This window comes from Aulonocara stuartgranti (genome assembly GCF_965226115.1).
Source record: "Aulonocara stuartgranti genome assembly, chromosome: 22".
Taxonomy (NCBI): domain Eukaryota; kingdom Metazoa; phylum Chordata; class Actinopteri; order Cichliformes; family Cichlidae; genus Aulonocara; species Aulonocara stuartgranti.
In genome coordinates, this window is record NC_138957.1 from 37,518,913 (window position 1) to 37,659,216 (window position 140,304).

Here is a 140,304-nt window from a genome sequence, read left to right on the forward strand (position 1 = left end):
CCAGGACTAAACTAACAAGGTGGACTCAAATCATAATACAAAATGACAAAACACAAGAAACTGAGACCGCTGGGTCATAAGACCCAGGATTGTGACAGTAAGTGTGTGATCCTGACTGAGAGATCGATAGACAAGTTCATTCAGGTACATTTGACCTTCATCTGCGATGTCTTCTTGAGAAGATATGAACAAAAGTTCCCTTATAAATGTTTAATGTTATTTGGTTAGGAGTGGCATTAATGTGGCAGACCCTTACTCTGAATGGAGCTAGAAAGGTAGGCAGATGGTGGAGTAGCTTCAGGGAACTGAGCCAGTATGTTCCAGGTTAGAGTGCATACATATACTGCCAGTCTGGGTGTGTCTCCCCAACCAACTAGAGGTGGATGACAGATGACATAGCTTGACAGGGAGGGGTCCAGATAAGAGGCACAACCCAGACTGGTTTTTCCAAATACAGGTGCAGTGGTTTCATTCAGACCAGAAGCTGCATGTTCTTAAACTCAGGTACACATATAGCTCTTAATGCAGGCCAGTAAACTTGAAATATAAAGTCACCCCCTTTGTGGCTGATAAATCCGTTTTTCTTTCTTTGGATTCACTTCAATGATTTTTTTGTTCAGCTGTCACACAGTTATCAATCAATCAATCAATCTTTATTTATAAAGCACTTTTCATACAAAAAAAAAATGTAGCACAAAGTGCTTTACATAGTTAAAAGCAGCCCACCCCACCCTCCAACTCACTCCCCACACTCTCATTAACATAAATGATGTGAATACACACATATCCCCCCTCCCCCCCCCCCCCCCCCCCACACACACACACACACACACACACGCGCACACTTAAAGAGTAAAAATTGGGCTGGGCTCGCATGAGCCAAGTGAGGAAACACTATAACAGGGAGCCGTCTGCACCGGGAGTTATGTAACGTCTCAACATGAAGGTTAGCATAGCTGTGCTGCTCCTCACATATAACGGCCCATCTCACTTTTCTCTGCTGTTTTTTTTCCAATAAGTGTGTGGATGTATTTCTCACACCTCAGTAAACTGGGATGCATCGTATTTATTTTCACATTATTTATTATGGTATGTTATAATGTACACGGTATGAAGTATGTTGTGAATATTCTATAACTATAAGTATGTACAGGCTGTAGTGAGTACAAGCTATGTACAGGATATGAACAGGATATAAATATGAAAAACTATACAGAATATGAAATAAATAACTTTACAGAATCTGGGATATACAGCTATACAGAAATGGGAACTATGCAAGTTGTAAACAGTTGTAGGATTAAAGATTATCGAATGTACAGAATGATTATTTACACAGAGCTATACAGTAGTGCAGTTAAGATAAGTGAGGGTGTAGATAGTTTCTACAGAGGCTATATAAAGTGCTAGTGGTTGTGAGTGGTGGTTCAGTCCATGTTATTATTGTGTTTGAGGGTACAGTTGTCCATTGTGGGGGTGTGTATGTTCAGTCCATGTGTTTAACGTGGGTCAGATGTCAGGAGGCAGAGTTCAGGAGTCTGACAGCTGTGGGGAAGAAGCTGTTCCGGTACCTGGTGGTCTTAGTCCGGAGGCTCCTGTGGCGCCTCCCAGAGGGCAGGAGGGTGAAGAGTCCATGTGATGGGTGACTGGGGTCTTTGATGATTTTCCCAGCCCTTTTCAGACACCGCTTCCTGTAGATGTCTTTTATGGCAGGAAGTGGTGCTCCGGCGATGTGCTGGGCAGTTTTCACGACCCTCTGCAACGCCTTCCGGTCCGAGGCAGAGCAGTTCCCGTACCGTTTCAATAACCTCAATATGTATGGCTCGTTTGGACATACACGTGAAAAGGACAGCCCACCTTTTGTCTTGAGCTTGACCACCTCTGGTACGGCGTATCACCACTTCCCATGGTCCAAAAACATCAAGGCCAACATAGGAAAATGGAGGGTCAGCTTGAAGGCGCTCTGTGGGTAGGTCTGACATTTGTTGCTGCTCGGTTCTTCCTCTTAGTTTCCTGCATGTAACACACTTGTGAATAATACTGCTGATGAGACGTTTCCCTCCAACAATCCACAGACCACTGTTGCGAATTGCACCCACTGTTTACGTGGGTGCCGAAAAGGAAGAGGGGCAACCCATGATTTTTGTCCATGATCTGTAGGAAGACTGAATCCTCAATGGAGTGTGCTAGCTGGTTGTCATCTTTTGTGGCATTGAAGACTGTTTCTCCAAGATTTGTCACTGTCGATGCATTTTGGATGTCTCTATTGGGTCGGGTTCTCTTTTTCTCATCTTTGCCATTAGGATTTTCTTTCACCTTTATCTTATTCTCACACGTGGCAAAGTGACTTGGTCTGCCATTTTCCAGGATGCAGGTTTTCATAGCACTCACTGTAGTCGTGTTGTGTGCACCTCCTATGCACACCTCTCCAACTATGACCCACCCTAGGTCTAAGCGTTGTGCATGTGGGGCGTTTAGTGGACCATTATACTGGTCTCGAACCTTATGCGCTCTGATAATGTCTCTTCCCAATAGAAGAAGAATGTCTGCATCTGGGTCAAGCAGTGGAATCTTATCTGTCACTCTTTTAAGATGATGGTGGTGACATGCAGCTTCGGGTGTGGGTATCTCTGACCTGTTGTTTGGGATATCATTGCGGGATATAAGTGCAGGCAAGGGCATGGTAACTTTCCCATCCAACGATTCTATCATAAAACTGTGGGCTCTTCTCCCAGATGCTTCTATGACGCCTGCACAGGTTTTCAGTGTGTATGGCACGGTTGCTCCCTTGAGACCAAACATGTCAAAAAACTCAGATCTGGCCAGTGAAACATTACTTTGGTCATCTAAAATGACATACATCTTCTGCCATAGCTCTTGGTGGCCATTTGGGTACACATTCACCAGCCAGATCTTTGAGCAGGATTTCCCTTGAAACCCATCCCCACATACCTGGGTACATCTGGATGTGACACTCTGTACCTCTGTGTCTGACCTCTCCCCGCCATTCTCTGTCGAGGAAGTAGGAACTGCATCTGAGCGCGAAGCTGGTCCAGGGTGCAGAGCGGGAATGTGTTTATCGCTATCACATTCCTCGCATTTTACGATGGCCTCACAAGATTTGGCTTGATGAGTCGTAGAGGCGCAGCAGCGAAAACATATGTTGTTTTCTTTTAAGAACCTTTTCCTCTCTTCCAAGAGCAGTTTTTGAAAACCTCTGCATTTTTGAAGAGAATGAGGCTTGTGGTGCATGGGGCATAGCTTCTCTGGATTTCCTATTTTGGGCTCTGAAGCCATAGATTGTTCGTCTTGTGCACGGAGACAGGTCTCACTTGATTTGACCTTTCTTCTCTGTAAGAATTTGTGAAAAGATCTGGATAGTTAAAACTGGGACCATTTCTCTCTTCAGCCTCTCTGCAGATGAATTCTTTGAAGTAGGAAAAAGGAGGAAAGGCAGCATGATGATCTCTTTTGTATTTGCACCCCTGTGACAGCCACTTGTCTTGGAGATATAAAGGGAGCTTTTCCACAATTGGCTGCACACCTCTTGATGTATCAAGATACTACAGCAAATACTACAGCGGTGGTTAAAAAGGCCCAGCAGCGTCTCCACTTTCTGAGAGTGCTCAGGAGGAACAACCTGGAGGAGAGGCTGCTGGTGACATTTTACAGAGCCACCATAGAGAGCATCCTAACGTACGGCATAACAACATGGTATGCAGGGTGCTCAGCTGCAGACAGGAAAGTACTGCAGAGGGTCATCAACACAGCCCAGAAGATCACTGGCTGCTCTCTGCCCAGCCTGGAGGTCACTGCAAACTCTCGGTACCTCAGCAGAGCTGGCAATATCATCAAGGACCACTCTCACCCCAGCAACCAACTGTTTGAACTATTACCGTCAGGCCGACGGTACAGGTCACATAAAACCAGGACAAACAGATTCAGGGATAGCTTCTTTCCCAGAGCTATCACCGTAGTAAATAAGCACAAAAACAATTGAACCTATTCCATACCGTCACTGTCATTATATTAATGCTGCTATTCATACTGTCATTATATTAATGCTGCTATCCTGTATATATTGTACATACTATTGTTTGAGTACTTACGATTGTTTTTTTGTACTTTTTATATTTTACATTTATATTTATTATTGAAACTTGCACCAAGGGAGTGGCACTCCAATTTCGTTGTACTCTGTACAATGACAATAAAGGCTATTCTATTCTATTCTATTCTATTCTATTCTAAGATAGGCTAGACCTGGCAGGTAACCCACTTACTTCTACTAAAGTAAGTGGTTATAATTATTTTCACATTGCAATAATGAAGGACTTAGAGTGCTGAGGGGTAAACTCTTACACACATAAATAATAATTAGACTTATCATTCATAACCTGATACATTTTATGATTTTCCTTTACAAAACTTTGGTTGTTTTGATCAGCAGTTTCATTTAAATATACCATATAGCCGACAATCACAATGATATTTGACACATGAAATGAAGTTTATAGGATTTACAGAGAGTCTGCAATAGTTACTTAAACAAAATTAAGCGGGCGCATATATTTGGGCACCCTTGTCATTTTATTGATTTGAATACCTTTAGCACTAATTATTGGAACACAAAATTTGTTTGGTAAGCTTATTGACCCTTGACCTACATACACAGGTGAATCCAATCATGATAAAGGATATTTAAGGTGGCCAATTGCAAGTTTTTCTCCTCTTTGCATCTTCTCTGAAGTGTGGCAAAATGGGAGCCTCAAAGCAACAAAACAACCCTCAAATGACCTGAAAACAAAGATTGTTCAACATCATATAGGGGAAGGATACAAAAAGCTAGTGATGGGCAGATGAAGCTTTCTGAAGCTTGTATTGAAAAACGGTTCATTACTTGAAGCTTTTCAACACAGTCCTCTCTGGTGACATCTGGTGGCCAGAAATATGAAGAGCAGCTTGAATCCACAAAATAAAACCAACTGCTTCGTAATGATTGCCCACTCTACAGAGTGGAGTTCTGTCTGATATTGGGCCACCGCTGTGTTGCTTTAAACGTGTATTTTTTGGGGTGACAAAATTGTGTTTTATTTCTTTTATAAATAATTTTGACCAGGAAACTTTCCTTGTTTAAACATGCACCATGGTTTGGTCTTTCTTTGCTTGTGACTTCTTGATGTTGGTATATTCAATAATTGAAAAACACCACGTTACATATAATATACATATAATAATGCACATTATGGAGTATGCTTCTGCTGTGAGGTCCTGCCTCCATGCACTTATGCAATGGCTTCCCCCACACCCTCTAGCAGACCATTACATGAAGGAACCTTTTAAAAACAAGCGCGTCCATGCTCACAGGTGTACACACGGGTGCTCACACACACAAACTACACCCTTTTTGAGTCCTACCTCAAAGCACACTGTGCGCTGTCGATCCTACGTGCTGCACAATAATGTTTAATATTTAGTATTTACTGTTATATTCCCATAGATCATCGTGATGATGTTTATTATGTTGCTCTTTTTCTTCTGCTTGTTTTCTTTTTTCTTTGTCAACAGGTGATCCAGGTGATTGATATTTGTATTTGTTGTCTGCTTATTTTGTTGGTTTTTGTTTTTTGCCCTTTATCCCCGTCCCTCTTCCCCACTGTTTTTTTCCCTCTTTCTTTTCCCCAGTCAAGTCTGTCCCGTATCAAGTACAGCTGACTCTGACATTATGGTCATGAACTGTTTATCTTCTACAGACATTTCTGCACGCTCATTACACCGGTTCTCCACAAAATCTTGATTATACTGTTTAATCAGCATTTCTTCTAAACTACTTATAGAAGTTGGTTATGGCAGATGCAAAAATGCAAATTTTCACCTCTGCTCAGGATCAGCAGAGCCTTGATTCCAGGGCTGAGGTTGAATCAGAAGCTCCTTCTGGAACATCTACTAAGTTCATACCTGCTGCTACAGCTCAAAAGGCTCCAAGAATAAAGAAAGCCCCTTTAGTTCATTCACCTTTGCCAATGCCCCTAGAGACACATGCACCTGCTAAGGTTAAACCAGAAGGGGAAAGCCCAAGGCCAATCTCTTCTCAGGTTGATGTCCACAGTGCCCTAACAGATATCATGAGAAAGCAAAATAAGATTACTGAGATGCTTGTAAAATAACAGAGGTTGTCACTGCTTCCAGCAATAGAAATTCCTGTTTTTGGTTGTGATCCTTTGCTTTTTAGATCCTTTCTTAAGGCGTTTGAGCAAGGAATAGAAACTAAGACTGATAACATGCAGGATAGACTTTATTATTTAGAACAGTTTACTACAGGACAGCCCAGAATTTTAGTGAGAAGCTGCATGCACATGTTATGTGCATGCAGCTTATACTGAGGCAAAAAAGCAGCTTGAGTGGAACTTTGGTAACAGAGCAAAGATAACATCTGCATTTATAGACAAGGCTCTTAACTGGTCAGTTTTAAAGTCACTCCATTATGCAACATACACCTTTTTTCAATACACACAAAGTAAACACATGAACAACAAAGACTTGAAATCATAGAACATTGACCTTTCCTTTTGTTTGTTTTTTAAGAAGATGTATATGGACTACTGAAGAAAATTAATGGTATTGCTTTTTGTGATGGCCACACAGACAGATATAATTCATGTTACACAGAAATGTTGTGGCCATTTTTGTTGAATGTTTATAAAACGCAATTTGTATCCATTTTTGTTTTTTCTTTAAAGTTGTAAGAATATGCTGACCTAGTTTTGTTATGTAAATTTGTAATTCATTTTCTTGGAAACGTTTTTGGAAAGTGATTGGTTTATTAGCTTATGGACCCTCCCATTAATCAGGGGACTAAGAGCACCCTGGAGGGGTGTGGTAAAGATGTTTTTTTGTTTGCTAAATGTCTGATAGGAAGACGGGAGGGTTAGAAAATGATTTTTTGAACATTTTTGAAGTTGTTAAAGCAAATTAAATTAACTTTCGTTTAATTGTAAGTTTTAAGAAGTTATTTGGTTGATTTTTGTTTGTAATTTTCCACGAAATACACGGCATATGATTTTTAAACAATGGAGTCAGAAGTGCGTTCTAAAACACCACCCACGGCCTTTTCCTGGACTTTTTGGGTGTTTGGAACATAAAAGGCCGTGACACCAGGCGATCATAGACTAAGGCAGCCAACACATCAGTGACAAGAAGCGATAACAAAAGGGCACAGAAAAACAGCACAGAAAAATTATGTAGCTATTTTTGAATATTTCTAACATTTTGAGTTATTTTCCAGTGTAAGAAAATCAGCACTGCTAAGTGTTAGTCATTGTTAAACTTCAAAACTGACTAGGTTACTTTTAAAAATACAATACTGTCAAACGTGTTCATTTAACACTCAACAGTGTTATATTTAACACTCAGAGGAGTGGACTCATATAGACACTCTCTAGTGTCAGTTTAACACTGGAGATTTTGCTGTGTACCAAGGTCCAATTCACAATGGGTTCAACATGTGAACATGAAATGTGTTGTGGAGTTTTGAGTCCGTCTGACAGAGTTCTGGCTCCACCACTCACAGACTACGTGGTGCTGAAGTTTTAAATCAGAGTAATGCTTTCTTGTTCTTTCCAGTCTGCCTACATTAGGCTACCTGAATGCAGATTTCACTTCAAGGTTGTGTGGTAAAAGTGTCATGGCTGACTGGTAGTTTCAGCTGCAGAGAGAAACTGTGATGTTTTATGAGCCAGCGACATGTGATAACATCAGCCTCCAGATAAATATGTGCAGGTGGAGTAATGGTAGATATCGTCCTGGTTAAAGGTGTGTGCAGACACAGCTTGAATGCAAGTGTCTCTCTGCTTTTGTCCTCCTGAAACAGCCAACAACACTGACTGTTGCAGTGCTGTTTCACACATGCTCTGTGACATTTTTCAGAAGTGACCTGCTACATTTTACCGCTGTGACTGTGAACAGGTTCAGTCCTCTAATTAGAATTCTCGTACCTGCAGTAAGATTCGTATTGGTCTTCTTTGAGGTCTCGTTTATTTAAGGGGAAAAGTTGTGTCAGTTACCTGTTGCATTAAAGTGTGATGACAACAGGTCCTGACCAAATGTCCATATGTGGCGCAGTGGGAGTGAGACGCAAAGTTTCTGCTTACATCACATTCTTCTGCACCTCTGTGGTTGTAAAAGCAGCTGTATGTGAGTGTCAACTGTTAGTTGTGTTAGATTACCACTGTCAAGTTTAATAATCAAATTGGATATTTGAGTTGATTGTTTACATTACAAGGAGATATCAGACCCCATAAAACCACAGTCATATACTCTGGATTATCAGAATCACTCATTTTTATCCTTATCTACTCTTTTTTGTCTCTGTGTGTTTATATACCACTGCAGCATGTCACTCAATTTTCTCCCACAGTTTGTGTTTACCTGTTTTGTCTTTTTCTGGGGGGAGTTATTTTTATCTCCTTAGCTTTCCTCATGTTGTGCATTTTCCATTGTTATACCTCTCTGACCTGTCTTCCCCATGTGATGTTTTCGTGCAATGTATGTATGGTCAGAGGGTATGATGGCGCCGCCATTGCGTGCAAATGGTCGGCAGCCTTAACATGAAATTTCCCACTCGTGGGACTAATAAAGGCATCTCATCTCGTCTCATCTCATCTTCCAAATACTGCAGGGTCTTTAATTTACAACAGGAAACATGATGAAATAACTATTGTGATTTGCAGAAATATAAACAAAGCTGAATATAACTCAGTATTAACACTGACTATTGTAGAGAAATGATTATTATGAGAAATTATTCTCATCTTTAAAAAGTCAGGAGACACTTATTAATCAGTGCAAAAAGACTTTATTTATGATAAGCTCAGTGTTGAGATTGTAGCCATCACTATATTTTTAATATCAGTCCTCTGATCACACAAGTTTGGAACACACAAACATCAGGAAAACATTTAACAACTTCTCTCTGATAGATATAAATAAATAAATAAAACCATAATAAATAAGAATAAATATATGATTAAACATTTGGTTACTTAAACATTTCAAATGGTCACAGGTACTTCAGTTTGTTGCTTCATTTGGAGGATGTGAACTTAAGAAATGTTAAAAACATGATCTGAGTACATGTGACGACAGAGCCAGAACTACTGTAAGGAAGCTGATGTTGTTGAGAATAGCAGAGGAGGTGGTTGTTGCTGTCGCTGCAGTTATGGTTGTTGAAGCAGCTGTAGTTGTTGTCGCGGCAGTTTTGGTTGTTGTTGGAACAGTTGTGGTTGTTGTTGCTGGTGTTGTTGTTGTTGTTGCTGCGGTTGTGATTGTTGTTGAAGCAGCTGTAGTTGTTGTCGCTACAGATGTGGTTGTTGTTGGAGCAGTTGTGGTTGTTGTCGCAGCAGTTGTGGTTGTTGTTGGAACAGCTGTGGTTGTTGTCGCTGCAGATGTGGTTGTTGTCAGGGCAGCTGTGGTTGTTGTTGGAGCAGCTGTGGTTGTTGTTGGAGCAGCTGTGGTTGTTGTTGGAACAGCTGTGGTTGTTGTCACTGCAGTTGTGGTTGTTGTCGCAGCAGTTGTGGTTGTTGTTGGAGCAGCTGTGGTTGTTGTTGGAGCAGCTGTGGTTGTTGTCGCAGCAGTTGTGGTTGTTGTTGGAGCAGTTGTGGTTGTTGTTGGAGCAGCTGTGGTTGTTGTCGCAGCAGTTGTGGTTGTTGTTGGAGCAGCTGTGGTTGTTGTTGGAGCAGCTGTGGTTGTTGTCGCAGCAGTTGTGGTTGTTGTTGGAGCAGCTGTGGTTGTTGTCGCAGCTGTGGTTGTTGTCGCAGCAGTTGTGGTTGTTGTTGGAGCAGTTGTGGTTGTTGTCGCAGCACTTGTGGTTGTTGTTGGTGCAGCTGTGGTTGTTGTTGCTGCAGCTGTGGTTGTTGTCGCTGCAGATGTGGTTGTTGTCGCTGCGTTGCAGCAGGCTGTGTAGAGAATCTTACGTCATTTTCATATTTCATCACATTAACCACATCTTTATGAATAGGAAATTCTTTGACAAATTAATTTTTTTCCTACCAACAACAAGAAGAACGATGACAAACATCTTGGCGATCATGGTGATGCTGTTTTTCTGCTCCTGTCTCTGAAAATAAAAATTCACTGTGGTTATTATGATTTAAAGAAAGCATTATTCCTACAATTGCCTTAATTAAGCTTTCTAAAGTTATCTTGAAAAGAAGTTTGAGATCTAAAACTCATAATATAAAAAAGTTCCTATTCAATTACATAATTTAAAATATAGATTTTTTTTCTATAGTACTGTCTTTGTGATAGTCCACATCTCTCAACGAGGTGCTTGTACACGCAAAAGCAAAAGAAGAAATTAAGAAATCATGAAGGAAAGGCTCTGACTATGATGACCTCATTGTTCCTGACTGTAAATCAGAGCATAAGAAAACACTTGATGTTTATAGTGTTAATCAACTCCAATATAATCACTCACCCATTAAATCTATCTATCTATCTACCTGTGTGTGTGTGTGAATGTGTCATATATTATTTATCAAGGGTAATAGCAAAAAACAAAACAAAAACAGAAGCATAAAAAAACCTTCAGAACTTTAAGATAAACACAACCCAATACAACAAATTGCTGCCTAAATTACACCATATGTTGCCAAAGAAACTGCTGGACATTATGGACAATGCTGGGCATCCTCTGCACACGGCCGTTAACAACCAGAGGAGTCTGTTCAGTGACAGGTTGCTTCTCCCCAAGACAAGAACTAACAGACTTAAAAACTCCTTTGTCCCACACGCCATCAAACTGTTTAACTCCTCTCTGGAGGGGAGAGGGAGGGGAAACAGGAGGACAAAGGAGGGGGTAACAACTAAGCTGTAGTGCCTCTTCACCTCACTGTACAATACCTTTTGTGCAATACTTTTGTAAATAGTCAACAGTGCAATAGACCTCAATACTTGAAATGTGCAATTCACTTGTATTTTTATTTTTTATTCCTATTTATTCTATTTATCCCCTTCGTATATTTTATTTATATTGTCTCTGTATTTATATATATATATATATATATATATATATATATATGTGTGTGTGTGTGTGTGTGTGTGTGTGTGTGTGTGTGTGTGTATATATATAATATTCTGTAACTCTGTAACTTCTGTCGGTGCTGTGCTTTTTTGGAAATCGAATTTCCCAGAGGAACCCACCCGAGGGATTAATAAAGTTCTATCTTATCTTATATGTTGCCAAAAGATCATTTCCAGAAATAAATCTATCAATTCATCTTAAATTCACATGTAGATGTCAGATATATATTTAATATTAGGGTTACTTACATAGTATTTCTTTGCTTGTAAGTCGTCCACTGCAGTGAAAGAAAGTGATGTTCTCTGACTTCATCTCCTCTTTTTATAATCAGCCAACATGAACCTGAGGACAAATATGTGCAGGTGGAGTAATGGTAGTTATCGTCATGGTTTAAGGTGTGTGCACTAAACTTTTATTTACCTGCATCTCTCTCCTATTGTCCTCCTGAAACAGTCATCACTTTAATTTTAGCACTTACACACACACAGACACACACACACACACACATATTTGTGACATGTTTTGACGTGAGCTTCGACATTTTCTCTGTGTGACTATGACTACATTTATGTGATTGTATCTTTATGGCTACATTAGGACTCTATGTGGTCCATAAAAGATGACCATTTTGGATAATAAAATCTGACAGAAGAAAACAAATATTCGGTGATTAGTTTTGGATTAACTAAATCTCACAACTGGCTGACTAGATTTAGACGGAGAATCAACATTTACAGGTTGGTGGTGCTCACAGTCAGCGTCCACATCAAAATAACTCTGATTTCTCTCTTTTTAGTAGAACCATATTTTAAAATTATTCTTTGATTATTCGTCTTCTTGATTCATAACCAAAAAACATGTTCATATATACATTATCTCACGAAATTGAGTTCACCCCTCACATTTTTGTAAATATTTTTTTACATCATTTCATGGGACAACATTGATGATATGACACTTTGATAAAATGTAAAGTAGTCAGTTTACAGCTTGATTAACATTGCAAATGTGCTGTCACTGTCACGGTCTGACTGGGGCAGACCGTATGTGTTGCAGAGGAGGACTCAAACGCAGACCAAAACGTGGTGTGGATTAACAAAACAAGCCGTTTATTGAGGTTAGCAACGAGGGTACAAAATAATAGGGCATCGGTGAAAACTAAACAATAACCTAAACTGGGTGAACTAATAACAAAACATGAAAAACCTTAACCATAGTGAACTGACATGGGTACCTGGAGATGAGACATGGATGAGCAGACGACCTGACAACAAATGACTGAAAGCACACGGACTAAATACACACAGGATGATGAGGGAAGTGGGAACACATGGGGAAACAGCTGGCACACATGAACATAATGACGTCACAGTGGGAGAGTAAAACTGAACATGATGAACAGAGAACACCAGACCTCTTCACAATAAAACAGGAAACACAGTGAGATATAAACATGACAACCTGGACTGACAACATACGCCACAGACATAAAATACATGAACCCAGAGTAACCCAGAGTAATTTCCTGCACTTATTTCCTGCACTTATTTCCTGCCATTGAACGCATCACAAATGCATGATAGTGATGGGACGTTCTGTATCGAGGCTTCGGAGCGTGTGTCGAGTAATGGAGGGGGCGTTTCCGCGAAGCGCGTATCGAGGCTTGCTTCATCAAAAAAGAGAGAAATCAGAGTTATTTTGATGTGGACGCTGACTGCCCACCGAGCACCACCAACCTGTAAATGTTGATTCTCCGTCTAAATCTAGTCAGCCAGTTGTGAGATTTAGTTAATCCAAAACTAATCACCGAATATTTGTTTTCTTCTGTCAGATTTTATTATCCAAAATGGTCATCTTTTATGGACCACATAGAGTCCTAATGTAGCCATAAAGATACAATCACATAAATGTAGTCATAGTCACACAGAGAAAATGTCGAAGCTCACGTCAAAACATGTCACAAATATGTGTGTGTGTGTGTGTGTGTGTGTGTGTGTGTCTGTGTGTGTGTAAGTGCTAAAATTAAAGTGATGACTGTTTCAGGAGGACAATAGGAGAGAGATGCAGGTAAATAAAAGTTTAGTGCACACACCTTAAACCATGACGATAACTACCATTACTCCACCTGCACATATTTGTCCTCAGGTTCATGTTGGCTGATTATAAAAAGAGGAGATGAAGTCAGAGAACATCACTTTCTTTCACTGCAGTGGACGACTTACAAGCAAAGAAATACTATGTAAGTAACCCTAATATTAAATATATATCTGACATCTACATGTGAATTTAAGATGAATTGATAGATTTATTTCTGGAAATGATCTTTTGGCAACATATGGTGTAATTTAGGCAGCAATTTGTTGTGTTGGGTTGTGTTTATCTTAAAGTTCTGAAGGTTTTTTTATGCTTCTGTTTTTGTTTTGTTTTTTGCTATTACCCTTGATAAATAATATATGACACATTCACACACACACACAGGTAGATAGATAGATAGATAGATAGATAGATAGATAGATAGATAGATAGATAGATAGATAGATAGATAGATAGATAGATAGATAGATAGATAGATAGATAGATTTAATGGGTTAGTGATTATATGTCAATATTGGAGTTGATTAACACTATAAACATGAAGTGGTGACTTTTGCTCTGATTTACAGTCAGGAACAATGAGGTCATGATAGTCAGAGCCTTTCCTTCATGATTTCTTAATTTCTTCTTGTTGCTTTTGCGTGTACAAGCACCTCGTTGAGAGATGTGGACTATCACAAAGACAGTACTATAGAAAAAAATCTATATTTTAAATTATGTAATTGAATAGGAACTTTTTTATATTATGGGTTTTAGATCTCAAACTTCTTTTCAAGATAACTTTAGAAAGCTTAATTAAGGCAATTGTAGGAATAATGCTTTCTTTAAATCATAATAACCACAGTGAAATTTTATTTTCAGAGACAGGAGCAGAAAAACAGCATCACCATGATCGCCAAGATGTTTGTCATCGTTCTTTTTGTTATTGGTAGGAAAAAAATTAATTTGTCAAAGAATTTCCTATTCATAAAGATGTGGTTAATGTGAAAATGATGCAAGATTCTCTACACAGCCTGCTGCAACGCAGCGACAACAACCACATCTGCAGCGACAACAACCACATCTGCAGCGACAACAACCACATCTGCTCCAACAACAACCACAACTGCTGCGACAACAACCACAGCTGCTGCGACAACAACCACAACTGCTCCAACAACAACCACAACTGCAGCGACAACAACCACATCTGCAGCGACAACAACTACAGCTGCTCCAACAACAACCACAGCTGCACTGACAACAACTACAGCTGCGACAACAACAACCACAGCTGCTCCAACAACAACTACAGCTGCACCGACAACAACTACAGCTGCGACAACAACAACCACAGCTGCTCCAACAACAACTACAGCTGCACCGACAACAACTACAGCTGCGACAACAACAACCACAGCTGCTCCAACAACAACCACAGCTGCACTGACAACAACTACAGCTGCGACAACAACAACCACAGCTGCTCCAACAACAACTACAGCTGCACCGACAACAACTACAGCTGCGACAACAACAACCACAGCTGCTCCAACAACAACTACAGCTGCTCCAACAACAACTACAGTTGCAGCGACAACAACCACAGCTGCTCCAACAACCACAGCTGCTCCAACAACAATCACAGCTGTTCCAACGACAACCACAACTGCACCGACAACAACTACAGCTGCTCCAACAACAACCACATCTGCTCCAACAACAATCACAGCTGTTCCAACGACAACCACAACTGCACCGACAACAACTACAGCTGCTCCAACAACAACCACAGCTGCACCGACAACAACTACAGCTGCGACAACAACAACCACAACTGCAGCGACAACAACAGCTGCTCCAACAACCACAGCTGTTCCAACAACCACAGCTGCTCCAACAACAACCACAACTGCAGCGACAACAACCACAGCTGTTCCAACAACAATCACAACTGCAGCGACAACAACCACAACTGTTCCAACAACAACCAAAACTGCCGCGACAACAACTACAGCTGCTTCAACAACCATAACTGCAGCGACAGCAACAACCACCTCCTCTGCTATTCTCAACAACATCAGCTTCCTTACAGTAGTTCTGGCTCTGTCGTCACATGTACTCAGATCATGTTTTTAACATTTCTTAAGTTCACATCCTCCAAATGAAGCAACAAACTGAAGTACCTGTGACCATTTGAAATGTTTAAGTAACCAAATGTTTAATCATATATTTATTCTTATTTATTATGGTTTTATTTATTTATTTATATCTATCAGAGAAAAGTTGTTAAATGTTTTCCTGATGTTTGTGTGTTCCAAACTTGTGTGATCAGAGGACTGATATTAAAAATATAGTGATGGCTACAATCTCAACACTGAGCTTATCATAAATAAAGTCTTTTTGCACTGATTAATAAGTGTCTCCTGACTTTTTAAAGATGAGAATAATTTCTCATAATAATCATTTCTCTACAATAGTCAGTGTTAATACTGAGTTATATTCAGCTTTGTTTATATTTCTGCAAATCACAATAGTTATTTCATCATGTTTCCTGTTGTAAATTAAAGACCCTGCAGTATTTGGAAGATGAGATGAGACGAGATGAGATGCCTTTATTAGTCCCACGAGTGGGAAATTTCATGTTAAGGCTGCCGACCATTTGCACGCAATGGCGGCGCCATCATACCCTCTGACCATACATACATTGCACGAAAACATCACATGGGGAAGACAGGTCAGAGAGGTATAACAATGGAAAATGCACAACATGAGGAAAGCTAAGGAGATAAAAATAACTCCCCCCAGAAAAAGACAAAACAGGTAAACACAAACTGTGGGAGAAAATTGAGTGACATGCTGCAGTGGTATATAAACACACAGAGACAAAAAAGAGTAGATAAGGATAAAAATGAGTGATTCTGATAATCCAGAGTATATGACTGTGGTTTTATGGGGTCTGATATCTCCTTGTAATGTAAACAATCAACTCAAATATCCAATTTGATTATTAAACTTGACAGTGGTAATCTAACACAACTAACAGTTGACACTCACATACAGCTGCTTTTACAACCACAGAGGTGCAGAAGAATGTGATGTAAGCAGAAACTTTGCGTCTCACTCCCACTGCGCCACATATGGACATTTGGTCAGGACCTGTTGTCATCACACTTTAATGCAACAGGTAACTGACACAACTTTTCCCCTTAAATAAACGAGACCTCAAAGAAGACCAATACGAATCTTACTGCAGGTACGAGAATTCTAATTAGAGGACTGAACCTGTTCACAGTCACAGCGGTAAAATGTAGCAGGTCACTTCTGAAAAATGTCACAGAGCATGTGTGAAACAGCACTGCAACAGTCAGTGTTGTTGGCTGTTTCAGGAGGACAAAAGCAGAGAGACACTTGCATTCAAGCTGTGTCTGCACACACCTTTAACCAGGACGATATCTACCATTACTCCACCTGCACATATTTATCTGGATGCTGATGTTATCACATGTCGCTGGCTCATAAAACATCACAGTTTCTCTCTGCAGCTGAAACTACCAGTCAGCCATGACACTTTTACCACACAACCTTGAAGTGAAATCTGCATCCAGGTAGCCTAATGTAGGCAGACTGGAAAGAACAAGAAAGCATTACTCTGATTTAAAACTTCAGCACCACGTAGTCTGTGAGTGGTGGAGCCAGAACTCTGTCAGACGGACTCAAAACTCCACAACACATTTCATGTTCACATGTTGAACCCATTGTGAATTGGACCTTGGTACACAGCAAAATCTCCAGTGTTAAACTGACACTAGAGAGTGTCTATATGAGTCCACTCCTCTGAGTGTTAAATATAACACTGTTGAGTGTTAAATGAACACGTTTGACAGTATTGTATTTTTAAAAGTAACCTAGTCAGTTTTGAAGTTTAACAATGACTAACACTTAGCAGTGCTGATTTTCTTACACTGGAAAATAACTCAAAATGTTAGAAATATTCAAAAATAGCTACATAATTTTTCTGTGCTGTTTTTCTGTGCCCTTTTGTTATCGCTTCTTGTCACTGATGTGTTGGCTGCCTTAGTCTATGATCGCCTGGTGTCACGGCCTTTTATGTTCCAAACACCCAAAAAGTCCAAGAAAAGGCCGTGGGTGGTGTTTTAGAACGCACTTCTGACTCCATTGTTTAAAAATCATATGCCGTGTATTTCGTGGAAAATTACAAACAAAAATCAACCAAATAACTTCTTAAAACTTACAATTAAACGAAAGTTAATTTAATTTGCTTTAACAACTTCAAAAATGTTCAAAAAATCATTTTCTAACCCTCCCGTCTTCCTATCAGACATTTAGCAAACAAAAAAACATCTTTACCACACCCCTCCAGGGTGCTCTTAGTCCCCTGATTAATGGGAGGGTCCATAAGCTAATAAACCAATCACTTTCCAAAAACGTTTCCAAGAAAATGAATTACAAATTTACATAACAAAACTAGGTCAGCATATTCTTACAACTTTAAAGAACAAACAAAAATGGATACAAATTGCGTTTTATAAACATTCAACAAAAATGGCCACAACATTTCTGTGTAACATGAATTATATCTGTCTGTGTGGCCATCACAAAAAGCAATACCATTAATTTTCTTCAGTAGTCCATATACATCTTCTTAAAAAACAAACAAAAGGAAAGGTCAATGTTCTATGATTTCAAGTCTTTGTTGTTCATGTGTTTACTTTGTGTGTATTGAAAAAAGGTGTATGTTGCATAATGGAGTGACTTTAAAACTGACCAGTTAAGAGCCTTGTCTATAAATGCAGATGTTATCTTTGCTCTGTTACCAAAGTTCCACTCAAGCTGCTTTTTTGCCTCAGTATAAGCTGCATGCACATAACATGTGCATGCAGCTTCTCACTAAAATTCTGGGCTGTCCTGTAGTAAACTGTTCTAAATAATAAAGTCTATCCTGCATGTTATCAGTCTTAGTTTCTATTCCTTGCTCAAACGCCTTAAGAAAGGATCTAAAAAGCAAAGGATCACAACCAAAAACAGGAATTTCTATTGCTGGAAGCAGTGACAACCTCTGTTATTTTACAAGCATCTCAGTAATCTTATTTTGCTTTCTCATGATATCTGTTAGGGCACTGTGGACATCAACCTGAGAAGAGATTGGCCTTGGGCTTTCCCCTTCTGGTTTAACCTTAGCAGGTGCATGTGTCTCTAGGGGCATTGGCAAAGGTGAATGAACTAAAGGGGCTTTCTTTATTCTTGGAGCCTTTTGAGCTGTAGCAGCAGGTATGAACTTAGTAGATGTTCCAGAAGGAGCTTCTGATTCAACCTCAGCCCTGGAATCAAGGCTCTGCTGATCCTGAGCAGAGGTGAAAATTTGCATTTTTGCATCTGCCATAACCAACTTCTATAAGTAGTTTAGAAGAAATGCTGATTAAACAGTATAATCAAGATTTTGTGGAGAACCGGTGTAATGAGCGTGCAGAAATGTCTGTAGAAGATAAACAGTTCATGACCATAATGTCAGAGTCAGCTGTACTTGATACGGGACAGACTTGACTGGGGAAAAGAAAGAGGGAAAAAAACAGTGGGGAAGAGGGACGGGGATAAAGGGCAAAAAACAAAAACCAACAAAATAAGCAGACAACAAATACAAATATCAATCACCTGGATCACCTGTTGACAAAGAAAAAAGAAAACAAGCAGAAGAAAAAGAGCAACATAATAAACATCATCACGATGATCTATGGGAATATAACAGTAAATACTAAATATTAAACATTATTGTGCAGCACGTAGGATCGACAGCGCACAGTGTGCTTTGAGGTAGGACTCAAAAAGGGTGTAGTTTGTGTGTGTGAGCACCCGTGTGTACACCTGTGAGCATGGACGCGCTTGTTTTTAAAAGGTTCCTTCATGTAATGGTCTGCTAGAGGGTGTGGGGGAAGCCATTGCATAAGTGCATGGAGGCAGGACCTCACAGCAGAAACATACTCCATAATGTGCATTATTATATGTATATTATATGTAACGTGGTGTTTTTCAATTATTGAATATACCAACATCAAGAAGTCACAAGCAAAGAAAGACCAAACCATGGTGCATGTTTAAACAAGGAAAGTTTCCTGGTCAAAATTATTTATAAAAGAAATAAAACACAATTTTGTCACCCCAAAAAATACACGTTTAAAGCAACACAGCGGTGGCCCAATATCAGACAGAACTCCACTCTGTAGAGTGGGCAATCATTACGAAGCAGTTGGTTTTATTTTGTGGATTCAAGCTGCTCTTCATATTTCTGGCCACCAGATGTCACCAGAGAGGACTGTGTTGAAAAGCTTCAAGTAATGAACCGTTTTTCAATACAAGCTTCAGAAAGCTTCATCTGCCCATCACTAGCTTTTTGTATTCTTCCCCTATATGATGTTGAACAATCTTTGTTTTCAGGTCATTTGAGGGTTGTTTTGTTGCTTTGAGGCTCCCATTTTGCCACACTTCAGAGAAGATGCAAAGAGGAGAAAAACTTGCAATTGGCCACCTTAAATATCCTTTATCATGATTGGATTCACCTGTGTATGTAGGTCAAGGGTCAATAAGCTTACCAAACAAATTTTGTGTTCCAATAATTAGTGCTAAAGGTATTCAAATCAATAAAATGACAAGGGTGCCCAAATATATGCGCCCGCTTAATTTTGTTTAAGTAACTATTGCAGACTCTCTGTAAATCCTATAAACTTCATTTCATGTGTCAAATATCATTGTGATTGTCGGCTATATGGTATATTTAAATGAAACTGCTGATCAAAACAACCAAAGTTTTGTAAAGGAAAATCATAAAATGTATCAGGTTATGAATGATAAGTCTAATTATTATTTATGTGTGTAAGAGTGTTTGCATTTACCCCTCAGCACTCTAAGTCCTTCATTATTGCAATGTGAAAATAATTATAACCACTTACTTTAGTAGAAGTAAGTGGGTTACCTGCCAGGTCTAGCCTATCTTAGAATAGAATAGAATAGAATAGCCTTTATTGTCATTGTACAGAGTACAACGAAATTGGAGTGCCACTCCCTTGGTGCAAGTTTCAATAATAAATATAAATGTAAAATATAAAAAGTACAAAAAAACAATCGTAAGTACTCAAACAATAGTATGTACAATATATACAGGATAGCAGCATTAATATAATGACAGTATGAATAGCAGCATTAATATAATGACAGTGACGGTATGGAATAGGTTCAATTGTTTTTGTGCTTATTTACTACGGTGATAGCTCTGGGAAAGAAGCTATCCCTGAATCTGTTTGTCCTGGTTTTATGTGACCTGTACCGTCGGCCTGACGGTAATAGTTCAAACAGTTGGTTGCTGGGGTGAGAGTGGTCCTTGATGATATTGCCAGCTCTGCTGAGGTACCGAGAGTTTGCAGTGACCTCCAGGCTGGGCAGAGAGCAGCCAGTGATCTTCTGGGCTGTGTTGATGACCCTCTGCAGTACTTTCCTGTCTGCAGCTGAGCACCCTGCATACCATGTTGTTATGCTGTACGTTAGGATGCTCTCTGTGGTGGCTCTGTAAAATGTCACCAGCAGCCTCTCCTCCAGGTTGTTCCTCCTGAGCACTCTCAGAAAGTGGAGACGCTGCTGGGCCTTTTTAACCACCGCTGTAGTATTTGCTGTAGTATCTTGATACATCAAGAGGTGTGCAGCCAATTGTGGAAAAGCTCCCTTTATATCTCCAAGACAAGTGGCTGTCACAGGGGTGCAAATACAAAAGAGATCATCATGCTGCCTTTCCTCCTTTTTCCTACTTCAAAGAATTCATCTGCAGAGAGGCTGAAGAGAGAAATGGTCCCAGTTTTAACTATCCAGATCTTTTCACAAATTCTTACAGAGAAGAAAGGTCAAATCAAGTGAGACCTGTCTCCGTGCACAAGACGAACGATCTATGGCTTCAGAGCCCAAAATAGGAAATCCAGAGAAGCTATGCCCCATGCACCACAAGCCTCATTCTCTTCAAAAATGCAGAGGTTTTCAAAAACTGCTCTTGGAAGAGAGGAAAAGGTTCTTAAAAGAAAACAACATATGTTTTCGCTGCTGCGCCTCTACGACTCATCAAGCCAAATCTTGTGAGGCCATCGTAAAATGCGAGGAATGTGGTAGCGATAAACACATTCCCGCTCTGCACCCTGGACCAGCTTCGCGCTCAGATGCAGTTCCTACTTCCTCGACAGAGAATGGCGGGGAGAGGTCAGACACAGAGGTACAGTGTCACATCCAGATGTACCCAGGTATGTGGGGATGGGTTTCAAGGGAAGTCCTGCTCAAAGATCTGGCTGGTGAATGTGTACCCAAATGGCCACCAAGAGCTATGGCAGAAGATGTATGTCATTTTAGATGACCAAAGTAATGTTTCACTGGCCAGATCTGAGTTTTTTGACATGTTTGGTCTCAAGGGAGCAACCGTGCCATACACACTGAAAACCTGTGCAGGCGTCATAGAAGCATCTGGGAGAAGAGCCCACAGTTTTATGATAGAATCGTTGGATGGGAAAGTTACCATGCCCTTGCCTGCACTTATATCCCGCAATGATATCCCAAACAACAGGTCAGAGATACCCACACCCGAAGCTGCATGTCACCACCATCATCTTAAAAGAGTGACAGATAAGATTCCACTGCTTGACCCAGATGCAGACATTCTTCTTCTATTGGGAAGAGACATTATCAGAGCGCATAAGGTTCGAGACCAGTATAATGGTCCACTAAACGCTCCACATGCACAACGCTTAGACCTAGGGTGGGTCATAGTTGGAGAGGTGTGCATAGGAGGTGCACACAACACGACTACAGTGAGTGCTATGAAAACCTGCATCCTGGAAAATGGCAGACCAAGTCACTTTGCCACGTGTGAAAATAAGATAAAGGTGAAAGAAAATCCTAATGGCAAAGATGAGAAAAAGCGAACCCGACCCAATAGAGACATCCAAAATGCATCGACAGTGACAAATCTTGGAGAAACAGTCTTCAATGCCACAAAAGATGACAACCAGCTAGCACACTCCATTGAGGATTCAGTCTTCCTACAGATCATGGACAAAAATCATGGGTTGCCCCTCTTCCTTTTCGGCACCCACGTAAACATCTGCCAAATAACAGATGCTACGCTCATCACCGTCTGATGTCACTGCGGAAGACTTTAGATAAGACGCCTTAAATGAAAATGCATTTCACAGACTTCATGCAAAATATGTTAGACAAGGGACAGGCTGAACTTGCACCACCACTGCAGGAGGGGGCAGAATGCTGATATTTGCCCACGTTTGGTGTTTACCATCCCAAAAAACCAAACAAGATTAGAGTGGTATTTGATTCCAGTGCTCAGTATGACGGAATCTCACTAAACGAGGTGCTGCTGTCTGGACCAGATCTTAACAACAGTCTCATCGGTGTCCTCCTCAGATTCAGAAAAGAGCCTGTAGCCATAACTGCAGATATTCAGCAGATGTTTTACTGTTTCGTTGTTCGTGAGGACTGCAGGGATTACCTTAGGTTCCTGTGGTACCAGGATAACGATCTGAGTAAGGATGTGGTGGATCGCATGCGTGTTCATGTTTTCGGAAACAGTCCATCACCTGCAGTGGCAATCTTTGATCTGAGGAAAGCAGCAGAGCACCAAGAAGTTGAATATGGCAGTGATGCGAGGCACTTCGTAGAAAGAGACTTCTATGTAGATGACGGCCTCCGGTCTTTTGCTACAACAGCAGAGGCCATTGATGTTCTGCGTTGAACACAGCAGATGTTGGCAGCATCTAACATCACTCTGCACAAAATAGCTCCAAATCGAGCAGAAGTATTGAACGCATTTCCTGCAGATCAAAGAGCAGACAATGTAAAAGACCTTAACCTCTTTGTGGATGACTTACCAGTCCAACGCAGTCTAGGAGTCAGCTGTAACACAATGACTGACACCTTTGGATTCAATATTCCTGAGAATCAAAAGCCATTTACACACCGTGGTGTCCTGTCAACAGTAAACAGTCTGTTTGATCCTTTGGGGTTCATAGCTCCTGTTGCAGTGACAGGGAGGCTGATTCTAAGAGAGCTAACAACCGAGAATGCGGACTGGGACGCAGAACTCCCCGAGGCTAAAAAAGAAAGTTGGAGAAGATGGAATGAATCATTGTCAGCACTAAAAAACCTGGATGTTCCACGAACATATACCTCTTTCTGTTTCCAAAGCACAGCATGCCGAATTATTGATCTTCTGTGATGCCTCTGTCAAAGCAATATCTGCAGTTGCTTATCTTAAGACAACGAATGAACAAGGTCTCCAAGAGGTGGGCTTTGTTTTCGGGAAATCCAAGCTCGCTCCCAACCCAGGCCTCACAATCCCAAGACTGGAATTGTGTGCTGCTGTCATGGCCGTTGAGAGAGCCGATCTAGTAATAAGGGAGCTTGATCTAGATCTCAAGACAGTGAAATTCTACACTGACAGCAGAGTTGTATTGGGATACATACACAACGAGACAAGGAGGTTCTATGTGTATGTGAACAATAGAGTGCAGCGCATCCGGCAGTCAACACGACCTGATCAGTGGAACTACATTCCTTCAGAACTAAATCCAGCTGATCATGGGTAACGTTCTGTTCCAGCCGCCGAGCTTGCCGACACCATGTGGCTAACAGGACCAGCATTCCTAACGAAACAATCAAAGGTAGCTGCCAGTGGCGATAAAGGATCAACATTTGACCTTGTGAACCCAGATGCTGATGCTGAGGTACGTCCTGAGGTAATCTCGCTCGCCACACAAGTTAGTAGAGACAAGCTTGGCTCAAAACGCTGGAAGCGTTTTTCTACCTGGACCACACTCAGTAAGACTGTGGCACGTCTGTGTCATATCGCTCAGTGTTTCTCTCACTCCTCAAAGAACCAAAGGTGTGTTGGATGGCATATGTGCAAAAGTGGCCTGTCAGTCGTTGACATTGTCAGAGCAGAACAGATCATCATAAAATGTGTGCAAGAAGAAATGTATTCAGAAGAACTGAAATGCATCAAAATGAAACATGACCTTCTGAAAACCAGCACTCTGTACAAACTCCAACCCATTCTCGACAGCGAAGGTATGTTAAGAATAGGTGGACGCATTGGTCGAGGACAACTTGAAAGTGGTGAAGTCCATCCGCTAATAATACCAAGCCGCAGCCATGTAGCAAGCTTGCTTGTTTGTCATCATCATCAGGCTGTAAAGCACCAGGGCAGGCATTTCACTGAAGGTGCAATTCGCAACAGTGGTCTGTGGATTGTTGGAGGGAAACGTCTCATCAGCAGTATTATTCACAAGTGTGTTACATGCAGGAAACTAAGAGGAAGAACCGAGCAGCAACAAATGTCAGACCTACCCACAGAGCGCCTTCAAGCTGACCCTCCATTTTCCTATGTTGGCCTTGATGTTTTTGGACCATGGGAAGTGGTGATACGCCGTACCAGAGGTGGTCAAGCTCAAGGCAAAAGGTGGGCTGTCCTTTTCACGTGTATGTCCAAACGAGCCATACATATTGAGGTTATTGAAACAAGGACGTCCTCAAGCTTTATAAATGCGCTCCGAAGGTTTTTCTCCATCAGGGGTCATGCCAAACAGCTTCGCTCGGACTGTGGGACCAATTTCACTGGAGCGTTCAAAGAGCTGAAGATGGATCCTGGCAATAAGAGCGTAGAGGATTACCTTCTTCAACAAAAATGCACTTGGGTTTTCAACCCACCTCACTCCTCTCATATGGGCGGCGCTTGGGAGCACATGATTGGAGTGGCAAGACGGATTTTAGATTCTATGCTTCGTCAGGTTGGACATGTAAAACTCACTCATGAGGTCTTAACCACTTTCATAGCTGAAGTGAGTGCCATTGTCAATGCAAGGCCGTTAATACCAGTTTCTACTGATCCTGAGGCGCCTTTCATTCTAACACCTTCCATATTGCTGACCCAGAAAGGGGGTGTTCCCTCTCCTACTGTAAGTGAGTTTTCAAGAGGGGATCTTCTCAAGAATCAGTGGAAAAGAGTTCAGGCCTTGGCAGATACCTTCTGGGCTAGGTGGCACCGTGAATATTTGAGCACATTACAGAGTCGGCACAAATGGCAATCTCAGAAACCTAATCTCAAAGAAGGAGATATTGTTCTGCTCAAGGACGATCAAACCAAGAGGAATCAGTGGCCTATGGGAATTATTGTCAAGGTTGTTCCCAGCAGAGATGGACTTAGTGGAATACTCCCACTAGGTTTATATCTGGGACTCTCCACCATTTGACCTTAGAACTGAAGAAGCTTCTCGGATGAGAGGTGAAACGTCTTCAAGTAACTTAAAGAAGTCCAGACGCTTTTCTTTGCAAGTGGCATAAAGTGTCATATCTTTAATATGCCAGGTGTCATGGAACGGACATATTATAGTTTTTTAAGAAGTGTTACTACCACCTAGTGGTAACTAAGCAGAATGTCTTTTTTGTAGAGGAAGTGGTCTACAGGAAGTGGTGTGCTCTTTAGCTGCTACAGTGGTAGCATTTGTAATCTGATGGCAATCTCTGCAATCCTGGTGTTAAAGTCCACAATATCGACTTCATCCGTAAGTTCCTATACATTTAATGTGTATTAGTAAGTTTTGACACTGTTTTGAGTTAAATCTAGTGATGGCCCGCTTGAAGCTGATGCTCCGGTGCGTGTGTCACAAAAATCGACACACTGCTTCAGAAGCACTGTGTCGAAGCTTGATTCGTTTGGCCAGAGTCACGTGATCAGTGACGTCCGAAGCTTCATTTAGAACCTAACCGCTTCGGTGTCTGATTCCCTGGTTTATAAGGAAGTGATTTGTGGAGTGTTTTGATGGTGACAGATAACGAACCACTGATAATTCTACAGAGAGATTTGGAGCCAGTGAGGAATAGAGGAGGTTCTGTTGTGTGGGAGGATTTTGAGTTGATTTTGTCGATCGGGTGGGTTTTCCAGCTTTGTGTTCTGGCTGTTTATTTTATCTGAAAACGGGAAAAACTTAAAATGTCAAAAATCTGATTTTCATAGTATAAATATCATTAAATAACTTTAGAAAAACTTCCATTTGACTCTTTACATTTAATGTTATAAAAATATATATCTTATTTTGTAATTAATCTTAAAACGTTAGTCTGCAAAATGTGCAGCAATTTAATTTATTTATTCTCTTTAGCTGATAGTTTGTGGGGCCCATAGACTGTATAACTGCATCTCTACCAGTTTCTCTGCACTGCAGCCTCCTCTGTGCCATGTGAAGGGATTTTCCTTAATGCAGGAGAAATGATCTCCACGAAAAGGAACAGGTTCAGCCATCGCACAGTGGAACAAATTCTCTTCTTAAATAAAAATGAAAAAGGGTTACCTTAAATGCATCATGTTTTTAATTTGCAAGTTCATGAGCATTTTCCTTTTCCAGTTCACAATCAATTCTACCCCCAGGTCAAAAATATGTATAGGAAAATGTCCCTAATATAATATTATTTATAAATATGCCTGTCCGGCAATTAATTGCATAAGTACAAGGAGGCAGGACCTCACAGCAGAAACATACTCCATAATGTGTTGTACATTATTATATGTATATTATATGTAACGTGGTACTTTTCAATTATTGTATTTACCAACATCAAGAAGTCACAAGCAAAGAAAGACCACACCATGGTGCATGTTTAAACAAGAAGAGTTTACTGGTCAAAATTATGTATTAAAGAAATAAACAACGTTTTTTTTCACCCCCAAAAATACATGTTTAAAGCAACACAGCGGTCGTCCAATATCAGACAAAATTCCACTCTGTAGAGTGAGCAATCATAATGAAGCAGTTGGTTTTATTTTGTGGATTCAAGCTGCTCTTCATATTTCTGGCCACCAGATGTCACCAGAGAGGACTGTCTTGAAAAGCTTCGAGTAATGAACCGTTTTTCAATTCAAGCTTCAGAAAGCTTCATTTGGCCATCACTAGTTAAATCATATGGAGGCAGGTAGATGCTTATATTTTTTCAGCAGATGCTTCATCTGTGGTCGTGTGTTTTTCACTAGAGCAATGTTATTCTCCCAGTGTAATGGAACATGTCTTCATTGTGTATTTTGTATTCCTTTTCTTTGTACAGTTTTACAAAAAAGAGAGAGAGAGAATTTATTTTCACCATTAAATCCTGCCAAACGCAACAAGCGGCCTGTTTCTTGGAGGATGAAGTGCTGGGAATAAAGATTGTTAAGCTAGCTGTATAGCTGAAATTACGTTGCCTGCAACAAACTTTAGTGAGGACAGCATACAAAGAGAGCTGATTATTAACTCATCAAAACACAAAACATCATCACCATAAGGGCGACACCTGACAGGTTTTCTATAAGTGCACTATTACAAAAATAATGGGCCCAGTTGTGGACATGTCCATGTATAGAAAAACTCCCTCTGTTGAAAACAGGAAAACAAGCCAAACCTAACTGGCAGAATTAACCAACAATTAATCACTAAAACAAAAAGTTCCACTGTTTCACCTGCAGGTTTTGTTATCAGCCGCAGTGTTCGCACAACACTAATATTGCCCATTAAGCACTTCCTAAACACTTGATGACAATGTATCATCACTAAATTATAACTTTCTTCTCCAGGTCTGCACTACTGCATTTTAGCCACAGACCCACCCACTTTATTTAATCATCCCGTACCATGCTGTCATGTATTTTACCAAGCAATTCTTCTCACACAGATATGTTTCTCTCAGTGCAAGCTTCACTCATACATTCCAACAGGAAACTTTTGTTTTTTGTTTTTTGTTTATGTTTCCACTCTAACCGACTCGGCTACATCTGGTTCACTTGAGAGATCAAATCATCTGTTCCTAATCCAACAACACTCAACTAATTTGCATATCAGTTAATAACTCAATAAGTTGACAGGACAAAAGAAATGCATATTTAACATATTACCACAAAAAGAATTTCTGGGCCCAGTAAGTTCAGTTTTCCAATCAGGTGCTCATGAATGATTGTGTTGAATGCTGAACTGAAGTGCACAAAGGACCATTTACAAAAAGAATAAACAAGTAGCTTAATCAAAAACAAAAAAAGCCTATTTGAAAAGCTCAAGTGGCTGAACAAGTCTACATGTCATCTTCACCATCACCATCTGACAGTCACCCAGGTAGACCCCGATAGCCTCCCTTTATACTCCATTGCCCCTCCCACTACACATAATTTTTATCCATCAAGGCAACTTTCCTCACAAAAAATTATTTTCTCTACTCATTTCCAGACATATTTTTCATAATAATCATATCTGTATTTATGACTGTTTTCAGGCAACTTACAGTGTCTAGTAATAAGGGAAAAACCCAAAGAAAAATAATGCAATCCACATAACCCCTCAAGCACGCGCAAACCCACGATTTAATCCCCGAAACACTGTACCTTTGTCTTGCCCAACTGCTCTTGTAATCGGCGATGAATGGGAGACTGTGCCCAAAGCTTTTCGTTAAAGGTAAGTGGCAGTGTACGCTGGCCGCCCCAGTACTGCTCTGGAATCCCGTGCATGCTTCCATGTCTGCTGTCTGCAGTCCGTGATGGCATAATTCCCTCACACACCTTTAGAAATACATTTCCTTAGAAAACTGGTGACATGTTCAATACTTCTGTTCTTATTAGGACACAAATAAACACATAGTTTAAAACAGCCAACCGTGACCAAAATGTTGTATAAAGTTTCTGCTTTTTCTTGATTCCAGACATCTGTGTACCATTAACACTCAATTTAAAAAACAAATAAACAAACAAACAAACAAACTTGCTCACTGTGACATCAGCAGAGGACATCATTGTTCAGGATGATGAGACATTGGTGTCATGTATACGATGTTTTAGCTTTAGTTGCATGTGTGAGAGGATTTGACTGAGGTACACAGTTATGGCTCCCAGCTCACCGTCTCCCTTTATAAAATCCTGTATTGTAGAAACACCACTGAGCTTTGAGCACCACAAATTCAAAGTGTGGACTGTATCTATACAGGAAATCAAGACTGTTCTGAAGAGATCAGTTTGCTCAGGGTGTAGTCTCTCACTGCTGCCACTAGATGTCACCAAAGTCTTCTTTATGTTTATTGTTCCTTTGCCCTAATCCTCCAGCCGTTCACCCCACACATCTCACATATTTGAATTTATTTATTTCAAATGGACAGCGCATATATCAATGTAAATATGCCAGCTTTAGCCAGAAGGCCACTTTTCATCTGTAGTCCCTGGCAGGTCAGACAAAGATGATACATAAGGAATTTAGCACACCATCAGACAATGTACAACAACGTAGTCTAGTCAACAAATACATAAGATTATAACACAAAGTAATACAATGAAATGCAAAACAACAAATAAACAAAAAACATACAGGATTGCACACAGTAATATGAAACAAGTGATGACAACTCTGATTCCGCTTTCACCAACTTTTTAAATAAATAAATGGTAAATGGCCTGTATTTATATAACCTGCGGCCTCACACTGCTGCAGTCATTTGCAATGTATAAGTGACTTCCTGAATCCCAGGCTTGCAGCCTCAGATTAGAGGCATCAGCTGCTCGGGCCTTGTCAGTCCCTGTATGTCTGAGGAAGCAAAGCTCTCGCCATCACCATTCCTCAACATCGTTGACTGTTTCCCAGCAGGCGGCTCTGCCTTTGTTCTGAAACTGGACGGGCTAACATCTCACCCACTGAGTAAGAGAGACTATGATACATATGTTAACCATGAGTAAAGAGATTTTGATTGATTGATTGAATCTTTATTTTGAACATGTTGAAAAATGTATCGATAGCAATGTTGAATATTGTCACACAATTAAAAAAGAAAATACACATAAAATAATTACACAATAAAAATGGTTTGTTCTTCTGTTATGTAAAAGTGGTCGTTTATTTTATTGTAATTTATTGCAGTTTACTTTTATATGTTTAAAAGATTTGAGGTGTGAAATAAACTGCAATGGAGTTGGGGGGGGGGGGGCGCCAAGACTTTCTTGCAAAACAAAGGGGGACCTAGCAAAACAAGTCTGGGAACCACTGTGCTAATGCAATCATATAATCCATGGTGGATAGATTTCAATTCAGTTCAATTTTATGTATATAGCAAAAAATCTCAACAATCACATCCCATTATGACCTGGTGCTTTGGCAACAGTGGGAAGAAATAACTCATGATTAAATGCAGAGAGCTCAGGGAGGGGCAGGGCCATCTGCCACGACAGGTTTGGGTGAGTAGAGGAAGACTGTCATAGGGCGAGAGGCGGGGTACACCCTGGACAGGTCGCCAGTCTGTCGCACCGCCAACACACAGGGACAGACAACCATTCACACTCACATTCATACCTAGTGACAATTTGGATTATCCAATTAACCTATCCCCACAAGCTGCATGTCTTTGGACGGTGGGAGGAAGCTGGAGTACCCGGAGGGAACCCACGCAAACACGGGGAGAACATGCAAACTCCACACAGAAAGACCCCGGCCTGATGGTGGAACTGAACTCAGGACCTTCTTGCTGTGCGGCAACAGTGCTAACCACCGTGCTGCCGTGCTGCCTGATTAGAGAACATTTTGTTGATAAATCTTCCAGACACGCCTGCAGTACAGGACTCCACCAGTTTAAGACCTGAGGACTTTTTTTTAGAACATGTTGTTGACAGATCGTCAGTATTAAGCTATTAACAAAGGATAAAGGATTATTCTATTATGTCTCAATCATACTTTAGAAACACCTAATGACAGAAATAGCTGATTAAAGGTCAGACAGGACAGGTTTCATGGTGTCGTAGCTGCCAGTGATGTGTCCCTTCTGTTTGACAGATATGTGGCTTTCCTCAATGAGGACTCAGCCACCTCCTAAGGCTCCAGAAAAATGATTGAAGTTGTTTGTTGACTTCAATGCACAAAACAATAAATTCTCGTTCTGAGCGCCTGTTAATGCACAACAGGCTAAACTATGAGTTGCGGCTGAAAGTTTATGCAACGAGAGGCAGCTTCAATAACCACACCTCATATGACTGAGCGTACATCGGGACTGAGGGGGTTCAGGCCTATGTTCCCCTCAGAACTGAGGGGATTGAACTACCAGAAGGCAACATTGCAGACATAGAGGACAGTTACAAGTACCTGGGGATCCCGCAGGCGAATGGGAACCATGAAGAGGCCGCTAGAAAAGCTGCAGCCACCAAGTACCTGCAGAGGGTCAGGCAAGTCCTGAGGAGTCAGCTGAATGGTAAGAACAAGATCCGGGCCATCAACACGTACGCCCTGCCCGTGATCAGGTACCCTGCTGGGGTAATAGGCTGGCCAAAGGAGGAGATAGAAGCCACTGACATAAAGACAAGAAAGCTCCTTACCATGCATGGAGGGTTTCACCCCAAGTCCAGCACCCTGAGGCTGTACGCTAAGCGGAAGGAAGGGGGCCGGGGACTGGTGAGTGTCAGCACCACAGTCCAGGATGAGACAAGGAACATCCAAGAATACATTGGGAAGATGGCCCCAACTGACCGAGTGCTCAGTGAATACCTCAGGCAGCAGAAACCCAAGAAAGAGGAGGGAGACGAGGAACCATCATGGAAGGACAGGCCCCTGAACGGTATGTACCACCGGCAGATAGAGGAGGTGGCTGATATCCAGAAATCCTACCAGTGGCTGGACAAAGCTGGACTGAAAGACAGCACAGAGGCACTAATCATGGCAGCACAAGAACAAGCTCTGAGCACAAGATCCATAGAGGCTGGGGTCTATCACACCAGGCAAGACCCCAGGTGCAGGCTGTGTAAAGATGCCCCAGAGACAATCCAGCACATAACAGCAGGGTGCAAGATGCTAGCAGGCAAGGCATACATGGAACGCCATAACCAAGTGGCCGGCATAGTGTACAGGAACATCTGTGCCGAGTATAACCTGGAAGTCCCGAGGTCAAAATGGGAGATGCCCCCAAGGGTGGTGGAGAATGACCGAGCTAAGATCCTGTGGGACTTCCAGATACAGACGGACAAAATGGTGGTGGCTAACCAACCGGACATAGTGGTGGTAGACAAACAGAAGAAGACGGCCGTAGTGATCGATGTAGCGGTTCCGAATGACAGCAATATCAGGAAGAAGGAACACGAGAAGCTGGAGAAATACCAAGGGCTCAGAGAAGAGCTCGAGAGGATGTGGAGGGTGAAGGTAACGGTGGTCCCCGTGGTAATCGGAGCACTAGGTGCGGTGACTCCCAAGCTAGGCGAGTGGCTCCAGCAGATCCCGGGAACACCATCGGAGATCTCTGTCCAGAAGAGCGCAGTCTTGGGAACAGCTAAGATACTGCGCAGGACCCTCAAGCTCCCAGGCCTCTGGTAGAGGACCCGAGCTTGAAGGATAAACCGCCCACAGGGGCGTGCTGGGTGTTTTTTATATATATACACATATATGCTCAGGAACTTTTACTCCTGCACCATTGCACTGCACAAGACACTTACACATGTGGATTACACAACCCTGCACATTATGTTTCTTCATACCATTTGTTACTCGTACAGCTGCTCTTATTGTTTCTTATATTTCTTCATATATTTCTATATTGTGTATTGTGTATTTTGTTGTACAGGTATTTTATTTTTAACTTTAATTTTTATATTTTTATATGCGATTAATCAGAATACACAGAAATTTCAGTTCACTGTGACTTTCAACAGTAACAGTTTCACAGCAAAAAAACAACAACTAGGGCCCTTAAAATAAAAACAGATATAAAATGCATTGTCCTTAATAATTGAAATTGTCCCTTTGAAAGTATTTGTTAGGTTGCAACCTTATAGTTCAGTTGGTTCCTCAGAGTTTATAGAGGGTCAGTCAAGTCAAAGCACAGATCGGATGAGGGAATGATCTGTAAGGATCTGTCAGTCAGCAAAAAGGTCCAGTGAAGTTTCACACTTAGTGTTTTTATAGTCTTTTTGTCTGTTCACTGTTGCCAGTCGGGGTGACTGGTGGAATCCTACCAGAAACCAGATAAACCATTGGCCGTCTGACTTGTTGTGTAGATCTGGATCCTGGAAATCACACTGGGAGGCTCGCCATCAATTGGAATCACTGGTCTTTTCTCGTGGAGCTCAAAGCTCACTAAAAGACCTGACCTGTATTTAGAAACAGGTTTATAGTCTCTGATCTATCACTTATTTCAGCATTCAAATTAATCATAAACTCAACAACAATAACTGCAATTTGCAATTACTTACATCCTGAAAAATTGTGGTACTCTTCAGTGACTCATGTTAGAACTTCTGTCTAACCAACATAGTTGCAATAGACACACACGTAACACAATTATTAGAGAAATGAAATACAAATGTTAAAGCTTAAGTTTCTTCAGAACATACGTTACACTAAATTCAGCACAAAAGCTGTCAAATTGCATTTGTTGGCATTGCTCAACACAAGATCGCTGATTAATACAATTTTTATCCTTTATCCTTTTTCCTTACCCTGCACCTGTTCTGTTCCTGACAGAAACCTGGATTCGCTCTGGTGAGCTCTCTTCCTTCTCTGAATTCCTTCCTCTCGACTGTTTCAGCTCACCGCGACTTTCAGGGAAGGGTGGAGGCCTAGCCACAGTTTTTAAAAATATATTTAAACTTCGGCGACAGGCTCTCCTTCAGTGTTCATGGCAGGATTTTAACTTCAACTGTAACTCAGATGGACTCAATTTGATATACCTAAAAGGGTTTAATTTACCAACCAAGAATCAATAGAGACCATAGAGAGTGACGACAATGACCTTCAGAGTGACCAAGCAGGCAACCACGAAGCACTGAAGTCCTACAGAATCACCCTCACAATAAACAACACATTCATAATAGATGTTTTCATTATGAAAATCACCATAACAAACAACTTTGATTTCTTGGAGCTATAAAGAGATACTCGAACAATCAAAACAAAAGAGTGAATGAAGACAGTCACCACCCTAAAGTATAGAATATTTCTCTGCATTGGGTGTGTTGCTGCTTAAATACATCATCAGACTGTAATAGACTGTGCTGTCAGTCAGCTTGTTTACCAGGAGAATAAAAAAGAATCGACATGCTTTTGTTAAACATGTTCCTGGTTCTGATCACTGATGTCAGCAGCTGCTGCACGCAATGAATCAAACAAACAAATTTCCCACGCGTGGGACTAACAAAGGTTATCTTATCTGTTATCTTATCTTAAACATCTCTGCGCAATATTTAGCAAAGACTTCCTACAAAACATTTCATGTAAAAGTAACTTATGTTGACTGAACCTTACTGAACCTCAGTCAGTCAATACGGCAGTTATGTGACCCACACTGTAGTGTTGGGGATGAATGCGTGAAATTAACCAGGATTTGTAGTTTCAGATAGAGATATCAAAAAATGTCTTAGGACTGGCTGGTTCTATGATTTAAAAAAGAAAGCTTTCCAGTAAAGTGCCATATTTGTCACATGGCAAAAGACAATTAGTCTTTGTTTGTACATAAATGCTTGTACATAAAAAAAACAATTAATGAAAATAAAAAAGGGATAATTTCATGTTCGTAGTCTTACAATCCCCCAGCAGCGTAAGTCTTGAGCAGTATTGTAGGAATGGGGTCTAAAAGACACGTTGATGGTTTGGAGGAAGTAGTTATTGAAGTTAACTCAGAAAGATCAGTTGGAGAAAAAGACTCTAAATGAATATCAATGTAACTGAAAGTAGCTGTAGATAATGTTACATCTGTGGGATTACAGCCCGTTCGCACTCCCGAGGCATAATATACTGATTTGTCACGTCCCGCGGCGTTCCTAAGGAAAGCGAAAAGTGACCGTTTGCATTCTTATGCTACACGCCGGGTTATGCATGAAATCCAGTAGAATGACGCTCCCACGGTAATACTTGTTCCAGCCATGTATTCCAGGGGTCCAGCATCAGCTGAGGACTGGGACCTAGCCTCTGGGGAAGCCCTGGAGCGGCAAACAGTGCCAATGGCGGCTGAACCATGAAAAGCACCTTGAGTAGGACTTAGGCTTTCTCCCTGCATGGAGTGAACGAGTGGAACCGGTAATGCTGGAGCCAGAGCTACTGGGGCCTGCGCTACAGGCGGCACTGGAGCTACTGGGGCCTGCGCTACAGGCGGCACTGGAGCTACTGGGGCCTGCGCTACAGGCGGCACTGGAGCTACTGGGGCCTGCGCTACAGGCGGCACTGGAGCTACTGGGGCCTGCGCTACAGGCGGCACTGGAGACTGAGCTGAGGGTGGCACTGGAGACTGGGCTGAGAGTGGCTGCGGGGGAGCTAACTGGGCTGAGAGTGGCTGCGGGGGAGCTAACTGGGCTGAGAGTGGCTGCGGGGGAGCTAACTGGGCTGAGAGTGGCTGCTGAGCAGGCGACACTGGGAGCTGAGCTGCTGGAGACACAGGTGACACTGGTGTACTGGGGTGAAGGCAACGAGGATGCAGTCCCTCTCTTAAGGGAGGATGGAATGATTTAGTGATAAAGCTTGATGTGAACAGATGCTGATGCTGAGAATACCAGGCAGCGAGGGCTTCCAGGAGGGTAGCTGACTCTACCTTGCCTGGACCGCCCATGCCAAACAGTTCGAAGCAAATCCTGGCTCTCAGAGCTGTTATTAATTGTTTTAATCCGTTAATGTCCAAAAAACCAGCTGTGCAGAGGGTGGAAGACAAAAAGTTGTCGAAAAAGACCACCTGAAGGAGTCTCTTGGGGGTGTCCTCAGCGTGGATTACCTCCCGGCAGTAATTCCACAACTGCGCGAGATACTGAGACCGTGAGTCCACAGGATCCATTTGATGGTTGCGTCGTTCTGTCATGGTTGGCTGTGTGGCAGGCGGGCAAGCAGGAGTGGTGGATCCAAAATGCAGGACTCAGACACAGAAATTCAACTTAAAGCGCAGCTTTAATGCTGGAAAACCTCTTACTAACTAAACTCACCAAAAGACAAACAAAAACGCTGGTGGACTAAAACACTGAAGCACAAAACACTGAACTGGAAACAAAACACTGGCAACACGGAGGCAAAACACACACAGCTTGTTGAGGGTACGACGCAACACTGACTCAGAGAAACACAGGGACTAAATACACTGGGAAGTAACAAGGAGAATGAGACACAGAAGGAGAGCACAGCTGGGGGAAATTAGAACTGACGAGACAAGCAAAGCAGGACACATTCACATAAGACACGGACCTTCAAAGTAAAACAGGAAGGATCACACAGAGACGCGAACTCGACACAGTGGAGACAGCAACTAAGAAACACAGAGACATAAACCATAAGGCAGAGGACTCTAAGAACCGAGAGACACAGAGGGGAAATCAAACATGCAGACACAGACTTACACAGAACAGAGGGGACATAGAGAAACATGAAGGGCAAGGGATCGAAACTAGAAACTCACACCAAGTACAATAATACAAAAATCACAAAGAACTAAAACGCTGGGTCAGGAGACCCAGGACCCTGACACCTTCAGTGTTCATGGCAGGATTTTAACTTCAACTGTAACTCAGATGGACTCAATTTGATATACCTAAAAGGGTTTAATTTACCAACCAAGAATCAATAGAGACCATAGAGAGTGACGACAATGACCTTCAGAGTGACCAAGCAGGCAACCACGAAGCACTGAAGTCCTACAGAATCACCCTCACAATAAACAACACATTCATAATAGATGTTTTCATTATGAAAATCACCATAACAAACAACTTTGATTTCTTGGAGCTATAAAGAGATACTCGAACAATCAAAACAAAAGAGTGAATGAAGACAGTCACCACCCTAAAGTATAGAATATTTCTCTGCATTGGGTGTGTTGCTGCTTAAATACATCATCAGACTGTAATAGACTGTGCTGTCAGTCAGCTTGTTTACCAGGAGAATAAAAAAGAATCGACATGCTTTTGTTAAACATGTTCCTGGTTCTGATCACTGATGTCAGCAGCTGCTGCACGCAATGAATCAAACAAACAAATTTCCCACGCGTGGGACTAACAAAGGTTATCTTATCTGTTATCTTATCTTAAACATCTCTGCGCAATATTTAGCAAAGACTTCCTACAAAACATTTCATGTAAAAGTAACTTATGTTGACTGAACCTTACTGAACCTCAGTCAGTCAATACGGCAGTTATGTGACCCACACTGTAGTGTTGGGGATGAATGCGTGAAATTAACCAGGATTTGTAGTTTCAGATAGAGATATCAAAAAATGTCTTAGGACTGGCTGGTTCTATGATTTAAAAAAGAAAGCTTTCCAGTAAAGTGCCATATTTGTCACATGGCAAAAGACAATTAGTCTTTGTTTGTACATAAATGTTTGTACATAAAAAAAACAATTAATGAAAATAAAAAAGGGATAATTTCATGTTCGTAGTCTTACAATCCCCCAGCAGCGTAAGTCTTGAGCAGTATTGTAGGAATGGGGTCTAAAAGACACGTTGATGGTTTGGAGGAAGTAGTTATTGAAGTTAACTCAGAAAGATCAGTTGGAGAAAAAGACTCTAAATGAATATCAATGTAACTGAAAGTAGCTGTACATAATGTTACATCTGTGGGATTACAGCCCGTTCGCACTCCCGAGGCATAATATACTGATTTGTCACGTCCCGCGGCGTTCCTAAGGAAAGCGAAAAGTGACCGTTTGCATTCTTATGCTACACGCCGGGTTATGCATGAAATCCAGTAGAATGACGCTCCCACGGTAATACTTGTTCCAGCCATGTATTCCAGCCCTAACCATAACCTTATCCCTAACCTCAACCAGCACTTTAATAATGTTAAATAGTGTTTCCAAAGCGATTTAAGTAAAACAAATATACACGTGTAGATTCATTCCAAACGGTTCTCATGTTTCCTCATTTTTCTGATCTCATCATATAGGGACGTGTCGGGTGCCTGGAAGTGTAATATACAGACGATTTGCCAGCTAGCGTAAAATGTTACGCTTTGGGAGTGAGAACGTGTTGGAGATGACTATGAGTAGATTAAGAAGTAAAATTATTAACAAGATGATCGACCTCTGTTGGAGTAGCGTTCAGGTAGCTGCTCTGCTCTGTGGTTGGCACAGGGCATTGGAGATGATAACAGTGGGTGGATTATATTCTTAAACTTAGTTACAGCGCTTTCAGAAAGACATCTACTGTGATCAAGTCTACTCTCCACTGCTGTGTAATCAATTATTATAAATGTAAATGTTATCAGGAAATGATCAGACAGGAGAGGGTTTTCAGGAAACACTGTTATACTGCCTGTATTTATCATTAATGTACCAGAGGCCTTCAAGATGGCAGAAGGTAAAGAGCCATCTCCAACCTTCCTTTCAAATCAAGGAAATGGAAACGGAAATCAAATCCTTGAAGGAGAAGTTGTCAAACAGCTGACAGATCATCTGCAGAGGAATGGCTTATTGGAAGAGTTTCCGTCAGGTTTCAGAGCTCATCATGTCAAAGAGAGTCAGGATTAAATGAGACAGATATCATTTATGCAGGCTCTCAAATGAGTTATGATCTGATATGGATGAGGACTCAGGTTTCGTTTTAAAGCTGGGAAAACCAAAATGTCCTTTGACTGTGGTCAGAGTGAAAGGATTACTCTCCTGCTGCATATTGAAGGTTTGTGTGAGAACAGTGAGCTGTCTGGAGCACAGAATGTGAAGACCAGCACAACAATGATACAGAGCAATGCCTGTGTGTTTGTACTGCACATCAGAGCCAACGACAGGCTGTCATGTGACTGAGGAGCGGTAAGACACTGCATACAAGACACTGAGTTGAACATGTTTCTCTGTATCCACATTAAAATGCATCTATTTACTCAGAAAAGAGTGTCTTTTTAAAAATCTGGCTGATTTCTGCATGGTTACATAATCCTTCCTTATGAAACCATCCTATCTGATGACTTCATAATGAAATCAACCCAGGCTGGTTCCAGAGAGCAAAGCTGACTGTTGAATAAAGGCAAACATTTGATGCATTTCCACTCACATTGTAGGGACTGACAGTTAACAAAGGAGAGCACAATAGAGGAAATGACACACCTGCTAGTTTGGGAGTTTCTCTCTAGAAGTATGTATGTATAATACATCACATTTACAATACAGTATATCTGCCAAGTCATACTCTGAGTTCCTCTGCATGAAAACAAAAAAGAAAGGAAAACAGAATCTAAGAATGGCTGGAATCCTTTCATTCACATTAAATAATGTGAAAATAAGTACGATGCATCCCAGTTTACTGAGGAGTGAGAAATACATCCACACACTTATTGGAAAAAAAACAGCAGAGAAAAGTGAGATGGGCCGTTATATGTGAGGAGCAGCACAGCTATGCTAACCTTCATGTTGAGACGTTACATAACTCCCGGTGCAGACGGCTCCCTGTTATAGTGTTTCCTCACTTGGCTCATGCGAGCCCAGCCCAATTTTTACTCTTTAAGTGTGCGCGTGTGTGTGTGTGTGGGGGGGGGGGGGGGGGGATATGTGTGTATTCACATCATTTATGTTAATGAGAGTGTGGGGAGTGAGTTGGAGGGTGGGGTGGGCTGCTTTTAACTATGTAAAGCACTTTGTGCTACATTTTTTTTTGTATGAAAAGTGCTTTATAAATAAAGATTGATTGATTGATTGATAACTGTGTGACAGCTGAACAAAAAAATCATTGAAGTGAATCCAAAGAAAGAAAAACGGATTTATCAGCCACAAAGGGGGTGACTTTATATTTCAAGTTTACTGGCCTGCATTAAGAGCTATATGTGTACCTGAGTTTAAGAACATGCAGCTTCTGGTCTGAATGAAACCACTGCACCTGTATTTGGAAAAACCAGTCTGGGTTGTGCCTCTTATCTGGACCCCTCCCTGTCAAGCTATGTCATCCACCTCTAGTTGGTTGGGGAGACACACCCAGACTGGCAGTATATGTATGCACTCTAACCTGGAACATACTGGCTCAGTTCCCTGAAGCTACTCCACCATCTGCCTACCTTTCTAGCTCCATTCAGAGTAAGGGTCTGCCACATTAATGCCACTCCTAACCAAATAACATTAAACATTTATAAGGGAACTTTTGTTCATATCTTCTCAAGAAGACATCGCAGATGAAGGTCAAATGTACCTGAATGAACTTGTCTATCGATCTCTCAGTCAGGATCACACACTTACTGTCACAATCCTGGGTCTTATGACCCAGCGGTCTCAGTTTCTTGTGTTTTGTCATTTTGTATTATGATTTGAGTCCACCTTGTTAGTTTAGTCCTGGTCCCGAGGTTGTCATGTTTGGCTTTTGGTTGTTAGATATCCCCATGTCTTTGCTCCTTATCTTCCTCTGTGTACCTGTGTTCATATATCTCTGAGTATTTTCAGTTCTGTGTCCTCCCTGTCTTTTTATGCGTAATTGTCCTCATCTGTGCTCCCTGTGTATTCCCATGTCCCTTATTACCTTCTGTGTATTTATGTGATAATCTCCCTCTGTTTCGTGTCGCGTCATCCTTCAGTTTTGTGCGTATTTCCCTGTGATTTCCCTGTGCCTCCTGGTGAGTTAGTTTTAGTTCTCCCCAGTGTAGTTTTGTATCGCCCTTTGCCTTTCTGTTAATAAAGCTGTGTTTTGAGTTTATCTACACGTGTTGTGAGTCTTGCATTTGGGTCCTCACCTCCCTGCACACACCCAGTCCCTGAAACTAACATAACTCAGTTCATTTAAACATTTCACATTTTCACGTCCTTCAGTTTTTAATCGCTGCACTTACAGGATGTGAGCTGGACAACATTAATAATCTTAATGAGGTACATGTGACATTGGCGACACAGCTACTGAGATGAAGCTCATTTTGCAGCAGAGGTGGTTGTAGTTACAGTAGCTGTAGTTGGAGCAGCTGCGGTTGGAGCAGCTGTGTCTGAGAGCTGCATGAAGCTGTAGTGAAGAGAAACTGTTTGATCAACTGAGCTTTTGGTACCACATATACACTGCAGTCTAAAGTCTTAGACATATGAAGTTACATCATAATTTAATAGAACTTGTTACTTGTAAGCTGTCCATCACAGTGAAAGCAAGTGTGATGTTTTATAAGCCAGCGACATGAGATAACATCAGCATTCATATAAATATGTGCAGGTGAAGTAATGGTAGATATTGTCCTGGTTAAAGGTGTGTGCAGACACAGCTTGAATGCAAGTGTCTCTCTGCTTTTGTCCTCCTGAAACAGCCAACAACACTGACTGTTGCAGTGCTGTTTCACACATGCTCTGTGACATTTTTCTGCTGCTACATTTTACCGCTGTGACTGTGAACAGGTTTGTAGAAAAAGTATTATTAAGAGAAACCATTCTCATCATAAAACAGTCAGGGGACACTCATTAATCAATCCAAAGAGACTTTATTTATGATAGTTTTGAAAAGTGCAATGATAAGATCAGTGTTGAGATTGTAGACATCACAATATTGTTAATATTAGTCCCCTGATCACACGCTTGGATGATACACATACAAACAACATCTCAGGGAGGAAAACATCAAACATGTCTGATCTGAACCCCCCCCTAAAACTACAAAAAAAAAGAATTCAAATATGCTTTACAACCTGGTTACTTAATAATTTCAAAACTTCACATGTACTTTGGTTTATTACTTCATTTTCAGGATGTGAACTTAAAAAGGTTACAAATATGAGCTGAGTACATGTGACATCAGAACCAGAACTAATGTAAGGAAGCTGATGTTGTTCACCATGGCAGAGGAAGTGGTTCTTGCAGTAGTTCTGGTTGTTGTTGGGGTTGTTGTTCTGGTGGTTGCTGAGGTTTTTCTGGTGGTTGTACTTGTTGTTGGGGTAGTTGAGGTTGTTGTTGGGGTGGTTGCTGAGGTTGTTCTGGTGGTTGTACTTGTTGTTGGGGTAGTTGAGGTTGTTGTTGGGGTGGTTGCTGATGTTTTTGTAGTGGTTGTACTTGTTGTTGGGGCAGTTGAGGTTGTTGTTGGGGTCGTTGCTGATGTCGTTGTAGTGGTTGTAGTTTTTGGGGTAGTTGTGCTTGTTGTTGGGGTAGTTGCTGAGGTTTTTGTAGTGGTTGTACTTGTGGTTGGGATACTTGAGGTTGTTGTAGGGGTAGTTGTTGATGTTGTTGTAGTTGCTGTGGTTGTGGTTGTTGTTGGGGTAGTTGCTGATGTCGTTGTAGTGGTTGTAGTTGTTGTTGGGGTAGTTGTGCTTGTTCTTTGGGTAGTTGCTGATGTTTTTGTAGTGGTTGTACTTGTTGTTGGGGTAGTTGAGGTTGTTGTTGGGGTCGTTGCTGATGTCGTTGTAGTGGTTGTAGTTGTTGGGGTAGTTGTGCTTGTTGTTGGGGTAGTTGCTGAGGTTTTTGTAGTGGTTGTACTTGTTGTTGGGATACTTGAGGTTGTTGTAGGGGTAGTTGTAGATGTTGTTGTACTGGCTGTGGTTGTGGTTGTTGTTGGGGTAGTTGCTGATGTCGTTGTAGTGGTTGTAGTTGTTGGGGTAGTTGTGCTTGTTCTTGGGGTAGTTGCTGAGGTTTTTGTAGTGGTTGTACTTGTTGTTGGGGTAGTTGAGGTTGTTGTTGGTGCAGCTGTTGTAGTTGTGGTTGAGGTTGTTGTCACCACAGCTGTAGTTGTTGTTGTTGGCGCAGCAGTTGTGGTTGTTGTTGGGGCAGCTGTACTTGTTGTTGTTGGGGCGGCTGTTGTGGTTGTTGTTGGGGCAGCTGTAGTTGTTGTTGATGGGATGGCTGTTGTGGTTGTTGTTGGGGCAGCTGTAGTTGTTGTTGTTGGGGCAACAGTTGTTGTTGTTGTTGGGGCGATTGTTGTGGTTGTTGTTGGAGCTGCAGTTGTGGTTGTTGGAGCAGCAGTTGTGGTTGTTGTTTGTGCAGCTGTAGTTGTTGTTGTTGTTGGGGCAGCTGTTGTGGTTGTTGTTGGGGCGGCAGTTGTGGTTGTTGTTGGGGCGGCAGTTGTTGTTGTTGTTGGGGCAGCTGTAGTTGTTGTTGGGGCAGCTGTAGTTGTTGTTGTTGGGGCGGTTGTTGTGGTTGTTGTTGGAGCTGCAGTTGTGGTTGTTGGAGCAGCAGTTGTGGTTGTTGTTGGTGCAGCAGTAGTTGTGGTTGGTGCAGCAGTAGTTGTTGTTGTTGTTGGGGCGGCTGTTGTGGTTGTTGTTGGGGCAGCTGTAGTTGTTGTTGTTGGCGCAGCAGTTGTGGTTGTTGTTGGGGCAGCTGTAGTTGTTGTTGTTGGGATGGCTGTTGTGGTTGTTGTTGGGGCAGCTGTAGTTGTTGTTGTTGGGGCAGCAGTTGTTGTTGTTGTTGGGGCAGCTGTAGTTGTTGTTGGGGCAGCTGTAGTTGTTGTTGTTGGGGCGGTTGTTGTGGTTGTTGTTGGAGCTGCAGTTGTGGTTGTTGGAGCAGCAGTTGTGGTTGTTGTTGGGGCAGCTGTACTTGTTGTTGTTGGGGCGGCTGTTGTGGTTGTTGTTGGGCCTGGCGTTGTAGTTGTTGGCGCAGCAGTTGTGGTTGTTGTTGGGGCAGCTGTAGTTGTTGTTGTTGGAGCTGCAGTTGTGGTTGTTGGAGCAGCAGTTGTGGTTGTTGTTGGAGCAGGTGTAGTTGTTGTTGTTGGGCTCGCTGTTGTGGTTGTGGTTGTTTGAGAAGCTGTGGTTGTCACTGTAGTTGTAATTGTTGTTGGTGAAACAGTTGTGGTTGTTGTGGTTGTTGTTGGTGAAGCTGTACTAGTTGTTGTTGGTACAGCAGTTGTTGTGGTTGTTGTTGGGGCAGCAGTAGCTGTTGTTGTTGGGGCGGCTGTGGTGGTTGTTGTTGGGGCGGCTGTGGTGGTTGTTGTTGGGGCAGCTGTAGTGGTTGTTGTTTGGGCAGCAGTTGTGGTTGTTGTTGGAGCAGTTGTAGTTGTTGTTGGAGCAGCTGTGGTTGTTTTTGGAGCAGCTGTAGTTGTTGTTGGAGCAGCTGTAGTTGTTGTTGGAGCAGCTGTGGTTGTTGTCGGATCAGCTGTGGTTGTTGTTGGATCAGCTGTGGTTGTCGTCGCTTCAGCTGTGGTTGTTGTTTGAACAGCTGTCGTTGTTGCTTCAGTTGCGGTTGTTGTCGTGGCAGGTGTGGCTGTTGTTGGAACAGTAGTGGTTGTTGTTTGAGCAGCTGTAGTCGTTGTCGCTTCAGCTGTGGTTGTTGTCGCTGCAGCTGTGGTTGTTGTTTCAGCAGCTCTTGTTGTTGTCGCTGCAACTGTAGTTGTTGTTGGAGCAGCTGTGGTTGAGGGTGTTGTTGTTGTTGGGGAAGCTGTGGTTGGTGTTGGAGCAGCTGTGTTTGTTGTGGGTGTAATTGTGGTAGTTGTTGGGGAGACAGTTGTGGTTGTTGTTGGAACAGATGTAGTTGTTGTTGGAACAGCTGCAGTTGTGGCCACAGTTGTGGTTGTTGTAGAAGCAGCTGTGGTTGTTGTTGGAGCAGCTGCAGTTGTGGCCAAAGTTGTGGTTGTTGTTGGGGCAGCTGTAGTTGTTGTTGTTGGGATGGCTGTTGTGGTTGTTGTTGGGGCGGCAGTTGTTGTTGTTGTTGGGGCAGCTGTAGTTGTTGTTGGGGCAGCTGTGGTTGTTGTCGCTGCAACTGTGGTTGTTGGTGGAGCAGCTGTAGTTGTTGTGGCTGCAGTTGTGGTTGTTGTTGGAGCAGCTGTGGTTGTTGTCGCTGCAACTGTGGTTGTTGTTGGAGAAGCTGTGGTTGTTGTTGGAGCAGTTGTAGTTGTTGTCGCTGCAACTGTGGTTGTTGTTGGAGCAGCAGTTGTGGTTGTTGTTGGAGCAGCTGTGGTTGTTGTCGCTGCAACTGTGGTTGTTGTTGGAGCAGCTGTGGTTGTTGTTGGAGCAGTTGTAGTTGTTGTCGCGGCAGCTGTGGTTGTTGTTGGAGGAGCTGTGGTTGTTGTTGGAGCAGCTGTAGTTGTTGTTGGAGCAGTTGTAGTTGTTGTCGCTGCAACTGTGGTTGTTGTTGGAGCAACTGTGGTTGTTGTTGGAGCAGTTGTAGTTGTTGTCGCTGCAACTGTGGTTGTTGTTGGAGCAGCAGTTGTGGTTGTTGTTGGAGCAGCTGTGGTTGTTGTCGCTGCAACTGTGGTTGTTGTTGGAGCAGCTGTAGTTGTTGTCGCTGCAACTGTGGTTGTTGTTGGAGGAGCTGTGGTTGTTGTTGGAGGAGCTGTGGTTGTTGTTGGAGCAGTTGTAGTTGTTGTCGCTGCAACTGTGGTTGTTGTTGGAGCAGCTGTAGTTGTTGTCGCTGCAGTTGTGGTTGTTGTTGGAGCAGCTGTGGTTGTTGTCGCTGCAACTGTGGTTGTTGTTTGAGCAGCTGTAGTTGTTGTCGCTGCAGTTGTGGTTGTTGTTGGAGAAGCTGTGGTTGTTGTTGGAGCATTCGGAGTTGTTGTCGCGGCAGCTGTGGTTGTTGTTGGAGGAGCTGTGGTTGTTGTTGGAGCAGCTGTAGTTGTTGTTGGAGCAGTTGTAGTTGTTGTTGGAGTTGTGGTTGTTGTTGGAGCAGCTGTGGTTGTTGTCGCTGCAACTGTGGTTGTTGTTGGAGCAGCTGTGGTTGTTGTCGCTGCAACTGTGGTTGTTGTTGGAGCAGCTGTAGTTGTTGTCGCTGCAGTTGTGGTTGTTGTTGGAGCAGCTGTGGTTGTTGTTGGAGCAGTTGTAGTTGTTGTCGCTGCAAATGTGGTTGTTGTTGGAGCAGCAGTTGTGGTTGTTGTTGGAGCAGCTGTGGTTGTTGTCGCTGCAACTGTGGTTGTTGTTGGAGCAGTTGTAGTTGTTGTCGCGGCAGCTGTGGTTGTTGTTGGAGCAGTTGTAGTTGTTGTCGCGGCAGCTGTGGTTGTTGTTGGAGGAGCTGTGGTTGTTGTTGGAGCAGCTGTAGTTGTTGTTGGAGCAGTTGTAGTTGTTGTCGCTGCAACTGTGGTTGTTGTTGGAGGAGCTGTGGTTGTTGTTGGAGCAGCTGTAGTTGTTGTTGGAGCAGTTGTAGTTGTTGTCGCTGCAACTGTGGTTGTTGTTGGAGCAACTGTGGTTGTTGTTGGAGCAGTTGTAGTTGTTGTCGCTGCAACTGTGTTTGTTGTTGGAGCAACTGTGGTTGTTGTTGGAGCAGCTGTAGTTGTTGTCGCTGCAGTTGTGGTTGTTGTTGGAGCAGCTGTGGTTGTTGTCGCTGCAACTGTGGTTGTTGTTGGAGCAGCTGTGGTTGTTGTTGGAGGAGCTGTGGTTGTTGTTGGAGCAGCTGTAGTTGTTGTCGCTGCAACTGTGGTTGTTGTTGGAGCAGCTGTAGTTGTTGTTGGAGCAGTTGTAGTTGTTGTCGCTGCAACTGTGGTTGTTGTTGGAGCAGCTGTAGTTGTTGTCGCTGCAGTTGTGGTTGTTGTTGGAGCAGCTGTGGTTGTTGTCGCTGCAACTGTGGTTGTTGTTGGAGCAGCTGTAGTTGTTGTCGCTGCAACTGTGGTTGTTGTTGGAGCAGCTGTAGTTGTTGTTGGAGCAGTTGTAGTTGTTGTCGCTGCAACTGTGGTTGTTGTTGGAGCAACTGTGGTTGTTGTTGGAGCAGTTGTAGTTGTTGTCGCTGCAACTGTGGTTGTTGTTGGAGCAACTGTGGTTGTTGTCGCCTCAGTTGTGGTTGTTGTTGGAGCAGCTGTGGTTGTTGTCGCTGCAACTGTGGTTGTTGTTGGAGCAGCTGTGGTTGTTGTTGGAGGAGCTGTGGTTGTTGTTGGAGCAGTTGTAGTTGTTGTCGCTGCAACTGTGGTTGTTGTTGGAGCAGCTGTAGTTGTTGTCGCTGCAGTTGTGGTTGTTGTTGGAGCAGCTGTGGTTGTTGTCGCTGCAACTGTGGTTGTTGTTGGAGCAGCTGTAGTTGTTGTCGCTGCAGTTGTGGTTGTTGTTGGAGCAGCTGTGGTTGTTGTCGCTGCAACTGTGGTTGTTGTTGGAGAAGCTGTGGTTGTTGTTGGAGCAGTTGTAGTTGTTGTCGCTGCAACTGTGGTTGTTGTTGGAGCAACTGTGGTTGTTGTTGGAGCAGCTGTGGTTGTTGTTGGAGGAGCTGTGGTTGTTGTTGGAGCAGCTGTAGTTGTTGTTGGAGCAGTTGTAGTTGTTGTCGCTGCAACTGTGGTTGTTGTTGGAGCAGCTGTGGTTGTTGTTGGAGGAGCTGTGGTTGTTGTTGGAGCAGCTGTAGTTGTTATTGGAGCAGTTGTAGTTGTTGTCGCGGCAGCTGTGGTTGTTGTTGGAGGAGCTGTGGTTGTTGTTGGAGCAGCTGTAGTTGTTGTTGGAGCAGTTGTAGTTGTTGTTGGAGCAACTGTGGTTGTTGTTGGAGCAACTGTGGTTGTTGTTGGAGCAGTTGTAGTTGTTGTCGCTGCAACTGTGGTTGTTGTCGCTGCAACTGTGGTTGTTGTTGGAGCAGCTGTGGTTGTTGTTGGAGGAGCTGTGGTTGTTGTTGGAGCAGCTGTAGTTGTTGTTGGAGCAGTTGTAGTTGTTGTCGCTGCAGTTGTGGTTGTTGTTGGAGCAGCTGTGGTTGTTGTCGCTGCAACTGTGGTTGTTGTTGGAGCAGCTGTAGTTGTTGTCGCTGCAGTTGTGGTTGTTGTTGGAGCAGCTGTGGTTGTTGTCGCTGCAACTGTGGTTGTTGTTGGTGAAGCTGTGGTTGTTGTTGGAGCAGTTGTAGTTGTTGTCGCTGCAACTGTGGTTGTTGTTGGAGCAGCTGTGGTTGTTGTTGGAGGAGCTGTGGTTGTTGTTGGAGCAGCTGTAGTTGTTGTTGGAGCAGTTGTAGTTGTTGTCGCTGCAACTGTGGTTGTTGTTGGAGCAACTGTGGTTGTTGTTGGAGCAGTTGTAGTTATTGTCGCTGCAACTGTGGTTGTTGTTGGAGCAACTGTGGTTGTTGTTGGAGCAGCTGTACTTGTTGTCGCTGCAGTTGTGGTTGTTGTTGGAGCAGCTGTGGTTGTTGTCGCTGCAACTGTGGTTGTTGTTGGAGCAGCTGTGGTTGTTGTCGGAGGAGCTGTGGTTGTTGTTGGAGCAGCTGTGGTTGTTGTTGGAACAGTTGTAGTTGTTGTCGCTGCAACTGTGGTTGTTGTTGGAGCAGCTGTAGAAGTTGTCGCTGCAGTTGTGGTTGTTGTTGGAGCAGCTGTGGTTGTTGTCGCTGCAACTGTGGTTGTTGTTGGAGCAGTTGTAGTTGTTGTCGCTGCAACTGTGGTTGTTGTTGGAGCAGCTGTGGTTGTTGTTGGAGCAGCTGTGGTTGTTGTTGGAGGAGCTGTGGTTGTTGTTGGAGCAGCTGTAGTTGTTGTTGGAGCAGTTGTAGTTGTTGTCGCTGCAACTGTGGTTGTTGTTGGAGCAGCTGTGGTTGTTGTTGGAGCAGTTGTAGTTGTTGTCGCTGCAACTGTGGTTGTTGTTGCAGCAGCTGTGGTTGTTGTTGGAGGAGCTGTGGTTGTTGTTGGAGCAGCTGTAGTTGTTGTTGGAGCAGCTGTAGTTGTTGTTGGAGCAGTTGTAGTTGTTGTCGCTGCAACTGTGGTTGTTGTTGGAGCAACTGTGGTTGTTGTTGGAGCAGTTGTAGTTATTGTCGCTGCAACTGTGGTTGTTGTTGGAGCAACTGTGGTTGTTGTTGGAGCAGCTGTAGTTGTTGTCGCTGCAAATGTGGTTGTTGTTGGAGCAGCTGTGGTTGTTCTTGGAGGAGCTGTGGTTGTTGTTGGAGCAGCTGTAGTTGTTGTTGGAGCAGTTGTAGTTGTTGTCGCTGCAACTGTGGTTGTTGTTGGAGCAGCTGTAGTTGTTGTCGCTGCAGTTGTGGTTGTTGTTGGAGCAGCTGTGGTTGTTGTCGCTGCAACTGTGGTTGTTGTTGGAGCAGCTGTGGTTGTTGTTGGAGCAGTTGTAGTTGTTGTCGCTGCAACTGTGGTTGTTGTTGGAGCAACTGTGGTTGTTGTTGGAGCAGCTGTGGTTGTTGTTGGAGGAGCTGTGGTTGTTGTTGGAGCAGCTGTAGTTGTTGTTGGAGCAGTTGTAGTTGTTGTCGCTGCAACTGTGGTTGTTGTTGGAGCAGCTGTGGTTGTTGTTGGAGGAGCTGTGGTTGTTGTTGGAGCAGCTGTAGTTGTTATTGGAGCAGTTGTAGTTGTTGTCGCGGCAGCTGTGGTTGTTGTTGGAGGAGCTGTGGTTGTTGTTGGAGCAGCTGTAGTTGTTGTTGGAGCAGTTGTAGTTGTTGTTGGAGCAACTGTGGTTGTTGTTGGAGCAACTGTGGTTGTTGTTGGAGCAGTTGTAGTTGTTGTCGCTGCAACTGTGGTTGTTGTCGCTGCAACTGTGGTTGTTGTTGGAGCAGCTGTTGTTGTTGTTGGAGGAGCTGTGGTTGTTGTTGGAGCAGCTGTAGTTGTTGTTGGAGGAGCTGTGGTTGTTGTCGCTGCAACTGTGGTTGTTGTTGGTGAAGCTGTGGTTGTTGTTGGAGCAGTTGTAGTTGTTGTCGCTGCAACTGTGGTTGTTGTTGGAGCAACTGTGGTTGTTGTTGGAGCAGCTGTGGTTGTTGTTGGAGGAGCTGTGGTTGTTGTTGGAGGAGCTGTGGTTGTTGTTGGAGCAGCTGTAGTTGTTGTTGGAGCAGTTGTAGTTGTTGTCGCTGCAACTGTGGTTGTTGTTGGAGCAACTGTGGTTGTTGTTGGAACAGTTGTAGTTGTTGTCGCTGCAACTGTGGTTGTTGTTGGAGCAGCTGTAGAAGTTGTCGCTGCAGTTGTGGTTGTTGTTGGAGCAGCTGTGGTTGTTGTCGCTGCAACTGTGGTTGTTGTTGGAGCAGTTGTAGTTGTTGTCGCTGCAACTGTGGTTGTTGTTGGAGCAGCTGTGGTTGTTGTTGGAGTAGCTGTGGTTGTTGTTGGAGGAGCTGTGGTTGTTGTTGGAGCAGCTGTAGTTGTTGTTGGAGCAGTTGTAGTTGTTGTCGCTGCAACTGTGGTTGTTGTTGGAGCAGCTGTGGTTGTTGTTGGAGCAGTTGTAGTTGTTGTCGCTGCAACTGTGGTTGTTGTTGGAGCAGCTGTAGTTGTTGTCGCTGCAGTTGTGGTTGTTGTTGGAGCAGCTGTGGTTGTTGTCGCTGCAACTGTGGTTGTTGTTGGAGCAGCTGTGGTTGTTGTTGGAGGAGCTGTGGTTGTTGTTGGAGCAGCTGTAGTTGTTGTTGGAGCAGTTGTAGTTGTTGTCGCTGCAACTGTGGTTGTTGTTGGAGCAGCTGTGGTTGTTGTTGGAGGAGCTGTGGTTGTTGTTGGAGCAGCTGTAGTTGTTGTTGGAGCAGTTGTAGTTGTTGTCGCTGCAACTGTGGTTGTTGTTGGAGCAACTGTGGTTGTTGTTGGAGCAGTTGTAGTTATTGTCGCTGCAACTGTGGTTGTTGTTGGAGCAACTGTGGTTGTTGTTGGAGCAGCTGTAGTTGTTGTCGCTGCAGTTGTGGTTGTTGTTGGAGCAGCTGTGGTTGTTGTCGCTGCAACTGTGGTTGTTGTTGGAGCAGCTGTGGTTGTTGTTGGAGGAGCTGTGGTTGTTGTTGGAGCAGCTGTAGTTGTTGTTGGAGCAGTTGTAGTTGTTGTCGCTGCAACTGTGGTTGTTGTTGGAGCAGCTGTAGTTGTTGTCGCTGCAGTTGTGGTTGTTGTTGGAGCAGCTGTGGTTGTTGTCGCTGCAACTGTGGTTGTTGTTGGAGCAGCTGTGGTTGTTGTTGGAGGAGCTGTGGTTGTTGTTGGAGCAGCTGTAGTTGTTGTTGGAGCAGTTGTAGTTGTTGTCGCTGCAACTGTGGTTGTTGTTGGAGCAGCTGTGGTTGTTGTTGGAGGAGCTGTGGTTGTTGTTGGAGCAGCTGTAGTTGTTGTTGGAGCAGTTGTAGTTGTTGTCGCTGCAACTGTGGTTGTTGTTGGAGCAGTTGTAGTTGTTGTTGGAGCAGTTGTAGTTGTTGTCGCGGCAGCTGTGGTTGTTGTTGGAGGAGCTGTGGTTGTTGTTGGAGCAGCTGTAGTTGTTGTTGGAGCAACTGTGGTTGTTGTTGGAGCAACTGTCGTTGTTGTTGGAGCAGTTGTAGTTGTTGTCGCTGCAACTGTGGTTGTTGTTGGAGCAGCTGTGGTTGTTGTTGGAGCAGCTGTGGTTGTTGTTGGAGGAGCTGTGGTTGTTGTTGGAGCAGCTGTAGTTGTTGTTGGAGCAGTTGTAGTTGTTGTCGCTGCAACTGTGGTTGTTGTTGGAGCAGCTGTGGTTGTTGTTGGAGCAGTTGTAGTTGTTGTCGATGCAACTGTGGTTGTTGTTGGAGCAGCTGTGGTTGTTGTTGGAGGAGCTGTGGTTGTTGTTGGAGCAGCTGTAGTTGTTGTTGGAGCAGCTGTAGTTTTTGTTGGAGCAGTTGTAGTTGTTGTCGCTGCAACTGTGGTTGTTGTTGGAGCAGCTGTAGTTGTTGTTGGAGCAGCTGTAGTTGTTGTTGGAGCAGTTGTAGTTGTTGTCGCTGCAACTGTGGTTGTTGTTGGAGCAACTGTGGTTGTTGTTGGAGCAGTTGTAGTTATTGTCGCTGCAACTGTGGTTGTTGTTGGAGCAACGGTGGTTGTTGTTGGAGCAGCTGTAGTTGTTGTCGCTGCAGTTGTGGTTGTTGTTGGAGCAGCTGTGGTTGTTGTCGCTGCAACTGTGGTTGTTGTTGGAGCAGCTGTGGTTGTTGTTGGAGGAGCTGTGGTTGTTGTTGGAGCAGCTGTAGTTGTTGTTGGAGCAGTTGTAGTTGTTGTCGCTGCAACTGTGGTTGTTGTTGGAGCAGCTGTAGTTGTTGTCGCTGCAGTTGTGGTTGTTGTTGGAGCAGCTGTGGTTGTTGTCGCTGCAACTGTGGTTGTTGTTGGAGCAGCTGTGGTTGTTGTTGGAGGAGCTGTGGTTGTTGTTGGAGCAGCTGTGGTTGTTGTTGGAGCAGTTGTAGTTGTTGTCGCTGCAACTGTGGTTGTTGTTGGAGCAGCTGTGGTTGTTGTTGGAGCAGTTGTAGTTGTTGTCGCTGCAACTGTGGTTGTTGTTGGAGCAGCTGTGGTTGTTGTTGGAGGAGCTGTGGTTGTTGTTGGAGCAGCTGTAGTTGTTGTTGGAGCAGTTGTAGTTGTTGTCGCTGCAACTGTGGTTGTTGTTGGAGCAGTTGTAGTTGTTGTTGGAGCAGACGTAGTTGTTGTCGCGGCAGCTGTGGTTGTTGTTGGAGGAGCTGTGGTTGTTGTTGGAGCAGCTGTAGTTGTTGTTGGAGCAACTGTGGTTGTTGTTGGAGCAACTGTCGTTGTTGTTGGAGCAGTTGTAGTTGTTGTCGCTGCAACTGTGGTTGTTGTCGCTGCAACTGTGGTTGTTGTCGCTGCAACTGTGGTTGTTGTTGGAGCAGCTGTGGTTGTTGTTGGAGGAGCTGTGGTTGTTGTTGGAGCAGCTGTAGTTGTTGTTGGAGCAGTTGTAGTTGTTGTCGCTGCAACTGTGGTTGTTGTTGGAGCAGCTGTAGTTGTTGTTGGAGCAGTTGTAGTTGTTGTCGCTGCAACTGTGGTTGTTGTTGGAGCAACTGTGGTTGTTGTTGGAGCAGTTGTAGTTGTTGTCGCTGCAACTGTGGTTGTTGTCGCTGCAACTGTGGTTGTTGTTGGAGGAGCTGTGGTTGTTGTTGGAGCAGCTGTAGTTGTTGTTGGAGCAGTTGTAGTTGTTGTCGCTGCAACTGTGGTTGTTGTTGGAGCAGCTGTAGTTGTTGTCGCTGCAGTTGTGGTTGTTGTTGGAGCAACTGTGGTTGTTGTCGCTGCAACTGTGGTTGTTGTTGGAGCAGCTGTAGTTGTTGTCGCTGCAACTGTGGTTGTTGTTGGAGCAGCTGTAGTTGTTGTTGGAGCAGTTGTAGTTGTTGTCGCTGCAACTGTGGTTGTTGTTGGAGCAACTGTGGTTGTTGTTGGAGCAGTTGTAGTTGTTGTCGCTGCAACTGTGGTTGTTGTTGGAGCAACTGTGTTTGTTGTCGCTGCAGTTGTGGTTGTTGTTGGAGCAGCTGTGGTTGTTGTCGCTGCAACTGTGGTTGTTGTTGGAGCAGCTGTGGTTGTTGTTGGAGGAGCTGTGGTTGTTGTTGGAGCAGTTGTAGTTGTTGTCGCTGCAACTGTGGTTGTTGTTGGAGCAGCTGTAGTTGTTGTCGCTGCAGTTGTGGTTGTTGTTGGAGCAGCTGTGGTTGTTGTCGCTGCAACTGTGGTTGTTGTTGGAGCAGCTGTAGTTGTTGTCGCTGCAGTTGTGGTTGTTGTTGGAGCAGCTGTGGTTGTTGTCGCTGCAACTGTGGTTGTTGTTGGAGAAGCTGTGGTTGTTGTTGGAGGAGCTGTGGTTGTTGTTGGAGCAGCTGTGGTTGTTGTTGGAGCAGCTGTAGTTGTTGTTGGAGCAGTTGTAGTTGTTGTCGCTGCAACTGTGGTTGTTGTTGGAGCAACTGTGGTTGTTGTTGGAGCAGTTGTAGTTATTGTCGCTGCAACTGTGGTTGTTGTTGGAGCAACTGTGGTTGTTGTTGGAGCAGCTGTAGTTGTTGTCGCTGCAGTTGTGGTTGTTGTTGGAGCAGCTGTGGTTGTTGTCGCTGCAACTGTGGTTGTTGTTGGAGCAGCTGTGGTTGTTGTTGGAGGAGCTGTGGTTGTTGTTGGAGCAGCTGTAGTTGTTGTTGGAGCAGTTGTAGTTGTTGTCGCTGCAACTGTGGTTGTTGTTGGAGCAGCTGTAGTTGTTGTCGCTGCAGTTGTGGTTGTTGTTGGAGCAGCTGTGGTTGTTGTCGCTGCAACTGTGGTTGTTGTTGGAGCAGCTGTGGTTGTTGTTGGAGGAGCTGTGGTTGTTGTTGGAGCAGCTGTAGTTGTTGTTGGAGCAGTTGTAGTTGTTGTCGCTGCAACTGTGGTTGTTGTTGGAGCAGCTGTGGTTGTTGTTGGAGGAGCTGTGGTTGTTGTTGGAGCAGCTGTGGTTGTTGTTGGAGCAGTTGTAGTTGTTGTCGCTGCAACTGTGGTTGTTGTTGGAGCAGCTGTGGTTGTTGTTGGAGGAGCTGTGGTTGTTGTTGGAGCAGCTGTAGTTGTTGTTGGAGCAGCTGTAGTTTTTGTTGGAGCAGTTGTAGTTGTTGTCGCTGCAACTGTGGTTGTTGTTGGAGCAGCTGTAGTTGTTGTTGGAGCAGCTGTAGTTGTTGTTGGAGCAGTTGTAGTTGTTGTCGCTGCAACTGTGGTTGTTGTTGGAGCAACTGTGGTTGTTGTTGGAGCAGTTGTAGTTATTGTCGCTGCAACTGTGGTTGTTGTTGGAGCAACGGTGGTTGTTGTTGGAGCAGCTGTAGTTGTTGTCGCTGCAGTTGTGGTTGTTGTTGGAGCAGTTGTGGTTGTTGTCGCTGCAACTGTGGTTGTTGTTGGAGCAGCTGTGGTTGTTGTTGGAGGAGCTGTGGTTGTTGTTGGAGCAGCTGTAGTTGTTGTTGGAGCAGTTGTAGTTGTTGTCGCTGCAACTGTGGTTGTTGTTGGAGCAGCTGTAGTTGTTGTCGCTGCAGTTGTGGTTGTTGTTGGAGCAGCTGTGGTTGTTGTCGCTGCAACTGTGGTTGTTGTTGGAGCAGCTGTGGTTGTTGTTGGAGGAGCTGTGGTTGTTGTTGGAGCAGCTGTAGTTGTTGTTGGAGCAGTTGTAGTTGTTGTCGCTGCAACTGTGGTTGTTGTTGGAGCAGCTGTGGTTGTTGTTGGAGCAGTTGTAGTTGTTGTCGCTGCAACTGTGGTTGTTGTTGGAGCAGCTGTGGTTGTTGTTGGAGGAGCTGTGGTTGTTGTTGGAGCAGCTGTAGTTGTTGTTGGAGCAGTTGTAGTTGTTGTCGCTGCAACTGTGGTTGTTGTTGGAGCAGTTGTAGTTGTTGTTGGAGCAGATGTAGTTGTTGTCACGGCAGCTGTGGTTGTTGTTGGAGGAGCTGTGGTTGTTGTTGGAGCAGCTGTAGTTGTTGTTGGAGCAACTGTGGTTGTTGTTGGAGCAACTGTCGTTGTTGTTGGAGCAGTTGTAGTTGTTGTCGCTGCAACTGTGGTTGTTGTCGCTGCAACTGTGGTTGTTGTCGCTGCAACTGTGGTTGTTGTTGGAGCAGCTGTGGTTGTTGTTGGAGGAGCTGTGGTTGTTGTTGGAGCAGCTGTAGTTGTTGTTGGAGCAGTTGTAGTTGTTGTCGCTGCAACTGTGGTTGTTGTTGGAGCAGCTGTAGTTGTTGTTGGAGCAGTTGTAGTTGTTGTCGCTGCAACTGTGGTTGTTGTTGGAGCAACTGTGGTTGTTGTTGGAGCAGTTGTAGTTGTTGTCGCTGCAACTGTGGTTGTTGTCGCTGCAACTGTGGTTGTTGTTGGAGGAGCTGTGGTTGTTGTTGGAGCAGCTGTAGTTGTTGTTGGAGCAGTTGTAGTTGTTGTCGCTGCAACTGTGGTTGTTGTTGGAGCAGCTGTAGTTGTTGTCGCTGCAGTTGTGGTTGTTGTTGGAGCAACTGTGGTTGTTGTCGCTGCAACTGTGGTTGTTGTTGGAGCAGCTGTAGTTGTTGTCGCTGCAACTGTGGTTGTTGTTGGAGCAGCTGTAGTTGTTGTTGGAGCAGTTGTAGTTGTTGTCGCTGCAACTGTGGTTGTTGTTGGAGCAACTGTGGTTGTTGTTGGAGCAGTTGTAGTTGTTGTCGCTGCAACTGTGGTTGTTGTTGGAGCAACTGTGTTTGTTGTCGCTGCAGTTGTGGTTGTTGTTGGAGCAGCTGTGGTTGTTGTCGCTGCAACTGTGGTTGTTGTTGGAGCAGCTGTGGTTGTTGTTGGAGGAGCTGTGGTTGTTGTTGGAGCAGTTGTAGTTGTTGTCGCTGCAACTGTGGTTGTTGTTGGAGCAGCTGTAGTTGTTGTCGCTGCAGTTGTGGTTGTTGTTGGAGCAACTGTGGTTGTTGTCGCTGCAACTGTGGTTGTTGTTGGAGCAGCTGTAGTTGTTGTCGCTGCAACTGTGGTTGTTGTTGGAGCAGCTGTAGTTGTTGTTGGAGCAGTTGTAGTTGTTGTCGCTGCAACTGTGGTTGTTGTTGGAGCAACTGTGGTTGTTGTTGGAGCAGTTGTAGTTGTTGTCGCTGCAACTGTGGTTGTTGTTGGAGCAACTGTGTTTGTTGTCGCTGCAGTTGTGGTTGTTGTTGGAGCAGCTGTGGTTGTTGTCGCTGCAACTGTGGTTGTTGTTGGAGCAGCTGTGGTTGTTGTTGGAGGAGCTGTGGTTGTTGTTGGAGCAGTTGTAGTTGTTGTCGCTGCAACTGTGGTTGTTGTTGGAGCAGCTGTAGTTGTTGTCGCTGCAGTTGTGGTTGTTGTTGGAGCAGCTGTGGTTGTTGTCGCTGCAACTGTGGTTGTTGTTGGAGCAGCTGTAGTTGTTGTCGCTGCAGTTGTGGTTGTTGTTGGAGCAGCTGTGGTTGTTGTCGCTGCAACTGTGGTTGTTGTTGGAGAAGCTGTGGTTGTTGTTGGAGCAGCTGTGGTTGTTGTTGGAGGAGCTGTGGTTGTTGTTGGAGCAGCTGTAGTTGTTGTTGGAGCAGTTGTAGTTGTTGTCGCTGCAACTGTGGTTGTTGTTGGAGCAACTGTGGTTGTTGTTGGAGCAGTTGTAGTTATTGTCGCTGCAACTGTGGTTGTTGTTGGAGCAACTGTGGTTGTTGTTGGAGCAGCTGTAGTTGTTGTCGCTGCAGTTGTGGTTGTTGTTGGAGCAGCTGTGGTTGTTGTCGCTGCAACTGTGGTTGTTGTTGGAGCAGCTGTGGTTGTTGTTGGAGGAGCTGTGGTTGTTGTTGGAGCAGCTGTAGTTGTTGTTGGAGCAGTTGTAGTTGTTGTCGCTGCAACTGTGGTTGTTGTTGGAGCAGCTGTAGTTGTTGTCGCTGCAGTTGTGGTTGTTGTTGGAGCAGCTGTGGTTGTTGTCGCTGCAACTGTGGTTGTTGTTGGAGCAGCTGTGGTTGTTGTTGGAGGAGCTGTGGTTGTTGTTGGAGCAGCTGTAGTTGTTGTTGGAGCAGTTGTAGTTGTTGTCGCTGCAACTGTGGTTGTTGTTGGAGCAGCTGTGGTTGTTGTTGGAGCAGTTGTAGTTGTTGTCGCTGCAACTGTGGTTGTTGTTGGAGCAGCTGTGGTTGTTGTTGGAGGACCTGTGGTTGTTGTTGGAGCAGCTGTAGTTGTTGTTGGGGCAGTTGTAGTTGTTGTCGCTGCAACTGTGGTTGTTGTTGGAGCAGTTGTAGTTGTTGTTGGAGCAGCTGTGGTTGTTGTCGCTGCAACTGTGGTTGTTGTTGGAGCAGCTGTGGTTGTTGTTGGAGGAGCTGTGGTTGTTGTTGGAGCAGTTGTAGTTGTTGTCGCTGCAACTGTGGTTGTTGTTGGAGCAACTGTGGTTGTTGTTGGAGCAGCTGTAGTTGTTGTCGCTGCAGTTGTGGTTGTTGTTGGAGCAGCTGTGGTTGTTGTCGCTGCAACTGTGGTTGTTGTTGGAGCAGCTGTGGTTGTTGTTGGAGGAGCTGTGGTTGTTGTTGGAGCAGCTGTAGTTGTTGTTGGAGCAGTTGTAGTTGTTGTCGCTGCAACTGTGGTTGTTGTTGGAGCAGCTGTAGTTGTTGTCGCTGCAGTTGTGGTTGTTGTTGGAGCAGCTGTGGTTGTTGTCGCTGCAACTGTGGTTGTTGTTGGAGCAGCTGTGGTTGTTGTTGGAGGAGCTGTGGTTGTTGTTGGAGCAGCTGTAGTTGTTGTTGGAGCAACTGTGGTTGTTGTTGGAGCAACTGTCGTTGTTGTTGGAGCAGTTGTAGTTGTTGTCGCTGCAACTGTGGTTGTTGTCGCTGCAACTGTGGTTGTTGTTGGAGCAGCTGTGGTTGTTGTTGGAGGAGCTGTGGTTGTTGTTGGAGCAGCTGTAGTTGTTGTTGGAGCAGTTGTAGTTGTTGTCGCTGCAACTGTGGTTGTTGTTTGAGCAGCTGTAGTTGTTGTTGGAGCAATTGTAGTTGTTGTCGCTGCAGTTGTGGTTGTTGTTGGAGCAACTGTGGTTGTTGTTGGAGCAGTTGTAGTTGTTGTCGCTGCAACTGTGGTTGTTGTCGCTGCAACTGTGGTTGTTGTTGGAGGAGCTGTGGTTGTTGTTGGAGCAGCTGTAGTTGTTGTTGGAGCAGTTGTAGTTGTTGTCGCTGCAACTGTGGTTGTTGTTGGAGCAGCTGTAGTTGTTGTCGCTGCAGTTGTGGTTGTTGTTGGAGCAGCTGTGGTTGTTGTCGCTGCAACTGTGGTTGTTGTTGGAGCAGCTGTAGTTGTTGTTGGAGCAGTTGTAGTTGTTGTCGCTGCAACTGTGGTTGTTGTTGGAGCAACTGTGGTTGTTGTTGGAGCAGTTGTAGTTGTTGTCGCTGCAACTGTGGTTGTTGTTGGAGCAACTGTGTTTGTTGTCGCTGCAGTTGTGGTTGTTGTTGGAGCAGCTGTGGTTGTTGTCGCTGCAACTGTGGTTGTTGTTGGAGCAGCTGTGGTTGTTGTTGGAGGAGCTGTGGTTGTTGTTGGAGCAGTTGTAGTTGTTGTCGCTGCAACTGTGGTTGTTGTTGGAGCAGCTGTAGTTGTTGTCGCTGCAGTTGTGGTTGTTGTTGGAGCAGCTGTGGTTGTTGTCGCTGCAACTGTGGTTGTTGTTGGAGCAGCTGTAGTTGTTGTCGCTGCAGTTGTGGTTGTTGTTGGAGCAGCTGTGGTTGTTGTCGCTGCAACTGTGGTTGTTGTTGGAGAAGCTGTGGTTGTTGTTGGAGCAGTTGTAGTTGTTGTCGCTGCAACTGTGGTTGTTGTTGGAGCAACTGTGGTTGTTGTTGGAGCAGCTGTGGTTGTTGTTGGAGGAGCTGTGGTTGTTGTTGGAGCAGCTGTAGTTGTTGTTGGAGCAGTTGTAGTTGTTGTCGCTGCAACTGTGGTTGTTGTTGGAGCAGCTGTGGTTGTTGTTGGAGGAGCTGTGGTTGTTGTTGGAGCAGCTGTAGTTGTTGTTGGAGCAGTTGTAGTTGTTGTCGCGGCAGCTGTGGTTGTTGTTGGAGGAGCTGTGGTTGTTGTTGGAGCAGCTGTAGTTGTTGTTGGAGCAGTTGTAGTTGTTGTTGGAGCAACTGTGGTTGTTGTTGGAGCAACTGTGGTTGTTGTTGGAGCAGTTGTAGTTGTTGTCGCTGCAACTGTGGTTGTTGTCGCTGCAACTGTGGTTGTTGTTGGAGCAGCTGTGGTTGTTGTTGGAGCAGCTGTAGTTGTTGTTGGAGCAGTTGTAGTTGTTGTCGCTGCAACTGTGGTTGTTGTTGGTGAAGCTGTGGTTGTTGTTGGAGCAGTTGTAGTTGTTGTCGCTGCAACTGTGGTTGTTGTTGGAGCAACTGTGGTTGTTGTTGGAGCAGCTGTGGTTGTTGTCGCTGCAACTGTGGTTGTTGTTGGTGAAGCTGTGGTTGTTGTTGGAGCAGTTGTAGTTGTTGTCGCTGCAACTGTGGTTGTTGTTGGAGCAACTGTGGTTGTTGTTGGAGCAGCTGTGGTTGTTGTTGGAGCAGCTGTGGTTGTTGTCGCTGCAACTGTGGTTGTTGTTGGAGAAGCTGTGGTTGTTGTTGGAGCAGTTGTAGTTGTTGTCGCTGCAACTGTGGTTGTTGTTGGAGCAACTGTGGTTGTTGTTGGAGCAGCTGTGGTTGTTGTTGGAGGAGCTGTGGTTGTTGTTGGAGCAGCTGTAGTTGTTGTTGGAGCAGTTGTAGTTGTTGTCGCTGCAACTGTGGTTGTTGTTGGAGCAACTGTGGTTGTTGTTGGAGCAGTTGTAGTTGTTGTCGCTGCAACTGTGGTTGTTGTTGGAGCAACTGTGGTTGTTGTTGGAGCAGCTGTAGTTGTTGTCGCTGCAGTTGTGGTTGTTGTTGGAGCAGCTGTGGTTGTTGTCGCTGCAACTGTGGTTGTTGTTGGAGCAGCTGTAGTTCTTGTCGCTGCAGTTGTGGTTGTTGTTGGAGCAGCTGTGGTTGTTGTCGCTGCAACTGTGGTTGTTGTTGGAGAAGCTGTGGTTGTTGTTGGAGCAGTTGTAGTTGTTGTTGGAGGACCTGTGGTTGTTGTTGGAGCAGCTGTAGTTGTTGTTGGGGCAGTTGTAGTTGTTGTCGCTGCAACTGTGGTTGTTGTTGGAGCAGTTGTAGTTGTTGTTGGAGCAGCTGTGGTTGTTGTCGCTGCAACTGTGGTTGTTGTTGGAGCAGCTGTGGTTGTTGTTGGAGGAGCTGTGGTTGTTGTTGGAGCAGTTGTAGTTGTTGTCGCTGCAACTGTGGTTGTTGTTGGAGCAACTGTGGTTGTTGTTGGAGCAGCTGTAGTTGTTGTCGCTGCAGTTGTGGTTGTTGTTGGAGCAGCTGTGGTTGTTGTCGCTGCAACTGTGGTTGTTGTTGGAGCAGCTGTGGTTGTTGTTGGAGGAGCTGTGGTTGTTGTTGGAGCAGCTGTAGTTGTTGTTGGAGCAGTTGTAGTTGTTGTCGCTGCAACTGTGGTTGTTGTTGGAGCAGCTGTAGTTGTTGTCGCTGCAGTTGTGGTTGTTGTTGGAGCAGCTGTGGTTGTTGTCGCTGCAACTGTGGTTGTTGTTGGAGCAGCTGTGGTTGTTGTTGGAGGAGCTGTGGTTGTTGTTGGAGCAGCTGTAGTTGTTGTTGGAGCAACTGTGGTTGTTGTTGGAGCAACTGTCGTTGTTGTTGGAGCAGTTGTAGTTGTTGTCGCTGCAACTGTGGTTGTTGTCGCTGCAACTGTGGTTGTTGTTGGAGCAGCTGTGGTTGTTGTTGGAGGAGCTGTGGTTGTTGTTGGAGCAGCTGTAGTTGTTGTTGGAGCAGTTGTAGTTGTTGTCGCTGCAACTGTGGTTGTTGTTTGAGCAGCTGTAGTTGTTGTTGGAGCAATTGTAGTTGTTGTCGCTGCAGTTGTGGTTGTTGTTGGAGCAACTGTGGTTGTTGTTGGAGCAGTTGTAGTTGTTGTCGCTGCAACTGTGGTTGTTGTCGCTGCAACTGTGGTTGTTGTTGGAGGAGCTGTGGTTGTTGTTGGAGCAGCTGTAGTTGTTGTTGGAGCAGTTGTAGTTGTTGTCGCTGCAACTGTGGTTGTTGTTGGAGCAGCTGTAGTTGTTGTCGCTGCAGTTGTGGTTGTTGTTGGAGCAGCTGTGGTTGTTGTCGCTGCAACTGTGGTTGTTGTTGGAGCAGCTGTAGTTGTTGTTGGAGCAGTTGTAGTTGTTGTCGCTGCAACTGTGGTTGTTGTTGGAGCAACTGTGGTTGTTGTTGGAGCAGTTGTAGTTGTTGTCGCTGCAACTGTGGTTGTTGTTGGAGCAACTGTGTTTGTTGTCGCTGCAGTTGTGGTTGTTGTTGGAGCAGCTGTGGTTGTTGTCGCTGCAACTGTGGTTGTTGTTGGAGCAGCTGTGGTTGTTGTTGGAGGAGCTGTGGTTGTTGTTGGAGCAGTTGTAGTTGTTGTCGCTGCAACTGTGGTTGTTGTTGGAGCAGCTGTAGTTGTTGTCGCTGCAGTTGTGGTTGTTGTTGGAGCAGCTGTGGTTGTTGTCGCTGCAACTGTGGTTGTTGTTGGAGCAGCTGTAGTTGTTGTCGCTGCAGTTGTGGTTGTTGTTGGAGCAGCTGTGGTTGTTGTCGCTGCAACTGTGGTTGTTGTTGGAGAAGCTGTGGTTGTTGTTGGAGCAGTTGTAGTTGTTGTCGCTGCAACTGTGGTTGTTGTTGGAGCAACTGTGGTTGTTGTTGGAGCAGCTGTGGTTGTTGTTGGAGGAGCTGTGGTTGTTGTTGGAGCAGCTGTAGTTGTTGTTGGAGCAGTTGTAGTTGTTGTCGCTGCAACTGTGGTTGTTGTTGGAGCAGCTGTGGTTGTTGTTGGAGGAGCTGTGGTTGTTGTTGGAGCAGCTGTAGTTGTTGTTGGAGCAGTTGTAGTTGTTGTCGCGGCAGCTGTGGTTGTTGTTGGAGGAGCTGTGGTTGTTGTTGGAGCAGCTGTAGTTGTTGTTGGAGCAGTTGTAGTTGTTGTTGGAGCAACTGTGGTTGTTGTTGGAGCAACTGTGGTTGTTGTTGGAGCAGTTGTAGTTGTTGTCGCTGCAACTGTGGTTGTTGTCGCTGCAACTGTGGTTGTTGTTGGAGCAGCTGTGGTTGTTGTTGGAGCAGCTGTAGTTGTTGTTGGAGCAGTTGTAGTTGTTGTCGCTGCAACTGTGGTTGTTGTTGGTGAAGCTGTGGTTGTTGTTGGAGCAGTTGTAGTTGTTGTCGCTGCAACTGTGGTTGTTGTTGGAGCAACTGTGGTTGTTGTTGGAGCAGCTGTGGTTGTTGTCGCTGCAACTGTGGTTGTTGTTGGTGAAGCTGTGGTTGTTGTTGGAGCAGTTGTAGTTGTTGTCGCTGCAACTGTGGTTGTTGTTGGAGCAACTGTGGTTGTTGTTGGAGCAGCTGTGGTTGTTGTTGGAGCAGCTGTGGTTGTTGTCGCTGCAACTGTGGTTGTTGTTGGAGAAGCTGTGGTTGTTGTTGGAGCAGTTGTAGTTGTTGTCGCTGCAACTGTGGTTGTTGTTGGAGCAACTGTGGTTGTTGTTGGAGCAGCTGTGGTTGTTGTTGGAGGAGCTGTGGTTGTTGTTGGAGCAGCTGTAGTTGTTGTTGGAGCAGTTGTAGTTGTTGTCGCTGCAACTGTGGTTGTTGTTGGAGCAACTGTGGTTGTTGTTGGAGCAGTTGTAGTTGTTGTCGCTGCAACTGTGGTTGTTGTTGGAGCAACTGTGGTTGTTGTTGGAGCAGCTGTAGTTGTTGTCGCTGCAGTTGTGGTTGTTGTTGGAGCAGCTGTGGTTGTTGTCGCTGCAACTGTGGTTGTTGTTGGAGCAGCTGTAGTTCTTGTCGCTGCAGTTGTGGTTGTTGTTGGAGCAGCTGTGGTTGTTGTCGCTGCAACTGTGGTTGTTGTTGGAGAAGCTGTGGTTGTTGTTGGAGCAGTTGTAGTTGTTGTCGCTGCAACTGTGGTTGTTGTTGGAGAAGCTGTGGTTGTTGTTGGAACAGTTGTAGTTGTTGTCGCTGCAACTGTGGTTGTTGTTGGAGCAACTGTGGTTGTTGTTGGAGCAGCTGTGGTTGTTGTTGGAGGAGCTGTGGTTGTTGTTGGAGCAGCTGTAGTTGTTGTTGGAGCATTTGTAGTTGTTGTCGCTGCAACTGTGGTTGTTGTTGGAGCAGCTGTAGTTGTTATCGCTGCAACTGTGGTTGTTGTTGGAGCAACTGTGGTTGTTGTTGGAGCAGCTGTAGTTGTTGTCGCTGCAGTTGTGGTTGTTGTTGGAGCAGCTGTGGTTGTTGTCGCTGCAACTGTGGTTGTTGTCGCTGCAACTGTGGTTGTTGTTGGAGCAGCTGTGGTTGTTGTTGGAGGAGCTGTGGTTGTTGTTGGAGCAGCTGTAGTTGTTGTTGGAGCAGTTGTAGTTGTTGTCGCGGCAGCTGTGGTTGTTGTTGGAGGAGCTGTGGTTGTTGTTGGAGCAGCTGTAGTTGTTGTTGGAGCAGTTGTAGTTGTTGTTGGAGCAACTGTGGTTGTTGTTGGAGCAGCTGTGGTTGTTGTTGGAGCAGTTGTAGTTGTTGTCGCTGCAACTGTGGTTGTTGTTGGAGCAGCTGTGGTTGTTGTTGGAGGAGCTGTATTTGTTGTTGGAGCAGTTGTAGTTGTTGTCGCTGCAACTGTGGTTGTTGTTGGAGCAGCTGTGGTTGTTGTTGGAGCAACTGTGGTTGTTGTTGGAGCAGCTGTAGTTGTTGTCGCTGCAGTTGTGGTTGTTGTTGGAGCAGCTGTGGTTGTTGTCGCTGCAACTGTGGTTGTTGTTGGAGAAGCTGTGGTTGTTGTTGGAGCAGTTGTAGTTGTTGTCGCTGCATCTGTGGATGTTGTTGGAGCAACTGTGGTTGTTGTTGGAGCAGCTGTGGTTGTTGTTGGAGGAGCTGTGGTTGTTGTTGGAGCAGCTGTAGTTGTTGTTGGAGCAGTTGTAGTTGTTGTCGCTGCAACTGTGGTTGTTGTTGGAGCAACTGTGGTTGTTGTTGGAGCAGCTGTGGTTGTTGTTGGAGGAGCTGTGGTTGTTGTTGGAGCAGCTGTAGTTGTTGTTGGAGCAGTTGTAGTTGTTGTCGCTGCAACTGTGGTTGTTGTTGGAGCAACTGTGGTTGTTGTTGGAGCAGCTGTAGTTGTTGTCGCTGCAGTTGTGGTTGTTGTTGGAGCAGCTGTGGTTGTTGTCGCTGCAACTGTGGTTGTTGTTGGAGCAGCTGTGGTTGTTGTTGGAGGAGCTGTGGTTGTTGTTGGAGCAGCTGTAGTTGTTGTCGCTGCAGTTGTGGTTGTTGTTGGAGCAGCTGTGGTTGTTGTCGCTGCAACTGTAGTTGTTGTTGGAGCAGCTGTAGTTGTTGTCGCTGCAGTTGTGGTTGTTGTTGGAGCAGTTGTAGTTGTTGTCGCTGCAACTGTGGTTGTTGTTGGAGCAACTGTGGTTGTTGTTGGAGCAGCTGTGGTTGTTGTTGGAGGAGCTGTGGTTGTTGTTGGAGCAGCTGTAGTTGTTGTTGGAGCAGTTGTAGTTGTTGTCGCTGCAACTGTGGTTGTTGTTGGAGCAGCTGTAGTTGTTGTCGCTGCAGTTGTGGTTGTTGTTGGAGCAGCTGTGGTTGTTGTCGCTGCAACTGTGGTTGTTGTTGGAGCAACTGTGGTTGTTGTTGGAGCAGTTGTAGTTGTTGTCGCTGCAACTGTGGTTGTTGTTGGAGCAACTGTGGTTGTTGTTGGAGCAGCTGTGGTTGTTGTTGGAGCAGCTGTGGTTGTTGTCCCTGTAGCTGTGGTTGTTGTTGGAACAGCTGTAGTTGTTGTTGGAACAGCTGTGGTTGTTGTCGCTGCAGATGTGGTTTTTTTCGTTGCGTTGCAGCAGGCTGTGTAGAGAATCTTACGTCATTTTCATATTTCATCACATTAACCACATCTTTATGAATAGGAAATTCTCTGACAAATTATTTTTTTTCCTACCAACAACAAGAACGATGACAAACATCTTGGCGATCATGGTGATGCTGATTTTCTGCTCCTGTCTCTGAAAATAAAAATTCACTGGGGTTATTATGATTTAAAGAAAGCATTATTCCTACAATTGCCTTAATTAAGCTTTCTAAAGTTATCTTGAAAAGAAGTTTGAGATCTAAAACCCATAATATAAAAAAGTTCCTATTCAATTACATAATTTAAAATATAGATTCTTTTTTCTATAGTACTGTCTTTGTGATAGTCCACATCTCTCAACGAGGTGCTTGTACACATGTAGTTTGAAGCAAAAGCAACAAGAAGAAATTAAGAAATCATGAAGGAAAGGCTCTGACTATCATGACCTCATTGTTCCTGACTGTAAATCAGAGCAAAAGTCACCACTTCATGTTTATAGTGTTAATCAACTCCAATATTGACATATAATCACTCACCCATTAAATCTATCTATCTATCTATCTATCTATCTATCTATCTATCTATCTATCTATCTATCTACCTACCTACCTACCTACCTACCTACCTACCTACCTACCTACCTGTGTATGTGTGTGAATGTGTCATATATTATTTATCAAGGGTAATAGCAAAAAACAAAACAAAAACAGAAGCATAAAAAAACTTCAGAACTTTAAGATAAACACAACCCAACACAACAAATTGCTGCCTAAATTACACCATATGTTGCCAAAAGATCATTTCCAGAAATAAATCTATCAATTCATCTTAAATTCACATGTAGATGTCAGATATATATTTAATATTAGGGTTACTTACATAGTATTTCTTTGCTTGTAAGTCGTCCACTGCAGTGAAAGAAAGTGATGTTCTCTGACTTCATCTCCTCTTTTTATAATCAGCCAACATGAACCTGAGGACAAATATGTGCAGGTGGAGTAATGGTAGTTATCGTCATGGTTTAAGGTGTGTGCACTAAACTTTTATTTACCTGCATCTCTCTCCTATTGTCCTCCTGAAACAGTCATCACTTTAATTTTAGCACTTACACACACACAGACACACACACACATATTTGTGACATGTTTTGACGTGAGCTTCGACATTTTCTCTGTGTGACTATGACTACATTTATGTGATTGTATCTTTATGGCTACATTAGGACTCTATGTGGTCCATAAAAGATGACCATTTTGGATAATAAAATCTGACAGAAGAAAACAAATATTCGGTGATTAGTTTTGGATTAACTAAATCTCACAACTGGCTGACTAGATTTAGACGGAGAATCAACATTTACAGGTTGGTGGTGCTCGGTGGGCAGTCAGCGTCCACATCAAAATAACTCTGATTTCTCTCTTTTTTGTCTTTTCTTTTACACACATTCTAAATATTACTGGTTCATTTACTTGAAATGAAGAAGTTTTCATCAATGGAAATAAGAAGTCAGTTTTAAAGGCATTCTTGCGAGTTGGGAGCTTGCTTTCATTTTCTTCTTGCAACACTTAATGCAGGAAGTCATTCCTCAGTTATCAGAGACACAAGGTGAGACCCGACTAAAAGACACTTACACACTTGTGCTGTAATAAATTGAATATAGCCACCGAGTACCGCTGGCCATGATTAAAAATGCAGGTTTAATGCATTTCAGCATTATGTTCACTTTTCAGACCTGACTGGGTTCATCTTTTGCACCTTCAAATCTTCAAATATACACAGGTATCAAAAAGTGAGAGTAAAGGATGCTTACAGTCTTTAAAGGTGTAAACTTTTATTTCTTTGAGCCTAAAACAACACCAGTGTGAATCAGTCACTTTATGTAAATAGTTTATTTGTAAAGACTTTAGATATACACATCCTTCATTGATCGCACGAGGGTTTATTTTTTTCTGTAACAGCAGCATGATAAAGAGTAAAAAAAGTGCAGCTGCAATAAACCACATATTATCAACACAGTTAAAATAATAGTACCACAGATGCCCAGTAAGTGTCTTATACTGTAACACAGGTCAGGGATTTATATATATATATATATATATACACAACATATTTCTGCTTTGTTGAACTTGTTTTATGAATCTTGCTGATCTGGTGCAACTCTGGAAATTAACTGATGCAGATTTGTTCATTAATTTATTCTGAAGTTATTCCAACACATGGATTTTCTTTTAGTTCTTTGGAGATATGCATATGAACAGCAGCACACACAGCAGTTTATAAAATATAGCTGAGCAGGTTTGATCCCGGCCTTTCTCTGTCGCACAATCAGTCATAAAAGGTGTGGTTATTGAAGCTGCTTCTAGTTGCATAAACTTGCAGCCACATCTCATAGTTTAGTCTCCTGTGCGTTAACAGATGTTGAGAATTAACATTCATTGTTTCTGTACTGAGGTCCAAAAACAGCTTAAAGCATTTCCCAGAATGTACTTGAGATGGTTGAGCCTTCACTGAGGAATGCCACATATCCGTCAAACAGGAGACAACACGTCACACGAAAACCTGTCCTGTGTGACCTTCAGTTCTGTGATGATGCATTTCTATGTTGTGATACAACATGATGTAGGAAAATGGAGATTCTGTTAGGCAACAACACAACAAAACTAATATCACAACACACACGTATGTACATTGTGAACTGGAAAAAGTCCCTAGATCTTCAACTGAGGCATCTACAACACAAATAATAACACGTCTTGACCCACATCCGGTCTGTCTCTGGGGCTCCTGAGTGCCCGTTGGGCCACAAGGGGGTGAGGGAGGATGGGGTGCAGTTGATACAGTTTGGGTGGATGTTTGCAGTGACTTATCTCAAACTTACACCAGCCTGGGATCTGTGTGTAGTCTTGGGAAGTCCAACAGGTAGCCAGGGAGTGCTCCACTCTCCCTGTGGTAGGATTTAGGAAATAGGGGAGCTTACTAGCGCTCTCTTTCTGAGGGTAGTCCTCTACCTCCTGGCCATCCCATGCCTTCTCCTCTCGAGGCTTCCTGTGACAACACATTATTCACACAGGCAGGGTCTTGGGGGGGGGGGGGGGGTTGCCTTTATATGGCACCTTACAGCATATATAACTTGTATACAAATGTATATAGCTGTGTGTCTTTTATCTTTTATTCTAAAGTAATTTTAATGTAAAGAATCTACATACTGCTAATGGAGAGATGCCAAACTGCCTTTCATTGTTGTTGTAACAGTGACAATAAAGATCTATCTCTTCTATCTGATTTTATCTTAGCTGGCTGTGCTGTGCGGCCATTTGTTGCTCCTTTTTAATTACGCTATAGCCATTACATCTCTTGACATAGCAACATACACGTAGGATCTTGGGGGCAGGTGCGTTACCCAGGATAGGCGGGGATATTGTCCCTGCTGCTCGCTGCTGGTTGTTGTTTCATTTGTTATTTAAGATATCTCAGGGATAAAATGTGTTGTCAAACTTCTGTGCACTAACAGAAAGGAGAGTTTCACTGGTCTGGCCCACATAGACTCAAAATGAGGTGAGTGTGTTTGGAGATGTAAAATGAGTTTGACCTCGCTGCCGTAAACCCAACAACAAGTCAATGTTTGGGTCAAGTGTAATTTTGGTGGTGTTTTCACTATAGTCAAACCTTGTATTCTAATGAACTGCTAGAGACTGAATTGGAGTAGCATGATCTTTGGTGACTTCTTGATGTTAATGCTCAGAGCTTTTCAGTTTTCATGAAAAGTCTTGATTCTTTGCTGGTAGCATTAAATAAGCAACAGGCGATGTACGTGAGATTTCTGTTGTGGATTTCAAAGGACACACAACTACATGACATATCAGACGATGTCTTCCCGGGACAGGAAGTGACCACCAGCCTACTTCAACTGCAGCACACTTCAACGTGCGCTGATGTGCAAGTTCCCCATCATCACTGCTGGCAGCTTTAATTTATTTTACTTTTCAAATGAACTCTATCTTACGTGACTTTAATCTTCAGGACAGGTCGTCATGTTGAGCCTTGTATTGTCTGTGTGACATTGTGAACACACCTCACACACTAGAACAGCCGTTATTAAATCCATATATAAAGACTGAATGGATGCTGGAGTGGATACTAATTGTCATGGTTCTGGGTCAGTTTTGACACAGTATTTTGAGATGTTTTGGTTTGATTTTGTATTATGGATTATTTTCTGATTCTCTTGTTGTGCTTTGTTGATTATTATTACAATTCTATGTTTCAGGTCATTCTGGTTGAGGGGTCAGTTCTTAGGTTCAGTTTCGATGCCCTCATTTTTCTGCATGTTTAGTTCAGTGTCTAGTCTGCGTCTTTGTGTTGTTATTTCCTGTTTCCTGTTTTATTGTGAAGGTCCGTGTTTTATGTGAGTGTATTCAGTTTTGCCTCCCTTGTCTCATCTCGTCAATTACTTCCAGCTGTGTTCCCCACCTGTGTGTAATCTCCTTGTGTTCTTCTGTGTGTATTTAAGTCATGTCTTCTTATGTTGTAGTCGCTGGTCTGTCTGTGAATCTACCGTGTTTCATCCACGTGTTCTCCCTGCTGTCTACCGTCATATGCCTCTGCTCAACCTCCTCCATGTTCGTGTTCATGTCTAGTAGTTTAGTTTTCCCAGTTCAGATTATCTTTAGTTCCGTTTGCCGTTTTCCACTTGTGTTTTATTTTTTACAATAAACGTCCTTCGCACCTCCACGAGTGCCTACAATTGGATCCTCCTTTATTTTTCTCCACACGGCTCATCCCATTTGCCGTGACAGTATTGACCCGCCAGGTTATGGATCCAGCGGCATTCGCCCCACAGAAGGAGCTTCGGGAGCTCATAATCGACTCTGCTTCAAGGTTGAAATTTCCCACTCGTGGGACTAATAAAGGCATCTCATCTCGTCTCATCTCATCTTCCAAATACTGCAGGGTCTTTAATTTACAACAGGAAACATGATGAAATAACTATTGTGATTTGCAGAAATATAAACAAAGCTGAATATAACTCAGTATTAACACTGACTATTGTAGAGAAATGATTATTATGAGAAATTATTCTCATCTTTAAAAAGTCAGGAGACACTTATTAATCAGTGCAAAAAGACTTTATTTATGATAAGCTCAGTGTTGAGATTGTAGACATCACTATATTTTTAATATCAGTCCTCTGATCACACAAGTTTGGAACACACAAACATCAGGAAAACATTTAACAACTTCTCTCTGATAGATATAAATAAATAAATAAAACCATAATAAATAAGAATAAATATATGATTAAACATTTGGTTACTTAAACATTTCAAATGGTCACAGGTACTTCAGTTTGTTGCTTCATTTGGAGGATGTGAACTTAAGAAATGTTAAAAACATGATCTGAGTACATGTGACGACAGAGCCAGAACTACTGTAAGGAAGCTGATGTTGTTGAGAATAGCAGAGGAGGTGGTTGTTGCTGTCGCTGCAGTTATGGTTGTTGAAGCAGCTGTAGTTGTTGTCGCGGCAGTTTTGGTTGTTGTTGGAACAGTTGTGGTTGTTGTTGCTGGTGTTGTTGTTGTTGTTGCTGCGGTTGTGGTTGTTGTTGAAGCAGCTGCAGTTGTTGTCGCGGCAGTTGTGGTTATTGTCGGAACAGCTGTAGTTGTTGTCGCTGCAGTTGTGATTGTTGTTGGAGCAGCTGTGGTTGTTGTTGCTGCAGTTGTGATTGTTGTTGGAGCAGCTGTGGTTGTTGTCGCTGCAGTTGTGATTGTTGTTGGAGCAGCTGTAGTTGTTGTTGCTGCAGTTGTGATTGTTGTTGGAGCAGCTGTGGTTGTTGTTGCTGCAGTTGTGATTGTTGTTGGAGCAGCTGTGGTTGTTGTCGCTGCAGTTGTGATTGTTGTTGGAGCAGCTGTAGTTGTTGCCGCTGCAGTTGTGATTGTTGTTGGAGCAGCTGTGGTTGTTGTCGCTGCAGTTGTGGTTGTTGTTGGAACAGCTGTGGTTGTTGTCACTGCAGTTGTGATTGTTGTTGGAACAGCTGTGGTTGTTGTCACTGCAGTTGTGATTGTTGTTGGAACAGCTGTGGTTGTTGGAACAGCTGTGGTTGTTGTCACTGCAGATGTGGTTGTTGTCGCTGCAACTGTGGTTGTTGTTGGAGCAGCTGTAGTTGTTCGAGCAGATGTGGTTGTTGTCGGTGCAGTTGTGGTTGTTGTTGGAGCAGCTGTGGTTGTTGTCCTTGCAGCTGTGGTTGTGATTGATGGCCCTAATCACGACCTTTTGACCTCCCACCCCTCCCCCCCGGAAGCGTGTAATGAGCGTGACGAATCGCATCCGGAGAAGGGGGGTGGGAAACCCCCCGCGTGACGAATCGCATCCTGAGAAGGGGGGGTGAACCCCGGAAGCGCGCCATCTGTTGCTAACCGTGTCGAATCGCATCCTGAGAAGGGGGGTGAACCCCGGAAGCGCGTCATCTGTTGTTGGGAAAAAAAAAAGTTTTTAGAGGGAGGGGGGAAACCTCCGGAAGCGCGTCATCTGTTGTTGGGAAAAAAAGTTTTTAGAGGGAGGGGGAAACCTCCGGAAGCGCGCCATCTGTTGGAGGGGAATAAAAAAGCAGAGAGGTGGAGTCCGTCACAATTTCTAAGGCACAGACACAAGATGGATTTCCTTCTGCAGCCCAGCAGCATTCCTGTGTCCGATGAGATCTGCTCTCCCAAAGAAGAAGGCTTTGAATATGACATATTCAAATACAACATATTTACTATGGAAGGCCTCGATCCGGACCTTATGACCCTACCGGAAATACTCCGGAAGTGTCTAGTCATTTTCAGACCTGTTGCGTCATGTTCCCTAAGCACAGCGGTGATGCAGCAGATGATTCTGTGATGTATAGAGAGACAGAGCGGATGTAATTTTACTTTCTTAAGCTGCACTGGCGTTTGTAATGGAAATAAAGAGTGACTTCCTGTAGAGATTTCAATAGTATTTTATTTTCCTATAATACAGACGCTGTTAAAAAACCTTTAAGATACACCATAGCTTGTGATGAAAAGAAGAACTTTCTATCCGCTTGTAACCTACAGGCTGCCTATGTGTAAAAACGAATAACTATCCCTTAGTGAATACTACTTTTCCTTTTGAGAGTCCTTTTTACAAGAGACTGAAAAAACAAACCATAATTGCCGCGACAGGCGATCTTGTTTCACACACACACACACACCGCGGGCCAAGGAGGAGTTTTTTTTCTTCAATACTTTAACAATAAGTTTTCTCAATAGATAGAAAATGATGACGCTGAGGAGTCAACATCCGATATTATCATTGCTTGTAACCCGGTAAATAATTTCGTACATCTCCCCATAAAACAAGTCTTAGCGGGGAAAAAAGCTCATATTCGAATAAGTTTATTAAAGCACCCCCCTCTGTGGGAAAGAGTCAACCATGAGGCGAGTTTTGTCAACAGCAATTGTCCATTTGGTAAAACAAATATCCGTCTCAAAGTCGTATTTTACCGTTGCAGAATGCGGAAAACAGACGGCGTTCGCAAGAAGGCACACACACACACACACACCCACCCCGCGGGCCAAGGAGGAGTTTTTTTTTCAATACTTTAACAATAAGTTTTCTCAATAGATAGAAAATGATGACGCTGAGGAGTCAACATCCGATATTATCATTGCTTGTAACCCGGTAAATAATTTCTTACATCTCCCCATAAAACAAGTCTTAGTGGAGAAAAAAGCTCATATTCGAATAAGTTTATTAAAGCACCCCCCTCTGTGGGAAAGAGTCAACCATGAGGCGAGTTTTGTCAACAGCAAGAACAAGGTCAGACAGCAATTGTCCATTTGGTAAAACAAATACCCGTCTCAAAGTCATATTTTACCGTTGCAGAATGTGGAAAACAGACGGCGTTCGCAAGAAGGCAATCAAAAAAAAAACAACCCTCTCTAACTATCGGTATTGTCAAGAGAAAGATGCGAAAAACAGATGCTTCGCTAGACTAGGATAAAATGAGAGAAGAAACGGGAGGGGAGTCGCTATCTACTCAGCCCCTACTGTGACACAGTTCCGTGAATATTATGTCAGCATTCCGTTCAAACAACACCGCCGATCAGAGCGCCAGGGCCATCTCGCCAGAACTGTTCATACCTCACCCCGGTAAGTTTTTTTCTTTACGACTTTAAATTATATATCAACAGAGATGTCAATAATTTGATTACTTTCTTTTAGATTTCTACATCAATGATTTCACGCAAGTGGACTACGGTACGCTTAAATAAGTATATACCATTTTTTAAATAAGTTTAGATAGACTTGATTTAACCATGCTCTGATACTTACAGAAACAATCGATAATGCAGTGAGTAACAGCGAAAATCCGGCCGTTTTCCGCGGCGAATTAGAAGCCATATCCCCCGCAGAACCTCCGCTGCCGCCGCGTCGAAGAGAAGAACGAGAAGACGGCGCTATTTTCGTCTCCGCATACCGGGAGAACCGCGGAGAAAAAAGTTTTAAAATCGAAGGTAAACAATATGATGCATTATCCGCCATTTTGTTGAATAACAGGATGTGACGGAGTAATCCGAGTGTGCTATACCGCCCCTCCCGACCCGGAGCAGATTTTTAAAAAAGTTTTGCTTTATTTCTCGACAGAGGTAATCGAGAATATACAGACCCCGCCGCAGCGAAAAGAAGAAGAAGACGACGACGTTATTTTCGTCAACGCATACCGGGAGAACTGCAGGAAAATACCTTTTAAACCAAAAGGTAAACAATATGATGCAATATCCGTCATTTCGATAAATATCAGGATGTGACGGAGTAATCCGAGTGTGCTATACCGCCCCTCCCGACTTGGAGTGGTATAAAGCGTGCTAGAAAGTTTTTATTTATTAAATCTTTCTCTTTTTGTTTTATTTCTCGGCAGCCGAGATTGCGGATATACCTATACAAGCCCCCGCCGCTACAGACAATCGCGCGGAGGAGCGAGGTAAATAAAAAGTTTTTTCATTCTCGAAAAATAGGAAGGAGGAGATTGTTTTCTTAAATCTCTTCTGTTTTATTTCTCGGCAGCCGAGATTGCGGATATACCTAACCAATCCCCCGCTACAGACAATCGGGCGGAGGAGCGAGGTAAATAAAACGTTTTTTCATTCTCAAAAAAATTAGGAAGGAGGAGATTGTTTTCTTAAATCTCTTCTGTTTTATTTCCCCGACAGAGTCCGATACAGAAAATCAGGCGGAAGAAAATCAGGCTGAGGAGGAGGAGGAACCGTCCAGAGCTCCTCCTCTCAGGAGACTGAGAGCTCCTCTCAGGAGACTGAGAGGTAATTGACAGGGGGATGAATCGATCCTATTAAACTTCTCTGCTCTATAAAAATAAAAATAAAAAATGTAAGGTTTAAAAATACATTCTGTCCGTCTTTTCTTACAGCTCGACGGATGCTTCATAAGAAGAGAATCCTTGAAAACCTCGCTTTCATGTACGCCATAACAGTTCGCACATATGCATCGATATACAGACACAAGGACCTGTAAAGTAAAAGCATGTAAAAGTCTGTGAATTAAGAAATAAAGAAAATCATGTCGGAAGAACACAGCATCCCTGAGGCTTTGTTGGAAGCCGTGGCAGAATTAAACAGAAACGATGAACATTTAGCCCCACCGATAGAAAACAATATAGCCCCACCACCAAACGATCCACTACAACCTTTAGAAAACGCATTGCAGGTCCTCCTTCAAAACATTGAAAACGAACGGCTTGCCGGTCTACTGAACTTTGACCCTCTGCAGCCGATAGAAAATGCTCTTCAGCTCTACGACCAGCAGCAGGGGGAGGAGCAGGTGCAGCAGCAGGTGCAGGTGGAGCAGCATCATCATCAGCAGCCCAGGGAGGAGGAGGAGGAGGACCGGCCTGCGGAGCATCAACAAGGAGGAGGATCTCGGGTACAGAACGATGCGGTGACTCGCCGCGAACATTTTAATAATTTCGAAATAAGGCGAGTATTTAACATTCCCTCTCCGGATGAAGCGAGCGACCTTGCTCAATTTTACCTCGACGTCAGGGATAATTTTGTAGATCTAGCGGATAGGGTCAGACCGGAAGTTAGTCGTAACGACCGGGTTCAACTGGAGATCATCAGCGAGCACGCGCGAAATCACTCTGTTTTTAACGTCGACGACGAAAGCGCTGAAAACATTGTACCGGTTTTTGAGGACCTGCTAGCCAGGCTGATACAATCAAACGGAGCGATCGTCGCAGGCTCTCCCCTAGAAATTGTTGTGCAAGTAATTAGAAATCCTAGAGGCGGTGGCAGTAATGACCCGCGTAAAAAGATTCACAAAATGTTAGATGATGAAATTCTAGTCAAAAAGCGTCGCTGTCTGTACGTGGTAAAAAACAAAAACGATAATCTGTGTTTTGCCATCAACCTGATTCACCACACTCAACCTCATTTCACAGATAAACAGGCCCTGGAACGCGGCAGAGAGCTGCAGCGTTTAGCGGGGTTGAGCGATCGCACTCAGGTAACTCTCACCGACATAGGTAAATTCGAACAAATACTAAAACGTAAAATCGTCGTGTTTTACCGCCCGCCCGAGGACAGAACTCTTTCATTAATCGAAACAGACTACCCGAACACGCCTCACCCGCTGTACTTATTCTTATTCCACCATCACTATTACGGGATAAAAAATCTAAAAACATTTTTAGGAATCCAGTACATTTGCGAGGAATGTCACCGCGGGTATTATAAAAGAGAGGAACACTTTTGTCAAAACCGCTGCAACCTCTGTTTTGACCCCGCATGCCCCTCTCACTTTCTGGACTCTGTAATCTGTACGGATTGTAACAGATCATGTCGCACACGCGCGTGTTATTTAAAGCACAAACAACCTAGAATTCACTCCGGTTCAGGCCTCAGCGTTTGTCAACAATTGTATAAATGTCCGGACTGCAAGTTCCTCTCCCGTCGCGGAAAGCACAGGTGCACAGCCGCCAGATGTAAAATCTGTCGCGCGGAGCTTCCTCCCGACAACGATCAACACCTGTGTTACATCCAACCTTTGAAACATGAAAACTCTGATAACGCTTCCATAATCTTTTATGACTTTGAAACCTTCCCAGACAGGGAGGGGACGCACGTCCCTTACCTAGTGTGCACAAAATCTCTAGAAGGAGAAGAGTGGCACGCTTACGGTGTAGACTGTGTTGAAAAGTTTCTCCAAAGATACAGAAGGAAAAGATATAGAGAGACCACGTTCGTTGCGCACAACGCGAAAGGGTTTGACAGCTATTTAATTCTAAGTCACCTGGTGGGGGGTGGGATGACGCCCTCTCTCATCATGCAAGGCAGTAAAATTATATGTTTCACAGAATCCGATTTCCTTCTCAAATTCATAGACTCGCTTTCTTTTCTCACCATGCGTCTCAGCGCTATGCCCAAAGCTTTAGGCTTCGAGGACAAATCCAAGGGATTTTTTCCTCACAAATTCAGCTCGCGGGACCGTTTAAAATACTCGGGTCCGTACCCTCCTCCTTCAGATTACGGGGTGGAGCGCATGTCACTCCCCGAACGGGCAGAGTTTTTGCGTTGGCACTGCGAGGCCTCCCGGGGAGTGTTTAACTTTGAAAAAGAGTCCCTGTATTACTGCCGAAACGACGTTAATATCCTGAGAGAGGCGTGCGTAAAGTTCAGAGACGGTTTTATAGGCGAAACTAAAGTAGACCCTTTCAGCTGCGTCACTATAGCTTCAGCCTGCATGAAAGTGTTTCTCACCAATTTCCTACCCGAAAACAGTCTGGCCATTCCCTCGCCCGACAACTACGGGCGCAGGTTCAGAGCCTATTCGCACGCGTCCATTCAGTGGCTGGAGTGGGTAGCTCACTCTCAGAAAATTCCCGTTCAACACGCTCTCACAACCGGTGGGGAGAAAAAAATAGGCCCGTACTTTGTCGACGGATACGCGCTGATTAACGGGGAAAAGTGGGTGTGGGAATTTCTGGGATGCTTTTATCACGGCTGTCCAAAATGCTACAGGCCTGAGGAAATCTGCCCTTTGACCCGCGCTCCTTACGGGGACCTGCACGCCTCAGCCGAGGCGAGGCTCCGGGAGCTGAGAAACGTTTACAGAGTCCGCACGGTCACTCTGTGGGAGCACGAATGGAACAAGGCAAACAGGGCGTAACCTTCATTAAATTCCCGGCGGTCGATGCTCAGAGGTAAATCTTTGAGGTGTCTCCCCGTGGCGGAAAACATGTGATAAAACTCCCTGACCGAATTTCCGCGGTCAAACTGTGGCTGGAAAGCTTTGGCGGGCACCTGCCTGCCGTCCTGACACAACGCCAGATACTCCACATCGTTGTGTCTAAAGTTGAAAGGCGACAGATCCCTCCTCCCGGTGAAGGCGTCGTGATGAACCATGCCCAGGACCACGTATTTGGGCATGGCTCCCAGAAAGAGATTCTCTTGGTTGCAGATCCTGGAATTTTCAGGGATGGAGTAGGTTTTCACAGAAACGCGCGAAAGAGGATAGAGGGCGTTTCCTTTCATCAGGGCCGCGGCGTGCCCCAGCCTGACGGCCGGCGAGACCGTGACCTTTTTAACAAACAGAGAGGCCGAAGTTATTTTCAGAGCAAACTGCGAATCCCGAGTTCCCATCAGACTGAAGGCATCGCTGTTGCGTATCAATTTAATTCTCAAATCCACAGAGTTCAGCAGGAGCCTCTCGCAGAAGAAAATATCAGCGTGGAGGGGACCCAGCAGGTCCACTTCTCGCGACTCGGCCGTGAAAACGGCTCTCTGTTTTATCCCTTTGTTTGGCCCGTTGCTTATAACTATAGAATCCATGTCTCCGGCCGTGTCTTTGTAAAACAGACCGGCGCTGAATTGACTCTTTAGAGTGTCTTCTGAAAAGTTGAGCAGCGTCTCGATCATGGCCCTGTAAGGATGGGTGGCGCTGGACTGCGAAATCAATCGATCCCCCAGAATAACGTCGCACTGACTGAAAATTGTGTTGAGAGGATAATTGATGAGGGCTACCCCTGCATCGGGTGGGATGTTGCTCCCGTCCTTTTCCGTAATTTTCACTCTCAGATGGAGCATGGTGTCGTTCAGATCGAGATACTTTTCCCCGTCTCCGGGGATGAAAAATTCAATGGGTGAGTTGTCGTTCAAAGCAGAGAGGGGCTGACATTCTTGATATTTTTTATCCTCTATGGATAGCTGGGTCATGGGAGCCGAAAATAGATCCAGTTCGGCAAGGGTGCATTCGGCAGATTTCTTGTGTAAGAGAGACATTTTTTTATTTATTTATTTTCTTCTAAAATATGTCCGAGCTCCTCTGGGGCTTCCTTCTCTTCCCACTGCCAGCCTTAACTGATTTACTTTTTACTCCGACGCTTTTATTTTTAATCCGCTCGCCCGGAGGGCGTTTCCTCTTCCTGCGGGAGAGGACCATCATACCCCCCGCCCCCTCCTGGCGAGGCTCTGTCAGCTTACCCATCACTCTTTTCACAGCGTCTGTAGCGATATTGGTTGCGGCCGTTTTCAGGTGAGGTTTAGCTATGGCGAACCCGGATTTGAAGAGAGGAGACACGAAACGAAACAGTCTGGAGAAGATGGATCCTATCCCTCTGCCGTACATCACGGGCGCTCCGTAAAAACCCGGAAGGGAACCTCCCACCTGCCCCTCATAATACCTCACAAAACGGTGGGGGTCCTGCGGGAGACGCGCCGCCATTCTCATTAAAGTTCTCTTTAAAGTGCAGCTTGACTATCGTTTTCCCGTAAACAAAATCCACGAATCTGTCGCGGTCCGTTTTAATTTCTACGCGTATGGTTTTAATGTATTTTTTAGATACGCGCAAGTAATGGACCGTATTATGTCTGATGCTGATCACGTCTCCGTAATCGCCTTTCACGTTAAGGACGCTGAGCAACGGTGAGTAACTGTCACCGACCGGCTGGTACTGAACGATGTCGGTGTAGAGAAACAGGTTATATACGCCCGCGTTCATATCGCACGGATACGGAGTAGAGCGCTTCGACAGAGTCCACCACTCGTTCGTTTTCAATCCCAGCATGTAAGCCAGAGGAGGGAAGACCTTTATTTTATGGCTCCCGACTCCTTTGACATCCAGACGTTTGGTGATGTTGTTGAATGAAGCCTCGAAGGACGGGTCGTACTTTTGGATCGCCGGCACCAGGTGATCCAATAGATCTTTAACGCGTCCGTAATGACCTCCCCTGCCGAATTTTAAAATCACCAGGGGCTGATCTTCCTCCGTCGTCCGCATCAGCTCCAAGTAGGAGGCGTCCGGCGGTAGATTGTACCATGTGCGCGGATAAATGAATTCGCATAAGCCCACGCTCCATTCTCCGGTCAGCTCGAGGGGTTTGGCCAGATCCACCGTGTAGCAGCCGCTGGCGTTATCTTTAAATAAACCCTTGCTGGCGTTGGAAGGCAGGGTCACGTAAAACCCTTCGGACTCCATGATGAATTTTAAAAAATGAGCCGAATGATGCGAGGGGTCTCTTTTTTTATACGCCTACCACTTCCGAGGCTTTCACCCAGCTGTTGAATTTATCCGGCCAGTTTTTCCACTTGACAAAAACCTGTTTTTCCCCTCTGACTGTGCGCCGCTTTAAAATCTTCTCCACATGAAACGCTTTGTCCTCGGTCAGTTTCACTTTCTGCAGCTCGGGCTCATAAAACGACCCTTCAATAGGGTCCCCGTCATAATCTTGTAGCTTATACACGGGTGGCGATCGGTGAAGGACCCGGATCACAGTAAAGATTTCGTCCGTGAAACTCTGTTCGTATTTTTTATCAAATACTCCTCTCAATTTGGATATCCTCACCAGATCAGCCCTCTTAAATTTCAACTTTATTTTAGGACGGGCGGGTGTCTTTCCATACAAGTTGCGAAACACCTGATCCGCGTTCTCGGGGCGCACCTCGGCAGGTGCCATTTTAATGCTGCTGTGATAACTGCGGTTATATCCTTCTAACAGGTCGGGCAACACCTCCAGATAGCGTCTGGTATTGTGCGCGGTGAAATATCTCCACATCCTCGTTTTCAGGGTGCGGTTAAATCTCTCCACCACCGAGGCCTTTAGGTCGCTGGCGGTAGCAAAATGGGAGATGCTGTGATTTTTCATCAGAGCTTGAAAACTCTTGTTGAAAAACTCTTTTCCCGCATCGGTCTGTAAATTTTCCGGTATTTCACTCTCTCTCAACACAGATTCGAAAGCTTCAGTCACTTCCGAACCCGTCTTCCTTTTCAGGGGGCGGGCGTAAGCCTTTTTTGAAAATACGTCTATGACGGTTAATAAATAATTGAATCCGTCGTTGTATTCAGACAGGTGTCTCATGTCGCACAGGTCGGCCTGAAGCTGCTTCAGGGGTTTGGTCACAAACACTCTATTTCTCTTAAATCTTACTCGCGCCGGCTTGTGCAGAGTATAGGCGTCCTGCTCGGATAAAAAATTCTGCACCTTGCGGATATCAACTTTTTTACCAGTTTCATCTTCTAAAGCACGTCGGAGTCTATTTACTCCTCCGAAACTACCTGGGTGATGCGGGTCGTAATACACTTTTTTCATCTCACTTTTCTCGGCCATCTCGTCTTCTGATAAAAAGCTCGTCTGCGTTATAACGTCGCAGGAGTCGGCTTTTATTATTTTATTCAAAAACCAGAGATGAATGTTTTTTATTATTTTTTTTTCGAAACCAGAGGGCTTAATGTGCAGAAAACAGGAATACATTATTCAAAAACCAGAGATGAATGCTTTTTAAATATTTTTTATTCAAAACCAGAGGGTTTAACATGCAAAAAAACAGGAATATATTTTTATTCAAAAACCCTGAGATAAAACACACTTATAGAATACAGACAGGAATACAAGTAAGTTACAAAAAAAACAGGAATACACTTTTATTCAAAACCCTGAGATAAAACACAGTTATAGAGTCAAACGGTTACAAAAACTCTTTTTTTTCTTTTTTTAAAAACATGAGGTAAACATGTTAAAAGGTTACAAACAAACAGGATACTTTTTTTTAAAGCATACACGATTAAAAAATGAGGTAGGATTTTAAAAAACAGAATACACGATTAAAAAATGAGGTAGTTTTTTGTTTTTTTGTTTTTTAAAAAAGAAACAGAATACATGATTTAAAAAACAAGGTTAAATATAGGAAGCATGCAGGATAAGAATCAGCAACCTTTGTAAAACTCCGTAACCAAACGGAGTTCCCCGATTTTAACCACGTCTTGCCCCACCAAATTGTCATAAGCGTCTGTGATGGCGTTAAAGACTTTCCTCACCGATTTCAGCTCATGAAGCAGAGTCTCCGCAACCATCCCAACTTTAACGTCCTCAGTCTTGATGTTGCGGGCAATCAGCAATCAGTCTCCTCATCGCGAAGCAGGGGTGCAGAGTCCATCTCTCTCTCTGAGCTAAAAAAGGCTTTTTGATCGGACTTTTAAAACAGAAGGAAGGGGGGCGTGGTCTGGGAGGGGCGGGGATTTTCAGAAGCTGAGACATTTCCTTACTCCTACAGCATCCCTCCAGCAGCGGCAAGTTTGAAAAAGAATTGTAATATCCTTCCTCACTTGCAGCATTCTTACGACCCACTCTTTGGCTGGTATAACCATCATGCTGCGAAATAATCCGCAGTCGGGGTTGAATTTCTCCATGACAAAAATGTCAGGCGCATCAGATTCATCCGTCGAACGCAGGCTGGCTCTCATTCTCCATCTCCCCGTGGCTGTGGTTCCTGAAGACCAGACGGTTGACAAGATTGTTTTAGTCTTGATCAGTTGCTCATCATTGAAGCGTATGCCTCCGTTCCGCGGCGGGGGAGGGGGAATAGCTTCTATTTCTTCTTCCGTAGCTTTTTCTGGAGCCGGGGGAATGTTTTCTTTATTCTCAGGAGCTGCTTTCTCCTCTTTTATTTCTGGAGCTGGGGGCTCATCATCTTCTTCTTCTTCTTCTTCTTCTTCTGTAACTGTGTAGAGAGGATGATCATCATCATCATCATCAGCTGATTCAACAGCTGATTCATCAGGGGAGGAAACATCCTCTACAGAGGGGGTCTTTTCTTTATCCTCATCATTCTCAACAGCAGGGTCAGTATCCTCTTTTTCATCAGAGGAGACAGAAGGAGGGGAAGGAGGATCTTTTTCATCATTCTCATCATCAGCAGCATCATGCTCTTCTTCATCATTGAAGCCGAAAGGAGAAGGAGGAGGAGGGGGAGGAGAATCTACCTCTCTCCGGGGTCTTTTAGCAGCAACATCTTCCTCTTCAGGAATGGGAAAATCCTCATTTGCCTCTCCGATAGCCATCGCAACCAGCAGCTTCAGCACGGCCCAGTCATTGGGAGTCAGCTTCACAATGCTGCTCGATTCCGTCAAGCTTTCTCCTTCGTTCAACTGATAAAACCAGAGCTCCCCTGATTCATATTTGAATATGTAGCCCCACTTTCCACAACCCTCAGCAGGCAGAGGCCATTCTCCTCGCAAGTTTCTCGGTGCTGGAATTTGGCTGCGGAACATGAAGACGCTCTTACTACTTCCTTCTTTCCGCGGAGTGGCGGTTGCTTCGGGTCTGGTACTGTAGACAGAGACGGGCGTATCGCTGATAATCGACGAGGCCCACTCGCTGCTGCTGCCACCCATGCTCGAGGGTTCTGCGGAAGAGCAGATTTCTTCACCGTCCAAGTAAACAGGACCGCTGGAGGGCTGCAGAAGGAAAGAATCCATCTTGTGTGTGTGACTTAGGAATTGTGACGGACTCCTCCTCTCTGCTTTTTATTCTCCTCCCTCGCTGCAGTCCCTCCCACTAAAAACTTTTTTTTCCCAACAACAGATGGCGCTCTTCCGGAGGTTCCCCCCTCCTTTCTCAGGATGCAATTCGACACGGTTAGCAACAGATGGCGCGCTTCCGGGGTTCACCCCCCTTTCTCAGGATGCGATTCGTCACGCGGGGGGGTTTCCCACCCCCCTTCTCCGGATGCGATTCGTCACGCTCATTACACGCTTCCGGGGGGGAGGGGCGGGAGGTCAAAAGGTCGTGATTAGGGCCATCAATCACTTCGGATCAAATTTTGTCATAAGCTGTATGGTATTATCTCTCTTATAGTTATTGGTAGGAAAAAAATTAATTTGTCAAAGAATTTCCCTATTCATAAAGATGTGGTTAATGTGAAAATGACGCAAGATTCTCAGCCTGCTGCAACGCAGTGACAAAAACCACATCTGCAGCGACAACAACCACAGCTGCTCCAAGAACAACTACAGCTGTTCCAACAACAACCACAGCTGCACGGACAACAACCACAGCTGTTCCAACAACAACCACAGTTGCAGGGACAACAACCACAGCTGCTCCAACAACAACCACAGTTGCAGCGACAACAAATACAGCTGTTCCAACAACCACCCCAAATGCAGCGACAACAACCAAAGCTTTTCCAACAACAACCACAGTTGCAGCGACAACAACCACAGCTGTTCCAACAACAACCACAACTGCCGCGACAACAACTACAGCTGCTCCAACAACAACCACAGCTGCTCCAACAACAACCACAACTGCCGCGACAACAACAACCACAGCTGCTCCAACAACAACCACAACTGCCGCGACAACAACCACAGGTGCAGCGACAACAACCACAACTGCCGCGACAACAACCACAGCTGTTCCAACAACAACCACAGTTCCAGCGACAACAACCACAGTTCCAGCGACAACAACCACAGTTGCAGCGACAACAACCACAGCTGTTCCAACAACCACCCCAAATGCAGCGACAACAACCACAGCTGCTCCAACAACAACCACAGTTGCAGCGACAACAACTACAGCTGCTCCAACAACAACCACAACTGCAGCGACAACAACCACAGTTGCAGCGACAAAAACCACAGCTGTTCCAACAACAACCACAACTGTCGCGACAACAACCACGGTTGCAGCGACAATAACTACAGCTGCTCCAACAACAACCACAACTGCAGCGACAACAACCACAGTTGCAGCGACAACAACCACAGCTGTTCCAACAACAACCACAGTTGCAGCGACAACAACCACAGCTGCTCCAACAACCACCCCAAATGCAGCAACAACAACCACAGCTGCTCCAACAACAACCACAGTTGCAGCGACAACAACCACAGTTGCAGCGACAACAACCACAGCTTTTCCAACAACAACCACAGTTGCAGCGACAACAACCACAGCTGTTCCAACAACAACCACAACTGCCGCGACAAAAACTACAGCTGCTCCAACAACAACCACAGCTGCTCCAACAACAACCACAACTGCCGCGACAACAACCACAGTTGCAGCGACAACAACCACAGCTGTTCCAACAACAACCACAGTTGCAGCGACAACAACCACAGCTGCTCCAACAACAACCACAGTTGAAGCGACAACAACCACAGCTGCTCCAACAACAACCACAGTTGCAGCGACAACAAATACAGCTGTTCCAACAACAACCACAGTTGCAGCGACAACAACCACAGCTGTTCCAACAACAACCACAACTGCCGCGACAAAAACTACAGCTGCTCCAACAACAACCACAGCTGCTCCAACAACAACCACAACTGCCGCGACAACAACCACAGTTGCAGCTACAACAACCACAGCTGTTCCAACAACAACCACAACTGCCGCGACAACAACTGCAGCTGCTCCAACAACAACCACAGCTGCTCCAACAACAACCACAACTGCAGCGACAACAACCACAGCTGCTCCAACAACAACCACAGTTGCAGCGACAACAACCACAGCTGCTCCAACAACAACCACAGTTGCAGCGACAACAACCACAGCTGCTCCAACAACAACCACAGTTGAAGCAACAACAACCACAGCTGTTCCAACAACCACCCCAAATGCAGCTACAACAACCACAGCTGCTCCAACAACAACCACAACTGCAGCGACAACAACCACAGCTGCTCCAACAACAACCACAGTTGCAGCGACAACAACCACAGCTGCTCCAACAACAACCACAGTTGCAGCGACAACAACCACAGCTGCTCCAACAACAACCACATTTGCAACGACAACAACCACAGCTGTTCCAACAACCACCCCAAATGCAGCTACAACAACCACAGCTGTTCCAACAACAACCACAACTGCCGCGACAACAACTGCAGCTGCTCCAACAACAACCACAGCTGCTCCAACAACAACCACAACTCCAGCGACAACAACTACAGCTGTTCCAACAACAACCACAGTTGCAGCGACAACAACCACAGCTGTTCCAACAACCACCCCAACTGCAGCGACAACAACTACAGCTGTTCCAACAACAACCACAACTGCAGCGACAACAACTACAGCTGCTCCAACAACAACCACAACTGCAGCGACAACAACTACAGCTGCTCCAACAACAACCACAACTGCAGCGAGAACAACCACAGCTACTCCAACAACAACCACAACTGCAGCGAGAGCAACTACAGCTGCCCCAACAACAACCACAGCTGCTCCGACAACAACCACAACTGCTCCGACAACAACCACAACTGCAGTGACAAAAACCACAGCTGCTCCAACAACAACCACAGTTGCCGCGACAACCACCACATCTGTTCCGACAACAACCACATCTGCAGCGACAACAACCACAGCTGCAGCGACAACAACCACAGCTGCTCCAACAACAACTACAACTGCAGCGACAAAAACCACAGCTGTTCTGACAACAACCACAACTGTTCCAACAACAACCAAAACTGCAGCGACAACAACTACAGCTGCTTCAACAACCATAACTGCAGCGACAGCAACAACCACCTCCTCTGCTATTCTCAACAACATCAGCTTCCTTACAGTAGTTCTGGCTCTGTCGTCACATGTACTCAGATCATGTTTTTAACATTTCTTAAGTTCACATCCTCCAAATGAAGCAACAAACTGAAGTACCTGTGACCATTTGAAATGTTTAAGTAACCAAATGTTTAATCATATATTTATTCTTATTTATTATGGTTTTATTTATTTATTTATATCTATCAGAGAGAAGTTGTTAAATGTTTTCCTGATGTTTGTGTGTTCCAAACTTGTGTGATCAGAGGACTGATATTAAAAATATAGTGATGGCTACAATCTCAACACTGAGCTTATCATAAATAAAGTCTTTTTGCACTGATTAATAAGTGTCTCCTGACTTTTTAAAGATGAGAATAATTTCTCATAATAATAATTTCTCTACAATAGTCAGTGTTAATACTGAGTTATATTCAGCTTTGTTTATATTGCTGCAAATCACAATAGTTATTTCATCATGTTTCCTGTTGTAAATTAAAGACCCTGCAGTATTTGGAAGATGAGATGAGACGAGATGAGATGCCTTTATTAGTCCCACGAGTGGGAAATTTCATGTTAAGGCTGCCGACCATTTGCACGCAATGGCGGCGCCATCATACCCTCTGACCATACATACATTGCACGAAAACATCACATGGGGAAGACAGGTCAGAGAGGTATAACAATGGAAAATGCACAACATGAGGAAAGCTAAGGAGATAAAAATAACTCCCCCCAGAAAAAGACAAAACAGGTAAACACAAACTGTGGGAGAAAATTGAGTGACATGCTGCAGTGGTATATAAACACACAGAGACAAAAAAGAGTAGATAAGGATAAAAATGAGTGATTCTGATAATCCAGAGTATATGACTGTGGTTTTATGGGGTCTGATATCTCCTTGTAATGTAAACAATCAACTCAAATATCCAATTTGATTATTAAACTTGACAGTGGTAATCTAACACAACTAACAGTTGACACTCACATACAGCTGCTTTTACAACCACAGAGGTGCAGAAGAATGTGATGTAAGCAGAAACTTTGCGTCTCACTCCCACTGCGCCACATATGGACATTTGGTCAGGACCTGTTGTCATCACACTTTAATGCAACAGGTAACTGACACAACTTTTCCCCTTAAATAAACGAGACCTCAAAGAAGACCAATACGAATCTTACTGCAGGTACGAGAATTCTAATTAGAGGACTGAACCTGTTCACAGTCACAGCGGTAAAATGTAGCAGGTCACTTCTGAAAAATGTCACAGAGCATGTGTGAAACAGCACTGCAACAGTCAGTGTTGTTGGCTGTTTCAGGAGGACAAAAGCAGAGAGACACTTGCATTCAAGCTGTGTCTGCACACACCTTTAACCAGGACGATATCTACCATTACTCCACCTGCACATTATTATCTGGATGCTGATGTTATCACATGTCGCTGGCTCATAAAACATCACAGTTTCTCTCTGCAGCTGAAACTACCAGTCAGCCATGACACTTTTACCACACAACCTTGAAGTGAAATCTGCATCCAGGTAGCCTAATGTAGGCAGACTGGAAAGAACAAGAAAGCATTACTCTGATTTAAAACTTCAGCACCACGTAGTCTGTGAGTGGTGGAGCCAGAACTCTGTCAGACGGACTCAAAACTCCACAACACATTTCATGTTCACATGTTGAACCCATTGTGAATTGGACCTTGGTACACAGCAAAATCTCCAGTGTTAAACTGACACTAGAGAGTGTCTATATGAGTCCACTCCTCTGAGTGTTAAATATAACACTGTTGAGTGTTAAATGAACACGTTTGACAGTATTGTATTTTTAAAAGTAACCTAGTCAGTTTTGAAGTTTAACAATGACTAACACTTAGCAGTGCTGATTTTCTTACACTGGAAAATAACTCAAAATGTTAGAAATATTCAAAAATAGCTACATAATTTTTCTGTGCTGTTTTTCTGTGCCCTTTTGTTATCGCTTCTTGTCACTGATGTGTTGGCTGCCTTAGTCTATGATCGCCTGGTGTCACGGCCTTTTATGTTCCAAACACCCAAAAAGTCCAAGAAAAGGCCGTGGGTGGTGTTTTAGAACGCACTTCTGACTCCATTGTTTAAAAATCATATGCCGTGTATTTCGTGGAAAATTACAAACAAAAATCAACCAAATAACTTCTTAAAACTTACAATTAAACGAAAGTTAATTTAATTTGCTTTAACAACTTCAAAAATGTTCAAAAAATCATTTTCTAACCCTCCCGTCTTCCTATCAGACATTTAGCAAACAAAAAAACATCTTTACCACACCCCTCCAGGGTGCTCTTAGTCCCCTGATTAATGGGAGGGTCCATAAGCTAATAAACCAATCACTTTCCAAAAACGTTTCCAAGAAAATGAATTACAAATTTACATAACAAAACTAGGTCAGCATATTCTTACAACTTTAAAGAAAAAACAAAAATGGATACAAATTGCGTTTTATAAACATTCAACAAAAATGGCCACAACATTTCTGTGTAACATGAATTATATCTGTCTGTGTGGCCATCACAAAAAGCAATACCATTAATTTTCTTCAGTAGTCCATATACATCTTCTTAAAAAACAAACAAAAGGAAAGGTCAATGTTCTATGATTTCAAGTCTTTGTTGTTCATGTGTTTACTTTGTGTGTATTGAAAAAAGGTGTATGTTGCATAATGGAGTGACTTTAAAACTGACCAGTTAAGAGCCTTGTCTATAAATGCAGATGTTATCTTTGCTCTGTTACCAAAGTTCCACTCAAGCTGCTTTTTTGCCTCAGTATAAGCTGCATGCACATAACATGTGCATGCAGCTTCTCACTAAAATTCTGGGCTGTCCTGTAGTAAACTGTTCTAAATAATAAAGTCTATCCTGCATGTCTTAGTTTCTATTCCTTGCTCAAACGCCTTAAGAAAGGATCTAAAAAGCAAAGGATCACAACCAAAAACAGGAATTTCTATTGCTGGAAGCAGTGACAACCTCTGTTATTTTACAAGCATCTCAGTAATCTCATTTTGCTTTCTCATGATATCTGTTAGGGCACTGTGGACATCAACCTGAGAAGAGATTGGCCTTGGGCTTTCCCCTTCTGGTTTAACCTTAGCAGGTGCATGTGTCTCTAGGGGCATTGGCAAAGGTGAATGAACTAAAGGGGCTTTCTTTATTCTTGGAGCCTTTTGAGCTGTAGCAGCAGGTATGAACTTAGTAGATGTTCCAGAAGGAGCTTCTGATTCAACCTCAGCCCTGGAATCAAGGCTCTGCTGATCCTGAGCAGAGGTGAAAATTTGCATTTTTGCATCTGCCATAACCAACTTCTATAAGTAGTTTAGAAGAAATGCTGATTAAACAGTATAATCAAGATTTTGTGGAGAACCGGTGTAATGAGCGTGCAGAAATGTCTGTAGAAGATAAACAGTTCATGACCATAATGTCAGAGTCAGCTGTACTTGATACGGGACAGACTTGACTGGGGAAAAGAAAGAGGGAAAAAAACAGTGGGGAAGAGGGACGGGGATAAAGGGCAAAAAACAAAAACCAACAAAATAAGCAGACAACAAATACAAATATCAATCACCTGGATCACCTGTTGACAAAGAAAAAAGAAAACAAGCAGAAGAAAAAGAGCAACATAATAAACATCATCACGATGATCTATGGGAATATAACAGTAAATACTAAATATTAAACATTATTGTGCAGCACGTAGGATCGACAGCGCACAGTGTGCTTTGAGGTAGGACTCAAAAAGGGTGTAGTTTGTGTGTGTGAGCACCCGTGTGTACACCTGTGAGCATGGACGCGCTTGTTTTTAAAAGGTTCCTTCATGTAATGGTCTGCTAGAGGGTGTGGGGGAAGCCATTGCATAAGTGCATGGAGGCAGGACCTCACAGCAGAAGCATACTCCATAATGTGCATTATTATATGTATATTATATGTAACGTGGTGTTTTTCAATTATTGAATATACCAACATCAAGAAGTCACAAGCAAAGAAAGACCAAACCATGGTGCATGTTTAAACAAGGAAAGTTTCCTGGTCAAAATTATTTATAAAAGAAATAAAACACAATTTTGTCACCCCAAAAAATACACGTTTAAAGCAACACAGCGGTGGCCCAATATCAGACAGAACTCCACTCTGTAGAGTGGGCAATCATTACGAAGCAGTTGGTTTTATTTTGTGGATTCAAGCTGCTCTTCATATTTCTGGCCACCAGATGTCACCAGAGAGGACTGTGTTGAAAAGCTTCAAGTAATGAACCGTTTTTCAATACAAGCTTCAGAAAGCTTCATCTGCCCATCACTAGCTTTTTGTATCCTTCCCCTATATGATGTTGAACAATCTTTGTTTTCAGGTCATTTGAGGGTTGTTTTGTTGCTTTGAGGCTCCCATTTTGCCACACTTCAGAGAAGATGCAAAGAGGAGAAAAACTTGCAATTGGCCACCTTAAATATCCTTTATCATGATTGGATTCACCTGTGTATGTAGGTCAAGGGTCAATAAGCTTACCAAACAAATTTTGTGTTCCAATAATTAGTGCTAAAGGTATTCAAATCAATAAAATGACAAGGGTGCCCAAATATATGCGCCCGCTTAATTTTGTTTAAGTAACTATTGCAGACTCTCTGTAAATCCTATAAACTTCATTTCATGTGTCAAATATCATTGTGATTGTCGGCTATATGGTATATTTAAATGAAACTGCTGATCAAAACAACCAAAGTTTTGTAAAGGAAAATCATAAAATGTATCAGGTTATGAATGATAAGTCTAATTATTATTTATGTGTGTAAGAGTGTTTGCATTTACCCCTCAGCACTCTAAGTCCTTCATTATTGCAATGTGAAAATAATTATAACCACTTACTTTAGTAGAAGTAAGTGGGTTACCTGCCAGGTCTAGCCTATCTTAGAATAGAATAGAATAGAATAGAATAGAATAGAATAGCCTTTATTGTCATTGTACAGAGTACAACGAAATTGGAGTGCCACTCCCTTGGTGCAAGTTTCAATAATAAATATAAATGTAAAATATAAAAAGTACAAAAAAACAATCGTAAGTACTCAAACAATAGTATGTACAATATATACAGGATAGCAGCATTAATATAATGACAGTATGAATAGCAGCATAATATAATGACAGTGACGGTATGGAATAGGTTCAATTGTTTTTGTGCTTATTTACTACGGTGATAGCTCTGGGAAAGAAGCTATCCCTGAATCTGTTTGTCCTGGTTTTATGTGACCTGTACCGTCGGCCTGACGGTAATAGTTCAAACAGTTGGTTGCTGGGGTGAGAGTGGTCCTTGATGATATTGCCAGCTCTGCTGAGGTACCGAGAGTTTGCAGTGACCTCCAGGCTGGGCAGAGAGCAGCCAGTGATCTTCTGGGCTGTGTTGATGACCCTCTGCAGTACTTTCCTGTCTGCAGCTGAGCACCCTGCATACCATGTTGTTATGCCGTACGTTAGGATGCTCTCTATGGTGGCTCTGTAAAATGTCACCAGCAGCCTCTCCTCCAGGTTGTTCCTCCTGAGCACTCTCAGAAAGTGGAGACGCTGCTGGGCCTTTTTAACCACCGCTGTAGTATTTGCTGTAGTATCTTGATACATCAAGAGGTGTGCAGCCAATTGTGGAAAAGCTCCCTTTATATCTCCAAGACAAGTGGCTGTCACAGGGGTGCAAATACAAAAGAGATCATCATGCTGCCTTTCCTCCTTTTTCCTACTTCAAAGAATTCATCTGCAGAGAGGCTGAAGAGAGAAATGGTCCCAGTTTTAACTATCCAGATCTTTTCACAAATTCTTACAGAGAAGAAAGGTCAAATCAAGTGAGACCTGTCTCCGTGCACAAGACGAACGATCTATGGCTTCAGAGCCCAAAATAGGAAATCCAGAGAAGCTATGCCCCATGCACCACAAGCCTCATTCTCTTCAAAAATGCAGAGGTTTTCAAAAACTGCTCTTGGAAGAGAGGAAAAGGTTCTTAAAAGAAAACAACATATGTTTTCGCTGCTGCGCCTCTACGACTCATCAAGCCAAATCTTGTGAGGCCATCGTAAAATGCGAGGAATGTGATAGCGATAAACACATTCCCGCTCTGCACCCTGGACCAGCTTCGCGCTCAGATGCAGTTCCTACTTCCTCGACAGAGAATGGCGGGGAGAGGTCAGACACAGAGGTACAGAGTGTCACATCCAGATGTACCCAGGTATGTGGGGATGGGTTTCAAGGGAAATCCTGCTCAAAGATCTGGCTGGTGAATGTGTACCCAAATGGCCACCAAGAGCTATGGCAGAAGATGTATGTCATTTTAGATGACCAAAGTAATGTTTCACTGGCCAGATCTGAGTTTTTTGACATGTTTGGTCTCAAGGGAGCAACCGTGCCATACACACTGAAAACCTGTGCAGGCGTCATAGAAGCATCTGGGAGAAGAGCCCACAGTTTTATGATAGAATCGTTGGATGGGAAAGTTACCATGCCCTTGCCTGCACTTATATCCCGCAATGATATCCCAAATAACAGGTCAGAGATACCCACACCCGAAGCTGCATGTCACCACCATCATCTTAAAAGAGTGACAGATAAGATTCCACTGCTTGACCCAGATGCAGACATTCTTCTTCTATTGGGAAGAGACATTATCAGAGCGCATAAGGTTCGAGACCAGTATAATGGTCCACTAAACGCCCCACATGCACAACGCTTAGACCTAGGGTGGGTCATAGTTGGAGAGGTGTGCATAGGAGGTGCACACAACACGACTACAGTGAGTGCTATGAAAACCTGCATCCTGGAAAATGGCAGACCAAGTCACTTTGCCACGTGTGAGAATAAGATAAAGGTGAAAGAAAATCCTAATGGCAAAGATGAGAAAAAGAGAACCCGACCCAATAGAGACATCCAAAATGCATCGACAGTGACAAATCTTGGAGAAACAGTCTTCAATGCCACAAAAGATGACAACCAGCTAGCACACTCCATTGAGGATTCAGTCTTCCTACAGATCATGGACAAAAATCATGGGTTGCCCCTCTTCCTTTTCGGCACCCACGTAAACATCTGCCAAATAACAGATGCTATGCTCATCACCGTCTGATGTCACTGCGGAAGACTTTAGATAAGACGCCTTAAATGAAAGTGCATTTCACAGACTTCATGCAAAATATGTTAGACAAGGGACAGGCTGAACTTGCACCACCACTGCAGGAGGGGGCAGAATGCTGATATTTGCCCACGTTTGGTGTTTACCATCCCAAAAAACCAAACAAGATTAGAGTGGTATTTGATTCCAGTGCTCAGTATGACGGAATCTCACTAAACGAGGTGCTGCTGTCTGGACCAGATCTTAACAACAGTCTCATCGGTGTCCTCCTCAGATTCAGAAAAGAGCCTGTAGCCATAACTGCAGATATTCAGCAGATGTTTTACTGTTTCGTTGTTCGTGAGGACTGCAGGGATTACCTTAGGTTCCTGTGGTACCAGGATAACGATCTGAGTAAGGATGTGGTGGATCGCATGCGTGTTCATGTTTTCGGAAACAGTCCATCACCTGCAGTGGCAATCTTTGATCTGAGGAAAGCAGCAGAGCACCAAGAAGTTGAATATGGCAGTGATGCGAGGCACTTCGTAGAAAGAGACTTCTATGTAGATGACGGCCTCCGGTCTTTTGCTACAACAGCAGAGGCCATTGATGTTCTGCGTTGAACACAGCAGATGTTGGCAGCATCTAACATCACTCTGCACAAAATAGCTCCAAATCGAGCAGAAGTATTGAACGCATTTCCTGCAGATCAAAGAGCAGACAATGTAAAAGACCTTAACCTCTTTGTGGATGACTTACCAGTCCAACGCAGTCTAGGAGTCAGCTGTAACACAATGACTGAGACCTTTGGATTCAATATTCCTGAGAATCAAAAGCCATTTACACACCGTGGTGTCCTGTCAACAGTAAACAGTCTGTTTGATCCTTTGGGGTTCATAGCTCCTGTTGCAGTGACAGGGAGGCTGATTCTAAGAGAGCTAACAACCGAGAATGCGGACTGGGACGCAGAACTCCCCGAGGCTAAAAAAGAAAGTTGGAGAAGATGGAATGAATCATTGTCAGCACTAAAAAACCTGGATGTTCCACGAACATATACCTCTTTCTGTTTCCAAAGCACAGCATGCCGAATTATTGATCTTCTGTGATGCCTCTGTCAAAGCAATATCTGCAGTTGCTTATCTTAAGACAACGAATGAACAAGGTCTCCAAGAGGTGGGCTTTGTTTTCGGGAAATCCAAGCTCGCTCCCAACCCAGGCCTCACAATCCCAAGACTGGAATTGTGTGCTGCTGTCATGGCCGTTGAGAGAGCCGATCTAGTAATAAGGGAGCTTGATCTAGATCTCAAGACAGTGAAATTCTACACTGACAGCAGAGTTGTATTGGGATACATACACAACGAGACAAGGAGGTTCTATGTGTATGTGAACAATAGAGTGCAGCGCATCCGGCAGTCAACACGACCTGATCAGTGGAACTACATTCCTTCAGAACTAAATCCAGCTGATCATGGGTAACGTTCTGTTCCAGCCGCCGAGCTTGCCGACACCATGTGGCTAACAGGACCAGCATTCCTAACGAAACAATCAAAGGTAGCTGCCAGTGGCGATAAAGGATCAACATTTGACCTTGTGAACCCAGATGCTGATGCTGAGGTACGTCCTGAGGTAATCTCGCTCGCCACACAAGTTAGTAGAGACAAGCTTGGCTCAAAACGCTGGAAGCGTTTTTCTACCTGGACCACACTCAGTAAGACTGTGGCACGTCTGTGTCATATCGCTCAGTGTTTCTCTCACTCCTCAAAGAACCAAAGGTGTGTTGGATGGCATATGTGCAAAAGTGGCCTGTCAGTCGTTGACATTGTCAGAGCAGAACAGATCATCATAAAATGTGTGCAAGAAGAAATGTATTCAGAAGAACTGAAATGCATCAAAATGAAACATGACCTTCTGAAAACCAGCACTCTGTACAAACTCCAACCCATTCTCGACAGTGAAGGTATGTTAAGAATAGGTGGACGCATTGGTCGAGGACAACTTGAAAGTGGTGAAGTCCATCCGCTAATAATACCAAGCCGCAGCCATGTAGCAAGCTTGCTTGTTTGTCATCATCATCAGGCTGTAAAGCACCAGGGCAGGCATTTCACTGAAGGTGCAATTCGCAACAGTGGTCTGTGGATTGTTGGAGGGAAACGTCTCATCAGCAGTATTATTCACAAGTGTGTTACATGCAGGAAACTAAGAGGAAGAACCGAGCAGCAACAAATGTCAGACCTACCCACAGAGCGCCTTCAAGCTGACCCTCCATTTTCCTATGTTGGCCTTGATGTTTTTGGACCATGGGAAGTGGTGATACGCCGTACCAGAGGTGGTCAAGCTCAAGACAAAAGGTGGGCTGTCCTTTTCACGTGTATGTCCAAACGAGCCATACATATTGAGGTTATTGAAACAAGGACGTCCTCAAGCTTTATAAATGCGCTCCGAAGGTTTTTCTCCATCAGGGGTCATGCCAAACAGCTTCGCTCGGACTGTGGGACCAATTTCACTGGAGCGTTCAAAGAGCTGAAGATGGATCCTGGCAATAAGAGCGTAGAGGATTACCTTCTTCAACAAAAATGCACTTGGGTTTTCAACCCACCTCACTCCTCTCATATGGGCGGCGCTTGGGAGCACATGATTGGAGTGGCAAGACGGATTTTAGATTCTATGCTTCGTCAGGTTGGACATGTAAAACTCACTCATGAGGTCTTAACCACTTTCATAGCTGAAGTGAGTGCCATTGTCAATGCAAGGCCGTTAATACCAGTTTCTACTGATCCTGAGGCGCCTTTCATTCTAACACCTTCCATATTGCTGACCCAGAAAGGGGGTGTTCCCTCTCCTACTGTAAGTGAGTTTTCAAGAGGGGATCTTCTCAAGAATCAGTGGAAAAGAGTTCAGGCCTTGGCAGATACCTTCTGGGCTAGGTGGCACCGTGAATATTTGAGCACATTACAGAGTCGGCACAAATGGCAATCTCAGAAACCTAATCTCAAAGAAGGAGATATTGTTCTGCTCAAGGACGATCAAACCAAGAGGAATCAGTGGCCTATGGGAATTATTGTCAAGGTTGTTCCCAGCAGAGATGGACTTAGTGGAATACTCCCACTAGGTTTATATCTGGGACTCTCCACCATTTGACCTTAGAACTGAAGAAGCTTCTCGGATGAGAGGTGAAACGTCTTCAAGTAACTTAAAGAAGTCCAGACGCTTTTCTTTGCAAGTGGCATAAAGTGTCATATCTTTAATATGCCAGGTGTCATGGAACGGACATATTATAGTTTTTTAAGAAGTGTTACTACCACCTAGTGGTAACTAAGCAGAATGTCTTTTTTGTAGAGGAAGTGGTCTACAGGAAGTGGTGTGCTCTTTAGCTGCTACAGTGGTAGCATTTGTAATCTGATGGCAATCTCTGCAATCCTGGTGTTAAAGTCCACAATATCGACTTCATCCGTAAGTTCCTATACATTTAATGTGTATTAGTAAGTTTTGACACTGTTTTGAGTTAAATCTAGTGATGGCCCGCTTGAAGCTGATGCTCCGGTGCGTGTGTCACAAAAATCGACACACTGCTTCAGAAGCACTGTGTCGAAGCTTGATTCGTTTGGCCAGAGTCACGTGATCAGTGACGTCCGAAGCTTCATTTAGAACCTAACCGCTTCGGTGTCTGATTCCCTGGTTTATAAGGAAGTGATTTGTGGAGTGTTTTGATGGTGACAGATAACGAACCACTGATAATTCTACAGAGAGATTTGGAGCCAGTGAGGAATAGAGGAGGTTGTGTGGGAGGATTTTGAGTTGATTTTGTCGATCGGGTTTTCCAGCTTTGTGTTCTGGCTGTTTATTTTATCTGAAAACGGGAAAAACTTAAAATGTCAAAAATCTGATTTTCATAGTATAAATATCATTAAATAACTTTAGAAAAACTTCCATTTGACTCTTTACATTTAATGTTATAAAAATATATATCTTATTTTGTAATTAATCTTAAAACGTTAGTCTGCAAAATGTGCAGCAATTTAATTTATTTATTCTCTTTAGCTGATAGTTTGTGGGGCCCATAGACTGTATAACTGCATCTCTACCAGTTTCTCTGCACTGCAGCCTCCTCTGTGCCATGTGAAGGGATTTTCCTTAATGCAGGAGAAATGATCTCCACGAAAAGGAACAGGTTCAGCCATCGCACAGTGGAACAAATTCTCTTCTTAAATAAAAATGAAAAAGGGTTACCTTAAATGCATCATGTTTTTAATTTGCAAGTTCATGAGCATTTTCCTTTTCCAGTTCACAATCAATTCTACCCCCAGGTCAAAAATATGTATAGGAAAATGTCCCTAATATAATATTATTTATAAATATGCCTGTCCGGCAATTAATTGCATAAGTACAAGGAGGCAGGACCTCACAGCAGAAACATACTCCATAATGTGTTGTACATTATTATATGTATATTATATGTAACGTGGTACTTTTCAATTATTGTATTTACCAACATCAAGAAGTCACAAGCAAAGAAAGACCACACCATGGTGCATGTTTAAACAAGAAGAGTTTACTGGTCAAAATTATGTATTAAAGAAATAAACAACATTTTTTTCACCCCCAAAAATACATGTTTAAAGCAACACAGCGGTCGTCCAATATCAGACAAAATTCCACTCTGTAGAGTGAGCAATCATAATGAAGCAGTTGGTTTTATTTTGTGGATTCAAGCTGCTCTTCATATTTCTGGCCACCAGATGTCACCAGAGAGGACTGTCTTGAAAAGCTTCGAGTAATGAACCGTTTTTCAATTCAAGCTTCAGAAAGCTTCATTTGGCCATCACTAGTTAAATCATATGGAGGCAGGTAGATGCTTATATTTTTTCAGCAGATGCTTCATCTGTGGTCGTGTGTTTTTCACTAGAGCAATGTTATTCTCCCAGTGTAATGGAACATGTCTTCATTGTGTATTTTGTATTCCTTTTCTTTGTACAGTTTTACAAAAAAGAGAGAGAGAGAATTTATTTTCACCATTAAATCCTGCCAAACGCAACAAGCGGCCTGTTTCTTGGAGGATGAAGTGCTGGGAATAAAGATTGTTAAGCTAGCTGTATAGCTGAAATTACGTTGCCTGCAACAAACTTTAGTGAGGACAGCATACAAAGAGAGCTGATTATTAACTCATCAAAACACAAAACATCATCACCATAAGGGCGACACCTGACAGGTTTTCTATAAGTGCACTATTACAAAAATAATGGGCCCAGTTGTGGACATGTCCATGTATAGAAAAACTCCCTCTGTTGAAAACAGGAAAACAAGCCAAACCTAACTGGCAGAATTAACCAACAATTAATCACTAAAACAAAAAGTTCCACTGTTTCACCTGCAGGTTTTGTTATCAGCCGCAGTGTTCGCACAACACTAATATTGCCCATTAAGCACTTCCTAAACACTTGATGACAATGTATCATCACTAAATTATAACTTTCTTCTCCAGGTCTGCACTACTGCATTTTAGCCACAGACCCACCCACTTTATTTAATCATCCCGTACCATGCTGTCATGTATTTTACCAAGCAATTCTTCTCACACAGATATGTTTCTCTCAGTGCAAGCTTCACTCATACATTCCAACAGGAAACTTTTGTTTTTTGTTTTTTGTTTATGTTTCCACTCTAACCGACTCGGCTACATCTGGTTCACTTGAGAGATCAAATCATCTGTTCCTAATCCAACAACACTCAACTAATTTGCATATCAGTTAATAACTCAATAAGTTGACAGGACAAAAGAAATGCATATTTAACATATTACCACAAAAAGAATTTCTGGGCCCAGTAAGTTCAGTTTTCCAATCAGGTGCTCATGAATGATTGTGTTGAATGCTGAACTGAAGTGCACAAAGGACCATTTACAAAAAGAATAAACAAGTAGCTTAATCAAAAACAAAAAAAGCCTATTTGAAAAGCTCAAGTGGCTGAACAAGTCTACATGTCATCTTCACCATCACCATCTGACAGTCACCCAGGTAGACCCCGATAGCCTCCCTTTATACTCCATTGCCCCTCCCACTACACATAATTTTTATCCATCAAGGCAACTTTCCTCACAAAAAATTATTTTCTCTACTCATTTCCAGACATATTTTTCATAATAATCATATCTGTATTTATGACTGTTTTCAGGCAACTTACAGTGTCTAGTAATAAGGGAAAAACCCAAAGAAAAATAATGCAATCCACATAACCCCTCAAGCACGCGCAAACCCACGATTTAATCCCCGAAACACTGTACCTTTGTCTTGCCCAACTGCTCTTGTAATCGGCGATGAATGGGAGACTGTGCCCAAAGCTTTTCGTTAAAGGTAAGTGGCAGTGTACGCTGGCCGCCCCAGTACTGCTCTGGAATCCCGTGCATGCTTCCATGTCTGCTGTCTGCAGTCCGTGATGGCATAATTCCCTCACACACCTTTAGAAATACATTTCCTTAGAAAACTGGTGACATGTTCAATACTTCTGTTCTTATTAGGACACAAATAAACACATAGTTTAAAACAGCCAACCGTGACCAAAATGTTGTATAAAGTTTCTGCTTTTTCTTGATTCCAGACATCTGTGTACCATTAACACTCAATTTAAAAAACAAATAAACAAACAAACAAACAAACTTGCTCACTGTGACATCAGCAGAGGACATCATTGTTCAGGATGATGAGACATTGGTGTCATGTATACGATGTTTTAGCTTTAGTTGCATGTGTGAGAGGATTTGACTGAGGTACACAGTTATGGCTCCCAGCTCACCGTCTCCCTTTATAAAATCCTGTATTGTAGAAACACCACTGAGCTTTGAGCACCACAAATTCAAAGTGTGGACTGTATCTATACAGGAAATCAAGACTGTTCTGAAGAGATCAGTTTGCTCAGGGTGTAGTCTCTCACTGCTGCCACTAGATGTCACCAAAGTCTTCTTTATGTTTATTGTTCCTTTGCCCTAATCCTCCAGCCGTTCACCCCACACATCTCACATATTTGAATTTATTTATTTCAAATGGACAGCGCATATATCAATGTAAATATGCCAGCTTTAGCCAGAAGGCCACTTTTCATCTGTAGTCCCTGGCAGGTCAGACAAAGATGATACATAAGGAATTTAGCACACCATCAGACAATGTACAACAACGTAGTCTAGTCAACAAATACATAAGATTATAACACAAAGTAATACAATGAAATGCAAAACAACAAATAAACAAAAAACATACAGGATTGCACACAGTAATATGAAACAAGTGATGACAACTCTGATTCCGCTTTCACCAACTTTTTAAATAAATAAATGGTAAATGGCCTGTATTTATATAACCTGCGGCCTCACACTGCTGCAGTCATTTGCAATGTATAAGTGACTTCCTGAATCCCAGGCTTGCAGCCTCAGATTAGAGGCATCAGCTGCTCGGGCCTTGTCAGTCCCTGTATGTCTGAGGAAGCAAAGCTCTCGCCATCACCATTCCTCAACATCGTTGACTGTTTCCCAGCAGGCGGCTCTGCCTTTGTTCTGAAACTGGACGGGCTAACATCTCACCCACTGAGTAAGAGAGACTATGATACATATGTTAACCATGAGTAAAGAGATTTTGATTGATTGATTGAATCTTTATTTTGAACATGTTGAAAAATGTATCGATAGCAATGTTGAATATTGTCACACAATTAAAAAAGAAAATACACATAAAATAATTACACAATAAAAATGGTTTGTTCTTCTGTTATGTAAAAGTGGTCGTTTATTTTATTGTAATTTATTGCAGTTTACTTTTATATGTTTAAAAGATTTGAGGTGTGAAATAAACTGCAATGGAGTTGGGGGGGGGGGGGGGCGCCAAGACTTTCTTGCAAAACAAAGGGGGACCTAGCAAAACAAGTCTGGGAACCACTGTGCTAATGCAATCATATAATCCATGGTGGATAGATTTCAATTCAGTTCAATTTTATGTATATAGCAAAAAATCTCAACAATCACATCCCATTATGACCTGGTGCTTTGGCAACAGTGGGAAGAAATAACTCATGATTAAATGCAGAGAGCTCAGGGAGGGGCAGGGCCATCTGCCACGACAGGTTTGGGTGAGTAGAGGAAGACTGTCATAGGGCGAGAGGCGGGGTACACCCTGGACAGGTCGCCAGTCTGTCGCACCGCCAACACACAGGGACAGACAACCATTCACACTCACATTCATACCTAGTGACAATTTGGATTATCCAATTAACCTATCCCCACAAGCTGCATGTCTTTGGACGGTGGGAGGAAGCTGGAGTACCCGGAGGGAACCCACGCAAACACGGGGAGAACATGCAAACTCCACACAGAAAGACCCCGGCCTGATGGTGGAACTGAACTCAGGACCTTCTTGCTGTGCGGCAACAGTGCTAACCACCGTGCTGCCGTGCTGCCTGATTAGAGAACATTTTGTTGATAAATCTTCCAGACACGCCTGCAGTACAGGACTCCACCAGTTTAAGACCTGAGGACTTTTTTTTAGAACATGTTGTTGACAGATCGTCAGTATTAAGCTATTAACAAAGGATAAAGGATTATTCTATTATGTCTCAATCATACTTTAGAAACACCTAATGACAGAAATAGCTGATTAAAGGTCAGACAGGACAGGTTTCATGGTGTCGTAGCTGCCAGTGATGTGTCCCTTCTGTTTGACAGATATGTGGCTTTCCTCAATGAGGACTCAGCCACCTCCTAAGGCTCCAGAAAAATGATTGAAGTTGTTTGTTGACTTCAATGCACAAAACAATAAATTCTCGTTCTGAGCGCCTGTTAATGCACAACAGGCTAAACTATGAGTTGCGGCTGAAAGTTTATGCAACGAGAGGCAGCTTCAATAACCACACCTCATATGACTGAGCGTACATCGGGACTGAGGGGGTTCAGGCCTATGTTCCCCTCAGAACTGAGGGGATTGAACTACCAGAAGGCAACATTGCAGACATAGAGGACAGTTACAAGTACCTGGGGATCCCGCAGGCGAATGGGAACCATGAAGAGGCCGCTAGAAAAGCTGCAGCCACCAAGTACCTGCAGAGGGTCAGGCAAGTCCTGAGGAGTCAGCTGAATGGTAAGAACAAGATCCGGGCCATCAACACGTACGCCCTGCCCGTGATCAGGTACCCTGCTGGGGTAATAGGCTGGCCAAAGGAGGAGATAGAAGCCACTGACATAAAGACAAGAAAGCTCCTTACCATGCATGGAGGGTTTCACCCCAAGTCCAGCACCCTGAGGCTGTACGCTAAGCGGAAGGAAGGGGGCCGGGGACTGGTGAGTGTCAGCACCACAGTCCAGGATGAGACAAGGAACATCCAAGAATACATTGGGAAGATGGCCCCAACTGACCGAGTGCTCAGTGAATACCTCAGGCAGCAGAAACCCAAGAAAGAGGAGGGAGACGAGGAACCATCATGGAAGGACAGGCCCCTGAACGGTATGTACCACCGGCAGATAGAGGAGGTGGCTGATATCCAGAAATCCTACCAGTGGCTGGACAAAGCTGGACTGAAAGACAGCACAGAGGCACTAATCATGGCAGCACAAGAACAAGCTCTGAGCACAAGATCCATAGAGGCTGGGGTCTATCACACCAGGCAAGACCCCAGGTGCAGGCTGTGTAAAGATGCCCCAGAGACAATCCAGCACATAACAGCAGGGTGCAAGATGCTAGCAGGCAAGGCATACATGGAACGCCATAACCAAGTGGCCGGCATAGTGTACAGGAACATCTGTGCCGAGTATAACCTGGAAGTCCCGAGGTCAAAATGGGAGATGCCCCCAAGGGTGGTGGAGAATGACCGAGCTAAGATCCTGTGGGACTTCCAGATACAGACGGACAAAATGGTGGTGGCTAACCAACCGGACATAGTGGTGGTAGACAAACAGAAGAAGACGGCCGTAGTGATCGATGTAGCGGTTCCGAATGACAGCAATATCAGGAAGAAGGAACACGAGAAGCTGGAGAAATACCAAGGGCTCAGAGAAGAGCTCGAGAGGATGTGGAGGGTGAAGGTAACGGTGGTCCCCGTGGTAATCGGAGCACTAGGTGCGGTGACTCCCAAGCTAGGCGAGTGGCTCCAGCAGATCCCGGGAACACCATCGGAGATCTCTGTCCAGAAGAGCGCAGTCTTGGGAACAGCTAAGATACTGCGCAGGACCCTCAAGCTCCCAGGCCTCTGGTAGAGGACCCGAGCTTGAAGGATAAACCGCCCACAGGGGCGTGCTGGGTGTTTTTTATATATATACACATATATGCTCAGGAACTTTTACTCCTGCACCATTGCACTGCACAAGACACTTACACATGTGGATTACACAACCCTGCACATTATGTTTCTTCATACCATTTGTTACTCGTACAGCTGCTCTTATTGTTTCTTATATTTCTTCATATATTTCTATATTGTGTATTGTGTATTTTGTTGTACAGGTATTTTATTTTTAACTTTAATTTTTATATTTTTATATGCGATTAATCAGAATACACAGAAATTTCAGTTCACTGTGACTTTCAACAGTAACAGTTTCACAGCAAAAAAACAACAACTAGGGCCCTTAAAATAAAAACAGATATAAAATGCATTGTCCTTAATAATTGAAATTGTCCCTTTGAAAGTATTTGTTAGGTTGCAACCTTATAGTTCAGTTGGTTCCTCAGAGTTTATAGAGGGTCAGTCAAGTCAAAGCACAGATCGGATGAGGGAATGATCTGTAAGGATCTGTCAGTCAGCAAAAAGGTCCAGTGAAGTTTCACACTTAGTGTTTTTATAGTCTTTTTGTCTGTTCACTGTTGCCAGTCGGGGTGACTGGTGGAATCCTACCAGAAACCAGATAAACCATTGGCCGTCTGACTTGTTGTGTAGATCTGGATCCTGGAAATCACACTGGGAGGCTCGCCATCAATTGGAATCACTGGTCTTTTCTCGTGGAGCTCAAAGCTCACTAAAAGACCTGACCTGTATTTAGAAACAGGTTTATAGTCTCTGATCTATCACTTATTTCAGCATTCAAATTAATCATAAACTCAACAACAATAACTGCAATTTGCAATTACTTACATCCTGAAAAATTGTGGTACTCTTCAGTGACTCATGTTAGAACTTCTGTCTAACCAACATAGTTGCAATAGACACACACGTAACACAATTATTAGAGAAATGAAATACAAATGTTAAAGCTTAAGTTTCTTCAGAACATACGTTACACTAAATTCAGCACAAAAGCTGTCAAATTGCATTTGTTGGCATTGCTCAACACAAGATCGCTGATTAATACAATTTTTATCCTTTATCCTTTTTCCTTACCCTGCACCTGTTCTGTTCCTGACAGAAACCTGGATTCGCTCTGGTGAGCTCTCTTCCTTCTCTGAATTCCTTCCTCTCGACTGTTTCAGCTCACCGCGACTTTCAGGGAAGGGTGGAGGCCTAGCCACAGTTTTTAAAAATATATTTAAACTTCGGCGACAGGCTCTCCTTCAGTGTTCATGGCAGGATTTTAACTTCAACTGTAACTCAGATGGACTCAATTTGATATACCTAAAAGGGTTTAATTTACCAACCAAGAATCAATAGAGACCATAGAGAGTGACGACAATGACCTTCAGAGTGACCAAGCAGGCAACCACGAAGCACTGAAGTCCTACAGAATCACCCTCACAATAAACAACACATTCATAATAGATGTTTTCATTATGAAAATCACCATAACAAACAACTTTGATTTCTTGGAGCTATAAAGAGATACTCGAACAATCAAAACAAAAGAGTGAATGAAGACAGTCACCACCCTAAAGTATAGAATATTTCTCTGCATTGGGTGTGTTGCTGCTTAAATACATCATCAGACTGTAATAGACTGTGCTGTCAGTCAGCTTGTTTACCAGGAGAATAAAAAAGAATCGACATGCTTTTGTTAAACATGTTCCTGGTTCTGATCACTGATGTCAGCAGCTGCTGCACGCAATGAATCAAACAAACAAATTTCCCACGCGTGGGACTAACAAAGGTTATCTTATCTGTTATCTTATCTTAAACATCTCTGCGCAATATTTAGCAAAGACTTCCTACAAAACATTTCATGTAAAAGTAACTTATGTTGACTGAACCTTACTGAACCTCAGTCAGTCAATACGGCAGTTATGTGACCCACACTGTAGTGTTGGGGATGAATGCGTGAAATTAACCAGGATTTGTAGTTTCAGATAGAGATATCAAAAAATGTCTTAGGACTGGCTGGTTCTATGATTTAAAAAAGAAAGCTTTCCAGTAAAGTGCCATATTTGTCACATGGCAAAAGACAATTAGTCTTTGTTTGTACATAAATGCTTGTACATAAAAAAAACAATTAATGAAAATAAAAAAGGGATAATTTCATGTTCGTAGTCTTACAATCCCCCAGCAGCGTAAGTCTTGAGCAGTATTGTAGGAATGGGGTCTAAAAGACACGTTGATGGTTTGGAGGAAGTAGTTATTGAAGTTAACTCAGAAAGATCAGTTGGAGAAAAAGACTCTAAATGAATATCAATGTAACTGAAAGTAGCTGTAGATAATGTTACATCTGTGGGATTACAGCCCGTTCGCACTCCCGAGGCATAATATACTGATTTGTCACGTCCCGCGGCGTTCCTAAGGAAAGCGAAAAGTGACCGTTTGCATTCTTATGCTACACGCCGGGTTATGCATGAAATCCAGTAGAATGACGCTCCCACGGTAATACTTGTTCCAGCCATGTATTCCAGCCCTAACCATAACCTTATCCCTAACCTCAACCAGCACTTTAATAATGTTAAATAGTGTTTCCAAAGCGATTTAAGTAAAACAAATATACACGTGTAGATTCATTCCAAACGGTTCTCATGTTTCCTCATTTTTCTGATCTCATCATATAGGGACGTGTCGGGTGCCTGGAAGTGTAATATACAGACGATTTGCCAGCTAGCGTAAAATGTTACGCTTTGGGAGTGAGAACGTGTTGGAGATGACTATGAGTAGATTAAGAAGTAAAATTATTAACAAGATGATCGACCTCTGTTGGAGCAGCGTTCAGGTAGCTGCTCTGCTCTGTGGTTGGCACAGGGCATTGGAGATGATAACAGTGGGTGGATTATATTCTTAAACTTAGTTACAGCGCTTTCAGAAAGACATCTACTGTGATCAAGTCTACTCTCCACTGCTGTGTAATCAATTATTATAAATGTAAATGTTATCAGGAAATGATCAGACAGGAGAGGGTTTTCAGGAAACACTGTTATACTGCCTGTATTTATCATTAATCTACCAGAGGCCTTCAAGATGGCAGAAGGTAAAGAGCCATCTCCAACCTTCCTTTCAAATCAAGGAAATGGAAACGGAAATCAAATCCTTGAAGGAGAAGTTGTCAAACAGCTGACAGATCATCTGCAGAGGAATGGCTTATTGGAAGAGTTTCCGTCAGGTTTCAGAGCTCATCATGTCAAAGAGAGTCAGGATTAAATGAGACAGATATCATTTATGCAGGCTCTCAAATGAGTTATGATCTGATATGGATGAGGACTCAGGTTTCGTTTTAAAGCTGGGAAAACCAAAATGTCCTTTGACTGTGGTCAGAGTGAAAGGATTACTCTCCTGCTGCATATTGAAGGTTTGTGTGAGAACAGTGAGCTGTCTGGAGCACAGAATGTGAAGACCAGCACAACAATGATACAGAGCAATGCCTGTGTGTTTGTACTGCACATCAGAGCCAACGACAGGCTGTCATGTGACTGAGGAGCGGTAAGACACTGCATACAAGACACTGAGTTGAACATGTTTCTCTGTATCCACATTAAAATGCATCTATTTACTCAGAAAAGAGTGTCTTTTTAAAAATCTGGCTGATTTCTGCATGGTTACATAATCCTTCCTTATGAAACCATCCTATCTGATGACTTCATAATGAAATCAACCCAGGCTGGTTCCAGAGAGCAAAGCTGACTGTTGAATAAAGGCAAACATTTGATGCATTTCCACTCACATTGTAGGGACTGACAGTTAACAAAGGAGAGCACAATAGAGGAAATGACACACCTGCTAGTTTGGGAGTTTCTCTCTAGAAGTATGTATGTATAATACATCACATTTACAATACAGTATATCTGCCAAGTCATACTCTGAGTTCCTCTGCATGAAAACAAAAAAGAAAGGAAAACAGAATCTAAGAATGGCTGGAATCCTTTCATTCACATTAAATAATGTGAAAATAAGTACGATGCATCCCAGTTTACTGAGGTGTGAGAAATACATCCACACACTTATTGGAAAAAAAAACAGCAGAGAAAAGTGAGTTGGGCCGTTATATGTGAGGAGCAGCACAGCTATGCTAACCTTCATGTTGAGACGTTACATAACTCCCGGTGCAGACGGCTCCCTGTTATAGTGTTTCCTCACTTGGCTCATGCGAGCCCAGCCCAATTTTTACTCTTTAAGTGTGCGCGTGTGTGTGTGTGTGTGTGTGTGTGTGGGGGGGGGGGGGGGGGGATATGTGTGTATTCACATCATTTATGTTAATGAGAGTGTGGGGAGTGAGTTGGAGGGTGGGGTGGGCTGCTTTTAACTATGTAAAGCACTTTGTGCTACATTTTTTTTGTATGAAAAGTGCTTTATAAATAAAGATTGATTGATTGATTGATTGATTGATTGATTGATTGATTGATAACTGTGTGACAGCTGAACAAAAAAATAATTGAAGTGAATCCAAAGAAAGAAAAACGGATTTATCAGCCACAAAGGGGGTGACTTTATATTTCAGGTTTACTGGACTGCATTAAGAGCTATATGTGTACCTGAGTTTAAGAACATGCAGCTTCTGGTCTGAATGAAACCACTGCACCTGTATTTGGAAAAACCAGTCTGGGTTGTGCCTCTTATCTGGACCCCTCCCTGTCAAGCTATGTCATCCACCTCTAGTTGGTTGGGGAGACACACCCAGACTGGCAGTATATGTATGCACTCTAACCTGGAACATACTGGCTCAGTTCCCTGAAGCTACTCCACCATCTGCCTACCTTTCTAGCTCCATTCAGAGTAAGGGTCTGCCACATTAATGCCACTCCTAACCAAATAACATTAAACATTTATAAGGGAACTTTTGTTCATATCTTCTCAAGAAGACATCGCAGATGAAGGTCAAATGTACCTGAATGAACTTGTCTATCGATCTCTCAGTCAGGATCACACACTTACTGTCACAATCCTGGGTCTTATGACCCAGCGGTCTCAGTTTCTTGTGTTTTGTCATTTTGTATTATGATTTGAGTCCACCTTGTTAGTTTAGTCCTGGTCCCGAGGTTGTCATGTTTGGCTTTTGGTTGTTAGATATCCCCATGTCTTTGCTCCTTATCTTCCTCTGTGTACCTGTGTTCATATATCTCTGAGTATTTTCAGTTCTGTGTCCTCCCTGTCTTTTTATGCGTAATTGTCCTCATCTGTGCTCCCTGTGTATTCCCATGTCCCTTATTACCTTCTGTGTATTTATGTGATAATCTCCCTCTGTTTCGTGTCGCGTCATCCTTCAGTTTTGTGCGTATTTCCCTGTGATTTCCCTGTGCCTCCTGGTGAGTTAGTTTTAGTTCTCCCCAGTGTAGTTTTGTATCGCCCTTTGCCTTTCTGTTAATAAAGCTGTGTTTTGAGTTTATCTACACGTGTTGTGAGTCTTGCATTTGGGTCCTCACCTCCCTGCACACACCCAGTCCCTGAAACTAACATAACTCAGTTCATTTAAACATTTCACATTTTCACGTCCTTCAGTTTTTAATCGCTGCACTTACAGGATGTGAGCTGGACAACATTAATAATCTTAATGAGGTACATGTGACATTGGCGACACAGCTACTGAGATGAAGCTCATTTTGCAGCAGAGGTGGTTGTAGTTACAGTAGCTGTAGTTGGAGCAGCTGCGGTTGGAGCAGCTGTGTCTGAGAGCTGCATGAAGCTGTAGTGAAGAGAAACTGTTTGATCAACTGAGCTTTTGGTACCACATATACACTGCAGTCTAAAGTCTTAGACATATGAAGTTACATCATAATTTAATAGAACTTGTTACTTGTAAGCTGTCCATCACAGTGAAAGCAAGTGTGATGTTTTATAAGCCAGCGACATGAGATAACATCAGCATTCATATAAATATGTGCAGGTGAAGTAATGGTAGATATTGTCCTGGTTAAAGGTGTGTGCAGACACAGCTTGAATGCAAGTGTCTCTCTGCTTTTGTCCTCCTGAAACAGCCAACAACACTGACTGTTGCAGTGCTGTTTCACACATGCTCTGTGACATTTTTCTGCTGCTACATTTTACCGCTGTGACTGTGAACAGGTTTGTAGAAAAAGTATTATTAAGAGAAACCATTCTCATCATAAAACAGTCAGGGGACACTCATTAATCAATCCAAAGAGACTTTATTTATGATAGTTTTGAAAAGTGCAATGATAAGATCAGTGTTGAGATTGTAGACATCACAATATTGTTAATATTAGTCCCCTGATCACACGCTTGGATGATACACATACAAACAACATCTCAGGGAGGAAAACATCAAACATGTCTGATCTGAACCCCCCCCCCTAAAACTACAATAAATAAGAATTCAAATATGCTTTACAACCTGGTTACTTAATAATTTCAAAACTTCACATGTACTTTGGTTTATTACTTCATTTTCAGGATGTGAACTTAAAAATGTTACAAATATGAGCTGAGTACATGTGACATCAGAACCAGAACTAATGTAAGGAAGCTGATGTTGTTCACCATGGCAGAGGAAGTGGTTCTTGCAGTAGTTCTGGTTGTTGTTGGGGTTGTTGTTCTGGTGGTTGCTGAGGTTTTTCTGGTGGTTGTACTTGTTGTTGGGGTAGTTGAGGTTGTTGTTGGGGTGGTTGCTGAGGTTGTTCTGGTGGTTGTACTTGTTGTTGGGGTAGTTGAGGTTGTTGTTGGGGTGGTTGCTGAGGTTGTTGTAGTGGTTGTACTTGTTGTTGGGGCAGTTGAGGTTGTTGTTGGGGTCGTTGCTGATGTCGTTGTAGTGGTTGTAGTTTTTGGGGTAGTTGTGCTTGTTGTTGGGGTAGTTGCTGAGGTTTTTGTAGTGGTTGTACTTGTGGTTGGGATACTTGAGGTTGTTGTAGGGGTAGTTGTTGATGTTGTTGTAGTTGCTGTGGTTGTGGTTGTTGTTGGGGTAGTTGCTGATGTCGTTGTAGTGGTTGTAGTTGTTGTTGGGGTAGTTGTGCTTGTTCTTTGGGTAGTTGCTGATGTTTTTGTAGTGGTTGTACTTGTTGTTGGGGTAGTTGTGCTTGTTGTTGGGGTAGTTGCTGAGGTTTTTGTAGTGGTTGTACTTGTTGTTGGGATACTTGAGGTTGTTGTAGGGGTAGTTGTAGATGTTGTTGTACTGGCTGTGCTTGTGGTTGTTGTTGGGGTAGTTGCTGATGTTGTTGTAGTGGTTGTAGTTGTTGGGGTAGTTGTGCTTGTTGTTGGGGTAGTTGCTGAGGTTTTTGTAGTGGTTGTACTTGTTGTTGGGGTAGTTGAGGTTGTTGTTGGGGTCGTTGCTGATGTCGTTGTAGTGGTTGTAGTTGTTGGGGTAGTTGTGCTTGTTGTTGGGGTAGTTGCTGAGGTTTTTGTAGTGGTTGTACTTGTTGTTGGGATACTTGAGGTTGTTGTAGGGGTAGTTGTAGATGTTGTTGTACTGGCTGTGGTTGTTGTTGGGGTAGTTGAGGTTGCTGTTGGAGCAGCTGTGGTTGTTGTTGGGGCAGCTGTTGTAGTTGTGGTTGAGGTTGTTGTCACCACAGCTGTAGTTGTTGTTGTTGGGGCTGCAGTTGTAGATGTTGTTGGGGCAGCTGTTGTGGTCCTTGTAGGGGCAGCAGTCGTGGTTGTTGGGGCTGCTATTGCGGTTGTTGTTGGGGCACCTGTTGTGGTTGTAGTTGGTGCGGCTGTTGTTCTTGTTAAAGCAGCTGTGCTCGTGGCTGCAGTTGTGGTTGTTAATGGGGAAGCTGTAGTTGTCGTTGTTGGGGCAGTTGTTGTGGTTGTTGTTGGGGCTGCAGTTGTAGTTGTTGGCACAGCTGTTGTGGTTGTAGTTTGGAAAGTTCTCGTGGTTGTTGTTGGTGTAGCTGTAGTAGTTGTTTTTGGGACTGAAGTTGTTGTGGTTGTTGTTTGGGCACCTGTAGTTGTTGATGTGGGGGTGGTTGTTGTGGTTGTTGTTGGTGCTGCAGATATGGTTGTTGTTGGAGCAGGTGTAGTTGTTGTTGTTGGGCTCGCTGTTGTGGTTGTGGTTGTTTGAGAAGCTGTGGTTGTCACTGTAGTTGTAATTGTTGTTGGTGAAACAGTTGTGGTTGTTGTGGTTGTTGTTGGTGAAGCTGTACTAGTTGTTGTTGGTACAGCAGTTGTTGTGGTTGTTGTTGGGGCAGCAGTAGTTGTTGTTGGGGCAGCTGTTGTGGTTGTTGTTTGGGCAGCTGTAGTTTTTGGGGCAGCTGTTGTGGTTGTTGTTGGTGAAGCAGTAGAAGCTGTTGTTGGGATTACAGTTGTTGTGGTGGTTGTTGGGGCTGCATTTGTTGTTGGCGCAGCAGTTGTGGTTGTTGAGGTTGTTGTTGGTGCAGCTGTAGTAGTTGTTGTTGGGACTGCAGTTGTTGTGGTTGTTGATGGGGCAGCTGTAGTTGTTGTTGTTGTGGTTGGTGGGGCAGCTGTAGTTGTTGTTGTTGGGGCAGCTGTAGTTGTTGTTGTTGGTGCACCTGTAGTAGTTGTTGTTGTGAATGTAGTTGTTGTGCTTGTTGTTGGGGCAGCAGTTGTAGTTGTTGGCACAGCAGTTATGGTTGTTGTTTGGGCTACTGTAGCAGCAGTTGTTGGGGCAGCTGTTGTGGTTGGGGCAGCTGTAGTTGTTGTTGGGGTGGCTGTTGTGGTTGTTGTTGGGCCTGGCGTTGTAGTTGTTGGTGCAGCAGTTGTGGTTGTGGTTGGGGCAGCTGTAGTTGTTGTTGTTGGAGCTGCAGTTGTGGTTGTTGGAGCAGCAGTTGTGGTTGTGGTTGGTGCAGCTGTAGTTGTTGTTGTTGGCGCTGCAGTTGTGGTTGTTGTCGGTACCGCTGTAATTGTTGTTGTTGTGACTGCAATTGTTGTGGCTGTTGTTGGGACAGCGGTTGTGGTTGTTGTTGGGGCAGCTGTAGTTGTTGTTGTGTGGGCGCTTGTTGTGGTTTTTGTTGGAGCTGCAGTTGTGGTTGTTGGAGCAGCAGTTGTGGTTGTTGTTGGGGCAACTGTAGTCGTTGTTGTTGGGGCAGCAGTAGTTGTTGTTGTTGGGGCGGCTGTTGTGGTTGTTGTTGAGGCAGCTGAAGTTGTTGTTGTTGGAGCGGCTGTTGTGGTTGTTGTTGGGGCAGCAGTTGTGGTTGTTGGGGCAGCTGTAGTCGTTGTTGGTGGGGCGGCAGTTGTGGTTGTTGTTGGGGCGGCTGTTGTGGTTGTTGTTGGGGCAGCAGTTGTGGTTGTTGTTGGGGCAGCTGTTGTGGTTGTTGTTGGGGCAGCTGTAGTCGTTGTTGGTGCGGCAGCAGTTGTGGTTGTTGGGGCAGCTGTAGTCGTTGTTGGTGGGGCGGCAGTTGTGGTTGTTGTTGGGGCGGTTGTTGTGGTTGTTGTTGGGGCAGCTGAAGTTGTTGTTGTTGGGGCGGCTGTTGTGGTTGTTGTTGGGGCAGCTGTAGTTGTTGTTGTTGGGGAGGCTGTTGTGGTTGTTGTTGGGGCAGCTGTAGCAGTTGTTGTCGGTGCAGCTGTAGTAGTTGTTGTTGGGACTGCAGTTGTGGTTGTTGTTGGGGCGGCTGTTGTGGTTGTTGTTGGGGCTGCAGTTGTTGTTGTTGGGTTAGCTGTAGTTGTTGTTGTTGGAGCAGCAGTTGTGGTTGTTGTTGGGGCGGCTGTTGTGGTTGTTGGGGCAGCTGTAGTCGTTGTTGTTGGGGCAGCAGTAGCTGTTGTTGTTGGGGCGGCTGTGGTGGTTGTTGTTGTGACTGCAATTGTTGTGGTTGTTGTTGGGGCAGCGGTTGTGGTTGTTGTTGGGGCAGCTGTTGTGGTTGTTGGGGCAGCTGTAGTCGTTGTTGTTGGGGCAGCAGTAGCTGTTATTGTTGGGGCTGCAGTAGTTGTTGTTGGGGCAGTTGTTGTGGTTGTTGTTGGGGCGGCTGTAGTGGTTGTTGTTTGGGCAGCAGTTGTGGTTGTTGTTGGGGCAGCTGTAGTTGTTGTTGTTGGGGCTGCAGTTGTTGTTGTTGGGATAGCTGTAGTTGTTGTTGTTGGAGCAGCAGTTGTGGTTGTTGTTGGGGCGGCTGTTGTGGTTGTTGTTGGGGCGGCTGTAGTCGTTGTTGGGGCAGCTGTAGTTGTTGTTGTTGGGGTGGCTGTAGTTGTTGTTGTTGTTGGGGCAGCTGTAGTCGTTGTTGGGGCAGCTGTAGTTGTTGTTGGGGCAGCTGTACTTGTTGTTGTTGGAGCTGCAGTTGTTGTTGGCGCAGCAGTTGTGGTTGTTGTCGGTGCAGCTGTAGTAGTTGTTGTTGGGACTGCAGTTGTTGTGGTTGTTGTTGGGGCAGCTGTTGTGGTTGTTGTTGGGGCAGCTGTAGTTGTTGTTGTTGGAGCTGCAGTTGTGGTTGTTGGAGCAGCAGTTGTGGTTGTTGTTGGGGCTACAGTTGTTGTTGTTGGGGCATCTGTACTTGTTGTTGTTGGGGCGGCTGTTGTGGTTGTTGTTGGGGCAGCTGTAGTGGTTGTTGTTGGGGCAGCTGTTGTGGTTGTTGTTGGGGCTGCAGTTGTTGTTGTTGGTGGGGCAGCTGTAGTCGTTGTTGGGGCAGCTGTAGTTGTTGTTGTTGGGGCGGCTGTTGTGGTTGTTGTTGGGGTGGCTGTAGTTGTTGTTGGAGCTGCAGTTGTGGTTGTTGGAGCAGCAGTTGTGGTTGTTGTTGGGGCAGCTGTAGTCGTTGTTGGGGCAGCTGTAGTTGTTGTTGTTGGGGCGGCTGTTGTGGTTGTTGTTGGGGCAGCTGTAGTCATTGTTGGGGCAGCTGTAGTTGTTGTTGTTGGGGTGGCTGTAGTTGTTGTTGGCGCAGCAGTTGTGGTTGTTGTTGGGGCAGCAGTTGTGGTTGTTGTTGGGGCAGCTGTACTTGTTGTTGTTGGAGCTGCAGTTGTGGTTGTTGGAGCAGCAGTTGTGGTTGTTGTTGGGGCAGCTGTACTTGTTGTTGGGGCTGCAGTAGTTGTTGTTGGGGCAGCTGTACTTGTTGTTGTTGGGGGGGCTGTTGTGGTTGTTGTTGGGGCGGCAGTTGTGGTTGTTGGGGCAGCTGTAGTCGTTGTTGGGGCAGCTGTAGTTGTTGTTGTTGGGGCGGCTGTTGTGGTTGTTGTTGGGGCAGCTGTAGTCGTTGTTGGGGCAGCTGTACTTGTTGTTGTTGGGGTGGCTGTAGTTGTTGTTGGAGCTACAGTTGTGGTTGTTGGAGCAGCAGTTGTGGTTGTTGTTGGGGCGGCTGTTGTGGTTGTTGTTGGGACTGCAGCTGTTGTGGTTGTTGTTGGGGCAGCTGTAGTGGTTGTTGTTGGGGCAGCTGTTGTGGTTGTTGTTGGGGCTGCAGTTGTTGTTGTTGTTGGGGCAGCTGTAGTCGTTGTTGGGGCAGCTGTAGTTGTTGTTGTTGGGGCGGCTGTTGTGGTTGTTGTTGGGGCAGCTGTAGTTGTTGTTGTTGGGGCGGCTGTTGTGGTTGTTGTTGGGGTGGCTGTAGTTGTTGTTGGAGCTGCAGTTGTGGTTGTTGGAGCAGCAGTTGTGGTTGTTGTTGGGGCAGCTGTAGTCGTTGTTGGGGCAGCTGTAGTTGTTGTTGTTGGGGCGGCTGTTGTGGTTGTTGTTGGGGCAGCTGTAGTCGTTGTTGGGGCAGCTGTAGTTGTTGTTGTTGGGGTGGCTGTAGTTGTTGTTGGCGCAGCAGTTGTGGTTGTTGTTGGGGCAGCAGTTGTGGTTGTTGTTGGGGCAGCTGTAGTTGTTGTTGGGGCAGCTGTACTTGTTGTTGTTGGAGCTGCAATTGTTGTTGGAGCTGCAGTTGTGGTTGTTGGAGCAGCAGTTGTGGTTTTTGTTGGGGCGGCTGTTGTGGTTGTTGTTGTTGGGGCAGCTGTAGCAGTTGTGGTTGTTGTTGGGGCGGCTGTTGTGGTTGTTGTTGGCGCAGCAGTTGTGGTTGTTGTTGGGGCAGCTGTACTTCTTGTCGTTGGGGCAGCTGTACTTGTTGTTGTTGGGGCAGCTGTACTTGTTGTTGTTGGGGCGGCTGTTGTGGTTGTTGTTGGGGCAGCTGTACTTGTTGTTGGAGCTGCAGTTGTGGTTGTTGGAGCAGCAGTTGTGGTTGTTGTTTGGGCGGCTGTTGTGGTTGTTGGGGCAGCTGTAGTTGTTGTTGTTGGGGCGGCTGTTGTGGTTGTTGTTGGGGCGGCTGTTGTGGTTGTTGTTGTTGGGGCAGCTGTAGCAGTTGTGGTTGTTGTTGGGGCAGCAGTTGTGGTTGTTGTTGGGGCAGCTGTAGTAGTTGTTGTTGGGACTGCAGTTGTTGTGGTTGTTGTTGGGGCAGCTGTTGTGGTTGTTGTTGGGGCAGCTGTAGTGGTTGTTGTTGGAGCAGCAGTTGTGGTTGTTGTTGGGGCAGCTGTACTTGTTGTTGTTGGGGCGGCTGTTGTGGTTGTTGTTGGGGCGGCAGTTGTGGTTGTTGGGGCAGCTGTAGTCGTTGTTGTTGGGGCAGCAGTAGCTGTTGTTGTTGGGGCGGCTGTTGTGGTTGTTGTTGGCGCAGCAGTTGTGGTTGTTGTTGGGGCAGCTGTACTTGTTGTTGTTGGGGCAGCTGTACTTGTTGTTGTTGGGGCGGCTGTACTTGTTGTTGTTGGAGCTGCAGTTGTTGTTGTTGGCGCAGCAGTTGTGGTTGTTGTCGGTGCAGCTGTAGTAGTTGTTGTTGGGACTGCAGTTGTTGTGGTTGTTGTTGGGGCAGCTGTTGTGGTTGTTGTTGGGACAGCTGTAGTTGTTGTTGTTGGAGCTGCAGTTGTGGTTGTTGGAGCAGCAGTTGTGGTTGTTGTTGGGGCTACAGTTGTTGTTGTTGGGGCAGCTGTTGTGGTTGTTGTTGGGGCGGCAGTTGTGGTTGTTGGGGCAGCTGTAGTCGTTGTTGGGGCAGCTGTAGTTGTTGTTGTTGGGGCGGCTGTTGTGGTTGTTGTTGGGGCAGCTGTAGTCGTTGTTGGGGCAGCTGTAGTTGTTGTTGTTGGGGTGGCTGTTGTGGTTGTTGTTGGGGCAGCTGTAGTGGTTGTTGTTGGGGCGGCTGTTGTGGTTGTTGTTGGGGCGGCAGTTGTGGTTGTTGGGGCAGCTGTAGTCGTTGTTGTTGGGGCAGCAGTAGCTGTTGTTGTTGGGGTGGCTGTTATGGTTGTTGTTGGCGCAGCAGTTGTGGTTGTTGTTGGGGCAGCTGTACTTGTTGTTATTGGGGCAGCTGTTGTGGTTGTTGTTGGGGCAGCTGTACTTGTTGTTGTTGGGGCAGCTGTTGTGGTTGTTGTTGGGGCAGCTGTAGTTGTTGTTGTTGGAGCTGCAGTTGTGGTTGTTGGAGCAGCAGTTGTGGTTGTTATTGGGGCGGCTGTTGTGGTTGTTGTTGTTGAGGCAGCTGTAGCTGTTGTGGTTGTTGTTGGCGCAGCAGTTGTGGTTGTTGTTGGGGCAGCTGTAGTAGTTGTTGTTGGGACTGCAGTTGTTGTGGTTGTTGTTGGGGCAGCTGTTGTGGTTGTTGTTGGGGCAGCTGTAGTGGTTGTTGTTGGAGCAGCAGTTGTGGTTGTTGTTGGGGCAGCTGTACTTGTTGTTGTTGGGGCGGCTGTTGTGGTTGTTGTTGGGGCGGCAGTTGTGGTTGTTGGGGCAGCTGTAGTCGTTGTTGTTGGGGCAGCAGTAGCTGTTGTTGTTGGGGCGGCTTTTGTGGTTGTTGTTGGCGCAGCAGTTGTGGTTGTTGTTGGGGCAGCTGTACTTGTTGTTGTTGGGGCAGCTGTTGTGGTTGTTGTTGGGGCATCTGTAGTTGTTGTTGTTGGAGCTGCAGTTGTGGTTGTTGGAGCAGCAGTTGTGGTTGTTGTTGGGGCAGCTGTAGTCGTTGTTGGGGCAGCTGTAGTTGTTGTTGTTGGGGCGGCTGTTGTGGTTGTTGTTGGGGCAGCTGTAGTCGTTGTTGGGGCAGCTGTAGTTGTTGTTGTTGGGGTGGCTGTAGTTGTTGTTGGCGCAGCAGTTGTGGTTGTTGTTGGGGCAGCTGTAGTTGTTGTTGTTGGGGTGGCTGTAGTTGTTGTTGGAGCTGCAGTTGTGGTTGTTGGAGCTGCAGTTGTTGTTGTTGGCGCAGCAGTTGTGGTTGTTGTCGGTCCAGCTGTAGTAGTTGTTGTTGGGGCAGCTGTAGTTGTTGTTGTTGGAGCTGCAGTTGTTGTTGTTGGCGCAGCAGTTGTGGTTGTTGTCGGTGCAGCTGTAGTAGTTGTTGTTGGGACTGCAGTTGTTGTGGTTGTTGTTGGGGCAGCTGTTGTGGTTGTTGTTGGGACAGCTGTAGTTGTTGTTGTTGGAGCTGCAGTTGTGGTTGTTGTTGGGGCAGCTGTACTTGTTGTTGTTGGGGCAGCTGTACTTGTTGTTGTTGGGGCGGCTGTTGTGGTTGTTGTTGGGGCAGCTGTAGTTGTTGTTGTTGGCGCTGCAGTTGTGGTTGTTGTTGGAGCTGCAGTTGTTGTTGTTGGCGCAGCAGTTGTGGTTGTTGTCGGTGCAGCTGTAGTAGTTGTTGTTGGGACTGCAGTTGTTGTGGTTGTTGTTGGGGCAGCTGTTGTGGTTGTTGTTGGGACAGCTGTAGTTGTTGTTGTTGGAGCTGCAGTTGTGGTTGTTGGAGCAGCAGTTGTGGTTGTTGTTGGGGCTACAGTTGTTGTTGTTGGGGCAGCTGTTGTGGTTGTTGTTGGGGCTGCAGTTGTTGTTGTTGTTGGGGCAGCTGTAATTGTTGTTGTTGGAGCTGCAGTTGTGGTTGTTGGAGCAGCAGTTGTGGTTGTTGTTGGGGCTACAGTTGTTGTTGTTGGGGCAGCTGTACTTGTTGTTGTTGGGGTGGCTGTTGTGGTTGTTGTTGGGGCAGCTGTTGTGGTTGTTGTTGGGGCAGCTGTTGTGGTTGTTGTTGGGGCTGCAGTTGTTATTGTTGTTGGGGCAGCTGTAGTCGTTGTTGGGGCAGCTGTAGTTGTTGTTGTTGGGGCGGCTGTTGTGGTTGTTGTTGGGGCAGCTGTAGTCGTTGTTGGGGCAGCTGTAGTTGTTGTTGTTGGGGTGGCTGTTGTGGTTGTTGTTGGGGCAGCTGTAGTGGTTGTTGTTGGGGCGGCTGTTGTGGTTGTTGTTGGGGCGGCAGTTGTGGTTGTTGGGGCAGCTGTAGTCGTTGTTGTTGGGGCAGCAGTAGCTGTTGTTGTTGGGGTGGCTGTTATGGTTGTTGTTGGCGCAGCAGTTGTGGTTGTTGTTGGGGCAGCTGTACTTGTTGTTATTGGGGCAGCTGTTGTGGTTGTTGTTGGGGCAGCTGTACTTGTTGTTGTTGGGGCAGCTGTTGTGGTTGTTGTTGGGGCAGCTGTAGTTGTTGTTGTTGGAGCTGCAGTTGTGGTTGTTGGAGCAGCAGTTGTGGTTGTTGTTGGGGCAGTTGTAGTTGTTGTTGGGGCAGCTGTAGTTGTTGTTGTTGGGGCGGCTGTTGTGGTTGTTGTTGGGGCAGCTGTAGTCGTTGTTGGGGCAGCTGTAGTTGTTGTTGTTGGGGTGGCTGTAGTTGTTGTTGTTGGCGCAGCAGTTGTGGTTGTTGTTGGGGCAGCAGTTGTGGTTGTTGTTGGGGCAGCTATAGTTGTTGTTGGGGCAGCTGTAGTTGTTGTTGTTGGGGTGGCTGTAGTTGTTGTTGGAGCTGCAGTTGTGGTTGTTGGAGCTGCAGTTGTTGTTGTTGGCGCAGCAGTTGTGGTTGTTGTCGGTGCAGCTGTAGTAGTTGTTGTTGGGACTGCAGTTGTTGTGGTTGTTGTTGGGGCAGCTGTACTTGTTGTTGTTGGGGCGGCTTTTGTGGTTGTTGTTGGGGCAGCTGTAGTTGTTGTTGTTGGAGCTGCAGTTGTGGTTGTTGTTGGGGCAGCTGTAGTCGTTGTTGGGGCAGCTGTACTTGTTGTTGTTGGGGCAGCTGTACTTGTTGTTGTTGGGGCGGCTGTACTTGTTGTTGTTGGAGCTGCAGTTGTTGTTGTTGGCGCAGCAGTTGTGGTTGTTGTCGGTGAAGCTGTAGTAGTTGTTGTTGGGACTGCAGTTGTTGTGGTTGTTGGGGCAGCTGTAGTCGTTGTTGGGGCAGCTGTACTTGTTGTTGTTGGGGCAGCTGTACTTGTTGTTGTTGGGGCGGCTGTACTTGTTGTTGTTGGAGCTGCAGTTGTTGTTGTTGGCGCAGCAGTTGTGGTTGTTGTCGGTGAAGCTGTAGTAGTTGTTGTTGGGACTGCAGTTGTTGTGGTTGTTGTTGGGGCGGCTGTTGTGGTTGTTGTTGGGGCAGCTGTAGTTGTTGTTGTTGGAGCTGCAGTTGTGGTTGTTGGGGTGGCTGTAGTTGTTGTTGTTGGCGCAGCAGTTGTGGTTGTTGTTGGGGCAGCAGTTGTGGTTGTTGTTGGGGCAGCTATAGTTGTTGTTGGGGCAGCTGTAGTTGTTGTTGTTGGGGTGGCTGTAGTTGTTGTTGGAGCTGCAGTTGTGGTTGTTGGAGCTGCAGTTGTTGTTGTTGGCGCAGCAGTTGTGGTTGTTGTCGGTGCAGCTGTAGTAGTTGTTGTTGGGACTGCAGTTGTTGTGGTTGTTGTTGGGGCAGCTGTACTTGTTGTTGTTGGGGCGGCTTTTGTGGTTGTTGTTGGGGCAGCTGTAGTTGTTGTTGTTGGAGCTGCAGTTGTGGTTGTTGTTGGGGCAGCTGTAGTCGTTGTTGGGGCAGCTGTACTTGTTGTTGTTGGGGCAGCTGTACTTGTTGTTGTTGGGGCGGCTGTACTTGTTGTTGTTGGAGCTGCAGTTGTTGTTGTTGGCGCAGCAGTTGTGGTTGTTGTCGGTGAAGCTGTAGTAGTTGTTGTTGGGACTGCAGTTGTTGTGGTTGTTGGGGCAGCTGTAGTCGTTGTTGGGGCAGCTGTACTTGTTGTTGTTGGGGCAGCTGTACTTGTTGTTGTTGGGGCGGCTGTACTTGTTGTTGTTGGAGCTGCAGTTGTTGTTGTTGGCGCAGCAGTTGTGGTTGTTGTCGGTGAAGCTGTAGTAGTTGTTGTTGGGACTGCAGTTGTTGTGGTTGTTGTTGGGGCGGCTGTTGTGGTTGTTGTTGGGGCAGCTGTAGTTGTTGTTGTTGGAGCTGCAGTTGTGGTTGTTGGGGTGGCTGTAGTTGTTGTTGTTGGCGCAGCAGTTGTGGTTGTTGTTGGGGCAGCAGTTGTGGTTGTTGTTGGGGCAGCTATAGTTGTTGTTGGGGCAGCTGTAGTTGTTGTTGTTGGGGTGGCTGTAGTTGTTGTTGGAGCTGCAGTTGTGGTTGTTGGAGCTGCAGTTGTTGTTGTTGGCGCAGCAGTTGTGGTTGTTGTCGGTGCAGCTGTAGTAGTTGTTGTTGGGACTGCAGTTGTTGTGGTTGTTGTTGGGGCAGCTGTTGTGGTTGTTGTTGGGGCAGCTGTACTTGTTGTTGTTGGGGCGGCTTTTGTGGTTGTTGTTGGGGCAGCTGTAGTTGTTGTTGTTGGAGCTGCAGTTGTGGTTGTTGTTGGGGCAGCTGTAGTCGTTGTTGGGGCAGCTGTACTTGTTGTTGTTGGGGCAGCTGTACTTGTTGTTGTTGGGGCGGCTGTACTTGTTGTTGTTGGAGCTGCAGTTGTTGTTGTTGGCGCAGCAGTTGTGGTTGTTGTCGGTGCAGCTGTAGTAGTTGTTGTTGGGACTGCAGTTGTTGTGGTTGTTGTTGGGGCGGCTGTTGTGGTTGTTGTTGGGGCAGCTGTAGTTGTTGTTGTTGGAGCTGCAGTTGTGGTTGTTGGAGCAGCAGTTGTGGTTGTTGTTGGGGCTACAGTTGTTGTTGTTGGGGCAGCTGTTGTGGTTGTTGTTGGGGCTGCAGTTGTTGTTGTTGTTGGGGCAGCTGTAGTTGTTGTTGTTGGAGCTGCAGTTGTGGTTGTTGGAGCAGCAGTTGTGGTTGTTTTTGGGGCTACAGTGGTTGTTGTTGGGGCAGCTGTAGTCGTTGTTGGGGCAGCTGTAGTTGTTGTTGTTGGGGCGGCTGTTGTGGTTGTTGTTGGGGCAGCTGTACTTGTTGTTGTTGGGGCAGCTGTACTTGTTGTTGTTGGGGCGGCTGTTGTGGTTGTTGTTGGGGCAGCTGTACTTGTTGTTGTTGGGGCGGCTGTACTTGTTGTTGTTGGGGCGGCTGTACTTGTTGTTGTTGGGGCGGCTGTACTTGTTGTTGTTGGAGCTGCAGTTGTTGTTGTTGGCGCAGCAGTTGTGGTTGTTGTCGGTGCAGCTGTAGTAGTTGTTGTTGGGACTGCAGTTGTTGTGGTTGTTGTTGGGGCGGCTGTTGTGGTTGTTGTTGGGGCAGCTGTAGTTGTTGTTGTTGGAGCTGCAGTTGTGGTTGTTGGAGCAGCAGTTGTGGTTGTTGTTGGGGCTACAGTTGTTGTTGTTGGGGCAGCTGTTGTGGTTGTTGTTGGGGCTGCAGTTGTTGTTGTTGTTGGGGCAGCTGTAGTTGTTGTTGTTGGAGCTGCAGTTGTGGTTGTTGGAGCAGCAGTTGTGGTTGTTTTTGGGGCTACAGTGGTTGTTGTTGGGGCAGCTGTAGTCGTTGTTGGGGCAGCTGTAGTTGTTGTTGTTGGGGCGGCTGTTGTGGTTGTTGTTGGGGCAGCTGTACTTGTTGTTGTTGGGGCAGCTGTACTTGTTGTTGTTGGGGCGGCTGTTGTGGTTGTTGTTGGGGCAGCTGTACTTGTTGTTGTTGGGGCGGCTGTACTTGTTGTTGTTGGGGCGGCTGTTGTGGTTGTTGTTGGGGCAGCTGTAGTTGTTGTTGTTGGAGCTGCAGTTGTTGTTGTTGGCGCAGCAGTTGTGGTTGTTGTCGGTGCAGCTGTAGTAGTTGTTGTTGGGACTGCAGTTGTTGTGGTTGTTGTTGGGGCAGCTGTTGTGGTTGTTGTTGGGGCAGCTGTAGTTGTTGTTGTTGGAGCTGCAGTTGTGGTTGTTGGAGCAGCAGTTGTGGTTGTTGTTGGGGCTACAGTTGTTGTTGTTGGGGCAGCTGTACTTGTTGTTGTTGGGTTGGCTGTTGTGGTTGTTGTTGGGGCAGCTGTAGTGGTTGTTGTTGGGGCAGCTGTTGTGGTTGTTGTTTGGGCTGCAGTTGTTGTTGTTGTTGGGGCAGCTGTAGTCGTTGTTGGGGCAGCTGTAGTTGTTGTTGTTGGGGCGGCTGTTGTGGTTGTTGTTAGGGCAGCTGTAGTCGTTGTTGGGGCAGCTGTAGTTGTTGTTGTTGGGGTGGCTGTAGTTGTTGTTGTTGGCGCAGCAGTTGTGGTTGTTGTTGGGGCAGCAGTTGTGGTTGTTGTTGGGGCAGCTGTAGTTGTTGTTGGGGCAGCTGTTGTGGTTGTTGTTGGGGTGGCTGTAGTTGTTGTTGGAGATGCAGTTGTGGTTGTTGGAGCAGCAGTTGTGGTTGTTGTTGGGGCGGCTGTTGTGGTTGTTGTTGTTGGGGCAGCTGTAGCAGTTGTGGTTGTTGTTGGGGCGGCTGTTGTGGTTGTTGTTGGTGCAGCAGTTGTGGTTGTTGTTGGGGCAGCTGTACTTGTTGTTGTTGGGGCAGCTGTACTTGTTGTTGTTGGGGCGGCTGTTGTGGTTGTTGTTGGGGCAGCTGTACTTGTTGTTGTTGGAGCTGCAGTTGTGGTTGTTGGAGCAGCAGTTGTGGTTGTTGTTGGGGCAGCTGTACTTGTTTTTGGGGCTGCAGTAGTTGTTGTTGGGGCAGCTGTACTTGTTGTTGTTGGGGCGGCTGTTGTGGTTGTTGTTGGGGCGGCAGTTGTGGTTGTTGGGGCAGCTGTAGTCGTTGTTGTTGGGGCAGCAGTAGCTGTTGTTTTTGGGGTGGCTGTTATGGTTGTTGTTGGAGCAGCAGTTGTGGTTGTTGTTGGGGCAGCTGTACTTGTTGTTATTGGGGCAGCTGTTGTGGTTGTTGTTGGGGCAGCTGTACTTGTTGTTGTTGGGGCAGCTGTTGTGGTTGTTGTCGGGGCAGCTGTAGTTGTTGTTGTTGGAGCTGCAGTTGTGGTTGTTGGAGCAGCAGTTGTGGTTGTTGTTGGGGCAGCTGTAGTCGTTGTTGGGGCAGCTGTAGTTGTTGTTGTTGGGGCGGCTGTTGTGGTTGTTGTTGGGGCAGCTGTAGTCGTTGTTGGGGCAGCTGTAGTTGTTGTTGTTGGGGTGGCTGTAGTTGTTGTTGTTGGCGCAGCAGTTGTGGTTGTTGTTGGGGCAGCAGTTGTGGTTGTTGTTGGGGCAGCTATAGTTGTTGTTGGGGCAGCTGTAGTTGTTGTTGTTGGGGTGGCTGTAGTTGTTGTTGTTTGCGCAGCAGTTGTGGTTGTTGTTGGGGCAGCAGTTGTGGTTGTTGTTGGGGCAGCTGTAGTTGTTGTTGGGGCAGCTGTACTTGTTGTTGTTGGAGCTGCAGTTGTGGTTGTTGGAGCAGCAGTTGTGGTTGTTGTTGGGGCAGCTGTAGTCGTTGTTGGGGCAGCTGTAGTTGTTGTTGTTGGGGCGGCTGTTGTGGTTGTTGTTGGGGCAGCTGTAGTCGTTGTTGGGGCAGCTGTAGTTGTTATTGTTGGGATGGCTGTAGTTGTTGTTGTTGGGGCAGCTGTTGTGGTTGTTGTTGGCGCAGCAGTTGTGGTTGTTGTTGGGGCAGCTGTACTTGTTGTTGTTGGGGCAGCTGTAGCAGTTGTGGTTGTTGTTGGGGCGGCTGTTGTGGTTGTTGTTGGCGCAGCAGTTGTGGTTGTTGTTGGGGCAGCTGTAGTAGTTGTTGTTGGTGTTGGGGCAGCTGTTGTGGTTGTTGTTGGGGCAGCTGTTGTGGTTGTTGTTGGGGCTGCAGTTGTTGTTGTTGTTGGGGCAGCTGTAGTCGTTGTTGGGGCAGCTGTAGTTGTTGTTGTTGGGGCGGCTGTTGTGGTTGTTGTTGGGGCAGCTGTAGTCGTTGTTGGGGCGGCAGTTGTGGTTGTTGGGGCAGCTGTAGTCATTGTTGTTGGGGCAGCAGTAGCTGTTGTTGTTGGGGCGGCTGTTGTGGTTGTTGTTGGCGCAGCAGTTGTGGTTGTTGTTGGGGCAGCTGTACTTGTTGTTGTTGGGGCAGCTGTTGTGGTTGTTGTTGGGGCAGCTGTAGTTGTTGTTGTTGGAGCTGCAGTTGTGGTTGTTGGAGCAGCAGTTGTGGTTGTTGTTGGGGCAGCTGTAGTCGTTGTTGGGGCAGCTGTAGTTGTTGTTGGGGCAGCTGTAGTTGTTGTTGTTGGGGTGGCTGTAGTTGTTGTTGGCGCAGCAGTTGTGGTTGTTGTCGGTGCAGCTGTAGTAGTTGTTGTTGGGGCAGCTGTAGTTGTTGTTGTTGGAGCTGCAGTTGTTGTTGTTGGCGCAGCAGTTGTGGTTGTTGTTGGGGCAGCTGTAGTCATTGTTGGGGCAGCTGTAGTTGTTGTTGTTGGGGCGGCTGTTGTGGTTGTTGTTGGGGCAGCTGTAGTTGTTGTTGTTGGAGCTGCAGTTGTGGTTGTTGGAGCAGCAGTTGTGCTTGTTGTTGGGGCAGCAGTTGTAGTTGTTGGCACAGCAGTTATGGTTGTTGTTTGGGCTACTGTAGCAGCAGTTGTTGGGGCAGCTGTTGTGGTTGGGGCAGCTGTAGTTGTTGTTGGGGTGGCTGTTGTGGTTGTTGTTGGGCCTGGCGTTGTAGTTGTTGGTGCAGCAGTTGTGGTTGTGGTTGGGGCAGCTGTAGTTGTTGTTGTTGGAGCTGCAGTTGTGGTTGTTGGAGCAGCAGTTGTGGTTGTGGTTGGTGCAGCTGTAGTTGTTGTTGTTGGCGCTGCAGTTGTGGTTGTTGTCGGTACCGCTGTAATTGTTGTTGTTGTGACTGCAATTGTTGTGGCTGTTGTTGGGACAGCGGTTGTGGTTGTTGTTGGGGCAGCTGTAGTTGTTGTTGTGTGGGCGCTTGTTGTGGTTTTTGTTGGAGCTGCAGTTGTGGTTGTTGGAGCAGCAGTTGTGGTTGTTGTTGGGGCAACTGTAGTCGTTGTTGTTGGGGCAGCAGTAGTTGTTGTTGTTGGGGCGGCTGTTGTGGTTGTTGTTGAGGCAGCTGAAGTTGTTGTTGTTGGAGCGGCTGTTGTGGTTGTTGTTGGGGCAGCAGTTGTGGTTGTTGGGGCAGCTGTAGTCGTTGTTGGTGGGGCGGCAGTTGTGGTTGTTGTTGGGGCGGCTGTTGTGGTTGTTGTTGGGGCAGCAGTTGTGGTTGTTGTTGGGGCAGCTGTTGTGGTTGTTGTTGGGGCAGCTGTAGTCGTTGTTGGTGCGGCAGCAGTTGTGGTTGTTGGGGCAGCTGTAGTCGTTGTTGGTGGGGCGGCAGTTGTGGTTGTTGTTGGGGCGGTTGTTGTGGTTGTTGTTGGGGCAGCTGAAGTTGTTGTTGTTGGGGCGGCTGTTGTGGTTGTTGTTGGGGCAGCTGTAGCAGTTGTTGTCGGTGCAGCTGTAGTAGTTGTTGTTGGGACTGCAGTTGTGGTTGTTGTTGGGGCGGCTGTTGTGGTTGTTGTTGGGGCTGCAGTTGTTGTTGTTGGGTTAGCTGTAGTTGTTGTTGTTGGAGCAGCAGTTGTGGTTGTTGTTGGGGCGGCTGTTGTGGTTGTTGGGGCAGCTGTAGTCGTTGTTGTTGGGGCAGCAGTAGCTGTTGTTGTTGGGGCGGCTGTGGTGGTTGTTGTTGTGACTGCAATTGTTGTGGTTGTTGTTGGGGCAGCGGTTGTGGTTGTTGTTGGGGCAGCTGTTGTGGTTGTTGGGGCAGCTGTAGTCGTTGTTGTTGGGGCAGCAGTAGCTGTTATTGTTGGGGCTGCAGTAGTTGTTGTTGGGGCAGCTGTTGTGGTTGTTGTTGGGGCGGCTGTAGTGGTTGTTGTTTGGGCAGCAGTTGTGGTTGTTGTTGGGGCAGCTGTAGTTGTTGTTGTTGGGGCTGCAGTTGTTGTTGTTGGGATAGCTGTAGTTGTTGTTGTTGGAGCAGCAGTTGTGGTTGTTGTTGGGGCGGCTGTTGTGGTTGTTGTTGGGGCGGCTGTAGTCGTTGTTGGGGCAGCTGTAGTTGTTGTTGTTGGGGTGGCTGTAGTTGTTGTTGTTGTTGGGGCAGCTGTAGTCGTTGTTGGGGCAGCTGTAGTTGTTGTTGGGGCAGCTGTACTTGTTGTTGTTGGAGCTGCAGTTGTTGTTGGCGCAGCAGTTGTGGTTGTTGTCGGTGCAGCTGTAGTAGTTGCTGTTGGGACTGCAGTTGTTGTGGTTGTTGTTGGGGCAGCTGTTGTGGTTGTTGTTGGGGCAGCTGTAGTTGTTGTTGTTGGAGCTGCAGTTGTGGTTGTTGGAGCAGCAGTTGTGGTTGTTGTTGGGGCTACAGTTGTTGTTGTTGGGGCATCTGTACTTGTTGTTGTTGGGGCGGCTGTTGTGGTTGTTGTTGGGGCAGCTGTAGTGGTTGTTGTTGGGGCAGCTGTTGTGGTTGTTGTTGGGGCTGCAGTTGTTGTTGTTGGTGGGGCAGCTGTAGTCGTTGTTGGGGCAGCTGTAGTTGTTGTTGTTGGGGCGGCTGTTGTGGTTGTTGTTGGGGTGGCTGTAGTTGTTGTTGGAGCTGCAGTTGTGGTTGTTGGAGCAGCAGTTGTGGTTGTTGTTGGGGCAGCTGTAGTCGTTGTTGGGGCAGCTGTAGTTGTTGTTGTTGGGGCGGCTGTTGTGGTTGTTGTTGGGGCAGCTGTAGTCGTTGTTGGGGCAGCTGTAGTTGTTGTTGTTGGGGTGGCTGTAGTTGTTGTTGGCGCAGCAGTTGTGGTTGTTGTTGGGGCAGCAGTTGTGGTTGTTGTTGGGGCAGCTGTACTTGTTGTTGTTGGAGCTGCAGTTGTGGTTGTTGGAGCAGCAGTTGTGGTTGTTGTTGGGGCAGCTGTACTTGTTGTTGGGGCTGCAGTAGTTGTTGTTGGGGCAGCTGTACTTGTTGTTGTTGGGGCGGCTGTTGTGGTTGTTGTTGGGGCGGCAGTTGTGGTTGTTGGGGCAGCTGTAGTCGTTGTTGGGGCAGCTGTAGTTGTTGTTGTTGGGGCGGCTGTTGTGGTTGTTGTTGGGGCAGCTGTAGTCGTTGTTGGGGCAGCTGTACTTGTTGTTGTTGGGGTGGCTGTAGTTGTTGTTGGAGCTACAGTTGTGGTTGTTGGAGCAGCAGTTGTGGTTGTTGTTGGGGCGGCTGTTGTGGTTGTTGTTGGGACTGCAGCTGTTGTGGTTGTTGTTGGGGCAGCTGTAGTGGTTGTTGTTGGGGCAGCTGTTGTGGTTGTTGTTGGGGCTGCAGTTGTTGTTGTTGTTGGGGCAGCTGTAGTCGTTGTTGGGGCAGCTGTAGTTGTTGTTGTTGGGGCGGCTGTTGTGGTTGTTGTTGGGGCAGCTGTAGTTGTTGTTGTTGGGGCGGCTGTTGTGGTTGTTGTTGGGGTGGCTGTAGTTGTTGTTGGAGCTGCAGTTGTGGTTGTTGGAGCAGCAGTTGTGGTTGTTGTTGGGGCAGCTGTAGTCGTTGTTGGGGCAGCTGTAGTTGTTGTTGTTGGGGCGGCTGTTGTGGTTGTTGTTGGGGCAGCTGTAGTCGTTGTTGGGGCAGCTGTAGTTGTTGTTGTTGGGGTGGCTGTAGTTGTTGTTGGCGCAGCAGTTGTGGTTGTTGTTGGGGCAGCAGTTGTGGTTGTTGTTGGGGCAGCTGTAGTTGTTGTTGGGGCAGCTGTACTTGTTGTTGTTGGAGCTGCAATTGTTGTTGGAGCTGCAGTTGTGGTTGTTGGAGCAGCAGTTGTGGTTTTTGTTGGGGCGGCTGTTGTAGTTGTTGTTGTTGGGGCAGCTGTAGCAGTTGTGGTTGTTGTTGGGGCGGCTGTTGTGGTTGTTGTTGGCGCAGCAGTTGTGGTTGTTGTTGGGGCAGCTGTACTTCTTGTCGTTGGGGCAGCTGTACTTGTTGTTGTTGGGGCAGCTGTACTTGTTGTTGTTGGGGCGGCTGTTGTGGTTGTTGTTGGGGCAGCTGTACTTGTTGTTGGAGCTGCAGTTGTGGTTGTTGGAGCAGCAGTTGTGGTTGTTGTTTGGGCGGCTGTTGTGGTTGTTGGGGCAGCTGTAGTTGTTGTTGTTGGGGCGGCTGTTGTGGTTGTTGTTGGGGCGGCTGTTGTGGTTGTTGTTGTTGGGGCAGCTGTAGCAGTTGTGGTTGTTGTTGGGGCAGCAGTTGTGGTTGTTGTTGGGGCAGCTGTAGTAGTTGTTGTTGGGACTGCAGTTGTTGTGGTTGTTGTTGGGGCAGCTGTTGTGGTTGTTGTTGGGGCAGCTGTAGTTGTTGTTGTTGGGGTGGCTGTAGTTGTTGTTGGCGCAGCAGTTGTGGTTGTTGTTGGGGCAGCAGTTGTGGTTGTTGTTGGGGCAGCTGTACTTGTTGTTGGGGCAGCTGTACTTGTTGTTGTTGGAGCTGCAATTGTTGTTGGAGCTGCAGTTGTGGTTGTTGGAGCAGCAGTTGTGGTTTTTGTTGGGGCGGCTGTTGTGGTTGTTGTTGTTGGGGCAGCTGTAGCAGTTGTGGTTGTTGTTGGGGCGGCTGTTGTGGTTGTTGTTGGCGCAGCAGTTGTGGTTGTTGTTGGGGCAGCTGTACTTCTTGTCGTTGGGGCAGCTGTACTTGTTGTTGTTGGGGCAGCTGTACTTGTTGTTGTTGGGGCGGCTGTTGTGGTTGTTGTTGGGGCAGCTGTACTTGTTGTTGGAGCTGCAGTTGTGGTTGTTGGAGCAGCAGTTGTGGTTGTTGTTTGGGCGGCTGTTGTGGTTGTTGGGGCAGCTGTAGTTGTTGTTGTTGGGGCGGCTGTTGTGGTTGTTGTTGGGGCGGCTGTTGTGGTTGTTGTTGTTGGGGCAGCTGTAGCAGTTGTGGTTGTTGTTGGGGCAGCAGTTGTGGTTGTTGTTGGGGCAGCTGTAGTAGTTGTTGTTGGGACTGCAGTTGTTGTGGTTGTTGTTGGGGCAGCTGTTGTGGTTGTTGTTGGGGCAGCTGTAGTGGTTGTTGTTGGAGCAGCAGTTGTGGTTGTTGTTGGGGCAGCTGTACTTGTTGTTGTTGGGGCGGCTGTTGTGGTTGTTGTTGGGGCGGCAGTTGTGGTTGTTGGGGCAGCTGTAGTCGTTGTTGTTGGGGCAGCAGTAGCTGTTGTTGTTGGGGCGGCTGTTGTGGTTGTTGTTGGCGCAGCAGTTGTGGTTGTTGTTGGGGCAGCTGTACTTGTTGTTGTTGGGGCAGCTGTACTTGTTGTTGTTGGGGCGGCTGTACTTGTTGTTGTTGGAGCTGCAGTTGTTGTTGTTGGCGCAGCAGTTGTGGTTGTTGTCGGTGCAGCTGTAGTAGTTGTTGTTGGGACTGCAGTTGTTGTGGTTGTTGTTGGGGCAGCTGTTGTGGTTGTTGTTGGGACAGCTGTAGTTGTTGTTGTTGGAGCTGCAGTTGTGGTTGTTGGAGCAGCAGTTGTGGTTGTTGTTGGGGCTACAGTTGTTGTTGTTGGGGCAGCTGTTGTGGTTGTTGTTGGGGCGGCAGTTGTGGTTGTTGGGGCAGCTGTAGTCGTTGTTGGGGCAGCTGTAGTTGTTGTTGTTGGGGCGGCTGTTGTGGTTGTTGTTGGGGCAGCTGTAGTCGTTGTTGGGGCAGCTGTAGTTGTTGTTGTTGGGGTGGCTGTTGTGGTTGTTGTTGGGGCAGCTGTAGTGGTTGTTGTTGGGGCGGCTGTTGTGGTTGTTGTTGGGGCGGCAGTTGTGGTTGTTGGGGCAGCTGTAGTCGTTGTTGTTGGGGCAGCAGTAGCTGTTGTTGTTGGGGTGGCTGTTATGGTTGTTGTTGGCGCAGCAGTTGTGGTTGTTGTTGGGGCAGCTGTACTTGTTGTTATTGGGGCAGCTGTTGTGGTTGTTGTTGGGGCAGCTGTACTTGTTGTTGTTGGGGCAGCTGTTGTGGTTGTTGTTGGGGCAGCTGTAGTTGTTGTTGTTGGAGCTGCAGTTGTGGTTGTTGGAGCAGCAGTTGTGGTTGTTATTGGGGCGGCTGTTGTGGTTGTTGTTGTTGAGGCAGCTGTAGCTGTTGTGGTTGTTGTTGGCGCAGCAGTTGTGGTTGTTGTTGGGGCAGCTGTAGTAGTTGTTGTTGGGACTGCAGTTGTTGTGGTTGTTGTTGGGGCAGCTGTTGTGGTTGTTGTTGGGGCAGCTGTAGTGGTTGTTGTTGGAGCAGCAGTTGTGGTTGTTGTTGGGGCAGCTGTACTTGTTGTTGGGGCGGCTGTTGTGGTTGTTGTTGGGGCGGCAGTTGTGGTTGTTGGGGCAGCTGTAGTCGTTGTTGTTGGGGCAGCAGTAGCTGTTGTTGTTGGGGCGGCTTTTGTGGTTGTTGTTGGCGCAGCAGTTGTGGTTGTTGTTGGGGCAGCTGTACTTGTTGTTGTTGGGGCAGCTGTTGTGGTTGTTGTTGGGGCATCTGTAGTTGTTGTTGTTGGAGCTGCAGTTGTGGTTGTTGGAGCAGCAGTTGTGGTTGTTGTTGGGGCAGCTGTAGTCGTTGTTGGGGCAGCTGTAGTTGTTGTTGTTGGGGCGGCTGTTGTGGTTGTTGTTGGGGCAGCTGTAGTCGTTGTTGGGGCAGCTGTAGTTGTTGTTGTTGGGGTGGCTGTAGTTGTTGTTGGCGCAGCAGTTGTGGTTGTTGTTGGGGCAGCTGTAGTTGTTGTTGTTGGGGTGGCTGTAGTTGTTGTTGGAGCTGCAGTTGTGGTTGTTGGAGCTGCAGTTGTGGTTGTTGTTGGGGCAGCTGTACTTGTTGTTGTTGGGGCAGCTGTACTTGTTGTTGTTGGGGCGGCTGTTGTGGTTGTTGTTGGGGCAGCTGTAGTTGTTGTTGTTGGCGCTGCAGTTGTGGTTGTTGTTGGAGCTGCAGTTGTTGTTGTTGGCGCAGCAGTTGTGGTTGTTGTCGGTGCAGCTGTAGTAGTTGTTGTTGGGACTGCAGTTGTTGTGGTTGTTGTTGGGGCAGCTGTTGTGGTTGTTGTTGGGACAGCTGTAGTTGTTGTTGTTGGAGCTGCAGTTGTGGTTGTTGGAGCAGCAGTTGTGGTTGTTGTTGGGGCTACATTTGTTGTTGTTGGGGCAGCTGTTGTGGTTGTTGTTGGGGCTGCAGTTGTTGTTGTTGTTGGGGCAGCTGTAATTGTTGTTGTTGGAGCTGCAGTTGTGGTTGTTGGAGCAGCAGTTGTGGTTGTTGTTGGGGCTACAGTTGTTGTTGTTGGGGCAGCTGTACTTGTTGTTGTTGGGGTGGCTGTTGTGGTTGTTGTTGGGGCAGCTGTTGTGGTTGTTGTTGGGGCAGCTGTTGTGGTTGTTGTTGGGGCTGCAGTTGTTATTGTTGTTGGGGCAGCTGTAGTCGTTGTTGGGGCAGCTGTAGTTGTTGTTGTTGGGGCGGCTGTTGTGGTTGTTGTTGGGGCAGCTGTAGTCGTTGTTGGGGCAGCTGTAGTTGTGGTTGTTGGGGTGGCTGTTGTGGTTGTTGTTGGGGCAGCTGTAGTGGTTGTTGTTGGGGCGGCTGTTGTGGTTGTTGTTGGGGCGGCAGTTGTGGTTGTTGGGGCAGCTGTAGTCGTTGTTGTTGGGGCAGCAGTAGCTGTTGTTGTTGGGGTGGCTGTTATGGTTGTTGTTGGCGCAGCAGTTGTGGTTGTTGTCGGTGCAGCTGTAGTAGTTGTTGTTGGGACTGCAGTTGTTGTGGTTGTTGTTGGGGCAGCTGTTGTGGTTGTTGTTGGGACAGCTGTAGTTGTTGTTGTTGGAGCTGCAGTTGTGGTTGTTGGAGCAGCAGTTGTGGTTGTTGTTGGGGCTACAGTTGTTGTTGTTGGGGCAGCTGTTGTGGTTGTTGTTGGGGCTGCAGTTGTTGTTGTTGTTGGGGCAGCTGTAATTGTTGTTGTTGGAGCTGCAGTTGTGGTTGTTGGAGCAGCAGTTGTGGTTGTTGTTGGGGCTACAGTTGTTGTTGTTGGGGCAGCTGTACTTGTTGTTGTTGGGGTGGCTGTTGTGGTTGTTGTTGGGGCAGCTGTTGTGGTTGTTGTTGGGGCAGCTGTTGTGGTTGTTGTTGGGGCTGCAGTTGTTATTGTTGTTGGGGCAGCTGTAGTCGTTGTTGGGGCAGCTGTAGTTGTTGTTGTTGGGGCGGCTGTTGTGGTTGTTGTTGGGGCAGCTGTAGTCGTTGTTGGGGCAGCTGTAGTTGTTGTTGTTGGGGTGGCTGTTGTGGTTGTTGTTGGGGCAGCTGTAGTGGTTGTTGTTGGGGCGGCTGTTGTGGTTGTTGTTGGGGCGGCAGTTGTGGTTGTTGGGGCAGCTGTAGTCGTTGTTGTTGGGGCAGCAGTAGCTGTTGTTGTTGGGGTGGCTGTTATGGTTGTTGTTGGCGCAGCAGTTGTGGTTGTTGTTGGGGCAGCTGTACTTGTTGTTATTGGGGCAGCTGTTGTGGTTGTTGTTGGGGCAGCTGTACTTGTTGTTGTTGGGGCAGCTGTTGTGGTTGTTGTTGGGGCAGCTGTAGTTGTTGTTGTTGGAGCTGCAGTTGTGGTTGTTGGAGCAGCAGTTGTGGTTGTTGTTGGGGCAGCTGTAGTTGTTGTTGGGGCAGCTGTAGTTGTTGTTGTTGGGGCGGCTGTTGTGGTTGTTGTTGGGGCAGCTGTAGTCGTTGTTGGGGCAGCTGTAGTTGTTGTTGTTGGGGTGGCTGTAGTTGTTGTTGTTGGCGCAGCAGTTGTGGTTGTTGTTGGGGCAGCAGTTGTGGTTGTTGTTGGGGCAGCTATAGTTGTTGTTGGGGCAGCTGTAGTTGTTGTTGTTGGGGTGGCTGTAGTTGTTGTTGGAGCTGCAGTTGTGGTTGTTGGAGCTGCAGTTGTTGTTGTTGGCGCAGCAGTTGTGGTTGTTGTCGGTGCAGCTGTAGTAGTTGTTGTTGGGACTGCAGTTGTTGTGGTTGTTGTTGGGGCAGCTGTTGTGGTTGTTGTTGGGGCAGCTGTACTTGTTGTTGTTGGGGCGGCTTTTGTGGTTGTTGTTGGGGCAGCTGTAGTTGTTGTTGTTGGAGCTGCAGTTGTGGTTGTTGTTGGGGCAGCTGTAGTCGTTGTTGGGGCAGCTGTACTTGTTGTTGTTGGGGCAGCTGTACTTGTTGTTGTTGGGGCGGCTGTACTTGTTGTTGTTGGAGCTGCAGTTGTTGTTGTTGGCGCAGCAGTTGTGGTTGTTGTCGGTGCAGCTGTAGTAGTTGTTGTTGGGACTGCAGTTGTTGTGGTTGTTGTTGGGGCGGCTGTTGTGGTTGTTGTTGGGGCAGCTGTAGTTGTTGTTGTTGGAGCTGCAGTTGTGGTTGTTGGGGTGGCTGTAGTTGTTGTTGTTGGCGCAGCAGTTGTGGTTGTTGTTGGGGCAGCAGTTGTGGTTGTTGTTGGGGCAGCTATAGTTGTTGTTGGGGCAGCTGTAGTTGTTGTTGTTGGGGTGGCTGTAGTTGTTGTTGGAGCTGCAGTTGTGGTTGTTGGAGCTGCAGTTGTTGTTGTTGGCGCAGCAGTTGTGGTTGTTGTCGGTGCAGCTGTAGTAGTTGTTGTTGGGACTGCAGTTGTTGTGGTTGTTGTTGGGGCAGCTGTTGTGGTTGTTGTTGGGGCAGCTGTACTTGTTGTTGTTGGGGCGGCTTTTGTGGTTGTTGTTGGGGCAGCTGTAGTTGTTGTTGTTGGAGCTGCAGTTGTGGTTGTTGTTGGGGCAGCTGTAGTCGTTGTTGGGGCAGCTGTACTTGTTGTTGTTGGGGCAGCTGTACTTGTTGTTGTTGGGGCGGCTGTACTTGTTGTTGTTGGAGCTGCAGTTGTTGTTGTTGGCGCAGCAGTTGTGGTTGTTGTCGGTGCAGCTGTAGTAGTTGTTGTTGGGACTGCAGTTGTTGTGGTTGTTGTTGGGGCGGCTGTTGTGGTTGTTGTTGGGGCAGCTGTAGTTGTTGTTGTTGGAGCTGCAGTTGTGGTTGTTGGAGCAGCAGTTGTGGTTGTTGTTGGGGCTACAGTTGTTGTTGTTGGGGCAGCTGTTGTGGTTGTTGTTGGGGCTGCAGTTGTTGTTGTTGTTGGGGCAGCTGTAGTTGTTGTTGTTGGAGCTGCAGTTGTGGTTGTTGGAGCAGCAGTTGTGGTTGTTTTTGGGGCTACAGTGGTTGTTGTTGGGGCAGCTGTAGTCGTTGTTGGGGCAGCTGTAGTTGTTGTTGTTGGGGCGGCTGTTGTGGTTGTTGTTGGGGCAGCTGTACTTGTTGTTGTTGGGGCAGCTGTACTTGTTGTTGTTGGGGCGGCTGTTGTGGTTGTTGTTGGGGCAGCTGTACTTGTTGTTGTTGGGGCGGCTGTACTTGTTGTTGTTGGGGCGGCTGTACTTGTTGTTGTTGGGGCGGCTGTACTTGTTGTTGTTGGAGCTGCAGTTGTTGTTGTTGGCGCAGCAGTTGTGGTTGTTGTCGGTGCAGCTGTAGTAGTTGTTGTTGGGACTGCAGTTGTTGTGGTTGTTGTTGGGGCGGCTGTTGTGGTTGTTGTTGGGGCAGCTGTAGTTGTTGTTGTTGGAGCTGCAGTTGTGGTTGTTGGAGCAGCAGTTGTGGTTGTTGTTGGGGCTACAGTTGTTGTTGTTGGGGCAGCTGTTGTGGTTGTTGTTGGGGCTGCAGTTGTTGTTGTTGTTGGGGCAGCTGTAGTTGTTGGAGCTGCAGTTGTGGTTGTTTTTGGGGCTACAGTGGTTGTTGTTGGGGCAGCTGTAGTCGTTGTTGGGGCAGCTGTAGTTGTTGTTGTTGGGGCGGCTGTTGTGGTTGTTGTTGGGGCAGCTGTACTTGTTGTTGTTGGGGCAGCTGTACTTGTTGTTGTTGGGGCGGCTGTTGTGGTTGTTGTTGGGGCAGCTGTACTTGTTGTTGTTGGGGCGGCTGTACTTGTTGTTGTTGGGGCGGCTGTTGTGGTTGTTGTTGGGGCAGCTGTAGTTGTTGTTGTTGGAGCTGCAGTTGTTGTTGTTGGCGCAGCAGTTGTGGTTGTTGTCGGTGCAGCTGTAGTAGTTGTTGTTGGGACTGCAGTTGTTGTGGTTGTTGTTGGGGCAGCTGTTGTGGTTGTTGTTGGGGCAGCTGTAGTTGTTGTTGTTGGAGCTGCAGTTGTGGTTGTTGGAGCAGCAGTTGTGGTTGTTGTTGGGGCTACAGTTGTTGTTGTTGGGGCAGCTGTACTTGTTGTTGTTGGGTTGGCTGTTGTGGTTGTTGTTGGGGCAGCTGTAGTGGTTGTTGTTGGGGCAGCTGTTGTGGTTGTTGTTTGGGCTGCAGTTGTTGTTGTTGTTGGGGCAGCTGTAGTCGTTGTTGGGGCAGCTGTAGTTGTTGTTGTTGGGGCGGCTGTTGTGGTTGTTGTTAGGGCAGCTGTAGTCGTTGTTGGGGCAGCTGTAGTTGTTGTTGTTGGGGTGGCTGTAGTTGTTGTTGTTGGCGCAGCAGTTGTGGTTGTTGTTGGGGCAGCAGTTGTGGTTGTTGTTGGGGCAGCTGTAGTTGTTGTTGGGGCAGCTGTTGTGGTTGTTGTTGGGGTGGCTGTAGTTGTTGTTGGAGATGCAGTTGTGGTTGTTGGAGCAGCAGTTGTGGTTGTTGTTGGGGCGGCTGTTGTGGTTGTTGTTGTTGGGGCAGCTGTAGCAGTTGTGGTTGTTGTTGGGGCGGCTGTTGTGGTTGTTGTTGGTGCAGCAGTTGTGGTTGTTGTTGGGGCAGCTGTACTTGTTGTTGTTGGGGCAGCTGTACTTGTTGTTGTTGGGGCGGCTGTTGTGGTTGTTGTTGGGGCAGCTGTACTTGTTGTTGTTGGAGCTGCAGTTGTGGTTGTTGGAGCAGCAGTTGTGGTTGTTGTTGGGGCAGCTGTACTTGTTGTTGGGGCTGCAGTAGTTGTTGTTGGGGCAGCTGTACTTGTTGTTGTTGGGGCGGCTGTTGTGGTTGTTGTTGGGGCGGCAGTTGTGGTTGTTGGGGCAGCTGTAGTCGTTGTTGTTGGGGCAGCAGTAGCTGTTGTTTTTGGGGTGGCTGTTATGGTTGTTGTTGGAGCAGCAGTTGTGGTTGTTGTTGGGGCAGCTGTACTTGTTGTTATTGGGGCAGCTGTTGTGGTTGTTGTTGGGGCAGCTGTACTTGTTGTTGTTGGGGCAGCTGTTGTGGTTGTTGTCGGGGCAGCTGTAGTTGTTGTTGTTGGAGCTGCAGTTGTGGTTGTTGGAGCAGCAGTTGTGGTTGTTGTTGGGGCAGCTGTAGTCGTTGTTGGGGCAGCTGTAGTTGTTGTTGTTGGGGCGGCTGTTGTGGTTGTTGTTGGGGCAGCTGTAGTCGTTGTTGGGGCAGCTGTAGTTGTTGTTGTTGGGGTGGCTGTAGTTGTTGTTGTTGGCGCAGCAGTTGTGGTTGTTGTTGGGGCAGCAGTTGTGGTTGTTGTTGGGGCAGCTATAGTTGTTGTTGGGGCAGCTGTAGTTGTTGTTGTTGGGGTGGCTGTAGTTGTTGTTGTTTGCGCAGCAGTTGTGGTTGTTGTTGGGGCAGCAGTTGTGGTTGTTGTTGGGGCAGCTGTAGTTGTTGTTGGGGCAGCTGTACTTGTTGTTGTTGGAGCTGCAGTTGTGGTTGTTGGAGCAGCAGTTGTGGTTGTTGTTGGGGCAGCTGTAGTCGTTGTTGGGGCAGCTGTAGTTGTTGTTGTTGGGGCGGCTGTTGTGGTTGTTGTTGGGGCAGCTGTAGTCGTTGTTGGGGCAGCTGTAGTTGTTATTGTTGGGATGGCTGTAGTTGTTGTTGTTGGGGCAGCTGTTGTGGTTGTTGTTGGCGCAGCAGTTGTGGTTGTTGTTGGGGCAGCTGTACTTGTTGTTGTTGGGGCAGCTGTAGCAGTTGTGGTTGTTGTTGGGGCGGCTGTTGTGGTTGTTGTTGGCGCAGCAGTTGTGGTTGTTGTTGGGGCAGCTGTAGTAGTTGTTGTTGGTGTTGGGGCAGCTGTTGTGGTTGTTGTTGGGGCAGCTGTAGTGGTTGTTGTTGGGGCAGCTGTTGTGGTTGTTGTTGGGGCTGCAGTTGTTGTTGTTGTTGGGGCAGCTGTAGTCGTTGTTGGGGCAGCTGTAGTTGTTGTTGTTGGGGCGGCTGTTGTGGTTGTTGTTGGGGCAGCTGTAGTCGTTGTTGGGGCAGCTGTAGTTGTTGTTGTTGGGGCAGCTGTAGTTGTTGTTGTTGGGGCGGCTGTTGTGGTTGTTGTTGGGGCAGCTGTACTTGTTGTTGTTGGAGCTGCAGTTGTGGTTGTTGGAGCAGCAGTTGTGGTTGTTGTTGGGGCAGCTGTACTTGTTGTTGGGGCGGCAGTTGTGGTTGTTGGGGCAGCTGTAGTCATTGTTGTTGGGGCAGCAGTAGCTGTTGTTGTTGGGGCGGCTGTTGTGGTTGTTGTTGGCGCAGCAGTTGTGGTTGTTGTTGGGGCAGCTGTACTTGTTGTTGTTGGGGCAGCTGTTGTGGTTGTTGTTGGGGCAGCTGTAGTTGTTGTTGTTGGAGCTGCAGTTGTGGTTGTTGGAGCAGCAGTTGTGGTTGTTGTTGGGGCAGCTGTAGTCGTTGTTGGGGCAGCTGTAGTTGTTGTTGGGGCAGCTGTAGTTGTTGTTGTTGGGGTGGCTGTAGTTGTTGTTGGAGCTGCAGTTGTGGTTGTTGGAGCTGCAGTTGTTGTTGTTGGCGCAGCAGTTGTGGTTGTTGTCGGTGCAGCTGTAGTAGTTGTTGTTGGGGCAGCTGTAGTTGTTGTTGTTGGAGCTGCAGTTGTTGTTGTTGGCGCAGCAGTTGTGGTTGTTGTTGGGGCAGCTGTAGTCGTTGTTGGGGCAGCTGTAGTTGTTGTTGTTGGGGCGGCTGTTGTGGTTGTTGTTGGGGCAGCTGTAGTTGTTGTTGTTGGAGCTGCAGTTGTGGTTGTTGGAGCAGCAGTTGTGGTTGTTGTTGGTGCAGCAGTTGTTGTTGTTGTTGTTGGGGCGGTAGTTGTGGTTGTTGGGGCAGAAGTAGTTGTTGTTGTTGGGGCGGCTGTTGTGGTTGTTGTTGGGGCAGATGTAGTTGTTGGGGCAGCTGTAGTCGTTGTTGTTGGGGCGGCTGTTGTGGTTGTTGTTGGGGCAGCTGTACTTGTTGTTGTTGGGGCGGCTGTTGTGGTTGTTGTTGGGGCAGCTGTACTTGTTGTTGTTGGGGCAGCTGTACTTGTTGTTGTTGGGGCGGCTGTTGTGGTTGTTGTTGGGGCAGCTGTACTTGTTGTTGTTGGGGCGGCTGTACTTGTTGTTGTTGGGGCGGCTGTTGTGGTTGTTGTTGGGGCAGCTGTAGTTGTTGTTGTTGGAGCTGCAGTTGTTGTTGTTGGCGCAGCAGTTGTGGTTGTGGTTGGGGCAGCTGTAGTTGTTGTTGTTGGAGCTGCAGTTGTTGTTGTTGGCGCAGCAGTTGTGGTTGTGGTCGGTGCAGCTGTAGTAGTTGTTGTTGGGACTGCAGTTGTTGTGGTTGTTGTTGGGGCAGCTGTTGTAGTTGTTGTTGGGGCAGCTGTACTTGTTGTTGTTGGAGCTGCAGTTGTGGTTGTTGGAGCAGCAGTTGTGGTTGTTGTTGGGGCAGCTGTAGTCGTTGTTGGGGCAGCTGTAGTTGTTGTTGTTGGGGCGGCTGTTGTGGTTGTTGTTGGGGCAGCTGTAGTCGTTGTTGGGGCAGCTGTAGTTGTTATTGTTGGGATGGCTGTAGTTGTTGTTGTTGGGGCAGCTGTTGTGGTTGTTGTTGGCGCAGCAGTTGTGGTTGTTGTTGGGGCAGCTGTACTTGTTGTTGTTGGGGCAGCTGTAGCAGTTGTGGTTGTTGTTGGGGCGGCTGTTGTGGTTGTTGTTGGCGCAGCAGTTGTGGTTGTTGTTGGGGCAGCTGTAGTAGTTGTTGTTGGTGTTGGGGCAGCTGTTGTGGTTGTTGTTGGGGCAGCTGTAGTGGTTGTTGTTGGGGCAGCTGTTGTGGTTGTTGTTGGGGCTGCAGTTGTTGTTGTTGTTGGGGCAGCTGTAGTCGTTGTTGGGGCAGCTGTAGTTGTTGTTGTTGGGGCGGCTGTTGTGGTTGTTGTTGGGGCAGCTGTAGTCGTTGTTGGGGCAGCTGTAGTTGTTGTTGTTGGGGCAGCTGTAGTTGTTGTTGTTGGGGCGGCTGTTGTGGTTGTTGTTGGGGCAGCTGTACTTGTTGTTGTTGGAGCTGCAGTTGTGGTTGTTGGAGCAGCAGTTGTGGTTGTTGTTGGGGCAGCTGTACTTGTTGTTGGGGCGGCAGTTGTGGTTGTTGGGGCAGCTGTAGTCATTGTTGTTGGGGCAGCAGTAGCTGTTGTTGTTGGGGCGGCTGTTGTGGTTGTTGTTGGCGCAGCAGTTGTGGTTGTTGTTGGGGCAGCTGTACTTGTTGTTGTTGGGGCAGCTGTTGTGGTTGTTGTTGGGGCAGCTGTAGTTGTTGTTGTTGGAGCTGCAGTTGTGGTTGTTGGAGCAGCAGTTGTGGTTGTTGTTGGGGCAGCTGTAGTCGTTGTTGGGGCAGCTGTAGTTGTTGTTGGGGCAGCTGTAGTTGTTGTTGTTGGGGTGGCTGTAGTTGTTGTTGGAGCTGCAGTTGTGGTTGTTGGAGCTGCAGTTGTTGTTGTTGGCGCAGCAGTTGTGGTTGTTGTCGGTGCAGCTGTAGTAGTTGTTGTTGGGGCAGCTGTAGTTGTTGTTGTTGGAGCTGCAGTTGTTGTTGTTGGCGCAGCAGTTGTGGTTGTTGTTGGGGCAGCTGTAGTCGTTGTTGGGGCAGCTGTAGTTGTTGTTGTTGGGGCGGCTGTTGTGGTTGTTGTTGGGGCAGCTGTAGTTGTTGTTGTTGGAGCTGCAGTTGTGGTTGTTGGAGCAGCAGTTGTGGTTGTTGTTGGTGCAGCAGTTGTTGTTGTTGTTGTTGGGGCGGTAGTTGTGGTTGTTGGGGCAGAAGTAGTTGTTGTTGTTGGGGCGGCTGTTGTGGTTGTTGTTGGGGCAGATGTAGTTGTTGGGGCAGCTGTAGTCGTTGTTGTTGGGGCGGCTGTTGTGGTTGTTGTTGGGGCAGCTGTACTTGTTGTTGTTGGGGCGGCTGTTGTGGTTGTTGTTGGGGCAGCTGTACTTGTTGTTGTTGGGGCAGCTGTACTTGTTGTTGTTGGGGCGGCTGTTGTGGTTGTTGTTGGGGCAGCTGTACTTGTTGTTGTTGGGGCGGCTGTACTTGTTGTTGTTGGGGCGGCTGTTGTGGTTGTTGTTGGGGCAGCTGTAGTTGTTGTTGTTGGAGCTGCAGTTGTTGTTGTTGGCGCAGCAGTTGTGGTTGTGGTTGGGGCAGCTGTAGTTGTTGTTGTTGGAGCTGCAGTTGTTGTTGTTGGCGCAGCAGTTGTGGTTGTGGTCGGTGCAGCTGTAGTAGTTGTTGTTGGGACTGCAGTTGTTGTGGTTGTTGTTGGGGCAGCTGTTGTGGTTGTTGTTGGGGCAGCTGTAGTTGTTGTTGTTGGAGCTGCAGTTGTGGTTGTTGGAGCAGCAGTTGTGGTTGTTGTTGGGGCAGCTGTAGTCGTTGTTGGGGCAGCTGTAGTTGTTGTTGGGGCGGCTGTTGTGGTTGTTGTTGGGGCTGCAGTTGTGGTTGTTGGAGCAGCAGTTGAAGTTGTTGTTGGTGCAGCAGTAGTTGTTGTTG

The 140,304-nt window shown here is 45.5% G+C and overlaps 5 protein-coding genes and 1 long non-coding RNA gene across 6 annotated transcripts; 2 read left to right on the forward strand and 4 right to left on the reverse strand.

Annotated features, from left to right (window-relative positions):
- Nucleotides 1-8,873: 8,873 nt before the first annotated feature.
- LOC309699097 (uncharacterized protein) lies at nucleotides 8,874-67,867 on the reverse strand (the record flags this gene model as incomplete). Its single annotated transcript, XM_082521951.1, has 3 exons — nucleotides 8,874-9,953; nucleotides 64,899-64,962; nucleotides 67,786-67,867. 3 exons carry the CDS (start codon nucleotides 67,865-67,867, stop codon nucleotides 9,083-9,085), a joined length of 1,017 nt encoding a protein of 338 aa, XP_082378077.1. The 3' UTR covers nucleotides 8,874-9,082.
- LOC309698170 (uncharacterized protein) lies at nucleotides 12,307-15,529 on the forward strand (the record flags this gene model as incomplete). Its single annotated transcript, XM_082520474.1, has 3 exons — nucleotides 12,307-12,310; nucleotides 14,036-14,102; nucleotides 14,187-15,529. 3 exons carry the CDS (start codon nucleotides 12,307-12,309, stop codon nucleotides 15,319-15,321), a joined length of 1,206 nt encoding a protein of 401 aa, XP_082376600.1. The 3' UTR covers nucleotides 15,322-15,529.
- LOC309699652 lies at nucleotides 32,961-33,841 on the reverse strand. Its single transcript, XR_014274422.1, has 3 exons — nucleotides 33,678-33,841; nucleotides 33,432-33,480; nucleotides 32,961-33,329 (listed from the first exon to the last, which is right to left on the reverse strand). It is a non-coding gene; the product is annotated as an uncharacterized lncRNA (long non-coding RNA).
- A 2,062-nt stretch (nucleotides 67,868-69,929) lies between the features above and the next one.
- LOC309699098 (uncharacterized protein) lies at nucleotides 69,930-71,211 on the reverse strand (the record flags this gene model as incomplete). Its single annotated transcript, XM_082521952.1, has 3 exons — nucleotides 69,930-70,840; nucleotides 70,949-71,043; nucleotides 71,196-71,211. 3 exons carry the CDS (start codon nucleotides 71,209-71,211, stop codon nucleotides 70,193-70,195), a joined length of 759 nt encoding a protein of 252 aa, XP_082378078.1. The 3' UTR covers nucleotides 69,930-70,192.
- A 1,669-nt stretch (nucleotides 71,212-72,880) lies between these two features.
- LOC309699099 (uncharacterized protein) lies at nucleotides 72,881-74,830 on the forward strand (the record flags this gene model as incomplete). The annotated part of the gene is made up of 8 exons (XM_082521953.1): nucleotides 72,881-72,959; nucleotides 73,032-73,067; nucleotides 73,145-73,324; nucleotides 73,455-73,568; nucleotides 73,729-73,791; nucleotides 73,875-73,934; nucleotides 74,021-74,128; nucleotides 74,236-74,830. 8 exons carry the CDS (start codon nucleotides 72,881-72,883, stop codon nucleotides 74,337-74,339), a joined length of 744 nt encoding a protein of 247 aa, XP_082378079.1. The 3' UTR covers nucleotides 74,340-74,830.
- A 2,100-nt stretch (nucleotides 74,831-76,930) lies between these two features.
- On the reverse strand, nucleotides 76,931-78,037 carry LOC309699100 (uncharacterized protein F54H12.2-like; the record flags this gene model as incomplete). Its single annotated transcript, XM_082521954.1, has 1 exon — nucleotides 76,931-78,037. The coding sequence occupies one exon, from the start codon at nucleotides 78,035-78,037 to the stop codon at nucleotides 76,931-76,933; it is 1,107 nt and encodes a 368-aa protein (XP_082378080.1).
- Between the last annotated feature and the right edge of the window lie 62,267 nt (nucleotides 78,038-140,304).